General features: G+C 44.7%; 2 protein-coding genes and 1 long non-coding RNA gene across 3 annotated transcripts in view; 1 reads left to right on the top strand and 2 right to left on the bottom strand.

Annotated features, from left to right (window-relative positions):
- NRN1 (neuritin 1) overlaps positions 1-414 on the bottom strand; it is a 14,559-nt gene extending 14,145 nt beyond the window's left edge. Inside the window, exon 1 of the mRNA XM_083449718.1 lies at positions 3-414. Coding sequence (XP_083305844.1) covers positions 3-57 — 55 coding nt within the window. The 5' untranslated portion in view covers positions 58-414. The remainder of the gene's footprint in view (positions 1-2) is intronic.
- Positions 415-30,639: 30,225 nt separating this feature from the next.
- On the top strand, positions 30,640-39,464 carry LOC310681753. Its single transcript, XR_014513585.1, has 2 exons — positions 30,640-30,688; positions 37,507-39,464. It is a non-coding gene; the product is annotated as an uncharacterized lncRNA (long non-coding RNA).
- Positions 39,465-46,672: 7,208 nt separating this feature from the next.
- On the bottom strand, positions 46,673-121,850 carry F13A1 (coagulation factor XIII A chain). The gene is made up of 15 exons (XM_083449448.1): positions 121,718-121,850; positions 120,982-121,164; positions 110,542-110,730; positions 94,261-94,512; positions 86,400-86,518; positions 79,426-79,533; positions 73,598-73,772; positions 69,798-69,936; positions 65,636-65,739; positions 63,550-63,638; positions 61,588-61,741; positions 60,214-60,495; positions 54,447-54,607; positions 51,288-51,424; positions 46,673-49,011 (listed from the first exon to the last, which is right to left on the bottom strand). The coding sequence occupies exons 2-15, from the start codon at positions 121,139-121,141 to the stop codon at positions 48,864-48,866; spliced, it is 2,217 nt and encodes a 738-aa protein (XP_083305574.1). The 5' UTR covers positions 121,142-121,164; positions 121,718-121,850; the 3' UTR covers positions 46,673-48,863.
- Between the last annotated feature and the right edge of the window lie 22,329 nt (positions 121,851-144,179).

Below are 144,179 nucleotides of genomic sequence, written 5' to 3'. Positions count from 1 at the left end.
ACCTAGCTGCACAGCGAGGACCAGAGAAATGTATCTGCCGTTCAACTTAAGTCCCATCCTATATTGAGTACAACCATTTGCGACTGCAGATCTTTCGTGTCTCTTTCTCTTCCCTGTCTTTCTTTCCTTAAAGTGTGACTTGGGGAAATGTGGGGGGCCGTTGCACCCCAGGCATTGCCAACTAGTTCCGAGCAGCCGAGAGACTTTTCCTTTCCTTTCTGCTCTGCCCTGTTCTTTTTTATTTTAAAAATTATTTTCCCCCTCTTTTTTCTCTTTCCTCCTCTTACAACACACCGACACGCACACCGAGCTGGAGAAGAAGAAGAAGAAGAGGAGAGATCGAGGGAAAGGGGGCAGAAACAGACCGAGAAGGAGAGAGGGAAGGCAGAGCAGGGAATGGTTCACTCCATTAGGAGGGGGCGGAGGAAGTACAACCTCACGCCCACAAACAGCCCTGACGTGAGGGATGACACTGAGTGATATTTTTTTTCAAAAATAAAAAATGTGCACCTTGGAAGAGAGAAACGCCATTTATAGACATTGCAAACTGGATTTAGCCAGCTCTCCCCGATCCTCTCCACTATTACGGTTTCCCCTTTTGCAGTCGCCGCGCTCCGAGTGACCCCGAAAGACCTCTAGGGAGCGCGTGGGCCTCAGGGCGCACCTTGGCGGGCGCCAAAGCGCAGCAGCACCCGCCCCCCTCCTCTCGCCTGGTCCAGGCCCCTTTGGCCCTGCGCTCTCCCCAGCATAGTGCAGTCCCACCTTTGCTTTCCCCTTGGCCGGGCGAGGCTCCAGACAGGCCTGCAGGGGGCGCTCTGTCTCTCGATCACCGCCGGCCAGACGGTCTCCTGGCGAGCAAACAGGCCAGGGACTAGGCGCGCGTGGAGAGAAAGGTGGTCCTAGGAGGACAGCAACAGGCGCAAGAAGGGCGCAAGGCAGTGGGTGGTGGTGGTGTGGGGGACGGGATGGGATGGGATAGGCGCCCCCTGAAGATTTATGCCAGGCAAGCGATTGCCCTGATTGTGCAGTGGGGCTCAGCGGAAAGATGGAGCAACATTTACATTCGTGGGGAAGGAGAGAGGAAAGCGGCGGATGGCCCCCTTAGGGATGAACCACACCGTACCCAAAGCAAAACGCCCTCTCCGGCTAAGTTTATTTGTGTCCACACACGCAGACGTGCCTCACCACGCATCTCCCGGTTCTCATCTGTGTCCGTGCGTCCCTGGCTAACTCTGAAAGGCTGCATCTGCCGCCGCCCGGTTATGTAATGCGGGAACGCAGCGCCCAGGTGGGGAAATACCAGTCGCAATGCCCACGCTCTTGGCTGCGCTCCTGCTGGAGGTGGGGGGCAGCTGGGGGTCAGGTGGTTGCAGTCAGGGCAGTTCACCTGAGCGAGAGCAAACCCACAGCGTCTACCAATTCAGGAGTAATGTGCCCCCTTGAGCGCAGTGTGGTTTACTCTCGGGGAGGCGGCGGCGGGTGGGAGTGGAGGTCTATAGGACTGCAGTCTCAGTCGGTTCCGAGTAAACCTGCGCGCTGGATTGGGTGGACGCGCCCGAACTTCCTTTTTTTAAGGGTTAGGGTCTCCCTTGGACACGCAAAAAAAATAATAATTGTGTGTTCGCACACACCCACACCCGTGTGTACAAATCAAAGGGGGGGGGGATTTCAAGTGCTTATCTGTCTGATCGCGTTGCAAGCTAGCGATAATGTGTTGATGTGGACAAGACGTGCTGGTGTGAGCGCTCTCTCTCTCTCGCTCTCGCTCTCGCTCTCGCTCTCTCTCTCTCATGGCACCACTGCAGAATGTGAGAGCTGTAGCCGGAGTTTTATAATCAGGTGAGGCTTCTAGAGGCGCCTCGGGGAGGGGGATCACGCAGGGGAGGGGGGGGGCTTTGCAGAGAAAGATGGAGAGGAGCTACAGGGGAGGGGGTGGTGGGGTGGGGAACACGAGCGTGAGCAACCGCCCGTCCTTCCCTCCATCGCCTAGGTGGGGATAGCACGGTAGAATCCCCCTCCCCCGCCTCCCTCCCCCACCCCCACTTCTCCGCAGCAGCTGCGGGGGCGGCTGGTGCCTGCCGTTTGGTGGATCTGTCCAAGTCCATCCCCTGCAGTGAGGAGGAGGAGGAGGAGGAGGATTCTGGAGTCTCCCCTCCCCCATACTCCTTTAGCTATGACGTCACCTGCAAGTGGCAGGAGGGGAGAGCTGGTTTGTCCCGGATCTGGTGCCTGCTCAGAATTTTAATAGGCCTCTCCTTACAGGGGCCTGCTGCTCCCTCTCTAGCTCTGCCGTTCTGAGGTTTGGCTCAGCAGGTCCCTTGTCTTCTTGCGTGATGCAGCCTAGGTGAACCACAGAGGTGGGCAGGTGAGTGAAGGAGAGGGTTTCATCCTGTCCCTTCCTTCCCCAAAGGGCTGGAGCAATTGCCTGGCATGGAAGTGGCACAGGGCAGCAACAGGAAGTTCTCTCAGGAGCAGGAAAGTGGTGCAGCCATCTTGTTTCTGTCAGAGGTTCGTTGTTTGGTTGTGAGCCTTTGAGCGAGAGTCTAGACCTTTCTTGGTGCTCAAACAACAACAACCACCAGTAATTGTCTGCAGCAGGGGCCCTGAAGGAGAGTTTGCCCGTCATGACTTTGGCCACTTCATGCGTCTTGCTGACTAGCAAGTGCGATTCAGTCATATAGGTTGCACTGTTAAATTGGATTTGGCACTCTTGTGGACTGTTCGCGGTAAGGAAGAGGACAGGAAAAATGCACTGGAAAGTGTGGGACGACATCATCTAACCACTCAAAGAAATTGGACTGAATATGCATTCAACAGTGACATCATTTAATTACCACAGAAATGGGGTGGATACCATTCAGGCTAAATGCTTAATAAACAGCTTGTCTAGAACAGCTCTCCCTCTGCAATGCACACTTGCATATGCAGGGCAGCCATTTCCGTTTGCATGGGGCAACAGCAAATCCCAACAGGTCTGACTCATGCACCAAAGGAACTGAGTCCTTCTCCCACACCTGTCCTCCAACCATCTTATGATCCTTTGCATGGGGGGGGGGGTATCTAGCACACATGCAAATGTTCCTCCTTCACACTCACAGAATTACAGAACGAGGATCCCAGAGTCTGGGAGGGGGGGGTCATATTCTTTTGCACCCATTGTGCATTGTCAGTTTTGCAATAGAGGACGGTGACTTAAGGCACAATCTTAAATACTATAAAGTGTTGTAAAGCAAGCTGGTGTAGGTTAAGTTGGTGTAAAGTTACACCAGATTCAAACTCGGTTCAGCTGTGAGGCTGCTGCTGGCAGAAGCTAAACATGCTTCTAAAATGGTGTTTTGAGGTACACCATCCTTTTTGCTGGCTTAAATTACATCAGGTTGGCAGATCACATGAAGGAACAGAAAGGGCTTTAGGATCCAGCCTAAGCTGCCCATCTCCTCCCACCCAGAATTTTCCTTTTGGAGGGCTTTTAAGATCCTCTGGATTTGGCACAGCCAGCTGAGTCCTGGCTCAGTCAGGATAGGGGAGATAGGCTGGCATATCTCTGGCTGAGCTGAGGATGAGTTAAGCTGGCAAAACCCAGCTGTGGCAGGAACCTCACAGCTCAGCCATATATCCATTGGATCCTAACTGACTTATAAGATTGCTTGCTTAGGCCCCAACTAGACAAGATGCCATTTACTCAACCAGCAACTACACTGGGAGCTTTTATTTCATTGCAAATAGCAGCATGCTCCCCCCCCCAACCACAAATGGATCAGAACCACAGGGGGAGGAAAGGGTTAAATCCCTCAAAAATCTCATTGAGGGTCCTGATTCAGGTCAGGGAGCCACTTGCACCTACTATTTACTTTAAAAGAGACATCACTTTTAAAAAAGCCATCTGAGATCCAAATGTTCTCATGGCAAACCAGTTGCACCAATGCTTTTATTTTAAAAAATATATAAATAAAGACTGTGGATTTGCTCACTGCCGCATAACTGGATCTGCTCCTAAAACTCATTTCAGATTTTAGATGAATTAAAGGTATGACTAGAAACCAAGGGTTGCTAGCTGCAACGATGGTCAAAAAGCCCTTGTCTCTCCTGCCCACTAGAATTCTTTGCTTTGGCTTCTCAGCTCCTTACTCAGGTAGAATCCTTTATTACCCAATACCAGATCATAGGCAAGACACACTGTGATTGCCTAGGAATCCAGCTAAGAGGTCCTGGAGATAGACAGCTGCTGATTATGTACCCAGCAGGGTGGCCAAACATCCAGGATTGGTTTTGCCTTTGCAATAACTTGTCTGGTGACCAGGAAAGGGATTGCACATAATTTGGGAACTGAGGTCCCAGGCATTTTTTCAGCTCTGTTAGGAATGCTGCTCATCTATCAAGAGGAAGTGAGCAATCCATCCTGCCACCCTCATGCCTGTTTTCAACTTTATTGGGTTGTGAGCTGTGTCACCTGAAACAGGTTGGGGCATCCGTCTGCATCGAGAGACAATGGAGTGTGCCTCCAAGGGAGAAGTCAAACCGCTGCATTAGCAGCACCAAAGTGACCTTCCATGGTGTGCAAGCCTGGGTAGTGTGTATGGAGGTCCTGGGCTGCCCAGATGTCAAGATCTCCCCTCTCAACCCAACTGATGGGCTCCAAAGGAAAGCTGAGCAATAGGCTTGGCACCAGCTTGGCTGCAGGAGTTGCCAGAAGGAGGCGTACAAAGCCCCATCCAACCACTTTAGGGACTCCACTCTGGATTTCTGTAGGGTTTACTCCTTCGCCTTTTCTCCTCCTGACCATATCCCACAAGGCAGTGGAGGTTTAAAGGTAAAGGTACCCCCCTGACCATTAGGTCCAGTTGCGGACGACTCTGGGGTTGCGGCACTCATCTCGCTCTATAGGCCGAGGGAGCTGGCATTTGTCTGCAGACAGCTTCTGGGTCATGTGGCCAGCATGACTAAGCTGCTTCTGGCGAACCAGAGCAGCGCACGGAAATGCCATTTACCTTCCCACCGGAGCAGTACCTATTTATCTACTTGCACTTGACGTGCTTTCAAACTGCTAGGTGGGCAGGAGCAGGGACCGAGCAACGGGAGCTCACCCCGTCATGGGGATTCAAACTGCCGACCTTCTGATCGGCAAGTCCTAGGCTCTGTGGTTTAGACCACAGCGCCACTCGCACCCCTAGTGGAGGTTTAGGAGCAGAATTTTCCTTCTACATGGGCTAGCTTCCCACCTGCTCCTCACTTCCCCCTCTGCAGCACATGCAGAGACTGCCCTCTTGACCTTCAAATCCGCTATTAGTCTTCTCCACTCAATCCACTGTAACCTGCATTCACATGCAGAGGAAGTTCCTAACCCACTGAGGCTTCGAGACCCATCAGCTCTTCTCACCGGGTGTAGCCAGCCAGTCAAACATGTTCTCAGGGTGTGGCCACTGTCGCATGCTGACAGGAGAGAGCTGAGTACAAAGGTGGGCAAACTACCCCAGAAGGAGCATGACATGTCCTCCACCAGAGGTACTACCTAACATCCCATAAAACAGGTAGGGCAGGTAATAAAACTGAGGAGGAAAAAAGTGAGGATCTCGGTGATGGCAGTGGCGTAGCGTGGGGGGTGCAGGGGGGCCGGCCGCTCTGGGCGCAACATCTGGGGGGGGGGCGCTCGCACTCGCAGCTCTCTGCCCCTACCTGGCTCACTCTCTCTCACTGCAGTGCTGGCTGTGCGAATCCGATCCGAGCCGCCGGGTCGCTGCCCACTGTGGAGGGGGGGGGTTTGCCAGGCATGCGGTGCAGTGCGGAGAGAGAGCGAGGGACTATCTGGGGGAGGGACAGTGCAGCCCGGGGGGGGGGGCACAAATTACTTGCCTTGCCCCGGGTTAGGGGGCGCAAATTACTTGCCTTGCCCCGGGTGCTGACAACCCACGCTACGCCACTGGGTGATGGTGCTTAGTTTCATCTTTAACCGTGCTTCTATAGATGCTTTCTGCAGCAGGCTGGCACCCAAATGTCTCGGGAGATTTCTTCAACTCACTTTGCTATGGAGAACTGTACACTACAAAATCCTGCGCTCTGCCTTAGAGCATGTGCTCTGCATGCCAAAGGCCCCAGGTTCAGTTCCTGCCATCGCCTGCCTGAAACCCTGGAGATCCACAGCCAGTTGTGTAGACATGGCTGTGTTAAATGGTCCAATAGTCTGATTTGGTCTAAGACAGCTCCCTATCTTCACATGTCACTGCTTTCCACTTTCTGCTGCATCCAGACATTTTTCTACGGCAGCACAGCCCGGCTGCATGCATTTCCTCAGCTGTCCTTACCAGCAATTACCTAGTTATCCCCGCCACAGCACAAGTGCTCTCCCTCCGGGTTCACGCTACCAAATTACCCCCTTTCCTTCTATTTCCCTACCACCAAATTACCACCTGTGTGGTCAGCTCCTCCCTTCGCTGCATAACACAGCACAGATAATTACTGCCCTTCACTCAAATCCCATGGCTTAAGCAGCAGGTTGTAGGTTTTGAGAGTAATATGAGGCTGCTGCTGTTTGCCAGCCCCTGTACTTCTGATGAGTAAATATAATGAAGTGGTTGTACTCTAGAAAGAGAGAGTGCCAAACAATATAGCCCTGCACTAGATGCACCAAAAAAGGGGGGCTGGATCTTGTTTTGTTCTGTTTCTTTTATTTTAAGAAGGGAGACTTTTGAATGACAGGGAAAACAAATAGCAGATCGAAGCTGCCCCATACACGGATCGAACCTGCAAGTCTTGGCATTATCAGCACCATGCTATACCAACTGAGCTGTCCAGCTGACGTGTCTATGATTGCACTATAAGGCTGCAATCCCAAACATGTCTAAAGCCTCATAGGAAACAACGGGACTTACTTCAGAGGAAACGTACATAAGATGCACTGTTATACCAGGGCTTTCCCCCCCGGGGGAACTCACAGGAACTCAGTTCTGGCACCCCTCAGGTGGCCATCATTGCCATTCTAAGAGAACAAGGGTGTTCATGGTGAGTTCCAGCACCATTTTTTCTAGAAAAATAGTGCTGTGTAATACCATTTTATCAAACCATCCATTTTCTACAGGTCCTGCACTCAAAAGTTGAATGTAACGTTGACTTTGGCTACAATGCACATTCACGTTAATCCTCCCCCCCTTTTGTTGCTGTGATAGCAGGATTAGCAAATGCCGTATCATGGCTTACAAGGCATTCTTCCTGTATATTTGGACAGAGAACAGTTGCTAAAATTTACCTATTTTGGTGCAGTGCAACATGACCTTTCTGGGACCTTGGCCACATAGATTTTTGCCTTACCAGCATATGTGAAATAATTCTTTGTAGGTAACGGCTGACAAAGAGACATGTCCATAGCACCCTTGTGATTTCTTTTTTTTTTAGTGTAGGGGGGCAGCTTGTAGCTTGCACAGACATTGCATCAAGAGAGGTGGGAAGAAGTGGGGACTAAGGGCATTGCAAGTCATCGTTTATTTGCTTATTTATTAGACTGGTTAGTTGCTTGTTCCCCAAAGGTCTCCAAGCAACTTACAGCACATTTGAAGACATAAACATTAATAGATTGGGCCACTAAGAAATTCAAACAAAACAAAAACAAATTCATACAGCTCCAACACCCACAACCACACACCAGTATGGCCAGCATAGATAGGTAAAGTTAAAGGACTCCTGGATGGTTAAGTCCAGTCGAATTCAACTTCAGGATGCTGCACTCTTCACTGCTTTCAGGCCAAGGGAGACGGCATTTATCCACAGACAGCTTTCTGGGTCATGTGGCCAGAATGACTAAACCGCATCTGGTGCACGGAGGACTGTGACGAGTGCCAGAGTGCACGGAAACACCGTTTACTTTCCCACCGCAGCAGTACCTATTTATCTACTTGCACTGGTGTGCTTTCGAACTGCTAGGTTGGCAGGAGCTGGGACAGAGGAACAGGAGCTCAGTCCGCCAAGAGGATTCAAACTGCTGACCTTACGATTGGCAAACCCAGGGGTGCAGGTGGGGCTGTGACGCTTTTCCGGTTTCTCAGTACCATGTGCTGCTGCCACTTACCAAGAGGGGGAGGGGCAAGCAGCAGGGAGCTTAGCAGGGAGCAAAAGCATCATTGGGAGTGTTGCAAGGTACAGGGTCTAGTTAAACTATGGACTTCATTCCCACAAGGGGTAGCGATGGCTTGAAAAAAAGAATTTGACAAATGGATGGAGGATAAAGCAATCAATAGCTACCAGCCATTTACTTCCACTGTCTGAGGCAGAGTGCTTTTGAGTACCAGTTGAAGGGACAGGTGGAATACAGACAATGAGGGATAAATTAAATTGATACCAATTTTGTGTGTGTGTGGTGGGGGTGCAGAGGAGGGGAAACTCAGAAGGTCTGGGACAGGCATACCAGATATTCCATAGCTAACAAATTTTGCTTTCTTAATAACAGATCCTAGAATACATGTCACTTTGCAGCTGCTTGAGTTGTGGCGATAAAATATCTATTGACTGCAGTTTGAAAAGGGGCAAGGCCTTTAACAGTAATCAGTAAACTGAACCATTCATTTATTTGATAGATTTATTGAGCACCTATTGCCAGAGCCACTACCGAACTCTAGTAAAAGCCAAAAATGAATATTTGAAAACTTCAACCTGAGTTTTCTCGTAGGGGTCAGTATTGTTCTTTCTAGGAACTTCAAAGACACAGAGAGCTTTAGTAAATACTAGCTGCTTTGCTGACAGCACTTGTTTCCCTTTTAAAATGTTTGTTTGCCACCTTCTCATTCTTCAGCGGTGCATCCACACATGAACTTCTCAGTCTAGTTAAAACTGGAAAAATCTACAGTCAAGGAACAGCAAATGTCACAAGAAGGTGGTCCAGCTTTCGAGTTTTGAATTCTTAATCATGCTGGATGTCAAGTATGGAGGGCGGGGGGGGGGGGGGGGAGGAGCAGGCATAGTGTTAAAGGCATCAAGTCTGCATATGTAGTACTCAATGGGGGTGGCGCTGTGGTCTAAACCACTGAGCTTCTTGGGCTTGCCAGTCAGAAGGTCAGCAGTTCAAATCCGTGCAACAGGGTGAGCTCCTGTTGCGCTGTCCCAGCTCCTGCCAACCTAGCAGTTCGAAAGCATGCCAGTGCAAGTAGATAAATAGGTACCGCTGTGGCAGGAAGGTAAACGGCGTTTCCGTGCACTCTGGTTTCCATCATGGAGTCCTGTTGCGCCAGTGGTGGTTTAGTCATGCTGGCCGCATGACCCGGAAACCTGTCTGTGGACAAACGCCAGCTCCCTCAGCCTGAAAGTGGAGAAAAGCGCCGCAACCCCATAGTCACCTTTGACTAGACTTAACCGTCCAGGGGTCCTTTACCTTTACCTCTTTTTGTTTTAGTGTAAGTCAGAGTCTCGGAGGAGTTTTGCAGGCTTGCAGGACCATCTTTTACATGGCTGCACAGGTGTAAGTTCTATTGGGTTCAATGGGGCTTCCAGGTAATTGGGTATAGGATTGCAAGCATAGATTGTTTTTGTTTATAGTATTTATTTACTTATTATGCATATCTACCACCCATTCAATCAAGTCCTAGGAGTGGTTTACACAAACAAACAAACAAATGCAAAATTTGCCAATCTAGGTGCCAACAGATTTTGGGATGCGTAGAGGTCTGCTAGGACAAAGAAACACTAATAGCTGATCTGCATTCCATCACTTTGCCCTATTGTAGTTTTGGAGTTTGAGGTTCCCCATCTTTGGGTTACAGGGTGTTTCACTGACATACACCCTGCTGAATCCCATGCAAGGACCATGGTGGCTTACAGCAATACGCCACAGATTTGCCTGTTGTTGACTTCAGGGTGTCATCCTGAAGTGGAAACTATGATGTTAATGTTCTGTCTCTCTCTGGTTACCCCCAGCCATGTTCTGCCACAAACCAAAAGGTAGCCTCAGGCAGTGGATTTGGATTTTCCTCATTGAGGAAAACAGTGTGGGAGACACAAAGAACTGAGGGCTGCTCCACGGAGCACAGTTTCTGCAGAAGCCTCATTGGAATTGACAGGAGTTTTGCGAAAGGACAGCAGTGTTCACCCAAAGCTCTTGTTCATTTCAACGAGGTGCTTTCACTGAAGAAAGTCCCAGAGAAATGTGGCCTATGATTCATCTTTCGGAAAGGATGCCATTTGGGTTTTGTATCTCAGGCCCAGAAAGGACTTGGGCTAGCCTTGCATGTGACTATAGCAGTGTTCAGTTTCTGTAGTATGGATCTGCGCTTCCACAGTAAGGTGTGCTGCGATGTCATCCTGGCCACTGCAGCATATAACAAACAATTCTCTGTTACAGCGACAGCCAATAAAGAGATATATGTCTGTATGTGTGGGTGTGGGTGTATACATACAGATATATATTCTGCTGATTCTTGTCACATTCTTAATCTGTTTTAGGCACATCATATTAATACCATTGTTTCTGGATAAAACGTGGCTAACGGAAATGCCATGGTTAAAATACGACAGCTGCTGCTCAGGAGGTGGCAGGCAGAAATTTCAAGAGTCGCTCAGCAACCTGTCATCTATCTAAATCGTCTGGCAGCCTCCAAGGTTCGTGTCTGGATTTTTCGCTTTGCGGAGTGAATCAGTAGGATAATGGTGTAATAGGGTGGACCCAGACATGGGCGGCATACACCTCGGAGGCTTTTCTTAAAGCGTGTTTGCATCAGGCAGTTTCCTGGGATATCATCTGGGAAAGGCATGTGGCATCTGCACTGCCTCCCAGGTCAACTCATTGATGAGTGCTCTACAACCAGGAAAGGACTTCTCATTAAGGAACTTGCTTTCCCATTATGTTTATTTATTTATACACTGCCTTTCCTCTACAATGGCTCCCAAGGTGGTTTACGATAAAAAGAAGCTAAGACAATGTATGATTACAACAATTAGGTGGTGGTTCTTCTTTTTTTGAAATCCAAATAGGCAAAAAGCCTAAGCAAATAGCATCAACAGCAGGACAATCAAAATAGCATCAGAAGAAACAAAACAGGAGCAAAAATAACTTGCTTAATCTAATTGCTGGAGATGACGTGAAAAGGTATGATCACAGGGACACAAAGAGAGGAGAACGTATCCTAATGGAATGAACCCTAATGAGTGTTCCATAGAACAGGGACCACTGCTCCCGCATTGAGGGCAGCTATTTAATAATCCATAACCAATCATAACTAGATCAGGGCTTCATGGATGGATGTTAATGGCAAGGACTGGGTGCAGTGCTCCTTCAAGAGAATGTGTGCTTCCTGATAGGAGCAGAATGTGCAGTATTTCAGCAGCATCACAATACACCAGGCGTGCCATCTATGGTGCCCGTTGTGCCCTCCCTCTGCAGCAAAGCAAGGCATGGGTCTTGGGGAGAGGCGGTGGCCTGGAGTGAGTCCCAAGGGCCAGATAGAGAGACTGAGAGGGCCACATTTCATTCACAGACTCAAGGTTCCCCATATCTGATTTAGCCCAGCCAGGGTCCTCAAGGCAATAGCCCTCTTTCACTCTTGCTCAGTGCCAATTGGCACCCAGTGGCAATCTGCTTCTGTAAATGGAGATTCCATAAAAAGGCATCATGATGAATCACCACCCAGGGGGAATCTATGTATGAGCTTACATCTGAACCCGTGTGCCCCACTCCATATCATCCTCCACCAGGGCTGCAGTCCCACTTAGGCTGAAATCCACATGGACTCAGTAGGACTTTACACCCAAGTAAGGCGTAGGACCAGGCTGCCATTGTGAAGGTGCAGCTTGTGAACGGCTTCATAGTAATACCACAAGTCTAGATTTCCCAATCAGCACTCTGGACAGCAGCCAAAAGTGTAGGGGGAAAAGTACAGAATCCATTGGACCTTGGGATTTCTTTGGAGGGGTGAAAAGAATTAATGACGTGTAAAATGGCAGCAGTAGGTCCTTGACATCTAAATAAACTGACTCATTCTAAGGGCTGCCCTTCATCCTGCCTTCCACCCACTCAACGACAGCCCAGTCAATGACAGATTTATTAGAGAGCCTGACTCATTGGTTTTCATAAGGAAAAATGTCCTTCCCTGTGTACACGTGGCAGCAAAGTCCCATCCTTTTGCCAGAGGGGTCGACTGTGTGGGTTAGAATGAATGTGCCATGCTCGCAAATGAGTGATCACAACCCTAACCTCTCACAAGTGGTTCTGAATCACAGCAAACTGAATGAAAAATGCCCTGGATTTGCTCTCCAGTCTTTCCATTCACAGACAATGCGCTCAGAACCTGTTGCCCATCTTGGCATGGAAATCAAGGCAGCAAAGATTTGTGAGAGCAGGCGTGTATAAACATATCTAAGTTCCCCGTCTTGGAGTCACTGGCCTCTGACACCTTGTAACAACACGATTTGGGGAGCCTCATCAGGGCCATTTCACACATTACAAAAGGTGGATCTGGTTTTGCCACCATGCGTACTCTCAACACGGAACTGTTGGGACTCCTTGATTATATGTGTTTTCAAACTCCCCCCCCCCACTCCACATTCACAGTTTATAGTTTTACTTTTAGCGCTCTGCTTATAATCTCTTCAGCGTATTCTTCTCAAAAGTCTAATGTGTGAAGTGACCCCAAGGAACTCTCTGAAGTGTAAATCTGAAGTGTAATGAGCTTGAGTACGTATTGGTCTCGATTGCAAAGGTTTGGCTTAGGCTGGCTTTAAAAGAATCAAATGCCATTTGGGGAGATTCCCAACCTTGCAAAACACTGGTGTGTATTTTCTATTCAATTTCCTGTCAAACACAGAATGTTTGACACACTTGAAGATTCAGTTTGGGGGTTGGGTAAATCTGTCAGTTATGGTTACGCTCAGTTTCTCATTTTTCCAATTGTAAGTTCAGTTCTCAACATTTCCACGTGATTTTGCAGATTTTTTTTTAAAGCCCTCGTGAAAATTCATGAGCGTTTTAGTCAAATTTCTCCTAGCACATACATTTTTGTATACAGTGTTGTATACGCATAACAATTTCCCCTATAATGTATTGTATTATTATTAGTGTTGTTGTTGTTGTTGTTGTTTTGTACACTCTTTTCACTAGTATATGCTTTGTTATCCACATTTAACCACAGTTTGTGCATTTTTGCACACATTCCTCAGCTGAGGAATTGCATTGCAAAATTCAGAAAAGGGGCAAATTTTGAAGAATGGATGGCTGTGTTACAGGTTGCATATTGTTTCAGAAAGTGCAAATTAGGGAGATTCGACTTTAAATGTGAACTGAATTGAACACACACACCCCTTGCACTTATCCCTATGGGATTCTCTGTATAGTTGTTACACTCCTATGCCCAATGTCATTCATGCTGATTAGAGTGTGGTGCTGATAACAAGAAGATTGCAGGTTCTACAGTTCTATGAATCCATGAATCTATGCCTTGCCCAACTCTAATTGACCCAGTGCCCTGGAAACAGGGGTTTCCGATCTGGTCATCAAGAGAGGATATTTTAGGTTTCAAACAGGTTAAATTTGCAGGGTTTTGCAAAAGAGGACAGTATACCTTGCACCAGTATTTTGTGGATATTTATGCCTGTGCTGAGTCTCTGTCTCTGAGTCTGTGTTGGATTTCAGATTTTATTGTGATCTGCTTTTTTGTTTGGTTTGATATATAGCTGCATCGTTCCGCTTTTTTGTGCACCGCCTCAAGCCATTGGATCGGAGACATATTTTTTTAAAAATCCAATAAATAAACACAAAATAATAAAATGATAGTTTTGCCAGCCTTCCAAAAAAGACAGGGATGTAAAAATGGTAGCAGCACTGCACTCCAAACCTTTGCAAAAGAAAAAGGGGGGAAGTCACAGTCTCAGCCTAGTAATAGATTCTCCGAAAAAACACTGGTTTTTTTCTTTTTGCTCCTAAGGCAAATCTTTGGAAGAGGCATTGCCTCCTGGGAACCTGCAGGCTCTTATTAAGCACAAGTTTAGAAATCTGCTAAGTATGGGCTGTGATTCTCAGTGTAAAATGGCCATAAAACAAGTTGAACTGACCCCAGGAGATTCTCCCTTGGAATGGAAAGAATATAGGAAATGGCCTTCTGCTGAGTCAGGGCATTGGTCCATCTGGTTCAGCGATGTCCCCACTGACTGGCAGCAGCACTCTAGAGTTTCATAGAATCACAGAACCATATGGGACCCTGGGACCAACTAGTCCAACCTCCTGCATTGCAGAAGCAATATGCAGCTGTTCCATATGGGCATCGAACCTGCAACCTTGGTGCTCTCAGCACCACATTCTAACCAACTGAGCTATCCAGGTCTTACCGAGAGCCAGTGTGGTGTAGTGGTTAAGAGCGGTAGTCTCGTAATCTGGGGAACCGGGTTCACATCTCCGCTCCTCCACATGCAGCTGCTGGGTGACCTTGGGCTAGTCACACTTCTTTGAAGTCTCTCAGCCTCACGCACATCACAGAGTGTTTGTTGTGGGGGAGGAAGGGAAAGGAGAATGTTAGCCGCTTTGAGACTCCTTAAAGGGAGTGAAAGGCAGGATATCAAATCCAAACTCTTCTTCTTCTTCTTCTTCTTACCTAGAAATGCCAGGAACCCAAGCTGGGACCTTTTGCATGGAAGCTGGAAGCTACAGCCTTTCGTCAGGAAAGTGGGTTCAAGTTCCATCCCTGAGCACACAGCTAAGGCAGTAATGGGAGTCTGGGTATTCTCCATCAACCAAAAGCCTTGCTTGAAGGACACTACAAAGGCACTTTACCAGTTGCCAACAATTGGTAATTAGGATTGCCCAAGCCTCTAAACCGCCCACTGCAGTGGGAGACAGGCTCCATCCTGCCACTGCTTCCCTAAACCTAGTCCTGTCACCTGTCTTCTCCTTACCTGGCTGCTACAGTAAGCAGGTCTCCGCAGAAGACAAGCAGTGGGGAAGGTGCCATGGAGGTCAGGGTGAGATGCATTGGAGATGCTGCGATGGGAGACCAAAAGGCATCTTCCGAAATCCAGTTACAGGTCGGCATCTTTATACTCGCACTTAGGGAAGGGATCATCGGTCAGTTTCAGTTTCTCTCCATTTCTCTCTTGTCCAGTCATGAGTTCCCTTATCCTCATCTCCGTATCAATTTGCAAAAAAATACACCACCGAATGAAAATTCATCAGCGCTGCAGATTTCTACTAACAGATAGAGTTTTGCTTGCATTTTTGCCTAACAATAACATTTCTGCAAAGTATTTCCCCCCTATATATTATTTCCCCCTGTATATTATTTTCACTAATATATACATTTTAATGCACGTTTCCCTAATCTATGTGTTTTTGTACACATTAGTTGACTGAAAAACTGCATTGCAAAATTAGAAGTGTTTTATTTATTCATTTTATTTCTTTATTAAATTGGTATGTGTGAAGAATAGCCGTGTTTTGGTTTGCGTTTTATTTCAGGAAGTGCGAATTTGGTGGGTTCACCATTAAAACAGGAACAGAGTCAAATTTCTCCTTCATTGCTACTTGCACTCAAAGAGTCTAACTGTTCCCTCCATTCTTTAAAGTTTGTTAAAGCTCATTATTTTAATTATGGCACACAGAGACAGAGGTCAGAGGCAGAGAAGTTGTGCTCGTATTTTATTGGGATGGGTAGGATATTTCCTTATTAATCTTTACTAGATGAGCATTTTATGTAGCTTTTGTTTCTCATTGTTTTATTTTTTTTCTGGTTTTAAATTGCTTTTACAGTGGTACCTCGCAAGACGAATGCCTTGCAAGACGAAAAACTCACAAGACGAAAGAGTTTTTTGTTTTTTGAGTTGCTTCGCAAGACGAATTTCCCTATGGGCTTGCTTCGCAAGACGAAAACGTCTTGCGCCTTTTTCTTAAAACCGTCAATGCATTCCTATGGGAAACCGTCAATACATTTCCTATGGGAAACCGTGCTTCGCAAGACGAAAAATTCACAAGACGAAAAAACTCGCAGAACGAATTAATTTCGCCTTGCGAGGCACCACTGTATTTGTTAAATGCAATAAAATGCATGCATACATATAAATAATCTACATAAATTGCATACACAGAAGCCTACTTCCTAATAAGGGTCACTCTTGGTGAAAGTTGTAATGGTTTTTGCATTGATCATGACTGTATGTGTTACCATGCATATTTCCAATGCCAGAAAACAATTCTATCTATTCACACACATGGTGCATGCGTACACACACACACACACACACACACACTATAGATAGATGATAGATAGATAGATAGATGATAGATAGATAGATAGATAGATAGAAGTGTGAGCGTGTGTGTGTGTGTGTGTGCTATTTAGTATAAACACACACACACTATATATGCTATTTAATATAATTGACACTTTCTGTTCAAATCTCTACCCCTAGTAAAGATGACAGTTTGACAGACTTCGCAAAAACAATAAAGTGTCTCAGAGCTTAGAAATAAAAATAACCAATAAATACATCATGACATCTTCAGATAAAATGTGACAGAAAAAATGTACTTATTTCAGCGAAACAGTCAGAATGATATGGATTATAACCCTTTGTATCACAGTCAAAAGAATATCAGATACGAACAATATAATTTATTATGATAGTCAAAACTAGTTGGAAAACCAGTTAGGTGGCGGAGGAACTCTATTCAGTGGAAGTTTTGTCATATGAAAAAGGACCCCCTAGACGGTTAGGTCAAGTCAAAGGTGATATGGGGTTGCAGCGCTCATCTCGCTTTCAGGCTGAGGGAGCCGGCATTTGTCCACAGGCAGCTTTCCGGCCAGCATGACTAAACCACTTCTGGTGCAACAGGACACTGTGATGGAAACCAGAGTGCACGGAAACGCCGTTTACCTTCCCGCCACAGCGGTACCTATTTATCTACTTGCACTGGTGTGCTTTCGAACTGCTAGGTTGGCAGGAGCTGGGACAGAGCAGCAGGAGCTCACCCCGTTGTGGGGATTTGAACCACTGACCTTACGATCAGCAACCCCAAGAGGCTCTGGGGTTTAGACCACAGTGCCACCCACATCCCTCGTTGTCATAGGAAAATGTATGGGGGATTACCAGCAAGTAGGAGCAGGTGTGGGTCCCCTGATGTTTGTATGGCAAATGACCAGATCATGGTGTGTGACTGGAATCTGCATTTCAGCTTTGGGGGAACTCTCTTCCTGACCCCCATGGCTGCTATTACAGTTTTGCAATTTCCCCCTTTGCTTCCAGTCAGGAAAACTTCAAAGGTGACTTCAGTTTGGAAGTCCTTCATTTATGCAGAATTTATATATTCTGTACACATTTATTCTCTCCCGTATAACAGATGAAGCTGTGGGCTAATCAAACACTAAAAGCTATAAAGAGTAGCTGTTTTCCCCCTGTTTTTTTCCACCTGACATTGTGTAATGTTGCCTATGCCAAGAACCAGCATCTGCTTGTGTCATTCCTCTCCAATTTCCTGTGCAGCTTGAAGGAGACCCCGTGCTCTTGTCACCAGGAAAACACCTGTCCCATGGGTCCCTGTCACCACATTCTTGCCAAATGACCTTTCCTCCCTCCTTTCTATAACCTTTTATTTACCCAGAAAAGATACACAATTGAGCATTCAGGGGTTCTGTCACATAAGTAAATGTGAGGGCATCTGCTCATGCTGTTGGCTGGGGACCCTCACAGTCAACTAGTTATGTGCTGGGGGCCCATAAAAGCAGCCATTGTCTCTTCCTGAATAGGGGTGGGGCAATATTTCTTATGCCACATTCCCTTTGTGGATAATGGAAGGGGCAGTGCATGCTGGCCCAAACTAGCAGTGAGTGGGGCCAGTCAAAAGTGATCAGGGACACCCAACCTCTTCCATGCCAGCCTTCCCCACTGCGCTCTCTCTCTCTCTCTCTCTCTCTCTCTCTCTCTCTCTCTCTCTCTCAGCACATACATGTACAGCAGTTCTCCACTGGTCCCGAGCCCAGAAATTGGATGCAATTAACTGCCCGTGGGTTTTTCAGTGTAAGATCAACAGTGCCCTCCACCAAACCAACAAATAAAAGCACAAAGAATGGTTTGTTGATAATAAAGAAGAAAATCATTTGAATTAGAAAATGGGCTGTTGGCTTGGACAGGACCGAAAAACCTTGTCAGCCTGGCTAATAAACTTCAGTCACAGCGGTGACCTGCTGACAGGCTCAACAAACCACAGATGTCTTATGTCTTTTAAATGACATTTCTGCAAGCTGCTGGCTGGACATTAGTGGGAAATGATTGGGTTGACCTGATTGGATGTTTAAGAGGATGCAGAAGAGGATGCGCAAGGCTTAAAAGCAATGCTGGAGAAGGACACTTCTGGGAAAACACTGCGACCCCTTAATCATGTGATCTAACTTTGTGCTGTGGCCCTCCAGATATTGTTGGACTCCAACTCTCATCAGCCCCAGCCAATGTGGCCTGTGGTTGTGTATGATGGGAGTTGTAGTCCAGCAACTTTGGAAGACCCATAGGCTCTCCACCCCTGATCTAATTGCATTGTTGATACAGACATGCAGATATCTCCCTTTGAATCGGATGGATGTGTCTGAATGGATTTACACACTCATGCATCACCTGGGCTCTCATCACTTGATGTTACTCGGAAGCTCACGGCCAAATCGGTGAGCTACTTCTGTTGGAAAGTATAGTGTTCAATTACTTAAACTTGCATCAGAGGGATGTGAGGGTTCATCTGTGGAGTGGGATGCACCTGTGAATCAGGTCACAGATACAGAGGCTGAGGCAACCCCTGCTTTCTGGGACTACTGGCTGCATGCAATGAAGCACAACCTGAGCTGGATCCGGCCTTTAAATAAAGTCCCTGTGTTCTCCTTTCCAACTGATCCAATTAATATACTGAGAACCTTGAGAAGCTACTATTCAGTGCTCTTTACCAGTTAAACATACATTTGCTGTTGGAAACGATACAGCATGTACCCAGACTGAAAGCTTTATGGAAATATTTGCTTAACAAACTATAGCAGGCACAACTGATGTGAGGGATTGGTATTCTTAATGCCAAGTTTCTCTTGCAGAGCCTCACCACTCAGACACCTCTGCAGTGCACCAATGCACAAAAATCACACAGCGAAGCTAACCAAACTGAAGCTAGAAAGTGAACAGAGCAGATATCCTTTCAGCCCTGAATTCTACTGTCATTGGCTAGTACAGACCCTCCAAGTGTCCCTGTTTTCCAGGGACAGCCCCAGATTTACAGAAGCCATCCCAGTTTCTGATTCGAACCTGGAATGTTCTGCTTTTCCTTAGGACATCCCTATTTCCATTTGAGAAATGTTGGAGGGTATGGAATAGGGCATCCCTATTTTCATCAGAGAAATATTGGAGGGTATGCTAATACAGCTGAAAGGCCACTTTGTGAGGAAAGTGGCTGAGAAAGAATCTACTTTCTGGATTCTTCTAGGGGGCAGTTGCAATCCGAAAAGCTGGATTGAAAGCAGTCCTTATAACTGCAAGTGATAATGGCTTGATGAGATAATGGCAAAATGAGAACCAGATTTTGGCTTAGCATGTCATCTGAATCTGGGATTGTGGTTAAGGTCTCCTCTTCCTAACCAGAACCTGCAGCCATAGGACACGGTTACAGACTTCGTTTTTCCTTCTGTGTCACCATCCCAGGCTAATCATTGAAATTACATGAACATTAATCCTGAGGCCCATTGTTATAACTTTCAAGCCAATTGGAGCTCTTTATTCTGGAAACATAGCCAATGGGTTGTTGTTTTTTGGGTGGTGCAGGGGGGAGTAAGCAAATAGCCCATATGAAATGAACAGGCTGTTGAAAAGTTAGTTTTTAATTATTTAAAAATTGTTATTAATTTTTCAGCATGCAAACAATAATACAAACTCCCCTGCCACAGTCACCTCATAAAATTAATAATCAAGATACAAATACTATATATTAAGGCATGCAATATAAAAGCAAACAATGTTAAGAGGTAATGAGAAAAGGAGGGGAAATACACAGAAAACTGAGCAGAGAGAAGCAGCCCAGTGTGGTTGAGAGTTCATTTCTTAAGAATCATGCAACATATTTTCCACGTCTCGATTGCAACCATCATGGCTGCCTGGTTATATGGCACCAGCATAAAGTGCCTGGGGTTACCACTTACACACAATTCAGAAAATGTCGTGGAAGAACCATGCCTAAGACCCTGTGATAGTGGTTTAATGGTGAAGTAATTAAGACCAGATGATGCACAGTGTGTTTGCCCTGCATCAACCTCCCTGCCGCCTCGCTCCTCCCTCTCTGTAACCAGCAGCGACTTACTAGCAGCTCAGTCCCACCTGGCAAACTACTTCTGACTAGAGAAAGCTACTTTGAAGGACGAAACGTAGAACTAAGTGCTCCCTCCACAGAGTGGAGGTGTCATTGGGGACAAAACCCAGTGCCCCACACAACAGAAAGAGCAGGGAGGGCCCCATTGCACATTTTAAAAAATAGTTTTATTTTTATTTTATTTTTTGTATTCTTTATTTGATTTTACAAGTATAAAATTATAAAAATAACATAACACATATCCACAATTAAGAGATTCCTCCGAATCTCTGGACTTTGCACCTTCCCCTCCATGGGTTCTGTTATTAAATCTTTTCTACTGCATCTTTTTCTGTACTCCATATCTCTATCTCTATCTCTATCTCTATCTCTATCTCTATCTCTATCTCTATCTCTCTATCATCTATCTATCTATCTATCTATCTATCTATCTATCTATCATCTATCTATCTATCTATCTATCATCTATATCTATCTATCTATCTATCTATCTATCTATCTATCTATCTATCTATCTATCATCTATCTATCATCTATCTATCTATCTATCTATCTAATCTATCTATCATCTATATCTATCTATCTATCTATCTATCTATCTATCTATCTATCTATCATCTATCTATCTATCTATCATCTATCTATCTATCTATCTATCTATCTATCTATCTATCTATCATCTATATCTATCTATCTATCTATCATCTATCATCTATATCTATCTATCTATCTATCTATCTATCTATCTATCTATCTATCATCTATCTATCATCTATCTATCTATCATCTATCTATATCTATCTATCTATCTATCTATCTATCTATCTATCTATCTATCTATCTATCATCTATCTATCTCTATTTCTATCTATCTTCATTATCTCCATAATACCTGTTACATTACAAGTGTTATTGCAATCCTGCTAATGTTTTCACCTGCTTTCAGTGGTCTCCAAGATAAATTATAAAATTTTCCAATTTCTTATTAAAGGTTTGGTCTTCTTGGTTCCTGAGCTTTCCGGTCAATTTTGCCATTTTGGCATAGTCCAACAATTTAATTTTCCACTCTTCTCTGGTAGCGACTTTATCTTCTTTCCATCTGGCCCCATGGTCCATTAAGGGGGTTCCCATAAAGTAGGAGTGGAGAAACTCACTATTTGGCTCATGGGATTCTCCTCAGGCCACACTCCTCACCCCAAGTATTTTTGCCTCGCTGACATGTCTCCTTGAACTCTGATAATTGCTTGCAGGAATAGAGAGGGTTTGCGTGCGTCGAAACCAGCCTGCTGGCAGTAAGGTAAAATGTACATTTGTGTTCTGCCTGCTATTACCTCAGAACCCACCTGTTACCGGTAATGTGGCTCTTCAAAAATTGCCTAGAAAGCAGCCCTCAGTATGACAAAAGGTTCCTCACCCCTTCCGTAAACCTGTCAGAGTTTGAAACTAACTACACCAGGTTTATCTTGCCTGGGCCGGATCAGTCCCGTAGAGATCCCTCTGTGGGCCAGATCACGCGTGAGAGCACCCACGATTTTCGGAGTCTGTGTATGCATAGACACGATTTCTGGTGCCGCAGAAGCTGTACCGGTTTAGCGCAGTGCGCGAGCAGGCGGCTCGGTTTGGGGGTGGCTTGTGGGCAGGTCAAACTACCTCTGTGGGCCACTTCCGTCCCATGGGTCTTAGGTTGGTGACCCCTGAACTACACAACTACTGCCACACAGTGCTTTTTTCAGTTGGAACTCACTGGAATTCAGTTCTGGCACCTCTCAGCGCAAAGTCTTCGTGGTAAGTTCCAGAATCTCTTTTTATAGAGAAAACACACATAAACACACACAGCACATATACCCTTAAGAATCCTGGGAACTGTAGTTTAAGGGTTCTGGGAACTGAAGCTCTATGGGAGATAAACTACAGCTCCCATGATTCTTGAGGGGTGGATGTGCTTTACATGTATTGTGTATATGTAGTCAAAATCTTACAGTGGTATTATTATTATTATTATTATTATTATTATTAAGTTTTCAGCACTTGAAACTTGTTTCAGGAACAAAGTAGACTTTCCTCCCTTTAAAGGGAAAAGCAGGGGTGGGTAAGATTGTGGCTCTGGCTCTAGGGGAGGAGTTTTAATCACCCCCCACACCCCTGCCGCCACTTCATTTCCATTAGCAAAAGGAGTCCCTCAAGCTGCTAACTGACCTGCAAGGGGAGAACTTAGTACAGTGGTACCTCAAGGTTACATACGCTTCAGGTTACAGACCCCGCTAACCCAGAAATAGTACCTCGGGTTAAGAATTTTGCTTCAGGATGAGAACAGAAATCGTGCTCCAGCAGTGTGGCGGCAGCGGGAGGCCCCATTAACTAAAGTGTTGCTTCAGGTTAAGAACAGTTTCAGATTAAGAATGGACCTCCGGAACGAATTAAGTACTTAACCCGAGGTACCACTGTATGCTGGAAACATATAGCTGGCTGGGGAAACGGTGTGATTGGAAAGGGTTAAGCCCTCCCCACCTTCAGCACCAATCCTGGCTTCCGTCTGATTCTGGGTCTCCCCATGGCTGCTTTTCACTTTAACAAAATGGCCCACAGGAAATCTTGCTCATGGATCTTTCCTGTCACGTCAGCTTTGGCCCTCAGAGTCTTATTACCTGCTTTTTGAAGGAACAAAAATCCTACCACGAAGAACTAAATTTATAGCTAACCTACAGGGAGCTAAATCTATAGTTGGTTTTTAAAACTTACCTTAAGCTTTACCCTTGACTTAGCTTACAGGATTGTAAATGAGTTAAGGCAGTGGCACTTAAATACTCTCTCAGGAGACAAAGAGGCAGAGCACAGCTAGTTGAGCGGCATTTGTTATGAATGAAAGCCGTGGCTGGGTTTTATTTTGCCCAGGTAACCAATGCCCCATTTCCAATTAGTAGTACAGTTTTATTTCCCTATCAACATGAGGCCTTTATGGCGAAATATGAGCACGGGGATCCGATAGAAATTATCTTCAGGCAGGATCAATAAGGACACCATAAAGCAGAATGCATTACTTTTCCACCCCTGCTGTAGGCTTTCCCTTGAAAAATTCTTCACAGCTGCTGGGATTCTGATCAAGTTAGTTCTTACTACAGCCTTGTACAGTGGTACCTCGGGTTAAGAACTTAATTCGTTCTGGAGGTCCGTTCTTAACCTGAAACCGTTCTTAACCTGAAGCACCACTTTAGCTAATGGGGCCTCTCTCTGCTGCCACTGTGCCGCCGCCGTGCGATTTCTGTTCTCATCCTGAAGCAAAGTTCTTAACCCAAGGTACTATTTTTGGGTTAGCGGAGTCTGTAACCTGAAGCATCTGTAACCTGAAGCGTCTGTAACCTGAGGTACCACGTTATTTAATCATTAGCCTGGTAGTCATCGGTGACCAGGAACCACATACAAACCAGTGTTCAGGCTGGTAGAAGATGGGTGGAGCAGTGAAATCAAATGGGTTGCTAGAGGAGGATCCCTCGCTCTTCGAAGATATACAGATTTCCAAATCCCCCCAAATCATACCATATATTTGGACAAGCTCAGACACCCACCTGAACCTCTTTGGCCTCTCAGGGTCAAACATCTCTCCCCACTCTCCAACAGTGTTTTGTATTTGTTTTGTATTTAGGTAAAGGGAAAGGGACCCCTGACCATTAAGTCCAGTCGTGGACGACTCTGGGTTGCGGCACTCATCTTGTTTTACTGGCTGAGGGAGCCGGCGTACAGCTTCCTGGTCATGTGGCCAGCATGACTAAGCTGCTTCTGGCAAAACCAGAGCAGCGCACAGAAACGCCGTTTATATTCCCGCCGGAGTGGTACCTATTTATCTACTCACACTTTTGACGTGCTTTCAAACTGCTAGGTTGGCAGGAGCTGGGACCAAGCAATGGGAGCTGACCTCGTCACAGGGATTCGAATTGCCAACCTTCCAATCAGCAAGCCCTAGGCTCAGTGGTTTGTGTTAAATGCAGCTGGGAGTGTTGGAAGAGAGAAGCTTTGCTTGATCTAACACATGAGGCCGTTTCTGTGCTCAAAATCCCTCATGCATACATACACTTTTACTGTCTGCCTTTGGGCTTCCCCTCACATCTAATTTGTGACCACAAGACAAAGAAGACAGTGATCCAGTCTCTGGCATGTGTAGCCTTTTCAGACAGCTGACTTCTCCAAAAGTGCTCACCTGTTTCTGTTACCTTTGCACCAGGGAAGCAGGGAAGAGTGAGTGGCCTTTAAAGATTTGAAAATACTGCTGAAGGGGGGGGGGACATTTCAGGAGTTAAGATATTCAATCTTAGACAGTTTCTAAAGACTTACATAGTTGGTATTGTGCACCTGTTCATTACACACACACACACACACATACACACACACACACACACACACACACACTCGATCAATCAATCCGAGAGGGTAAATCCTGGAGATGCAATGCTACCAAATGCAGATTACATTCACATTTGTTGAAGTGGACAAAATTATTAGGGTTCATCAAGATGCAAGTCAGAACTGGCCCTATTCTTAGGCAGACTGGGGTAGTCACTTCAGGTAGCTGATTTTGGGTATCATGTAAAACCAGCCTGGTAGTCAGTATTGCCAGTGGTTCTTCCACTTGGTAGTAGCCAGCAGAAAACTCCTAAATGGGGTGGAGGTGGAATGGTTGTGGTTTTGGATTGACTGGTCCTGTGAAAAATGAACCCAAACCCACCCCATTCTGCAGCCTGGCAGCAGATGCCCCATTCCACTCCACTTTCTGATCCCAGCCAGGATTTAGGATTGCTCTGTAAGTGGGTAAAGTGATCCCAGTTTGAAACACTGTAGGAGGGAAGGGGAAAGAGGCTTGGAAGTGGAGCTGAGGTTTCATGAGACCTCTCCCCCCTTTCGAGAATCAGAATTCTACTTTACGCTTTTATTCCACTTTATGATGTATTGATTATTGTAATTATGCCCTTTTGAATCTTCCAAAATCATATTAGATTCAATTACAGCAAGTGCAAATGCTATTACAATATAGGTTCTGGACGTGCTAGAAAACTGAAATGAGATTATTTTCAGAGAGCCACCTGTGCTTTCCAGTAAGACATTTTGTACAAGCTGCATTTATGTTTTCCTCACCCTTCTGGTTGTCCTACTCTGATGTCTTTTTGAAACGGGTGCCAAGGGCCTGCAGTTCCAGGGCAAGACGATCCGCTTTCAAAAAGATCGGAGTAGCAGGTATTCTGTTCTCTAGATCAGCCTTTCAATCTGCCTTTCAGTGCTTTGGAAAATGCATCCACACAAATCAGATTAGCCGAAGCCTAGTTATCTCCATGTGTAATCAGGGTGCATCCCTCATATAGACCAGCCCTGCACTCACAAAAGGTGCAGAGACAGGTCAGTGGCAGAGCAGACACTTTTTGTACAAAAGATCCCAAAAGCAAATTTTGGTATTTCCAGGTAGAGCTGAGAAAAGGTGCCTGTTTGGGTGTGTTTGGATCTAAGGATTGTTTTGTTAATTTTCCTAGTTTACAATGCTAGTACTTCTGTCCTAGTTTCCAATGTTCATTTTATGGTGCAGTACCTGTTGTGTTATGGGACTATAATTTTTTAGCTCTCCTTTTTGCCAGGATCACAAATATTTGTAAATAATTTGGATTTGGGGTGAGTGGGAAGTTAGTGATGTGACATATACAGGCCAATAGGCAGCCGCCACATTTGACTTTACTTAGTCAAGCCGAAGAATTGATGCTTTTGAATTATGGTGCTGGAGGAGACTCTTAAGAGTCCCATGGACTGCAAGAAGATCAAGCCTATCCATTCTGAAGGAAATCAGCCCTGAGTGCTCACTGGAAGGACAGATCCTAAAGCTGAGGCTCTAATACTTTGGCCAGCTCATGAGAAGAGAAGATTCCCTGGAAAAGACCCTAATGTTGGAAAGATGGAAGGCACAAGGAGAAGGGGACGACAGGACGAGATGGTTGGACAGTGTTCTCAAAGCTACCAGCATGAGTTTGACCAAACTGTGGGAGGCAGTGGAAGACAGGAGTGCCTGATAAAGAGTTGGACACGACTAAACGACTAAACAACAACAGCAACAAAGTCAAGCTGAAAACTTACACACACACAAAACCTAGGGCTTCCCCACAGAATTTGAAACAGGACAGATAAAGGAACATGTTTCCAGGGTCACTTTCAACTCCCAGCCACCACGCACACTTAAAATGTCACATGTTTCATCACCCAAATAATTGGTCTGAGCCATGGTTTTGAGGAGGCATTTTCAGCCTATATTGAGACCAGACCTTTTGTACATGCTAGCAAATGATAATTCACCAGACTGTATATAGAAATAGAGCATTGTTTCCTTTCCAAATGTCAAAGAATATTCATAGATTTGGAAAAAAACAAAACAAAACAAAACATGAAACCCTGTTCTGCATTTAGCCAGCTTTGTAGATTCTCCGTGTGCTGTTACGCTAATACCAGTCGCTGAGATTTCTGCACACAAATAAATAAACTTACGTGGCAAGCTCATTAGTGCTTTGCTGCTGCATTCTACTTGGCTGAGTTTCGGCTTCTGATTTAGGGTACTGTGACACTTAGCGGCATGCTGGGTTTTTCTGAGCAGGTGGCTGGGCCAGAATAGCACAGGAGTGAGCTGTTAGCTGAAATAATAGCGAGCAAAATATAATCTCTCCTCCAAAAGCAGGTCGCTCCCATGTGGATCCTATTCTAAATACAATGTAGTGCAAGTGTTCTTTTCCGTGTAGACTAGAGGAAGAGGAAGCGTCCTCGTATCAAGATGTGATCACAGCCTGACAAAGAGAAAGATTCACCCATGGCAGTGCCACACCGGAGAACTCATTTGTGTGTCTTGCCTGCTCAGGGAATCTCATAACAAATCAATCCAAAAGCCTGCCTCTCTCTCTCTCTCTCTCTCTCTCTCTCTCTCTCTCTCTCTCTCTCTCTCTCTCCAGCATCCCTCCCTCCCCTGTGTGTGTATGTACCTGAGCTCTGCTCATTATAAAGTCATGCTTTCTGTACTTAACAGTGCTTCTGAATGCACTTGGAGACATACAGATCTCCAAAAAGATGTTTCATTTTAAATCAGTAATTCTCCCTCTCTCTCTCTCAAAAGCCATTGTCTAGAAACAATAAATAATAATCAAAACAAAAGAGAGGAACTGGAACTATATTTAGAAAATCTTTTTTTAAAATCTGAAGGGTTGGGGGGGGGGGAGCAGGGAAACAGTTATATTATCCCTTTGGGTAGCACATAACTACCAGGAAGAAAAGAGGCATCTAATAACTAAATTAAATTATGTTCCTGTTGTTACAGTCTTGGGCCTCTGTGGAATTACTGAATATCCTCTCCTTCAACACTTGAGGAAAACTGCTAAAATTCTCCAAGCTATGAAGCTCTAAAAAGGCAGAGCTGGGAAGCTCTTAAAAGGATCTTTATAGAAGAACGGGCTCTTGTTGACTAATGGATCTGGCAGATAATGGTCTTCGTTTACTATTTATTGGAATCAGCAGAGAGGACAGATTAGATTGGAAAGAACTTTGCATGTGTGGGGCGTTTCTGCTTTTTTTTCTTACCTTAAAAATAAAATTTAAAAGCCCATAAGAAGGCTACCTGTGAGGCCATTTCCCCCAAACCACACTCACTTGGCTCTACCCCTGACATCATGTGTGTCATCGTGTGGGAGACAGGTAAAGGTGTGTCTTCACTGTGGAGTACATTTCTAAGCAGTTCCCAGAGAAATCACTTGGAAACGCACTTCAAAGGCGCAGTTGCCACCTGACATGAAGTCAGGAGATTGGCACCCATCTGCCAAACTTGGCCTGCAGGGCTTGTGCAGATAAAGATCTCAGTCTACCAGGCTGAGAAAGTTCCCGAACCCTGGTTTATAACTACAATCAAGTGGTTAAACCAGTAACCTACTGGCTGGCTGGCTGGCTAAATGGCAGGTTTTGTAGGCATGCCATTTGCCTTCCAGAACAAAGTTGTCTGGGTTGTTTTTTTTAAGCTTTCTTTAAACTATATTTTTTATTTATTTAAGGAACCCATCAGTTGATAAAAAATGTGGCGTGCACTTAGTGCATCTCAACCTTATACCATGCTCTAGTCGCAGATTTCATGAGTGCCTGTTTTAGGAAATGTTACGTTTATCAACCATATTTTCCTTTACAAACTTAGGCTTTGAATTTAGAGAGTTCCCACCTGGCTGCATCTTTGGCAGGCCAACGGTTAATGCTCTGCATATATGATATATAATGTACTGAAAGAAACAGCTTCTATGCTGGGAACGGTACGCATTAATATTTCCAAATCAATAACAAGTTCTCGTTTTAAAAGAAAAACAAAGCAATTGGCAAGACCTTTACATGAACAGGCTGATGGGCCGGACCCATTAGAGAACTGCCAATACTGGGGAAAAGATTCTAATGAAAGGCAATTTGGTATGATGCTAAGTTGTAACATTTCTTTGTAGCATTTCTTTACGAAGATTCTGAAAAGGACATTAGCAAAAATGACCATTAGTTACCCAACATGCAGAACCTAAGGATCATATGTTTAGGCTAAACTCACTCTACCCCAATAACTTGGGTGGGTTAAAATAAACTGGGATTGACCTTGCAAGCTTCAATTGACTTGTCAGCATCTCCTATAGCAATGGTCTTCAGTTGATGAGTTGGGTGGGTCATGGCCTGATCCAAGCTGGGTTGAAACAGCAGCACTACCACCATGCAAATATATGGTAAAATATTGAGAAGTGGCTCCCCATATTTATGTTTGAGTCAAAGGTCAGTCTTGCACCTGAAAAAGTTGAAGTCCAATGGTACTGTCCAATGACATCCCCTCTAAAATCCACAGTGCACAAGAGTCTGTTTGCTTTTCCTGTTCAGTTCCTGTTTGCACTAGCTCAGACTTTTCTACACTGAATATGCCCCCTTAAACATGCTCACATTTCCTTGGGTGCCTGGATTGGACTCTTCCATCCATTCTGAATAGATGAGAAGGACAAGGAGTGTGCTGGTGGCTGATGGAGGAGCCTTTCCCTGCATGGTGCAGCTGATGGGGACAAGCCCACACCATTTCAGATGTGGCAGCCATTATGCCACAACCCCATAGAAGCTATTTTGTGTTATGCCATGCCTCCATGGCAGCCCTTTTTGTTACTGGTGCCCACAACACTTTCTCAAAATTCCAAATGTGACCAGCAGCACCCAAAAGTTGATGACCCCTGCTTTAATAAGCAGATCAATCATTCAGTAGATCAATCAAACACTTAATCAAAACTTTAGACAACTCTTTTTTAATATATATTATATTTTTATTAATTTTCAAATACAAAAGCAAATTTATACATTCCATACATCTTAATTACATCTTACTTCTTTTTTTTTTACTTCCCTCAATTTGTCTGCCATTCCTTCCTATTGTTACTTTTTACACATTTCTGCCCTTTTAACCCTTTCCCCTCACAGAGCTTCCTTAAAGCTTGCAAACGTAATTTTATTATCACTCAGTTTTTGCATATATTGGATAAACTTTTCCCAATCTTCTGTAAATCTTTGATCTCGTCGATTCCGGATCCTTCCTGTCATTCTATCCAGTTCTGCATAATCCATCATTTTAGTTCTCCATTCTTCTATCGTAGGTAATTCCTCCTGTTTCCATTTCTGGGCCATCAATATTCTTGCTGCTGTCACTGCATATAAAAAAACTTTAGACAACTCATGGATGAGAACCAATATTGATCGATTGATTTTCAGTTATTTCTATACCACTCACCACCATACAGTCACAGGGCAGTGTACAACATAGCAAAGCACACCGACACAGATTTTGAAAACAAATTAAAACATTGATGCAAAATGTTTGTCATCAGAAACTAAAACAACAGGAAAAAAGAATAAAACAGCAATGGGTACCATGCAAATGGATCTCATTGAATTGCACCTCCTGATCTTTGTGGGCTTAGAGGAAGAGTTGGGAATATAATGTTGAGGAGAGCTTTGCTTCAGTGGGGAGTTTGTTCCAAAGTTTTGGAACTGCCACTAAATCTGGCCAGTGCCAAACCTCAGCAAGGTCATGCGTGTGTTGGAGCACAGAGATAAGCAAACAGCCCACTGCGTCAACAGTGCTGTCAATCTCACTTTGCAGGAGAAACCTGGAAAAGGATCAAATCAGACCTGATTGATGTGGCGAGTGGTGGCGGCGGGGAGGTTTGGATTGTAGCCACAGCACAGGAGGTCTGATCCATGTTCCTCCTGTCAAAGCCCAAGCCCAAATCTCTCCCTCCCACAGTTGGTCTGCCCGTGAGGTAGGTTGAGGGAGCCACCTTGGGCAGTGGCCAGTTCCCAGGGAGATCTTGTACACTGTTTTCCAGGAGCCGACGTGCAGCCCAGGTAAGGGAGACTTCAACAGGGGCAGGGCAGCGACACTGTAGGGCAGGATGGCACTTTCCTCCTTCGCCTCAGGGGGTGAATCAGGACAAACACTGCCCCTGCTCCCGATCTAAAGTGTGTATATGATGGGAAGGAACTGCCTGTAAGTTTTTTCCTTCCAAGGCTAATAGCAGCTTAGCTTGCCCACCTAGGTAAAGGTAAAGGGACCCCTGACCATTAGGTCCTGTTGTGACCAACTCTGGAGTTGTGGCGCTCATCTTACTTTATTGGCTGAGGGAGCCAGCATTTCTCTGCAGACAGCTTCAGGGTCATGTGGCCAGCATGACTAAGTTGCTTCTGGCGAACCAGAGCAGCACACGGAAACACCGTTTATCTTCCCACCGGAGTGGTACCTATTTATCTGCTTGCACTTTGATGTGCTTTGGAACTGCTAGGTTGGCAGGAACAGGGACTGAGCAACGGGAGCTCACCCCGTCAAAGGGATTCAAACCACTGACCTTCTGATCGGCAAGTCCTAGGCTCTGTGGTTTAACCCACAGTGCCACACATGTCCGCTTGCCCACCTACACATCACTAAAAAAGACCACACAGCTTTACATGAAATGTGCATGTACTAATTTACAACACATCTCACCACAGTAGGAAAGTCTGAGACAAGGCAGCATACACACTGTAAAGCACAGCCTGGGAGTCATTTTGGACTCACAGCTGTCCATGGAGGCACAGGTCAATTCTGCTGTCTCCGAGCTCCATTTTGTACGCTGGCTGAGACCCTAACTGCCTGTGCATTGTCTCGCCAGACAGTGGTTATCTCCTGCTTGAACTACTGCAATGTGCTCTCCGTGGGGCTACCTTTGAAGGTGACTCAAAAACTACAACTAATCCAGAATGTGGCAGCTAGACTGGTGACTGAGAGCAGCCACCGCGACCATATAACACCAGTCCTGAATGGCCTACGCTGGCTCCCGGTATGTTTCCAAGCACAATTCAAAGTGTTGGTGCTGACCTTCTGTTATGTGCTGAGCTTGAAGGAGTGTCTTCACCCCCATCGCTCAGCCCAGACACTAAGGTCCAGCGCCAAGGGCCTTTTGGCAGTTCCCTGACTGCGAGAAGTGAGGTTACAGGGAACCAGGCAGAGGGTCTTCTCACTAGTGGCACCCACCTTGTGGAATGCCTTCCCATGAGATGTCAAGGAGATAAGTAACTATACAACCTTTAGAAGACATCTGAAACATCTGAGACATGCTGGAAGCAGGACCGGATTTAGGTTTGATGAGGCCCTAAGCTACTGAATGTAATGGGGCCCTTTATATCATAGCTGTCAATGTTTCCCTTTTTTTAAGGAAAATTCCCTTATTCCGAATAGGATTCCTCACAAGAAAAGGGAAAAGTTGACAGCTATGCTTTATATGTCCAGCTGTCCTTTGTCAACAACAAATTGTCACTGTTTTTTGTGTTGAATATATGCTATATGGTAATTTATGGACCTAATAGGTATCTAAAGCCATTTGCACATAACAAAATATGTATTTTATCAAAGAAATTGTTGAACTGAAATACAACTAAGAAGAAGTATATTAATAGTGAAATACAATTAAGAAGAAGTATATTAATAGTGAAATAATTATTAAGCCCCAACTTAAAATGATTTTTTTATTCATAACAAACTTAATAATGCAAACACATTGGCATTTGGCAATCACAAAAGTTCCTTTAGAAACACCATTTACAAAGACTCATAATTTTGCGGGGGCCCCCAAGAGAGTGGGGCCATAAACTATAGCTTGTTTAGGTTATATGTAAATCCGGCACTGGCTGGAAGCCACCCAGAGTGGCTGGGGCAATCCATTCAGATGGGCAGGGTGCAAATAAAACAACAACAACAACAACAACAACAACAACAACAACAACAAGTTTGTTAAGGCCTCTGGAACTTGTAACTCTGTGAGGAGTGAGCTACAGTGCCCATAATTCTTTGAGGGTGGAAATGTGCCTTGAAGAGTAAAGATATACTGTTTAAGCAGATTGTGTGACTTCTGTGCTTGCTCAGTTTATTCTCTAAATGTTAAAGGGCATCTTCAAATTCTTGTCTGCTCTCCCTTCTGTTGTTCCTTTATGTTAAAAATTAGATCTGGACTGGACAGTCTTTCAAACAGAGGACTATCCTCTGAACACACTTCAAAGTGATAGCTGCCAGTCCTCTCTAAATGACACATGACCATCCTATAGCAGTTTCAAGGGTGTGTGAGAGATTATATTCGATTTAAGCTGGGGAATCAGACGAAGGGGCAAAGCGTTTGGCCCTCATCCAAATCAGCTCCCCCCCCCCCAGCTGCTTTAAAACCAAGCAGAGAAAGTCCCTGAAGAGATTTCTCCTCCCACATAACTTCTTCTTTTGTGCCAGGCATTCTGTGTGCCATGAGAATTCAAATTCTTCCCCTGCCACCCTGCCCTGATCCTGGTCCACATGTGCAGCAGAATAAGGTGGAAGTATCCTGAGGGCAAAATGTGGCTTGTACCACTTCAGACTGAAGGTGGGGGAGGGGCATGTGTGTTTAAACACTTCCCTGCAAGAGCAAAGGGGATATTTTCTCTAGTGTGCTGATTTTCTCCTTGCAGGAAAAGGTTGTCTATATTACAAAGGGAAGCAGGTGGGGTATGTGTGTGTGTGTGTGTTTTAAACACCTCCCTGCAAGATGAAAGGTAGCACATCAGAGGATAATTTCTCTACTGTGCTGGTTTTCTCCTTGCAAGGAGGTGTCATCTAATTTACATAGGGAAACTTTCAGAAATGTGAACCTCCTCCCTACATGGTAAGTGGTAAAGTGTGTTTTACCATCTTAGATCAGCAGGAACTCTCCTCACTTCATTTCTGATCTTCTCCAAAGAGACCCTGCTATCGCTTGTGTCCAGAGAGCAGGATCAAGTTTAGAGAATTGCTTAAAAACTTCAGAAATCAGTAGCTAAATACCATAAATAAAGGATTCACCCATACAGCTGCAAATAAAACATTTTAAATATGTTGTAAAGTGCAATATACAAACGTGATACTAAATGGTGACAGGGAGCTATGCCAAATTCAATGTATTTTTTCAAAACTTTTTTTTAAAAAAACAAATTTTCACAGTGTTTTTAATATGTGTGTAGTTTCCACTAAGGGGACGCGGGTGGCGCTGTGGGTAAAACCTCAGTGCCTAGGACTTGCCGATCGCATGGTCGGCGGTTAGAATCCCCGTGGCGGGGTGAGCTCCCGTCTTTCGGTCCCAGCTCCTGCCCACCTAGCAGTTCGAAAGCACCCCTAAGTGCAAGTAGATAAATAGGTACCGCTTTATAGCGGGAAGGTAAATGGCGTTTCCGTGTGCTGCGCTGGTGCTGGCTCACCAGAGCAGCTTCGTCACGCTGGCCACGTGACCTGGAAGTGTCTCCGGACAGCGCTGGCCCCCGGCCTCTTAAGTGAGATGGGCGCACAACCCTAGAGTCGGACACGACTGGCCCGTATGGGTAGGGGTACCTTTACCTTTACCTAGTTTCCACTAAAATAAAGCGGTCTCTCAGGGCACATCAGATGCTAAGCAGAAAGTGAGGGAGATCTAATTCTTCTTCCCACACATATGCTCTACTTTGTTATTTGTTTTATTTATTCATTGATAGGTATGTTTGGAAACTAGGGTGGTATAATATCATAAAAGAAAAGAAAAAGTTGGCCATGCCTTTTAAAAACGCACTGTAAATTTTCGCTTCTTTCATTGCAAGCTATTTCACATTTCCTTCACTAACTCTGAAAAGCATAGGAGCCATGTGATCAGTTATGTGCGGCAGGGCCTACCTGGGCCCCCACAATATTTTATTCAAGTTGGCACGCCTGCTGAAAAGGCACCCATTTTAAGATTTTTGGGAACTGGCAAACATATTTGAGTGTAACTGATGAGCAGGCAGAATGGTTATTTTCTAAAAAAGTTTGTTTCATTTTTGCTAATTACCAATAGGAGACCATGGGGGGGGGGGGGAGAGGGACAGATGCCAAATTCTTCGATATTCTTTAGGCGTCTTGGTGATAAACTGCCAAGCTGGGCAAGAGAAACTTTCTGAGTCCGCTCTAACCCAATAGTGTCTGAGCTGAGCTCCTGCAACTTGGAATCAGATTAGCTGTATCAAAGCTACAGTTTAGGCATCCAGTTATTGATTGCAGACAAATCAAAAGCAGAGACGTGTTTTCTGGCATTTAGCTGCTTTGGGCCAGTAAATAAGACCTGGCATGAACTTGTTGAGATACTCAGATGTCCTTGGGAATGCAGGTTGGTGCATCAAGGCCTTCAATATGTTCCAGCATTGAAGCTTTTAAAGGATTGTGCTTTGCATTCTGAGCCAAAACTAACAAAGGGGTAGCATGGGAATCCAGAGGACTTCGAAACCATGGGAGGCAAGGCGATTTCTGGCATTAGTTGCTGGCTGGGTTTCAAGGCCACTTCGCACATTACTCAGATGCAAACTTGGGGTTGCCGTCGGGGTGCCACGAGAAAGCTTTATTAACTATGAAATTTGGGATCCCCTACAAACTGGTGCCAAAGTTTTGCACTTGTTTTGTACCGTTTTCTACAAAATGAGTTGTTCTGCAAACCTCATGTTTTGTTGTTGTTGTTTAGTCGTTCAGTCGTGTCCGACTCTTCGTGACCCCATGGACCAGAGCACGCCAGGCACTCCTGTCTTCCACTGCCTCCCGCAGTTTGGTCAGACTCATGTTTGTGGCTTCGAGAACACTGTCTAACCATCTCGTCCTCTGTCGTCCACTTCTCCTTGTGCCCTCCATATGTTTTGTACTTTCCCCAAAATGGAGTAATTGATATTCAAACCCGGGGTCACAGGTACCCCGCCCCCAAACCCCAACATTGTCCAATTCACTCCAAACCGGTGCCAAACATTTTGCAATAGTTTTGTACTGCAAACCCCACGTTCTGTATCAACTCCCCAACAAGGTGATTGATGCTCAAAATGTGGGGTTTTGCAGTGCAAAAGTTTGGCTTGAATCAGACAGTGTTGGATTTTGGAGTGTTAACTACAAATCCTGGTATGATGGTGATATTATTCAGTTTGCAGGGTGCAAAACATGTCATTCACGGTACAAAATGGGTACGGAACTTGGGAGGGGATCCCAAATTTCATGGTTCGTGGTTAATAAAGCTCTGCAAGAACCTGGAGCCAGTCTCAACTCCCTGATAGACCCTCATCCTGCTGTGCTGCTAAATGGGTGCAGACCTGATTGGCCCTTTGGAGCAGGACTGGGGAACCACAGACCCAGGGGCCAAATGTGGGTGCCTCTAGGCCCCTCAGGACTCATTCTAGGCCATATCCCCTCTGCAAGACACACTCCTCGGGGTGTGTGGGTGTGTGTCCAAGCCTCTGGATTTTGCACAGCCAGAGTGTAGCCTCATGTACAGAGGTCTTCCACATTGACAAATACTTGATCCATCAAAGTAGCAATGCCAAGACTATGAAGACTTTCATTCTAGCAATGAAATACGATCCCTTCTCTAGAAATGCTCATTACATGCCCCGAACACACTGACCAGATGCTTGGAAGCTGTGGCTGGATGGTTTCGTGGGAGCCGATTGAAACTAAATCCTTTGAAGACAGAGGTCCTATGGCTGGGTCAGGATGGCATGGGGATGAGGGACCAACTCCCTTCTCTTGTGGGGGCCCAATTAGTGCCATTGCCTTCCGTTAAGAGTTTGGGTGTAATCCTTGACGCTTCCCTTTCCATGGAGGCGCAAGTTACAGCAACAGCCAAGGCGACATTTTTCCACCTTCGCCGCATCAAGCAGTTGGTCCCTTACCTTTCCCGCCCTGACCTGGCCACAGTGATCCATGCGACGGTCATCTCCAGGCTTGACTACTGTAATTCGTTCTACGTGGGGCTGCCCTTGAAGCTGACCCAGAAACTCCAGAGGGTGCAGAATACTGCAGCGAGGCTCCTCACGGGGTCTCTGCCATGGGAGCATATTCACCCAGTGCTTTTCAAACTGCACTGGCTCCCGGTAGAGTACAGGGTCAGATTTAAGGTGCTGCTTTTGACCTTTAAAGCCCTTCATGGCCTAGGACCCTCATACCTATGGGACCGCCTCTCCCGGTATGCCCCACGGAGAGCCTCAAGGTCCATAAATAGCAACACCCTAGTGGTCCCGGGCCCTAAGGAAGTTAGATTGGCTTCAACCAGAGCCAGGGCCTTTTCAACTCTGGCTCCAGCCTGGTGGAACGCTCTGCCTCATGAGACCAGGGCCCTGCAGGATCTGATTTCTTTCCGCAGGGCCTGTAAGACAGAGTTGTTCCACCTGGCCTTTGGCTTGGAGCCAATTTGATTCCCTCCCTCTCTTTCTTTTTTCCTTTCCTTCTCCTCCTGCGATGAGGCTACATTTTAATATTTCAATATTTCAATATTTTAATGTTGTATTTTAATTTTGTTTTTAAGTTGTAATCATTCAACTTGTTTTTATTATTGCTTGTAAGCCGCTCTGAGCCCGGCCTTGGCTGGGGAGGGCGGGGTATAAATAAAAATATTATTATTATTATTATTATTATTATTATTATTATTATTATTATTATATAACAATGTGTCATTAGCAGAAATCCTACATCTTGGGAGGAGGTATAGGATTGTGATGATAATCTCATAGCAATACCAAGTCCTAAACAGCAACCTTTTGCCATTTTTTTCCTTAAAAAAATAAATAAATTAGAAAGAGGGTTTTTTTTTGTTTAGATGTTTCACCTTTCCATTCCCTTAGCCTTCTTCTCAGGTTCAATTTTCATTTGTCCCCCTTAGGGCTTTTTCAAGCATGGCTAAGAAAGGAAGAAGAGAAGAAGAGCAGAAATACAAGATCATTGACATTTGTGAAAAATGCAACTGCTACGTAAAGGAGGAAAGGCAAGCTCAGTGCTTTGACTCAGCAGAGCATCTCTTGCAAAATAAGATGAATGGAAGGGGAGAGGCGAGAGCGCTGTAGAGCCACGGATGACTTGGAAAAAGGGAAAAGAGGAGAGAGGCAGGTTTATCCTTCACGTGAGCCAAGGACGTTTAAAAGCAATCTGGCTTTTTCAGCCAGAGGTGCAGAACTGAAATCGCTTTTACATTTCTGTTCGTTCAAAACAACAGAATGTTCACTATCCATTTCATTGCTCCCCACCCCTCTTGCTCTGGGTGGGAATGGAGGGGGCGGGGAGTTGGTCCTCTTTGCATTATAATGCGAACCTACACTTTCCTGAATTTTGCAGTGTCAGCCTACAACCAAAAAATGTGTTCCACAAGCAGGCATATTAGGGGAAAGTGGGCATTAGGACACAAATGTTAGTGAAAGCAACAGGCAAAATGCATCACACTTGGAAAAACATGCTTGCAAAAAAATTGCCTAGTAGGAGGAATGCGCACTAAAACGGATGAATTCAAAGTAATGTAGAAAGGTGTGAAGCTGAAGTTAAGATTGGAAAAATGAGAAAGGGAGGGAAATCAACAGCAACCTCTTCACCCATCCCCAGTGGGAAGGTGCATGAGGCCCATACCCTTACTGAAACTGGTTCGAAGCCTAGATGGGTCACCAGGCAGGAGCCTTGGAATCAATGAAAGAAGAAAATATATGCAAATATAAGTGGGCGGGGGATAAAAATTAAATAGGTCTGCACCACGTCTTGGTTTCCCCCTCATATTCTTATTTCCCAGCCTACCTCATCCCAGTATGGTGTAGTGGTTAAGAGCGGTGGACTCGTAATATGGGGAACCGGGTGCACGTCTCCACACCTCCACATGCAGCTGCTGGGTGACCTTGGGCCAGTCACACTTCTCTGAAGTCTCTCAGCCGCACTCACCTCACAGAGTGTTTGTTGTGGGGGAGGAAGGGAGAGGAGAATGTTAGCCGCTTTGAGACTCCTTCGGGTAGTGATAAAGTGGGATATCAAATCCAAATCCAAACTCTATTCCTCTCCAAATGCAATCTACGAGTGCAATCTAGGAGTGCAATATTATACAAATCTTTTTTCTTTTTTTTTTTGGCATCCATCTGTCTTGAGAGACAATGGATTATGCCTGGAGGTGTGTGAGAAGTCAAACCACTATGTTAGCAGCACCGAAGTGACCTCCCCAGGGTGCAAGCCTGGGTCGTGTGTATGGAGATCCTGGGCTGCCCAGACAAGAAGACCCACCCCCCTCAACCTCGCTGATGTGGTACAAAGGAGAGCGGAGCAATACGTCTGCAACCACCACCCCACTTGACCACAGGAGTTGGCAGAAGCAGGTGTACAAGGTGCCACCCAACCATTTTAGGACTCCACTACTGCACTCCAGATTTGTGTAGGGTTTACTCCTTAGCCTTTTCTTCTCCTGAAGATATCCCACATGGGAGCAGAGGTTTAGAACCAGAGTTTTCCTTCTCCTAGATGGGCTAGTTTCCCAGGTGGACGAGCCCCATCTGCCGCTCACTTCCCTCTACAACACAAACAGAAACCACCTTCTTCACAGTTGGACCCACTACTTGATCTCATCTGCTGAATCCTCCAGAGCCTGCCTTTGCATGCAGAGGAAGTCCCTAACACGCCGAGAGTTTGAGATCCACACCTGGTTTAGCTGGTTTGCTCAGAAGTAAATACATAGAGTTTAGTGGGTCTTTCCCCCAGGTAAGCGAGTGAAGGATTGCCACTTACACCTGCAGTCCTATATAGTATACACACTTACCTGTGGATTGTGGTCCATTAACACTTATGCCATAATAATTTTTGTTAGTCTTTAAGGTCCCCAAGACTCTTGATTGTTCCTTCTGAATTTTAACTCTTGATCTGATATATGTTTGGGCTTGCTCTGGGCAGACTTTCACGGGCTATTTCTAAGCTGGTCTGGGATGAAAGGAACAGGGTTTTGAGAGCAGGGCTGCTAAATATGCATTTGGGGCAGCAAGCACAGTAGCTTTGCAAGAGCACAAAGGAAACCAAGGACTGGTTCGCCCTTGCATGTGGCATTTGTGTTCTGCAAGAGCAGCCTGTGATTTCTTGCATGCTATTATGCTTAAGCCATATGAGTTCAGAAGCTCCCTCATTAAGGTCCATCCAATTTTCTGTTCTATATATATAGCTGCATCTCCCTGTATTGGCAGCTATGTCTGTGAAACCAGCCAAGGGACAGAGAACGAAGGCCGTTGAGCAGCAGCAATTTCCCCTGGAGTTCTGTGATTTTCTTAGAATCGGTATCATGAAGTCACACGAGAAACTAGTCTGTAGCTAGAAAGCGAGATGAAAAATGCAATGTTTTAAATTGCAGCACACTATCAGTACTTGAATTTTAGAAGGAAAGGTACGGGGGGCTCTTGATGCAACCCACAAGCCCTAACCCACCACTCTCCCCAATTCTAACTGAGCCTTGCCTACCTCAGTAGCCTTCTGAAAACAACGGCTATGGGGAACAACACACAAGATAAGTGGGGGCAGGCCCCACCTGGTGATTTGAGCACTGCGCAGAAGAGACATAAATGAATTGTGTCTCAGCTCAGCTGTGACACCTCAAGCCCTGTCCAATTAAACAAGATTAGCTGTAACCCAAAGAGGGGGTAGAGTTGGGTTTTGCCGTCAGCTGTTATTTGCAGGGCACACGTTGGCAGAACTACTTTATCCAGCAACAGGGTTTACAATGAGGAGTGAAGACCTCCTGCAATCAGCATTTCCTGATATCCTGCAAAATGAGGTTTCCTGTGCACAGCCTGGCCTGTTAGCTACTGTCATTTGACCAGAGACTCTTTAGCCCCATCTAGAGGCAAGAGGCCAAGGAAGCATCTCCGCAATCACCCGGTGTGACCTATATATGCCGATATCAAGCTCCCCACCTGACTCCCACCTCAGAACCAAGGGCCTGCAATATGGAGGCCCTTGCAAACACAAACTCTGTCCATGCTGCTTTTTTAAAACAAAAGACCTTCTCTGTATTTATTGATCTTATAGCACAGAGGACCAGGGACATCTTTATCAGCTGAAAGGGAATCAACGTTTTCTAGAAACAAGTGCAAAAATATCCCTTAAGTGTTTCTGAGCATTACAGAACTTTGCAATAATGGGAACTTTGATTCGCAAGCAAATAAGCATACCTGTCTGTTAACAAACACCAGGATCTCATCCTAACCCTCTTAAGGACTCTTGGTTTCAAGTAACCTGCAATGAGGTGATTAGGATTGCAATGTTAGGGGCATGGTTGTTGTGCTACATTTGTAATATAAAGGTCGGGCTCAGTGAAACTTCCTTAGCTCACACTGAGCAGCACAGGATCATAAAAAGCTGCCTCATACCAGGTCATGTGATTTGACCACCTAGCCAGCAACCTTTTCCAGCCGTGGGCTGGTCCACCATCCCTCAGACCATGTGGTGGGCCGGACTATATTTTGAAAGAAAAAAATTAATGAATTTCTATGCCCCACAAAGAACCCAGAGATGCATTTTAAATAAAAGCACACATTCTACTCATGTAAAAACACCAGGCAGGCCCCACAAATAACCCAGAGATGCATTTTAAATAAAAGGACACATTCTACTCATGTAAAATCATGCTGATTCCCAGACCGTCCGCAGACCGGTTTGAGAAGGCGATTGGGCCGCATCCGACCTATGGGCCTTAGGTTGCCTACCCCTGACCTAGCCTAATCTTGTCTCTTCTGACTGGCAGCTGCTCTCCTCCAGGTAAAGGTCTTTCCCATCAGCTGCTGCTTGATCCTCTTAAATCTGAAATTCCAGGGATCAAACGTGGGGCATTCTGCATGCAAAGCATACCCCTCTATAGAAATGTTGATCCAAATTCTTTGTGCACACCCTCTATGGCTCTGGCAGGGTGCCATACACCAGCCTTCCCCAACCCGTTGCTCAGCCAGGATGGCCAATAGGCAAGTGTGATAGGAGCTATAGTCCAAAATGCTAGGAGAACATCGGCTGCCTTAGACCAAGGCACTCCATAAGTCCAACTCCGCAGGAAACTCTTAATCTCAGAGTGGTGGGTTGGAGCCCCACATTGGGCAAAAGATTCCTGCATTGCAGGGGGTTGGAGTAGATGATTCTCAATGATTCCCTCCAGCCCTACAATGCTATGATTGTAGGCCAGTTGTGGTGTAGTGGTTAAGAGTGGTGGACTCGTAATCTGGGGAACCGGGTTCGCTTCCCCGCTCCTCCACATGCAGCTGCTGGGTGACCTTGGGCTAGTCACACTTCTCTGAAGTCTCTCAGCCCCACTCACCTCACAGAGTGTTTGTTGTGGGGGAGGAAGGGAAAGGAGAATGTTAGACGCTTTGAGACTCCTTAGGGTAGTGATAAAGCGGGATATCAAATCCAAACTCCAAACTCTTCTTCTTTCTAACTCAGTTTTTTCTTTGCAGGTGTTCTGCAGAGTTTCAGATAGGAGTTCTACCACATACCCAACTTGTGATCTTTGGCATGGGAGCCATGCTTTCTTCCACTCAGGCACAGCCCTTCCCTTAACAACTGGAGAGCAAGAAGCAGCTCACTCCTCTCAATTCAGAAAGCAGTAGGTCTGGCTGATGTATGATATCTGCCAAAAGCACACAGGTGGGAAAGTTGCTTAGCGCAATGGCCTCCCAAGCCATAAAACGAATTTCAAGGGATGGCCTGACTCTGAGATGGGGATGGGGCAGAAATGTGATTCAGTTCACATTTAAAAGTGAACCTACCTGACTCGTGCTTTCGAAAACGTTACTTGAACCAAAACACTGCCAGCTTTTGAAATATACACTTCTCTGCATTTTGTAGTGCGTTTCTTCAGTCAAGTAATGCTTACAAAGATACATATTTTGGTGAAAGTAGCACACAGAAACGCATTGTATCAGGGGAAGTTAGTTGCTTTGCAACAATTAGTTTTTCCTGTTGGGTCTCTCACTTCCTTTTTGTTCTGTAACTTGGCTATTATTTGATTGCTTAGCTGCCTCAAGCCTAGGATAAGCCACCTTAGAATAACAAGGTGTTTCTGACAAGGAGATGATTTCCATATAGAGGAAACCCTTGTGTGTGAAGAGGTCAAAAGAAACGCCAAACTATGATATTCATCTAATAAAATTGCTTCTCAACACAGCCTCATTTTGCACACGCAATTAGGGAGATTAGAGAGGAAGGGAAGAACAATTATACAAAGCAAGTGTTTTCAATAGAAGTCTGGGATAATTGGCTGCAGAGTGAACATTTCAGAACAAACACACTGCCTTCCTTTGGCTCCAGAGCTCCTGCGCAGGAGAAGATTGCCTGTGTGCTTTGGTAGGTCGGTAAGAACTGATCTCATTAGACTAAGCTTTTGCCTTTCCTGTAAGTTTCACATAAAATCACCCAATGCAAAACCCTTCCTTTGTGAAAATCAATGGCATCCCCTCTGCGACTTTGAGAAGAGCTCCAGTGCAAAGGGTCAGGATGGGAAAATATCAGAGGAGTCAAATTGGCTCTGTGGCCAATGTGAAACGTTCTGTGACTGATGTAATTGTGTAATTGGGACTGGATTCCATGGCTTCCATCGGTCCCTTGTGCACTCGTCAAAGGCAAAACAATCACAGACCTTTCCTAGCATTTAATAAATAATAATAATAATTTCCTCCTAGGAAATTGCATCTCTCACCCACCCACCCTCATGAGCGGTATTTAGGTTTTACTCAGAGTAGGCCCTTTGAAATTAATGCACCTAATTTATCCATGTTCATTAATTTCAGTGGGTCTACCCTGAGTAAAACTTGGTTGAATACCGCCCGATGCTTCCATTTTAATTGAATTACCTGTGTGGACCAGGAACACCACAGCACTGATGTGAAATAGCCCCTTTCCCCCTTTAAGTGCTTCAATAAGACTGGATGTTACATGAGGCTGTCTGTCTCTTCTCCTCATCCCCTGATAAAGTGTAGTAAAGAGAAATATGTGGTGAGGACTTACTGTGCTCTTATTTTCAGCACACACACACACACACCAACGAAGTGGAGGAGGCGGGGGATTTCAGGGATGACATCGCATCACATGTTTTGATTTGCTGCGAGGAGGAGTAGATGGAGAGCTGCTGTTTTCAATGACATCAGCATAGTTCTCCAAATTCTAGATGCAGCCGAAGGCTGTAGCTGCACACACGTACTAGGGAATACACCATTGGACTCAGTGGGATTTATTTCTCAGCAAAGTGCTTCAGGTTGCATTGCATGCCATGTCCCAGACTGTAGGTCTGGGAGGAAGATACGGATGCAAAGGACAAAGAGTAAGATGCAAGTTGGAAAATGTGCATTTTTGCTGCTTGAGAGTCTCTGTTGTAAGGTTTGTATGTACATCAGCAATCTGTGTTTTGGAAGCACTTAGAAAGGCATCATCTTTGACAAGAAGAGTGCCAGTGTTCTGCATTAACCAGACTTGGCATTTGCATTATGCTATGGATGTTTAAACTCCGCAACATAAAGCAGGCATCTGTTCCACAGCAAAACGTATCATTTCATAGTGGATCCAGTGTGGAGCAAGAATACTGTTTCCCATTCAAGATTTGCATTTGGCTAGACAATTGAACACCCACCTTAAATGTCTCAGCAGCAACTATCCACAATGGCTACCTTCTCTCGACACTGAATGCCTTTGGGTCCCAGTTACACAGGAGGGGAGAGTGTTGTTGCACTCAGATCCTGCTTGCGGGCACCTGACTGGCCAATGGGAGAAACATGAGGCTGACTAGATGGACCAGCGGCCTCATCCAGCAGGCTCTCCTTATGTTCTTTTGCCATCAAACTACGATGCAGAATATTCAAAGCAAAGCAAATTGAGTGTGTAATTGTGACTTATATTCAGCTGTTTGCAGGTGGGTGGGTGGGTGGGTGGGTGGTGTTGTTCCATAGTTTCCCCCCTAAATGTTTTTTTTGGGTATTTCTCCAAATCTTGATGCTTCTGGACCCCTGCTGATACCTCCCTCTTGTGCATGGGCGGTGCTCTTTTGGCTACATAAGGAGAACGGAGTTGGCTATGTAATATTATTGATAGTGATACATAATCATGGCCTGGTTCCAGCTTGTCACCAGTGCTGTAAGAGCTCATGTGGTGGAGGAAGAGGCACCCCATGCAGCGAAGTTGTGTTATGTTTACTCCTTGTTGATTTCCACCCTCTTCCTCCCCCCCCTTTTTTGAGAAGGAAGTCTATTAACTGGCGTTTCTTTGCAATGTGCATGCTTACCCAGCCCTGCACCACAGGAAAAATCTGTTCCAACAGATGACAGCTGAGAACATAAGCATCCTATCTCCCACTGCTTCTCCACATCAAACTGCCCCTTCCCAAAGTTGTTCTGTCTCCATAGAGGGGCTGCTACATGAGTTTGGGATTAATATGTAGTAAAGCCCTAAGTTATGTGACAATCATGCAGCTGTTTCCTCACATCACATCACATCACATGCCTGTCTGCCTTGTCCCTCTCAAAGTAGCTCATAGAGAAGGAGTGGGAACCTGTGGCCCTCCAGATGTTGTTGGTCTCCAACTCCCATCAGCCTCAGCTAACAGGGCCATTGAACAGGGATGATGGGAGTTGGAGTCCAACAACATCTGGAGGGCCAGATGTGCCCCATTATACAGGACTCCCAGGGGTCTCTCCTTCGGGTATTGGTTAGACCTATAGATGCTTACTTTCAGGTACAGAAGGGTATCAAGTGAACTGGTGGGGTCTTTGGCCCCATAGGCTATTGGTGAAAAAGCAGAATCATTCAGTGTTTGGCCATGGCTTCCCCAATTTTTAAAGGTTAGTAGTACAATTTTGCTGATTGGCAAAACATAGGATGCCAAAATACTTTTAAAACAAGCTTCCTCAACCTCAGCCCTTCAGATGTTTTGGGACTACAATTCCCATCATCCCTGACCACTGGTCCTGCTAGCTAGGGATCATGGGAGTTGTAGGCCAAAAACATCTGGAGGGCCGAGGCTGAGGAAGCCTGTTTTAAAATGTTAGCTGCAAGTCCTTTTCCACTTTGCAGAAACTTGGTATCCAAGTGATAGGAAAGCAATCACCCAGTGATCTCTGTGGTGTAAAATATATTTACTGTGAAGTAAAATATATGACATTTTTTTGATGCACAGTCTCAGAGTTTATTCTCAGAAAGAATGCGCAGAAGTAAGAGGAGTGCTCTGTTACCAACAAGAAACAAGGTTCAAGTCTCCGTGGATTTGAATTCTGGAAAAGGATGAGCAGGCAAACCAGATTGAGCCTAGACAATCATTAATCTAATGGTTGAGGGTGAAACTTCTGAACATTTTCTCCTCCAAAGCTGGTAGGTCCATATTCTTATTGCCTTATATATATGTACAGGCATACATGCATATTTCCCCCCTTCACTGTCTTCAATTTAAGTGCCAGGCAAAACTAATACAGCTTCGATACACTATGCAGTAAACGCACACCTAATTTAAAATAATTAGATAATAAAAGCTGGGGATTTTAACTGAAAAGCATAAAAATGTTAGTGCTGAAATCTGCGCTCTGCTCCTACGGAATGGATAGAACATTTGGCATTCTATCCATAAGAATACTAACTTCAAATATATGCCCAGCTGCTTTTACCTTCTTCTAAATATTGCATCCAAGCAGTTTCTTAACAGGGAAATATGTGAAGACATTTTGTTGAAACTGGAAGATGGAAGACGCAACCCTTTTATAATATTACGACATAAAACGATGAAATCTCATTGCGGTTGTAAAGGGAGGGCGGGGAAGCATCTGTAGGAGTGAAATTTGAGCATCCCAGAACAAAAGGCTTTACAAATTACCATAACCTTTGAAACAAACATGATTGTCAGACGGGGACCTCTGTGACCTTGCTGTCACTCAGTGTGGTTTTGAGCACACTATGTGAACCTTGAGGAAAACATCACTGTGCATCAATCCTGAAGTTGTCATATTGTACCTCGCTTGTAGGGGTTGCAAGGAAAAAGTCAGGCAGGAACCTGTGCAACATAGGAGAGATGCACCCAGGAAAATTCATTCTTTTATTACATGCATTTTGGTTGATAAACTGGAAGGAATGTGAGCTTTTGAGCCTCAGAAGGCTGTCCTTCAGACAAATGGAAAGCAGGTGATACAGCTCATTATAGCAACATGAATCAGAGCTTCTAAGCAAATGCAGTTCATCAACAGCACACATTTTAGTTAGATAATATTTCAGGAAAGAGACTCATGGCGCATCAAAGATCTGTCTGACGTGGCTTAATAACAACTTCAATCTTATCTTCTAACTTACTGGAGCAGCTGCTTGCAGGATTGAATACGGGGTCTCAGGGCACCCACACAATGTTTTAATTCAACCCCAGACTCTCTGTCAATGCAGCCATATATGTTGGTCCATGGAATGGCAGCTGTGTTAGGGACAGGAGGATGGCACAAGTGGTCATTGCAACAGAATATCCCGGCAGGCCAGCATAAGGGATGCATATTTCAGCTCTTATCTGCTACACTCCGTCTTTTCTCAGAGTGGCTATCTAGAAAAACTATGGTCTGGTGAGGAGTTAAAGCATTTGCATGACAGGTCACACGACTCCCCTGACCCCACTCCCTTCAGTTTGTTCAGTCCTGACACTGACCACCATTTTCAAAATGTTCAGAGGAAACGTATTGGACATGAAGGTGCCAAGAAGTGTTCAAAATTTATTTGTGGCATCAATTCCAAATTTGTGCTCGGACCAGCTTGTTCCGGGATAGTATCTACTTAGGCCATTTTATTACTCTTGGCAGAATTTTTAAAAATATAAAATATCAAGCCTTAATTAAAATTAAAGTTCAAAGTACCCCAGAGACTGGAACCTCTTAAAATTGTCCTGGCTTTAATGTAAGAGGCCATAATTACATGTGAACAAGCAGGAAGAATATGGCCTACAGCTTCGTTGGCCTAAATTAATCTAATCTTGAATAATTTTCTGCACTTTGAAATACATTTTTCATGGGTGGAGATCGGGGGCACTGGATCCTGGAGACTGTGCCCTTTTGGGGCCCCCTATATTTTTGGGGTAGGGGTCAGCCCTCCCCCTTTGCAAAAGTGCAATGGCTCCAGTGGCCTGTTCCTTCTCCTTTGCCTCCTCCTCCTCCTCCTGCCGTGGGTCAAAGCAGCCGGCCCCTGGTGGCAGCACCAAGGAGGTGGCACCTCTGCCCATGTGGCCACTGCATTTGGCTCCACCTCATCTCCTCCTGAGATCCTGATGACACGTGCATGATGTTGACCCCCGAATCACCCTCACAAGCTGACACCTCTGGTGGCAATGTTTAGTTACCTTCCATCACTGGATATATATACAGTGGTACCTCTGGTTACGTACTTAATTCGTTCCGGAGGTCCGTACTTAACCTGAAACTGTTCTTAACCTGAAGTATCACTTTAGCTAATGGGGCCTCCTGCTGCTGCCGGGCCGCCGGAGCCCGATTTCTGTTCTCATCCTGGAGCAAAGTTCTTAACCCGAGGTACTATTTCTGGGTTAGCGGAGTCTGTAACCTGAAGCATATGTAACCTGAAGCGTCTGTAACCCGAGGTACCACTGTATAGGCAATTCAGTGCCAGATCTGGGCATAAAAGAACAGTGTGTATGAAGCTAGGACAGGTACAATTGTAGTATAGTGGCTAGAGAGTTGGAATAGAATGCAGGAGGCCTTTTAATAGGCTAGCCCATGAAGTTCACCTTGGCCCATCATAACCCCTCAGTCTAACCTAAATAAAATGGGGGGGGGGGCATAATTCCAACCCTGAACTCTTTGGAGTACTGGCAGGATGCAAATGAAATTAACCGCCACATTTCTTGCCTGAAAAGCATGGGCACAGGTGTGGAAGAGACCTATTTTGCTATTGTGCTGCTCATTTCCATCTTAAGTTACATTGGCGCAAGATAATTTCTCAATGAATGTTGTTGCCACCCACCCTTTTAAAAGTCTGGGTGTTTAAAGAGTGTGGTTTCAGGGTTTTTGTAGGATAGCTTTTCAAAAGGAAGCTGCAAAATAAGAAGTAACCATGCAAGTAGCCACACACAATGTATACATACAACATTTGGATTATGAATTAATTCGGATTAGGGTAGATACTTCTACTTTATGTTTCCCGGTAATGAAATTTCTGAAATACAATGTGTGTGTGTGTGTGGGGGGGGGGGGGTTGTAGGGACTGAAAGAAGAAGGAGAAAGCCTTTCACACAGCACTTTCAATATTAACATCCAGCTCGCCATAGACATGTCGGAGAGCATCGCAATTCAAACTTGCAATCAGCTTTCGGGGGCCGGACCGCTTTGGAACACATTTTTCTTCCCAGGTCAAGGTTGAATTCCTTGGAACTTCTCTGCAGCGAGAAAGAATAGTGTAAACATGGTGGTAGATGGGCCATAAATCTGAACTGTAATACATGAGTAGGTATCTTGGTGATAGAAAAGATAACCTATGTTTTAAAGAAATGACCTATCCCAAGAGGGGGGGGGTTGCCCTAAAGGTGGGGAATACATCAGAACACCCCTAGAGAATTCACAGCTGTCATTCAGAGGCAAAGTGGACAACCCAAAGCAGAAGAGAATTGTTTAAAGTTAACTGAGAGGCAGTGTGGTACGGTGATGAGAGTGTTGACACCAGGGTTCAAAACCCCACTCAGCCATCAAGATTGTAGGGTAATTTTGGGCTAGACCCTGTCACTTATATCACTTAGTTTTGTGGATAAATGAAGATGGGGCAAATCCATTCCTTGAAGAAGAGTGTGCTATCTCTTATATCACTTAATTAAAAGCAATTCTGAAAAGGTGTTCTCTCTAACATTGACTCTGTGCTTTGGGGCGGGGGACCACCCTTCAAATATCTCATCCCTAGCAAGATGACAAAAAATAACCTGGTCAGTATTGCATAAAAGTGCCCCCCCCCACCAGAATATCATTTTGCAGCGAAAATAATAATATGTTATAGAAGACTGGAGGGTGCACTTCCAACAGGACCTTGTCCGGAGATAATTTTTAAAAACCCTGCGATATATCCCAAAGGATTATTTTAATTTTAATTTTTTTTGGCTAATGGAATAAAACTTCACTAATTCCATTTGCCCGGAGTAACCTTAGTGATGGATGATTCTCAGTAATGTGCTAAGCCATCAACACTGACTGGTCATTTATCATCTTCCATCCACAGAAACAAATGGGATTATTATTTAAATAATCTGATACGATTTGTTTTCTCTACGTATAATTTGAAGCTTCTATCCAAGCCAAATGAGAACTCAATCAGCACTATGTGTTATTATGCAAGCCCAAGAACCCCAGCTTTTAGAGTGGTACTTCTTTTTCTAAAAGGTGGTTTCTAGTCCTTATGGTTTCGGAGAAGATCTTGCAATTGCCCAAATCCAGAAACCATAGAATCATAGAGTTGGAAGAGACCACAAGGGCCATCGAGTCCAACCCCCTGCCAAGCAGGAAACACCATCAGAGCACTCCTGACATATGGTTGTCAAGCCTCTGCTTAAAGACCTCCAAAGAAGGAGACTCCACCACACTCCTTGGCAGCAAATTCCACTGTCGAACAGCTCTTACTGTCAGGAAGTTCTTCCTAATGTTTAGGTGGAATCTTCTTTCTTGTAGTTTGGATCCATTGCTCCGTGTCTGCTTCTCTGGAGCAGCAGAAAACAACCTTTCTCCCTCCTCTATGTGACATCCTTTTATATATTTGAACATGGCTATCATATCACCCCTTAACCTCCTCTTCTCCAGGCTAAACATGCCCAGCTCCCTTAGCCGTTCCTCATAAGGCATCGTTTCCAGGCCTTTCCACTGGAACTATTTATTTATTGTTAAAATAAAAATCTGGTGAGTGTAAAAACAAGACTTGTCCATCAAGTCCGTCAAATCACTATGAAAGAAAACCATCATAGCATTTATATAGCAGCCTTTATAGCAGTCAGACCACTTTATAAACATTGTTAGCAGCCTTCGCTGCAACCTTGTAAGGCAAATTAGTATGACTATCTTCATACTAAAGATGGTGGGGGAGAGACCAAGAGATACTAGTTTTCCTAGCGGGTTCATGAGTTAGGTTGCAATCCTAACCCCACTAACCTGGAACTAAGCCCTACAGAATTCAATAGGATTTATTTTTGAATTGACATGATCAGGATTGTGCTGTTAGGTGACATATTAAACAGGGCACTTCCTGGATCACAGTTCACACTTTTAGACTGCAAGCCTAACCACATCTGCTCAGAAGTAAGATCTGTTGAATTCAATGATGTTTACTCCCAGATAAATGCAGTTAGATCATCTCAGGGAGATACTATGACAGTGTTATGTTTTATATTGCACCAGCATGCATTGCGTCACTGTTAGTCAGGCACGTCCAAAGTCCGTTTGGGGGCCTAATCCGGCCCGCCGGTCAGTTTAATTCTGCCCCTGGAAGTTTATTTCCTGTGGTAAAATCCCCCAAAAAGCTCAACTACTCTTTGGTCAGCCCTTTGGTCGGTCCTCGTGCATGTTCACTTCATCAAATCTGGCCCTCTTTGAAAAAAGTTTAGACACCCCTGCTGTAAGTGTTCATATTCCTGTGAAAACGCAGGTTGGGCAGCCAATGCTATAACCACAGATTTCTTACCTAAACAGCTTTGTGGTTGGTTTCAGTAGACCAGGCCCATCAAGTCGGACCCAGACGTCAGTGAGTTTCTGTTTCAGTGGGTTGGCAAATTCCACTATCACTGCCATTTCCTTGCCAACTACCCTTTCCCCAGGAACCTGTGGAAAGGATGCAAATAAAAAATCAGATGAACTTAAATATGTAAACAAGTATATATTAATGTATATTTAACATGAATGGTGGTTCATGTTGCATTTGGCTGTCAGTGATTGATCCAACCAAATGGCTCATTTTGGCTTTCATGGAAACGTCTATGTGGTAGAGGAGGAGGAGGAGGAAGATTGCTATTGGACTTCCAAGCACAGGATGATAACCCTTAGACCTCGCCCTGGCAATACCTCCTGTGGTCTGGCGAGTCTTTCGTCTGACAGGGACAGAAGGAATTAGCACTTTTGAAATAAAAAGGGAAGAAAGAAAAATGCTGTCACGCTGCACAATGCATAATTCATGGCAACATCTGTGGTATGTCACATTTATCTTAGCACATGAGAATAAGTCGGTTCAGCCTATGCTTGTTACGGCTTTATGAATTATATTAAACCTTCATTTCTTCCTCCCTGGTCTTTTTTCTCTTTCTTTTTTTTAAAGAGAGGGATCATGTTCTCTCAGTTGAATCAGACGGCAAGCTGCTCCACGGAAGGAACCAATTTGAGTTTGTATTCAGAATTTCTTACCTCTCCTCCCCTCATACTCAGATACACATGATACTCTTTTGACAGAAACCAGGGGTGTCAGGTTTCTTTTCTCCACTAACCATTGATTCCTTGCCCTCGTGCTTGAAGAAGACTTCCAGAAAGCAAAGGAAGTGCAGTAATGATGGGTAACAAAGCTGGCCAGGTAGGTCCAATGGTGTGTTTATTTGGATTTTGCTTTCCATTTAGCAAGTATACTATTCCTACTTCACAGCAGAAGGGGAGGCCTGAGCAATCTAGGAGGCTTAACCCAGGGAAGCTGATATATGGTGTTCAGCTTTGGCCACAAATAAATAAATAAATGAAAGGATTATACATTTTTAAAATGTGGTTACTGAAGATACAAGCTCGAAAGCAAAGTTTATTTGACTTATTGGCTTCCTCTGCAAAATGCTCGGAAGAGACACACTATATCATTTGAGGACACTGCCGATCAACATTTGTCCAGGCTAATTAGATACACAAAGGCTGAGGCTGGAGGAGAGTTTTGAACCAACCTTGGTGTTTGATGAGAAGAAGCCGTTTCCCATCAAACTTCCAAGATTTTCTGAGCTTGTATTTGCGGAACATAGTGTGCTTCTTTTGGTGCATGCATGCTTCTCATAGCCTGCACGACTGTTGCCTGAAAACGTGCTATAGTCACTCTGGCGTGCCCACTCAAGCTACGGTTGAGGAACCTGTGTGTTTTTCCAGATGTTGCTGGATGACTCCTCCCATTATTCCTGACTGTTGGTCATGCTGGCTGGGACTAAAGGGAGTCAACAACATCTGGAGGGTCCATAGGTTACCAAACCAAAGTATTGCCATGTATGAGGTCACCACCTTGCTGAAGTGGATCCAGGTCTGTTCAGTGCCTGGATGGGTGATTACCTGGTAACCACTTGGACCCCATCTTGGGTTCCATTATGCAAGCAAGACAGGATATGCAGCCAAAATGAATAATATATTCCCTCTGGAGCTTCCTTATCCATCTCGCTTTATCTTCTAGTATACCAAGCCCCAACGGGCAGGTGAACCGAGACTCAGAATACATCTGGAATCAGAACAGCAGCACTGGTCTCTTTGCTGGGGATGGGTGAATCTGTCAATTCTGATTTCTCCCAAGTTTCTCATTTTTTTCATTCTTAAAGTCAGTTCTTCACATTGCCACATCATTTTCTGAATATATTTTTAAAAAATAAGTCCTCGTGAAAATCCACCAGCATTTTCGTGCAAACCTCTCCAGATAGACACATATCCCCCCAAACATAATGCGTTTCTGTATGCTATTTTCACCAGTATATTTTCATGAAGACATTGTTGGGAATCTGCATACGTGCAGCTACACACACAGAGTCAATTAGAGTTTGGCCGACAGCCAGGGCAATGTGAAGGAGTAAGTCTGCCTGGTGATACAGAGGCATGGAGACAGCTCCATGATTGGTCAAGCTCTCTCACGGGAATAATGATTAATAGCCTACTAACTGGAATGTGTGTTAGTACAAGTTCGAGTTCAGGAGTTGTGACTCGTGTATGAGAGAGCTAGCTAAAAATCCGTGTTCTGTTCTGTTCCTGTAAATAGTCCACTGTATATAATAAACACCTAACTACAAGTTCCTGGTTCCTGCTTCGTCCATCCTGTCTGCAGCCAAGTTGCCAATTGCTTTCATGAACTCTGCGTTTACTCTGCTAGATCTGGCTAAGGTCCTGCAACTACAGTGGTATCTCGGGCTACACATGCTTCAGGTTACATATGCTTCAGATTACACACTCCGCTAACCCAGAAATAGTGCTTCAGGTTAAGAACTTTGCTTCAGGATAAGAACAGAAATTGTGCTCCGGCGGCGCAGCAGCAGCAGCAGGAGGCCCCATTAGCTAAAGTGGTGCTTCAGGTTAAGTACGGACCTCCGGAACGAATGAAGTACTTAACCCGAGGTACCACTGTAGTCAGAAAGTTGCGAAACACCAATAGGTTTTGCCAATAGACTTTACCCCAGGATATGCATTTTTATACAGGTTAGTTGGCTGGAGGACTGCATTGCGAAATCTGGAGCATGTTGAAGAACAGCTGTGTTTTGGGTTCATGTATTGTTTCAGAACTCCTGCCAACCTAGCAGTTTGAAAGCACGTCAAAGCGCAAGTAGATAAATAGGTACCACTCCAGTGGGAAGGTAAACGCCGTTTCCGTGGGCTGCTCTGGTTCACCAGAAGTGGCTTAGTCATGCTGGCCACATGACCCGGAAGCTGTACTCTGGCTCCCTTGGCCAATAAAGCAAGATGAGCGCCGCAACCCCAGAGTCAGTCACAACTGGACCTAATGGTCAGGGGTCCCTTTACCTTTACTTATTGTTTCAGAAGGTGCAAATTAGCTAGGTTGTCCTTTTAAAAATGTGACCTGAATCAAATCGATGCCCGTCCTCCGCAACCTGTTGCCATCCCTGAAACTGACCTTAAGGAGCAGCTGGGGTATTTTCAGCACAGTGCTCTTCTGCCTGGCCAGGATCTTCTCCGTTTCTTTGACACGGGCTGTGACAAAGAAATGCAGGGAGGCTTGCTCCAGCAACTGGCTCATGTACTCGCTCGACTTGATTAGCACCTCGACAGTTTGAGCTGACAAGAGGAACAAACAAACAGAGAAAACACAACTGAAGCCTGAAAGCAATATAGTTGCCAGTTATTACTTCCAGTCCTGCTGATGTCGTATTACCCATAGGCCATCAGATGCAATAAAGATGCTGCTCACAGGGAGGGTCAAAGCTTTCAAAGGCACAAGGAAGCTTCCAGTTGTAGAACTGCTGGATTGTTTGCTGTGATCTAAACACAGCAGTGACATTGGGGGGGGGGGATACAATGTAGATTTAGATCATTCTTAACCCATGAAAATAAATCCATTTCTGCAGCTAGGTAATAGGAAGTTAGCCCCTGACGCAGAAGGCATTTCATTGGAGAGGCACTTTCCCCTTGTGTAAGGATGGGTCAAACTGGCAATTTCGGTTTCTGTTCTCAAGTTCAGTTTTCCACATTTCCACACCAGTTTGTGATTTCCTCCCCTTTTCCTTTTTTTTAAAGGTCATCGTGAAAATCCATCAGCATTTTAGTGTGAGTTTCTTCCAATGGGCACATTTTTCTATGCAACTTTGCCTAGTCTGCACATTTTTGCAAAGCAGCTTCTACTATTTTTTTTTTGTTTTGCTGTGTGCACTATACACCAGTACGTGAATTTTTGCACACACTGCTTGACCAGAGAACCACACTGCAAAGTTCTGAGAATCGCATGTTTTTGGTTTGCGTATTGTTTCATAAAGTGTAAATTAAGTAGTTTCACCCTTAAATGTGAACTTAATCAACTTTCTCCCCCATCCATACTCTTGTGAGGTTTGAATCTCTATAATAGAGGGGGGTTTTGTTTTTAGACATCTGTCTCCTAGGATGATACTAGGATAGGATTTTTTTCAGAGTTGCAGAGCTGGTCAGCAGCCACAAAGAGCAGAACTATGCTTCTGACCTCTAGCTACATTTCCAGATGTAACAAAAATCCTAACCCTTCACACTGAGGCTGCCATGTGAAAAAGATGTGCTGATTCTCCCTCTTTGTTCCACCCACATCAAAATGGAGCCCCTGCTTTCATTCTTATCACTATTCCCAGGCAACCATCTGACCTAGATTTCCAAGACCTGTCAGGAGTTGTTTGATGTGGCCCCTCTGCTGCAAAGGAATTACACAATACCCCTCTAAGTCTTAACCTTAGATGAAACTTAGAAATAGTCATGTCTAACACTCCCTGCCTCCACCAAAAAAAAAAAAAGGGGGGGGGAAGGAGATTTGCTATGGCATGAGTGAATCTTATTTTTTCACACTTTGGAAAAGAGTGAGTGGGAGAAACATTTCAAGATAAAACCAACAAGGAGTCTCGTGAAACCTTGAAGATTAACAAAGTTATTGTGGCATAAGATTTTGTAGGCTACATATTATGCCAAAACAAATCTGTCCATTTTTAAGGTGGCTACTAGCCTCTGTTATTGTTCTTTGGCACAACAGACTCGGAAGAATAGCCCTCTGGAAGTCTGAGAAGAAGATTGCAAACCTGACTATCCTAAGAAGTTGTTAAGTATAATTGATTTAATTGAACACAGAAAGAAAAGGTATGTGTATTAATGAAGGTTTAAAATGAAAAATGGCTAAATGTGCATTGCTATCATTGGGGTTTTTTCCATGGTTGTTTTCTAAAGGATTCTGAGCTCCTTAATGGGTTAATGAATAACTGTTGATAGTTTTCTATTATTCTAAGCTGTTGTGACCTTAGATCAGGTGACAAAGGTATTAAGTTGCAAATTCACCAACTTGAAAGGGTGGTGTTTGATAGTATTTCTCTGGGGACAGAGAATGTTGTTGTTGTTGTTTAGTCATTTAGTTGTGTCCGACTCTTCGTGACCCCATGGACCAGAGCATGCCAGGCACTCCTGTCTTCCACTGCCTCCCGCAGTTTAGTCAAACTCATGTTGGTAGCTTCGAGAACACTGTCCAACCATCTCGTCCTCTGTTGATCACTGCCTTGTCATGGCAAAGGGGCTTGAATAACTCAGAGAAACTATGAGCTATGCCATGCAGGGCCACCCAAGATGGACGGGTCATAGTGGTGAGTTTTGACTAAACGTGACCCACCTGGAGCAGGAACTGGCAAGCCACTCCAGTATCCCTGCCAAGAAAACTCCGTGGACAAAGACAACAGGGACAGAGAATAAAAGGATGCAAATGAAGGGAGAATAAACAGCCAAAGGCCAATGGAGGCTGAAATGCAGGCTGTTGAGAGAGAGAGAGAGAGAGAGAGAGAGAGAGAGAGAAAAGAAAGAAAGAAAGAGAAAGAGAGAGAGACCTTTGCTTATAGGTCTGTTTGGATTATTTCATATTTTCTAAGATGTCGAGTCTGTGCTAGACAGCACAAGACATTGTATGGATATTTTGTGATGTATCTTTGATGCTTATGTTTTGTTTTTTGAAGAGTTCTGCCAGTAAAAGTTCGAATATTATTTTTATGGAGCTGGACAATGATTCAATCCCAAAAGGAGTCAGTTCTTATGCTTCCAGTTGATTCAAACTGCACAATATTAATATCTGCAACAGAAGTATGCCATACTGAAGTGGCAGCAAATACAGTACAGGCCACATAGGACTGTACATGTAGAGGAGACTCGGATTGTGACCAGGAAGTTGCTAGTTCTGCTTAGGACTGGGAAAGCCAGGAGAGACAACAAGTGTCCTCAAATGGAGTGCCATTTCAGATTATTTATTATTATTATTATTATTATTATTATTATTATTATTTATACCCCGCCCATCTGGCTAGGTTTCCCCAGCCACTTTGAGTGGCTTCCAACAGAATATTAAAATAGAATAACCTATTAAACATTAAAAGCTTCCCTAAACAGGGCTGCCTTCAGATGTCTTCTAAAAGTCTGGTAGTTGTTTTTCTCCTTGATATCTGGTTGGAGGGCGTTCCACAGGGAGGGCGCCACTACCGAGAAGGCCCTCTGCCTGGTTCCCTGTAACTTGACTTCTCGCAGCGAGGGAACCGCCAGAAGGCCCTGTCTGAGACTGGCCAAAGAGCTTCCATTGAGAGAGGTGCAAGATTCTTAGCAACTTTTAAAGGGCTGCTTTCAGTGATAATTTTTTTAAAACAGCCATATATTTTTAAGAATAATTGTTAGGTTTTCTTCTGTGTTTTATAGCTCTCACAATAGCTAACAATCATATTGATACTGGTCAAAGAGTCACTTTTAACCCCAGGGAAACCTCAAACTCCATAAGGCCATTTCATAACGTACAGTCTGAGAGTTGCCAGAAAAAAAGATAGGCATACCTGACAAAGACTCCCTTGTGGGGAAAGAAAGTGAATGACCCCCCCCCCTCTCTCCTGAGCAGTGCCTGTGTGCCTACTGTCCTTTAAAAAGCTAAATTTAGCTGAACAGAACTGATAGCCCTTTGAAGACATTTGAAGTATTCAGATTCTTAAACTTGATTTCCACCGACACAATGCCTTTAATCATGATTTGGAAGACCATGTGCTCAGTTTCTGTTTGAAAACGTGCTTTGCTCCTTTCTTTCCATAACAGCACTTATCATCTTGTGTGTGTGTGTGTGTGTGTGTGACTGTACCCAAATGCACATAGATCACTGTAGGGTTCCTCTTCATTTGCACCTTATCAAAAAGTCTGGCCAACATGTAACAAGACGGTTTGTTCAACTCTGCCTTCCATGCATAGGCTATACATGTGTGGGTAAGTTGTAGGAGCAATCCAAGCCATTGGCTTTCAGGACACTCTCTGCCTCTATGCAAAGAAACGTTTTGTGTGAACTGATACCTATTGTCAGGGACCATGCTGAGGAGGAATTGCACTGAGGAAGAATGGTGGGAGCCGCCCCTTCCCCCTGACCCTGAATCTTCCCAGGAGCAGGAGGACGGTATAGATTTGGAACAATGGTTTGCAAAGGGGCATAGTTCAGAAGGCAGAAGCTGGGAAATACTGGATGGGGAACAGCTAGGAGGAGGAGAAACACAGGAAGAGAGAGGGTTAACAGATTCACAGTCTCTGGACAGCATTCCCCCCCCCCACACACAATCCCCAAGTACACAGAGAGCTCAGAGAGTGTCAGAACAGAAAGTGCAGAAGCTACAAACTCAGATTACAAGATGCAGGAGTGACGCGGATTAATAGGGATGGAGGGAAGCGAAGCCTTAATTGGGAGCACCGCCATTCTAGGGAGACGCTTTCTTTTGTCTCTCACTGTGATTATTAAAGAAACTAATTGGTAAGACTTTCCTTTCGTTTGATCTGCTTATTTACTGCCACAGAGGAGGAAGCCGATCCCCCAAAGCCTGACACCTATGCAAGGCCTTGTGGATGTGAGTACGTCCAACCCATGTGATTTCATCATGATTTTAAGGCTCACTCCCTCAACCCAATCAGAGGTGCACAACTCTGGAGAAATCCCCACAATAGTCTGCAATCCCCAGTGTCTTTGCTGCTGCTGCTGCTGCTAATAATAATAATAATAATAATAATAATAATAATAATAATATTGCAGCAGGTCCCCCATAGGTCACCACAGAGGCACTCCACTACATCAGAAGGCAGAAGGCAAACTTAGATACAGGTTAGCAGTGACGTGCATCAGGTTTTTTTAATGTATTAAAAAACTGGGAATCGTGGCATGGAGGAGAAAACACAGAGTGGCAACCCAGCTCCCTCAGCTGCCATGATCCAGGAGAAGTGGTGGTAGCCAAACTGAGGAGGAGGAGGGCAGAAGACAGAGAGAGATGCAGGCAGCATAAAACCTGGAATGAATGGACCAGCAGCTTCTGCCTGTGTCTGGAAGTGGCAGTGGGATGCTTGGCTCCAGCAGTGGCTGTAAGAATCCTCCTCTCTGCTGCTGCAGCCAATCACCCCAACACTGCTTCCAGAGAAAGACGAAGGCAGATCCATTCTAGCCTTTTTTCCCTGCCTGCATCTGTCTCGGTCTCGTGGCTCTGTCTCCATCTGAGCTCCACTCTTCACCTTCCGTGGAGAAAGATCTGTCTGGGTGAGAGGCTGCTTTTGTGGCAGGAAGATGAAGAAACCTTAAACTGTTTGGGTCAGTTTGGGTCAGCTCATTAACTGATTAAAGATTAAAGCGGCTGAGTTTGTTGTTTGAGGAATAAAAATAATGTCCCTTGTGTACAAGTCTGAAGGATGCACACACTAATGAAATGTGCTGTTCGTGCCTATGGCAGGTCAGGCTGCATGACACACACAGTTCTATTCTTCAGTGTGTTACTATTACTCCTTGCCTGCCTCGCACCAGCATCTGAGGCACTCTGCCTAATGGTAGAGCTGGCCTTATACCAGATGAAGACTATTCTGTTCTAACTGGCTTTTGTGTAATTCTGTCTCTACTGTTTGCTGCTGCTTCCCTTCTGTTGCTGCTAATCCTGAGCTTTTTAAAACCCTTTAATTAAATTGAATTTTTACATGTTGCCAATATATTAAGTATTTCATTATGGAGAGCATACGTATTATATTACAGTTGCTGCAAGATGCTTTGAACATTTTAAATACATAAAACATTTTCCTTTGGTTTCTTGCATCATGTTCTACTGTGAGCCTTGAAAAAAGGGGTGGAGCTATATGTTTTAATTAATGACACACCATGAAAATGCAGAAACATATTCTTGCCTTACCTTTCATGGGTTCCAGTTTCACATCAAAACTGTGGTTCTTGAATTCAGCCTTTGGGACTCCAGTATAGAACACAATGTTGCCAGAAAGGTAAGATGTAGCAGTGTACAGATTTGGGGTGTTGTTTCGAAAAGTAATGTTAACAGTGATGTCACTGCCAATTGTTGAGTCTTCCACTGAAAAGTCCATGTCAACCTCCGCGGTAGACACAACATCCTGGGTGTGAGATTTTTTAACACCATACATCAGGGCAGTCTCCAGGGCCAGTCGTTCTTCATCTGTGCCTGCAAAACAAATGGAAAATAGGTTTTTTTAAAAAACATGTGAACCACTGGTTATGTTCCCACATCATGCTCAACCATGAGCAATAAAGAACCATAGTGAACTCATGTGCTCTCCTTCTCCCTGGGAGAAGTGTTTCTCTTTCCCTTTGACCGCAGTTTGCCGTGCCATTTGCTATGGTAAACTGTGGTTAGCACTAAACTCGAGTTAATTATAAACAAACCCAACTTCAAATTATAGTTTCTGAAGCTGGCTTGTTGAAACGAAACTTAGTTCAGTTTAGCTACAGTTACAGATCCAGACGACGTGGCAAACTATGGTTAATTAAAAGTGGCAGCCACGTTCTCAAACCCCTCTTATCACTCAAAGCATATTTATATGGTCTAGAAAATCTAAGGATGAAAAATGCCAGAGGCAATGGAGAAAGAAGAGGGAGAGACATGATGATAATAGGAGATAGATATGTTGAAGTACAGTGATATAAATAGAGTTTTTTAAAGTTAGAATCAAAGAGTTAAAGTGAAGATTCACAGAAGAGCTAGGCAACATGCAAGTGAGTTAGGAAGGGGTTTTAATCACTAGGTCTCTTTGGGCCAGTCATGGTGTCTCAGCAGATTCAGAAAATTATAAGCCTGCTAAGATATGAACTAGCCTTGTGGGTGTGCATGCCATCCCTTTGTTCTTTTCTTTGCATGTGCATGCAAACAAACAAACAAACAAACAAACAAACAAACAAACAAACCTGGAACTCTCCAATTAGCAATAGTTTCCTGTTTCATTGTACCTGGAAACTGTAATTAACAGCTTTGGACTATCAAGGCAGCTTCTCAGATCAACTCACTAGTTGAAGAGTTCCTTGTTTATTTGCTCTTGGCAAAAGAGGAGCTCAAGGCCTGCATGAGCACCCATAAGACTTGCTCATATCCCAGCTTATTAAGCTGTGGTGCTATTGTCCGAATGTAATCATTGGGAAAAGTTGCTTTGAATGGACAATAGGTGGCGGCGGGGGGAGGGGGGGAGTTGCTTTGTGGATCTGTGGACTGGTAGAAATGAAACTTCATTCAGGTAATTATTGAGTTTTGCCGTGAAATTACCTTCTTTGAATTTGTAGAGCTCAGTAATGTCCCTCACTTTATCCCCGCCCTCTTCTTTGGTCACGATTAATTTCCCAATTTGGGTCTTGTCAACATGTTGAACCACCTTAGTTCCATTTTTCATTGCTTTTGAGTATACGACATCACTGTTCACCTAAAAATGAAGCAAAGGCAGAGCGTGAAGCCATCTGCTGGCTATCTCATGAGTCAGTTGATCATTAATTCCCAAACTATGGGCCATTAAAGAACAACAACTGTGCCACAAGAAATAGATTGATTACAAATGTATAAAGACTTCCATGAGCCCATAGCATAAATTTGCAGGGGAGGCTGCCTGATGGGTCACTCACTTCTATGATCTTGCCTCCATCTTGCTTTCCCCCCTTATTTCCATTCACATTTTCACTTTCTCGTGCAGCTTCACTTCATTACCTTTTCCCCACCCCAGCCATCATGCCTTCTGCTCATCCAGCGTGCCACAAGGAAACTTCCTATTCTGTGTGAGCTAATTCAGTCTTTTCTCATCCTTCAAATCCTTTTCAATAATCCTTCTTTTACTAAGCTCTGGCTAACCAATTATAGCCTTTCATTTTCTGCTGCCAAGCTTCTCTTGTCCTATATGAGGTCTTCTCCACCTCTCTGTTCTTTGTGCTGACTATCTTGATAAAGACTATTAATTGTCATTGCCCGGTAAGGGCATTAAGATCAAGATGGTTAGTCTTTCCATGGTCTAATGATAATCAGTTGATGATGATGCAGAGGCAGACTTTTTCATTGGTGGCATGAGTGTTATGGAACATACAGTGGCAGAGCTTCGTGCTCCAGCACCAGGGGGTGGAGAGCAGGCGTGGGTGGGGCTGGTGCGCACCCTGGGGGCATGGTGTCCCACCCACAGGGGTGTGGCTGCGTCCTGGGGATGTGTCCTGTGTCCTGGGGGCATGGCACCCAGCCCGGGCGGGGCGGCAGCTGCGATGGCACCCCACTGGGATTGCGCTGCTGGAGGTGGTGTGCTCCCCCCGCACTCTTCTTCCTCCGCCACTGGGAACATACTCCCTGGTGAAATCCAAGAGGTTTCATCTGTACAGTGGTGCCCCGCAAGAGGAATGCCTCGCAAGACGGAAAACCCGCTAGACGAAAGGGTTTTCCGTTTTGAAGGTGCTTCACAAAACGAATTTCCTATGGGCTTGCTTCGCAAGACAAAAATGTCTTGCGAGTTCCTGCGATTTTTTTCCGCTCCCCACCCCCTTTTTCTAAGGCACTAAGCTGCTAATAGCCTTTTAGCAGCTAATCCGCTAATCCCTTAAGCCTTTAATAGCTGCTAATAGCCGCTAAACCGCTAATAGCGCTAATCCACTAATCCGCTAATGGGCTTGCTTCGCAAGACGAAAAAACCGCTAGACAAAGAGACTCACGGAACGGATTCTTTTCGTCTTGCGAGGCACCACTGTACTGGCATTCTGACATCTTTTATAGATTCACCTGCTTACACAGACATTCCCATGATTTCTCATTGTGAGTTGCCTGTGTTAACTGTTGTGTTGTTTTACAGTGGTACCTCAGTTTAGGAACTTATTTCGTTTAGGAGGTTCGTTCTTAACCTGAGGTACTCTTTCACTAATGGGGTCTCCTGCTGCCGGTGCACAATTTCCATCTCATCCTGGGGCAAAGTTCTCAACCCGAGGTACTACTTCCGGGTTAGCGGAGTTTGTAACCCTAAGTGTTTGTAACCCGAGGTACCACTGAAATGGGATTGTTTTATTGCAGATGTTTATATTATCATCTTAGTGTTAGTGTAATAGCCTTTTATATTTTGTAAACCGCTTAGAAGCCTATTTTGGCATTAAGTGGTCTATAAATAACAAACAAACATAATTGAAGTGGATAGCTTAACTTGACTTTACATCTTGGAGTCTCCATCATATTTCTCACTGAGACGATGTAAAGAAGAATACGGATGCATACCTCTGCAAAAACGAAAGGTGAATCAAACTGGAAGCAGACATGGCCATGCTTAATGGCTTGAACAGAAGCTGGACCACATCGATACATGCCTGAATGTGGAGAACCAAAAGGGGAAACATGTATTGAGTCTCCTGCTGTGCCACCTGAACCCTTCCACTCCTGCTTGCAAAATTACTTCTGACGTCAAATCTTTCCATACTTTCTGCCCTGATCAGCTGTCAGCCAGAGACCATTACGGAAGCCAAGTTACCAAAAGATTATATAATGCAACTTTGCCTCTCCTAGCCAAAAAAATAATAAAACCCTCTTTAGATAAAATAAAACCCTCCAAGGCCTCTTGGAATAATCTCAAACTGGTCATCCCAAAATGCATAGAAGCCCAAAGCATTATTTTTTTAAAAAGTAGATGTTGCTGCTAACAATAGTTAATACATTGCCACAGAATTTGCTGTGCCCTTTACGATCACCAGCGCAGAAGGAGCCAGGGATGTTTCCCAGGATCAAGTGTATAATTTACGGCTTTCCCATATGCTCCCTAATGAATGCTGTCAGACTGGGGCAGGTTGAAGCAGATCCCGTACATTTTGATGGCAAGCACTGGGTGCTCAGAAACTGTGGCTCTGGTCTTTGAACTGCCTGGACCAAATGTTTACAGTGCAACCAGTATTCCGCTACTAAGCCATGAAAACAGATCAGGGCTTTCTATTTCAGGAGTGTACCTCTGAATACTGGCAACTGGGGACAAACAATATAGAAAGGCTATAATGTTTTTGTCTTTCTTGTGGCCTTCCCAGAGGCATTTGGGTGGTCACTGTTAAAGAATGCTGGACTCAGTGGACCTTTGATCTATTTCAGCAGAATTTGTCTTAGGTTGTTTTTCTTAGGAACTCACTTGACAAATCTCCGATTCTGAAATGTATGATACTGCATTACCAATTATCCCTGCTGACAGTGAAGGTGGGAGTTATTTTGGAGTCCAAATGGTCTAATTGTCTAACCGTTAGTGGCCAGCCAGTCTTGTTTTGTCTTGATTCTGCGACCAAAATGCTCCTGAGATTTAAAATATTTGATTCCAGTATAATCCAGATAGTCTAGTCCAGGCAACTACAATTCCCATCATTCCTGACTGCTGGTCCTGTTAGCTAGGGATGATGGGAGTTGTAGTCCCAAAACATCTGGAGGGCCGAGTTTGGGGATGCCTGGTCTAGTCTTCTGTCTCATCTCTGAAGATGCTCTTAATATTATCCTGGCTTTCTTGAATATAGATGCTACTCAGTCTGCTGCTGTCATACTAGCGATGTATACAAAGATGAAATCTCTTCAAAAAGGTCATTCAGTAATTCCTCTTTTATACCTTCATAGAGAGTTATATAAGCCACACTGGCTATTGTGTTCCATGGAATTTTATTGTTAGGATGTTGGAGGGTATGCCCTTCGCCCTGCCTAGCTAAGGGTCATTCCATCGCCCTTTAAGAACTCTTAACAACTTTTGTGGTAACTAGTCAACTTTTCTCTGAAAGGCGAAAAAGAGAAACTCTATCCCTTCCAAGCCGATTTTCCTTAGCACGTGAAATGGAAACGTCCCATTATATTTCTACGTTTGAATCAGATATTGGTTGAGGTTTTTTCATTCCTTCTGTCTAATGTGAACCTACCATCATGCAGTGTGGCAAAGGGACGAGGACGGCGCTGTGGTCTAAACCACTGAGCCCCTTGGGCTTGCCGATCAGAAGGTCGGCGGTTCAAATCCCCACGATGGCGTAAGCTCCCATTTCTCTGTCCCAGCTCTGGCCAACCTAGCAGTTTGAAAGTACACCAGTGCAAGCAGATAAATAGGTACTGCTGTGGTGGGAAGGTAAATGGCATTTCTGTGCGCTCCGGCTTCTGTCACGGTGTTCTGTTGTGCCAGGAGCAGTTTAGTCATGCTGGCCACATGACCGGGCAAGCCGTCTGAGGACAAACGCTGGCTCCCTCAGCCTGAAAGCGAGATGAGCGCTGCAACCCCATAGTTGCCTTTGACTGGACTTAACCATCCAGGGGGCCTTTACCTTTACCTTGCAGTGTGGCAAGGAAGAAATATGCTTACCATCACTGTTTTCTTGAGGGGTGCTGTCCACAGCTTGCCAGCCTCCAAAACCTACAGGGAGGTCTGGTCTGGTCATCCAAGCCTCATTCCAGCAATGGTAGTTCCTTTAGAGAAGAAAAGAATAACGTTCACATATTAAACTGTACCAAACCTAAGGGGCATTATTATTATGGCTGTTCCGTTAATGGACATTTAATGGAAATAATTGAATCCTAGAACTGGCTGGCTAGTTCTAAATAATGCATAAACTCAGTGGCCAGACTTAAAGCACCCTCACACAGTCTCTTTCTCTGACAGGCACAGCTATTGCTCGCACACTCTGCAGCTGCTAGAGGGAGTGGCACCAGTTGGTAATCCACTACTTGAATGAGATTCTGGAGCTGACCTCCATGCAACTGCTAATAAAAAATAGGCCCTATAAATTGAGTATTGAAAGCCTTTCTTTGGAGCAGTCACCAGCAAGAGCAGCTGGGCCTAGGAACTTTCAGAGCTGAGGGTGGCTGCCCTGTGTGGTGAGCTAGCTCAGAACACCTTCTCAGCAGTGACATACAGTGGCACCTCAGGTTACATACGCTTCAGGTTACATACTCCGCTAACCCAGAAATAGTACCTCAAGTTAAGAACTTTACCTCAGGATGAGAACAGAAATCGTGCTCCGGTGGCGCAGCAGCAGCGGGAGGCCCCATTAGCTAAAGTGGTGCTTCAGGTTAAGAACAGTTTCAGCTTAAGAATGGACCTCCGGAACGAATAAAATACTTAACCCGAGGTACCACTGCATACCGTAGATTATGGCGTATTAGGCGACTGGGCATATAAGACAACCCCCCCCCCCCACTTTTGCTGTTAAATTATAGTGTTTGGCCGCCCACCAAGCACCGCCAGGGGCAGAGCACGCACCCCTCCACTGCCTCTGCCGTCGCAGCAGCAGCAGCCCGAGGCGAGGCGTTTGGTGGGTGGAACTCCCTCCCTCCCGGCTCCCTCCTTCCGGGAATCCGGCGGTCCCCATGGTGGCAGGGCGGGTGAGCCCCGGCCGAAGCCGCGCACCACCTCGCGGTTGCTGCTTCTTCGGGAGGTGGCATGGGATGGAGGTGGGGGGTGGCTTTTACCATCCTTCTGCCCGTTGCCATTCCAAGCCAGCCACTGCCACCTGTCACAACCATACCCGGCGTATAAGACGACCCCCGACTTTGGAGAAGATTTTCCGGGGTTCAAAAGTCATCTAATACACTGGAATCTACGGTACTCAAGTCTCGTGTCTGGCCGCACAATTCTAGTCAGGTTCCTGGGGATTCCTGGACAGGAAGGGCTGCAAAGGACTTCGGCTGGGATTGTGCCCAAGAAAAAGGCTCATCCCTTGGCCCTGGCCTCCTCACATTCTGGCTTCTCAGCTCGGCCTTGACAGAAACACCACAGGGTCATCATCCCATTTGAAATCTGTCCAGGATATTTCAAACTTCCATAAAAAAAACAAAATATAGCCATGCCATTTTCATTCCACTGGTTCAATAAGGCTCCAGAAAGAGTGCGAATAAGGGAGAACAGGCCTCTCAGAAGACACTTTTCAGACAAGCTTCAGGAGATTTGAGGAGGGAGGGGAATACAGCAATTTCCTTAAAAAAATAAAATAAAAATTACCCGCTCCCTCCCAGTAGATGAAAAGCTAATTACATAACCCTGGCCATTGTCTCAGATACTCAATGCAATAATATTAGCAATAATGTCTTAGGAAAATATAAGGATCGTTAAGCTCAGCCAGTTTCATTGATAATGGCTGAGGGAAAGAGGGACGAGTAGTTTGCATTGGTGTGAATCTGAGGCTTGCTTTAATGAGACATTTCAAAGTGGAAATGAAAGCTGGGGGAAACTTGTCAGTTAGGTGAGTTAATGAAGCAGAACGGGATGGGTGGGTGTGTGGGAATTATTCCAGGAAAGTGAAGCACACTGCCTGAATTTTTGAAACTGCTGGGAATGCTGCGATGTTATAATAAATAATAATAATTTTTTATTTATACCCTGCCCTTCCCGGTTCTGGGCTCAGGGTGTGTAATGGTTCTGGGGTTGCTTGTGCGTAAGTTGCCGTTACTCCTGGCTAGGTCGCCTGGTTGAACCCTTTCTGTCTGGACAGCCTTCAGTTCGTGGCTGCCTCAGTCGCTGGCAGAATCCGTCAGTGGGCGTTTCTTGAACCTCTTCCAGCATAGAAGCTGTTTGACACCCAGTCTCCTCCCACTTTGCCTGCGCGGAAGTCTTCTGCGCAAAGTGGGTGTGGGCAGTGGAGTACTCGTGCCCTCTCCGCCGGTCTCTGGCGAAGAGTCCTGGAGCCACCTCTCCGGTTCACCCATCTGCCCCCCTTCTCCACTGGTGTTAAGCTGATTTCCTTCCCCCGCAGATGGGCTACCTCTCTCCCTTCTGGGACCCTCTCTGCAATCCCTCTGGAGCCTCCTCTCCGCCTCCAGTTCCAATGGCAGTTCCCTGACAGGGGGGCTACCAACAAATTTAAAACACTTAAGTGTAATGCAACATAGAAGCAGCATACATTTTCCTGAAGCAGGATATGTTTAAAATGGTTTTAAATATTCTAAATTCGGCTTTGAATGAAAAAATGGACCACATTAATATCACATCAAAATTAGGATACAAAACAATTTAGGATACAGCTTCCACTGAGTGGTACAAATGAAGAGAAAAGACATAGAGGAGGAATAGAAAGAACTATAGGTTAAATTAATGTATGACCCAAGAGGTTGTGCACATCATATAGCAATAAATATACCATGGAGAGAGAAGATTAAAGGGGGAGTTCAAAAATGTAATCAAGTTCCCAAAAGGAAGCAAGATTTAAACCACTCCGGAGCTTACCCGCAATTGTTATAGATCTGCAAAGCTCCACTTACTTTAATTTTGAATTAGGTTTTAGAGAATCGCTGGACAATGAATGACTCCATGAAATGAAAAGTATATGAAAGCATTAGATATATACAGGGGAGGAGCGAGATCAAAGCATTCCCTTACAGCCTAGAACAGCCTGTCTCAAGCTCCAGTTCCCAGATGTTGTTGGAATTTTTCTTTCCATGTTAGCTGGGGACACTGGGGTGGGTGTGTTGTCGTCTAACAATATTTGGGGGCCCAAGGGTGGGGGAGGCTTGCTTGATGCTACATGGGACAGTTCCACTGCTGAAGCTAAGAAGGTCTGACCCTGAAACTGCCTACATGGGGGGTGAGGTGGACTACCAGAGAAAGAACTATGTGTAAGTTGCACCTTGGAGGAAGACTGCGTTAGAGGCATAATCCTAAGTAAGCACAGTGGTACCTCGGGTTAAGTACTTAATTCGTTCCGGAGGGCCGTACTTAACCTGAAACTGTTCTTAACCTGAAGCACCACTTTAGCCAATGGGGCCTCCTGCTGCTGCCGTGCCGCTGGAGCCCGATTTCTGTTCTTATCCTGAAGCAAAGTTCTTAACTTGAAGCACTATTTCTGGGTTAGTGGAGTATGTAACCTGAAGCATATGTAACCTGAAGCGTATGTAACCTGAGGTACCACTGTAAATAAAATAATTTTAGAAACAGGTGCCCTGGAAAGCATAGTGCAGCAGATGTTTACTGCAAAATGTCCTTTTTGGTGGTGGCACCCCAGACTTGATTTTATTTCAACGCTAGGTAAAGACCGCTTCTAGTTTTCCTAGTTCTTTTCATCTGTTCTCATTTTCTCCTTTCCAGTTGTTTGTATGCTTCTTTCGTATATTTTGTGATTGATCTGCTCTGTTGCCATGTGGTTATAAGACAGTATATCAATACACATAAATCATAAAGAAAAGTTAATTTCTGTTGCAACTAGGGGTAGGTAAGTAACTTTACCATATTTCTTGCTCGCTTGTATGCACATACTTCTATCCCACCCTCTTGGGAAGTAGAATTAGTTTTGAGTTATGAGATCAATCAATAGTGTACTACATCATTTTTGATATCGACTTTATGCTCCCTGCGGGTTGTGCCCACTTTCCGCCACTCCGGTTACAGTATAGCCAAAGGGTCAGTAAGTACATCCTCCATAACGAAGATTCATACACACACACAAAAAGAATAATACAAATGGAAAGTGGGGTTTGAAATGCAAAATGTGGAACTGTCTAAATTTTATGGAAATTATAAGCAACAGATACCTTACCAGATCGAGTCTTTTGTGAGTCTGGAATCCACCTTTCCATCTTCATCAACAAAGACATCCAGCTGCAAATTGGCATCATTATCGTGGGCTGAGGAATAGTTGGTGACAACCCTGGCAGGAATTCCTATGCACCTCAAAACTATTAGAAGAGGAGATTATTTTTTAAGAAAAATGTTCAAGTCAATGCAGTGGTGTTTGCATGAGACTAAACAGATATAAATCTTTGAGGGTTACTGAGAGTATTGTAGGAAGGACAATTTATCAATAAACTATGGAGACTTTAGTTTTTTTGTTTTTTAGGGTGGTCATAAAAGATCTAAGAAACATACCTGGCAAATTAATTGTCAGAATAGTAAATGCTGACAAACTAGAACTGGCCACTGACCTGCATTCATAACCCTCCCAAGACCACCCCCCATGGGCCACTTTGACAGGTGGACATCATGACCCAACTGTCAATCACCTGGCACCCCAGAACATGAGATGACTCTACTCCAATGGGAAGAATCCTCCAGAAGGAAGACTCTAAATGCAGCCCCAGTTCTTCCTTTCTTCCTTCGCATCCTCAGGAGGAAGACTTGAGGGTATGCTTAGAGTGTGACCCTGATTTTTTCCTTTCAAGCCAAAAGTTGCCACTTAATCAATTTCACACTTTTTTCATTTCCTGTGCGGAAAAATGGCTACAGCCTGCAGCCTTCACAAAGGCTAAGGAAGTACAGAAACAGAGTTTTTATATGTGCGTAACGACATTAATTGTACTTCTCCACAAAATTTGTACATTATCTCTACAGATGCATGGATTTTAAATATATTTAAATATATATGGTACTCATTTCATTGATATGTATATTGATATTGGTAATCTTGCTGAGACTTAGATCTGTTATTTGCATTTTAATTAACACACAGGTTTATTGTTGTACATTGTTTTTAAATTTATTGTTGTACATTGTTTTAATTGTTTGTTTTTCTTCTGTGACTGTACCCCAAGTGTGTTTTATAAGCTGGTCTTGGACTGTAATAAATTATCTATCTATCTAACACACAGGTCTCTTATTGCTTGTTACACACATTTGTATGGTACATTATTATCGGTTGAGTTTTTCTTTACATGTTCATCTTCATATCTGTTTATTATTCAAGTGAAGAACCACTGCCAATTGACAATACTGAGCTAGGTGGACCAGTATAATGCAGCTTCTTGCGTAGAAGAAGCCACACCAGGGCCTCCTAAGGACCTAATAAGACCTGAGATCTCATTTTTGACACTCCTGCAGTACGTAGTTCATATTCTGTAGCCCTAAGGTGGCTGCAGTGTTTCATGCAGAAGAGTAATGTTTCTCGCGCATTCATTTTAATGGTTTGATGACAAATTGCCTGGATTCCTCCAATGCCATATGCACCTATTGATTAAGCTTAATTCGAATGCCCTCCCAGACTTTGAGTGTGCAAGCCATCAAGGCTCATTGGAAATAATTCAGCTGACAATTTCAAGATTAATGGCTCTGCTCCTTCTTTTTCAGAATGTTTTAGCATTTTTAACAGATGACTGTCCCAAAATATTCAATATGGTAACCTTGGGAAGCTGAATCGTTGCACCCATACAGCATTAGAAACCCTAAATAGCTGGAAATTAATTTGCTGTGCATATTAAACACGGAGTGTGTGTTTTAAAAGACGAATGTGATTGCCATAGGAGGTGGTTTTATTGGTGGAAACTTTTCCTGGAGTTCTGTTAAAATGGAATTGTAATTAATTATTGTGATTTTTATTTTATATGTGATTGTAAATGCTGTTGGGGTTTGTTGTTTTTTTTAAATGCAAACCATTTAGAGCTTTGGGAAAGCACATGCCTGAAATAAATGCAAAAGTTTCAGCTCAAATTCATGGGCTTCTCAGAGATTTTTTTGATGGGCTTTATGTGTGATCATTCACAATTATTGATTCTCACAAACAGTGGTGGCTGCTGGTGCCCATTGAAACCAGCAGGGCAGAAAGCAGGAGGCCAACAGTAGGTGGAGCCAGAGTCACAGAGGCAACAAAGTCTATGTTTACCCAGCTACTCCCACTGAGTTCTACATAGGCTAAGGGAGGAAGAAGCTTGCGGATAGTGCTAACCCCTGGACTGTTCATAAGTAAGAAGGCAGGCAGGCAGGCATGGGGCTGGTTGAGGGCAGATTGAGGCTGGTCGGGCAGTGCCCCATTTGTCCTAATGGATCAGACTCCACTGCCTTAATACAGTCCTTCTTTTGGATATATATCAAAGTATTTTACTTATCCTTTCTTGACTTTCTGAACCCCTGTAGCAAGGGAACCTGGGAGTAGCAAGTAGAGCATGCTTTCTGTAAATTGTGTTAGAGATGTACCGAGTTCAGAGCGTTCAAATGTTAATTTCCTTGCAGACATGTGGTGTTTTTTCGGAACATGGCTCAAGGTTTACTTTAATATGTCCTTACAGCATTTGCGTAAAATCCACTCTCACCACATTCTGAATAAAGATTCATAAAGGCGTCTCCCATGGAATGAAAGTGGATGTGGATAAATTGGATGTTTCTTAATGCGTAGCTGTTCTTTATATCTGGCGAGACCTACTTATATTGGCATGACTACGAAGGGAAAGATAGGTTTTGCTCTGGAGTTCTGCCAGCTGCGACAGAAACAGGGTGTTTGTTACAGTTTGCGTCTCTTCTACATATGGCAATATATGTTTAAACAAGGATGTACATTCCAACATCTTCCATTTTCAAAAAACAAAACACCACAACAGGCTAATGTCTTGGCTATTTATCACTTGGCTAAGTGCTTTGCAACAACAGTACTGAAAGTGCCCAGCTTCTGCTGTCTGCATTTCAGCAACATAATGTTTCCTTTCATTTGAGAGAGTTAGTGGATGGGAATATTGGTTTATTTGCTTTCAGCATGTATAGCCCACCGTTCACCACAAAGTCGCAGGTCATCACTCCTTGTAAGGCAGGGTCACCTCAAAAACCACATTGCAGAGCTGGAAAAGGTTTGGAAAAGGGCAACGAAAATGTTCAAGGGGATGGCCTCGGCCTAGTATACCTGAAGGAGAATCTCCACCCCCATCATTCAGCCCTGAAACTGAGGTCTAGCTCCGAGGGCCTTCTGGCAGTTCCCTCATTCCAAGAAGTGAGGTTACAGGTAACCAGGAAGAGGGCCTTCTCGGTAGTGGCGCCAGCCCTGGGGAACGCCCTCCCATCAGATGCCAAGGAAATAAACAACTATCTGACTTTTAGAAGACACCTGAAGGCAGCCCTGTTTAGGGAAGTTTTTAATGTTTGATGCTTTATCGTGTTTTTAATATTCTGTTGGGAGCCACCCAGAGAGGCTGGGGAAACCTAGCCAGATGTGCGTGGTATAAATAAATTATTATTATTATTATTATTATTATTATTATTATTATTATTATTATTGAATGACTCCCCTATGACTGCAGCATTTGCCATTTTTAGTTTACAGAAAAGGCTCATAAGAGGTGCTATGATAGAAGTTTATAAAATTATTTATGTCATGGAGAAAGTTGTATGTATGTGTAAACAAGCCATAAATAATAAAGACACCACAGTGTCCACTGTTGCCCATTCTGAGGAAACCAAGCCCTTAGTAAGCGCCTGGAGCCCTTGGAGATTGGGGTGGCGTGCAACAAGATTATTGTTATTCGGTGCAAGCATCAATGCAATCTCAGAAGGGTTTTGGGAGGGCTCTGGTTCATTCCAACGTGAAGAAGAAACAGTGTCCATGCCACAAAAGATTCATTGCATATTTTATCTCATACTTACAAGTGTTGAAGACTCCGGCAAAGACCCAGCACTGACCATACCGCACCGGTTCTTTAGAACTATGATATTCCAACAGAATTTCTACACTTCCAGTCCAAGAGGAGGGTGGCACTCCGTATTCATAAACGCTGTTCCAGGAACCATACACCACACCGTCATCATCTTTAGAATTGATCTGGAGGGAGAACAAGCCAGTGAGAGGACCACCAGATGGGTGCTTTATTGAGAGTGCATTCTGCAACATGTTCCTGACACAGTAAAAGGTGCGTTTATTCTACTCTATTAGTTGTTCTGCAATGCTTCCCTAGCCCTGCCACAATATTGCTGTCTGGAAGAGCTACAGTGCAACAAAAGCAGGATAAAACAAATTAATAAACCAGCACATTTGTGGTAGAACAAGTTTTGGGATTTCAGGAGGTAGTTATGGGATATGCACTGCTTGGAAACGAAGCAGTGGGCAGCACTACTGCAGGCCCAAACAATATTGAAAACAGGATCGTGTCTGACTGCCCTGATAGCATCATGAGCACAATCACCCACAAAAGGTATATCTGGAAGGGTCCTAAATTCACACAGAAAAGACATCCGTTAGGATTTGAACCTGAGTCACAATCCGCACAGAAGAACCCCAGTTTATGCATTAACTACCACTCGTACATAGTTATGTTTGACTGCAATTCCCCACACAAATAAGAGTTCTGGAGGTGGGGAGTCAAGGCTGTGTGTTGTGGGAGGAGGGTGCCCCTTAAGAATGCATTCTTACAGGCAGGATTATGTGAGAATGCATTCTCACATAATGGGATGATCCATAATGCATCATTCATAAGCAGCCTTTAGACAAAGCTGTCATGGGCTTTGAAGACGCTTGAACTCAGGATGAGAGGGGGAAACGTTCAAAGAGAAAGGTATGTTTGGCAAACCCTCACCATGATCAACTCCCACCCGAAAAGCAATGTCCCCACTGCGGAAGGATGTGTGGCTCCAGAATTGGCCTCCACAGTCACTTACGGACTCACTGTTAAGACAATCTTACTCGGCTATGAGTGATCGCCAAAGAAGAGGAAGATACATAATGTGATTCTATCCTCAGATCACCTCCACTGCTCATTGGGTGCATGCCAGGTTGCCACAACAAATTGAGCTGCATTTTTCTTACAGGCTTGTGGCCTACAACAGGCTATATTTACACACGTACAAGTTGTTCTAAGATCTGTATGATCTTAGCTACAAAAGGACTTTCTTCTGGTCACTAATGGCAAGTTTGAAGGAATGGTCTGATTTGAGTGAGCTGATATGGGGAAACTGGGGATCTAGTAGTGACCATTCTTTGGGAAGGTACATGCGCCTGAAAAATTGGAGAGTATGAGGTTAGTGTGCCTTCAAAGCGCGAGCTTTCAAGCACACCCAAAACAGCAGCACCGAAATGGTTGTGTGATTCAGCATAAAACTTAGCAGCATTTAGTGGGAAACGAAATGTGTCCCAGAAAGCATTTGACCTGTTTTGCAAGAAAAAGAATAGAAAACTTCTGTTTGACCCCCTTGCAATTCCAATGGTTTTGATATAATTTATCCTGAGTAAGCGGTGTGTATGTGTGTGGAAATAGGCTGTCTACTGTGTGCCCATCATGAGAACAAGAAAGATTTTGCTTGTCTAACTTTGCTCGGGGTAAGGCTGTATGGAGTGAGAGTTTTGCTGACTAATGACTAAATGGATAGCTATTAGTGAGCAATACATTTCCTTCCAGCAATTTGAACCAAATCAGTGGAGGCTATGCGGAAAAGCTCCTTTTGCTCTGTACCTTGTAATTATGTTAATACCGAGTTGCTACATTCTTGCCAAATAAATCACGACTCTCATTGAAAAGCTTTTGGCTGGATTAAGTACTGGTTTCTAATTAGAAAATCGACTTCCTGTGAACCCTGAGATAAGCATTCAGCAGCAGACCTAAAGGGGTTTCAGGGCGAGACCCTGAGTGGCCGTCGCCAGGAAATAAAAAGGCACTAGGCAGGCTGGATGGCAGTATCATTCCGCTTTCCAAACCAGTGGAAAACCAACACACTGTGCCTGGCAAAAGGCAAATTTGGCAGACAAATTTGTGGCCCTGCAGATGTAGGTGGACTGCAACTCCCATCATCCCTCACTGTTGGCCATCCTGGCAGGGGCTGGTGGGAGTTGGGGTTCATCACCAAGTGAGCCAGAGGCTTGCCATCCTTGGACTAGAAAGGAGCTACAGAAACAACAACAACAACAACAACAACAACAACTGTATCCTGCCCATCTGACTGGGTTGCCCCTGCCACTCTGGGTGGCTTCGGACAAACATAAAAGCACAGTAAGCAAATGGATAGCTCTATTGGTTAGAGCATGGTGCTGATAACTCCAAGGTTGCAGGTTCGACACCCTTAAGGAACAGCTGCATATTCCTGCATTGCAGGGAGCTGGACTAGATGACCCTCAGGGTCCCTTCCAACTATGTGATTCTATGAATAAAACATCAAACATTAAAAACTTCCCCATACAGGGTTGACTTCAGGTGCCTTCTAAAAGTTGTATAGTTGTATAGTTGTATAGTTCTTTATGTCCTTGACATCTGGCGGGAGGGCGTTCCTCTGCCTGGTTCCCTGCAACTTGCAGAAAACCGCCCACAAACCACCACTCACGCCTGGAATAATAATTAAGAGCCTTCCAAATTAAACACCAAATCATCTACACCTTAGAATGCAAAAAATTAATATTTAGCACTTGTATGGTGTTTCCACGTGTTCAAAGGGTTTCACATAGCCCATCCTTAAAACAACCCTGTAAGGTTAAGTCTGTACAGTAGTACCTCAGGTTAAGAACTTAATTTGTTCTGGAGGTCCGTTCTTAATCTGAAACTGTTCTTAACCTGAGGTACCACTTTAGCTAATGGGGCCTCCCGCTGCCGCCGTGCGATTTCTGTTCTCATCCTGAAGCAAAGTTCTTAACCTGAGGTACTGTTTCTGGGTTAATGGAGTCTGTAACCTGAAGCATCTGTAACTCGAGGTACCACTGTATAATTATCCCCTTAAGGTAAAGGTAAAGGGACCCCTGACCATTAGGTCTAGTCGTGACCAACTCTGGGGTTGCGGCGCTCATCTTGCTTTATTGGCCGAGGGAGCCGGCATACAGCTTCCAGGTCATGTGGCCAGCATGACTAAGCTGCTTCTGGCGAACCAGAGCAGCGCACGGAAATGCCATTAACTTCCCACCATAGTGGTACCTATTTATCTACTTGCACTTTGACGTGCTTTCGAACTGCTAGGTTGGCAGGACCATGACCAAACAACGGTAGCTCACACCGCCACGGGGATTCAAACCGCCGACCTTCTGATTGGCAAGTCCTAGGCTCTGTGGTTTAACCCACAGCGCCAGCTGCGTCCCATTATCCCCTTAGAATCCACTTAATGTATTGCAGACTGAGAGAGAGAATGTTTTGCTTAAAGCCAGCCTAGTGTGCTCATGGCAGAGGTAGAGTGGCCATGTTATTTACAGATTAACAGTCCTCTATATGTTCATAGAATCATAGAGTTGAAAGGGATCCAAGGGTCATCTAGTCCAACCCCCTGCAATGCAGGAATCTCAGCTAAAGCATCTGTGACAGATGGCCATCCAACCTCTGATTAAAAACCTCCAATGAAGGAGAGTGATAAAGAAGCAGAAGAGGAGAGCAGGGACTTTGACACAGGTCATCTGGTCACAGTCTTCCCCACAACAGTGAGACGTATTGTATTTCTACTTAAATTACAGAGATTCCCCCCCCAAAAAAAATCTGCATATATACATACAAATTATCATATGCAAATCTGTCTTTCACCCTTTCTTTTGGTGATGCACAAGTGGCCTACATATAGACAAAAGTCAACCTAAGGACCTCTTGATTGATAGCTCAGTCTCTTACACTATAACCGCACTTACTTGGAAGTAAACACCACTGAATGTAATTAGACTTACTTCTGAGTAGACATGATTAGGGTTGTAGTCTCTGTCGCTAGACTTTTTGGGGAACCTAACCCGCTTTTATTTTATTTTTTTGAGACCCTATTATTTTAGACAGAACTGGATCTACCATGAGCCAGGGTGACGCAGCTTGCCTCAGGGTGTAGATTTGAGAGGTGCTGATAAAAGGCATTACAGTATCAATTACCTAATTTATCTGAAACGAGCTAGGAGACAGTCCAAAGCTGTGGGTGAGCAAAATTTGATTTTTTATTTTATATTTTTTATTATCAGCGGGGATGCTATTTGAATTGTCTGCCTCAAGCTCCAAAGCATTTCGGGCTATTTCTGATTTTTACCAGGACACACTCCCTCCCCGTTCCCTTCCCCTCTTTTTCTTTTTTTAAAAGTCTAATTATCACTGTAGTCCCAATTTTAAAGAAAAGTCGATAAATTTCCTCTAGGCCAAAACACTGAGACATTAATGAAAGGGGAAAATCACTGTGTTGCATTCCAAAACTGCACTGCTGTCATGATCCTGGTGGCTTGAATTTACGGAATGTACTTCTCTCTAGCCTGTATCAAAATGTGCAGCATAGTCAGAGGTGTAGTGGTCTGAGATTGCGACACAATGTCATGCCTGTGGCATAGTGTGTGACGTCATGCACACAAAGTCCCTATGTGGCGTCAGGAGATCGGGAGGAGCCAGGAGGCAGAGCTGAACGTGGTGGCACCATAGTTTCAATGGCCATTGGCTTCTCCTCCTGCTGCTGCCGCCACAGGCTGGGGGCTACTTCCCCCTCTTCTCCATGGCAGGAGGGAGGAAGAGGGGGAGAAGGAGCCAGTCACTTGAGCAACACCACATTCAGCTCCATGCTTCGCCCTGATTCTTTTGAACACGGGGGACCCACTCCCCCCCCCAAAAAAAATATTGGGAGGCCCATTGGGCCCCCGGGAGTTGGCACCCCTGGCTCCTAGATTGACTCCGGAGAGGACACCAAGGAGAAACTGTTCTGTATGCTCCAAAGCTAAGTATTGAGGAACACTGAAAACACAAGGGGCTTCAGTTTAAAAGAATGGTGTGCAACTTCTGCTACATGGACTATGATATCGGAACACTCCCAAGCATTTGGACAGAAAATGGACAGAAAATAGTAAATCTAGCTGAAATGCATGGAGATCTGCACTGATTATTATTATTTTTTTGTAAGCCACCTATATTTGCCACTACACAACTGAGTACAACCACCAAAAATGAAATACTGGGCATTGACACCCTCATGTGTCAGTTCGCTGCCTTTCAGCAGGGCCGGATTTAGGTTTGAGGAGGCCCTAAGCTACTGAAGATGATGGGGCCCTTTATATGTCCAGCTGTCCTTTGTCAACAACAAATTGCCACTGCTTTTTTGTGTTGAATATATGCTATATGGTAATTTATGGACCTAATAGGTATCTAAAGCCATTTGCACATAACAAATAGGAGCCTACACAATACAAAACACTGTTGCTGTATGTAGGTTTTTGTTTTATTTGTTTTTTATCTTATATTTTGGAAATGTACACACTTTTTCCCCCTTTAATTTTTTGGGGGCCCCCAAGAGAGTGGGGCCCTAAGTTATAGCTTATATGTAAATCTGGCACTGCTTTTCAGTGGTACTCCACAATCTGTTGCTCTAGCCCAGCTGTTGAGCCAGCCCTGGGGCTTTAAAACTGAAGTGTGTGTGTGTGTTTGTGTGTGTGTGTGTGTGAGAGAGAGAGAGAGAGAGAGAGCGCAATTGAGATTGATGGGGGCATATTGACCTAAGCCAAGTAACAAGCAAATGGCTCATTAAACTCCACACATTGCATCCACTATATGTTCATTACGTACCACTGCAGAGCCAACGCGACTGATTTTGACCGGATTCCCTCGGCCTGAGAGATCCAGCTGTGCTCTGTCCATCAGGTATAGGCATGCATCCAGAACACCTTCTTCAAACTAAATAAAAGAGAGGAAAAAGAAAGAAACAGAGAATGGATTTAGTGCTCATTCTAGAAAACAAACAGGAAACAAATGCTCTTTGCTTCCAAAGAGGGAGTAGAATTCTTTTTTCAATTCCATGTAGGAAACACCAATTTTCTTATACAGTATACGAATTATAACTTCAGCTGTGCCACTTCAGATCAAACCACCAAAAGGTGTTTGATATAAATCTTTACACAAACAACAAACAATCCTTATCCATTGAAACACCGCCTCTCTATGGCTTGAGGCACCTTACATTGATAATATAAAACCATAAAACTGCAATAAAAGTTATCATTAAGCACCCCCATTAATATACTACAAAACCAACATATCTCAGCAGCAGTAGTACAAAGCTTTAATTAAAAATTTCAGCAGCCAAAGGCCTTTCTGAAAAAGAGAGGGTGCAAGCTCTCCAAAAACTAGAAAGATGAAGATAATGACTAGCCATCATGAAGTCTACCTACTACTTCCACGATTAGAAGCAAGCTGCCTCTGAATACCAGTTCGCCGTCACTTCCTGTATTGTACATAACATGGAGCACAGTCCAATTTGCAGCTCACAAGTGGTAGAGTTCATATGGGGAGAGACATGTATTGTAAAGGTGAAAATATATAGAAATTAAAGTGGGTGGGATTGTCCAGCTTAGACTTAAAGGTGGCTCCAGAGTATGTCACTGCTTTAAGCCATGGTGCATGACAAGACAGGCATAGTGCTGCAGTTCAAAGGTGGTTTATGCAAGTCAGCTGCACATCAGACCCATGCAAACTCACAAGGGCAGGTTCTGGTTGTTTTACACAAGAGTCACACGGAGAATGCCCTTTTGGCTTCTTCCCTATATGCAGTTGTTCTGTTGAATAAGGTCAGACCACACCTGGAGTTCCGTGTCCAGTTCTGGGCACCACAGTTTAAGATGGATTTTAACAAGCTGGAATGTGTGCAGAGGAGGGGAACCAAGATGATGAAGGGTCTGGAAACCAAGCCTTTTGAGGAGCGGTTGAGGGAGTTGGGTATGTTTAGCCTGGGAAAGAGGAGGCTGAGACGAGATATGATAGCCATCTACAACTATCTCAAGGACTGTCACATGGAAGAGGGAGCGAGCTTATTTTATCCTGCTCTGAAGGGAAGAACTTGAACCAATGGCTTCAAGTTACAGGAAGGAAGATCAGGAAAACCTTTCTGACATTAAGAGCTGTTCAATAGTGAAACAGACTCTCTCAGGAGGTAGGTGAACCTTCCTTGGAAGTTTTTAAGATGAGGCTAGATGGCAATCTGTCATGGATGCTTTAGTTGAGATTCCTGCATTGTAGGGGGTAGGACCTACAACTCTACATTTCTATGATTCTAAGAAGCCCTTCCAGATGCCCTTTCTATTGTGCATTTGTGATGATTTGTGCTCATGGTACTAACAGGGCAGTTATACACAATCCTGCTTTCAATATTGTTGCACTGGCAAAGGTTTCAGGCCAGACATACTGCTTTGTCACCAATCAGTACACGACCCCTTAACTTCCTTCTGAAATCCTGTAACTTTTTAAACCACAAATGTTTCACAAGTGTGCCCTGCTTTTGCGCCATTCCAAATGGCAATAATGTGGCAACACCGGGGAAGCGTTTCAGAACAATGAACAAAGCGGAACGATGCGTGAATCCGCCGTGAATGCAAAATTATTGCATCAGTGGCATGTTGCAGAATACACCTGCGGCAACTCAAAGCAGCAGCCGCCATTTTGAACTAAGATGGTAGCCTCCAGAAGTGTGGTTATTTATGTCAAATATTCAAATGCAATATCATGTTGCAGTATTCAGCTTTTGGATAACTTTAAAATACATCGGGTGGTGGAATAGCACTGGGCAGCCCTAGCTCAAATTAAATCTATTCTAAACTCTCTCTACTGCCACTCCAAATATAGATAGTTTGCCACTAGTTGTACTTCTGATTATTGATGGGCCTAGCAAGCCTTGCAAAGAGAGACCAGCACCGGCAAGTGGCCTGAAACTGTCTTCGAGAATGAACTCTAATAAAGGAGTCTAAATTCTGGGATCCAATGACAACAAGGACAGGAATAAATAGGGGGCAGAAGTGCCTAAATAGAGCAGAATTCATTATGAAAGAGCCTGCCCTGTGATACAGTCCAATTTGCTCAGAAGAAATTGCATAGCAACCAAAAAATGACACTGTCTCTTGGAAAACAATTGCTGAGATGGTGGCAAAGGCACATGAATTCAATTATGAGCCTCTCTAAGCGGTGGTAAACAAATGAGCAGATTATATTTCTGTTGCAAGCTGGACCATCGCAATTGTTGAAGCTTTTCTTTATGCGTTTGGGTTTGCCTCTGTTTCTTTTCTTTTTTTTTTAACAAAAAAATGCTAGTTGGTTAAAAATAGCAACAATAAATTGATTGCATCACTGATTAGTTAACATACCGACATGGCGATGAACTATCTAATGCAATTGCATCCAGGTTGGACATGACACATTTATCATCATTCATCTCCTTGGCTCTGTTACCTATAATTGCATTACTTTTCTCTCTCTCTTTTGGAATGGAACAGAAGCTCATTACTAAATAATGAGTTATAATCCTATAGTGTGAAACAGGGTTCGCAGTGGAGGTCAACACTTTCCCAAAGGAGATGCTTCCAGCAACAATATCATCTTCAAAAAGCCGAATGTTTATTCTAGGAATTGGCCCATAAATCTCAATGGTGTACAAGAGTTCATTGGTGTAAACAATCCTGGAGTAAGAAAAATGCTTTGGTAGCAGCTCTTGAAAAATGGTCCTTTCACAACTGGGGATGCGGATCCATTTTTGAGCTCACCATACTTGCCACATGCTTCATCAAATAAAAGTTTTTGTTTATCTCTGTGCTGTTGGTTGAGGCAGTCCTTAGTCTGCCCCACTTTCATCAGAGTCTAAGCGAGCCAGATTTCTTAACATCAAGTCATCCCTGCTGTCAGTAATGCAAGGTAGGTGAATAAAGTGCAGACTTTGCACCAAAACTATTGCCACCAGCAGTTTATAATGCTCTCCCAGTGGGACGTGGGTGGTGCTGTAGTCTAAACCACTGATCCTTTTGGGCTTGCCGATCAGGTCGACGGTTCGAATCCCCACGATGGGATGAGCTCCTGTTGCTCTGTTGCAGCTCCTGCCAACCTAGAAGTTCAAAAGCATATCACGTGCAAGTAGATAAATAGGTACCGCTGCGGTGGGAAGGTAAACAGCATTTCTGTGCGCTCTGGTTTCCATCACGGTGTTCCGTTGTGCCAGAAGCAGTTTAGTCCTGCTGGCCACATGACCCAGAAAAGCTGTCTGTGGGCAAACGCCGGCTCCCTCGGCTTGAAAGCGAGATGAGCGCCACAACCTCATAGTCGCCTTTGACTGGACTTAACCGCCCTGGGGTCCTTTACCTTTCTTTCTTATAATGCTACACGAAGAACTTCATTTTGATCACATAAGTGTAGGAAGGACTTTTCATTTCAAGCAACCAATGATCCATCATAACTACATCAATATCTGGCAGTGCCCAATATCGAGATAGCAGGTGCCCTTTACATTCCTTGATGCAGCTACAGCTTCTCCTGGTTATTCCTCCCCATATTCCATTGACTATCTATCAGAACTTTGCAGCACTGGCCAAACTCCAAGGGTGATAACCGTAAGAAATTATACCCAAAATATAATTCCGCACATTGTGCAATACCAAGCTTGAGTTTGCCTCTGAGTGTACCCTCAGCAGGTATAGCAATCCCCTGGCAATAGGAAGTATTACGATTAGACCAGCGTCATTGTTAGATTGTTACCTGGTCAAGGCCTATTAGGAAAAGGCTGCCTGGCCCACTAAAATGCTCTGCCCATGGGGACTTACAGAAACTAATGGATGTTGGGCATATAGAGGAGATACCAGCAGCAAATATGTTGATGCTTCAGAGGCATTTTGGAATGAATGATCGACTGGAGCAAGAAACATTGTCAACCCCTGCTTGCCCGCTTGCCCTGCTGCCATCTCAAACAACCTTAGCCACCCAGTATGGAGAGGAGATAAGAGCTCACTTGGGGCACAAGGCAAATCTGCCCATGTATGTCAAGAGCCCGTTTTGAAGCCGAGAAGGCGACAGCAATGTTGGTAAAGGGGAAAACATTCTTCTCTGCCACAACTGCATCTGTAGGGTTGTGTTCCAGAAGCTGTTCCAAGCAATTTTCAGTTTTCCACTGAAAATGGGCATTTGCTGGCGAGTGAGACATCAGTTGCTTGTTGAGATAACTTTTGAAGATGGTGAAGTTGTTCAGATCCAGTCTGATTGGTTTGTGACAAAGCGTAGACCAGAACAGTCAGAAGCAGCCACTTTTTGCAATCACTAGGATCGCTTCAGCCTAGGTGCTTTCTCTCAAGAATGCTGACTGGTTGACTAGGGTTGTGAGGGCGATGCCCGTTTCAAATAGTCTATCTTGGCTAGTTAAGGCCAACTGAGAGGAGCTTGAGACTTGCTGGTGAAAATAGCAAACATCTCACTTTGGAAGGGACCCTCCTGACAAAACCATTCCTAGACTTGTTTCAGGTCTTCACTTTTGAGGAAACACAGAATATTAATAAAATAACTGGATAACACATCACTTCTCGGTCCATTTCAGTCTGACTCCCACCTTTAGCAACTTTCACAGATTACTTGCGTCTGGAAGTTGACAAGGCATTTTCCCTTCTCAATGATTTTGGATGTCTCAATGGCAGCAGATCACTAAATTTTGTTGGCCTGGCTTGAACAGCCTGCGGGGATGTCAAATCTAACTGTCGAGTGATTCCTTTCCCCCCAGAATGAACTCAGTGGTCATCACTGGTGATCCCAGCTCAGCCCTCTAGCAGTTGACTTATTGTGTCCCACATGGCTTGATATTTATCACTGATGCCTTTTAACATCTATCATCCATAGGAAGCTGCTGACAAAAATCATCCAGAGCTTTGCTGGTGGGTGTCATAAATTAGATAATACGCTTTCCCTCGAGTTCCATATTTCATTAATGAAGCATCCAATACCAGTTTTCTCAGTATTAAACCACTGTCTTGAGGCTGTGGTTGAATAGATGAGCTCTTAAAACAGGATGAAATTGAATCTGGACGTGGTGGAGATACTGCTGGTAGGAAATCCTAATAATGTGAAGGGTTGGCAGAATGCTACCTGCAATTGGCCAGTAGGTCACAGGGCTACTTGAGGTCAATCCTCCCATGCCTTATCCAGCCAGATGACCCACTCTTACAACATCTACCTTTCCTGCCCCTTCGCCTGTTTCCATCACTGAAAATTAAGGCTACCTATTCCTCTCTCATCTCCTATTGGCTTGAAAGAAGCACCAGTGGGAAGAAAGAGGAATGCAAAGATTGAGGTAAGAGTAAGACAGCTGCCTCTGCGTCCTGATTTGGCTCTTCTGTTTGTTCACTCCAGGTAAGAGGGTATCCCATTCGGCCCAGCAGCAGAAGGGGAAGAGAGAAAGGGAGCTGTGTGTTTGCGAATGAGAAGAATGAGTGATAGCAAAGAGCACATGTGCTCTGATTCAAACCACATCTGCAAATGGAGAGGGGAAATGTCCACTGGGGGTGTGGTTTGCATTCAAATGGTTGGAACACATCTGCATCTGCTAATGGACTTTAAAGAGGCCTTTTGCCCACCAACGAGCTGAATCATAGAATCACAGAATTATAGAGTTGGAAGGGACCTTGACGATCATCTAGTTCGATTCCCTGCAATGCAGGAATATGCAGCTGTCCCATATGGGGATTGAACCTGCAACCTTGGCATTACCAACACCATGATCTAACCAACTGAGCAAGATGGATACTGGAATAATGAAGTTGTCGCCTGATGTGATAATAACATCGAGTGATTGACAGGTGGGCAATCCCCCCCCCTTAAAAAAAAAGAGGTGTGCACACACAAACCGATACCTCAGGTTTCTGGAACTTTTGGAGGGTGGGAAGTAGAGGGACAGGACACACAGTGTCAATAATCTCATCAAGCACTGCCCACTAGGGTGGATGAAAAGCATCAAGCTAGATTTGGGAAGCATAAAACTGAAAGCACTCAAATGTGGATCAAAGCGTACAGAAGCACATATGGAAGAATCAACGTACAGTGGTACTTCGGGTTAAGAACTTAATTCGTTCTGGAGGCCCGTTCTTAACCTGAAACTTCTTAACCTGAGGTACCACTTTAGCTAATGGGGCCTCCTGCTGCCACCGCACAATTTCTGTTCTCACCCTGAAAATTGCAGAATGCACAAAAAAGTATACATTTCCTACAAAAGAGACACAAAACTTTTGATTCCTGATAACCCGAGGTACTATTTCTGGGTTGATGGAGTCTGTAACCTGAAGCGTTTGTAACCTGAAGCGTCTGTAACCCAAAGTACCACTGTATATTATCCACCTGCCTGTCCTATCCTTATGCATCGGATGTGCACCCATCAAAAAAAGGTGTCTGAAAATATCTACAGAGAACATTGGTGCAAATGCTTAGGACTCAGATGCAGGTCATGCCTTGCGAGTCCTTATGTGTGGAGTAATTCAGTGAAACCTAGCAGGTTGCCTCCTGAACAATTGCGGTAAGAATTTCTGCCTAATACCCCAGAGTTAAAAAAAATATTGCACCAGTGTATCTGCCTGAAGCCTGAGAGATCAAGGTTCCAGTAATGTCACACAACCCCACTGTGGTCTGTGGTATCACCCTGGCGGAGCAGACAGTAGCCCACCTTCAATCTTAAGTGTTCATTTGCTGGCGCACAAGATCTTAGGACAGCAGCATCAGTGGCAGAACTTCCAACATGTCCATTCAAAAAAACTCACCTGGCCGTAATTCCAACTCCTGGATCTTATGCTATCAGGCTCTCCATAGAAAATAACCCCAAGGTCATTCAGGACATACTCTTGCCTTTGCTTTTCATCATCCAGAAACACAGCATCCTCTGCAACAAAACGTTGTGTGTGAAAGCTCGTCAATACAGTTGTTTTGCTTATAATAGATGCCAGCATTTAGTACTGCAGAATGATATGACGCTAATGAAAAGGCTGGGGTTTTTTGGATTTTGTTTTTGTTCATCAAGCAGAGCAGTAGGATATCCTTCCTCCCTCGCACAATTCCTTGTAATTGGGAGCCAGGTATTCTTCAACTTAAAAAGAGGAAAGGGGAGGGGGGAGGAAGGCAAATCTGCACTGCTTTGAGCAGAATCTGTAAAGCGTGATTAAAATGTCACCTCTCATCAAGCATTTTATGATTTTGCATCGCTAAGTTGAGAAGTCCAGAGTGCCGTGATGCAATTAGGCATCTGCATAGCGGATCAAAGAACAATTTTGAAACTTCTTAATCGGCGACAGAGAGCGAGTCAATGTCAAAAGATTTAAAGGGAGAAGCCTGCCCTGGAGTTGAAAGATGCCGGAGGAGGCTGAGGGTGTGGTCCACTGATCTATGTAAATAATAGCACAGGGAGGGGGAACTTTTTTCAGTCTAAAAGTTACATCCCCTTCAAGGGTAGGCACATGCTGGTGGCGGGCGGGGCCGGAGGCAAAAGTGGGTGGAGCAACAGCTGTAAAGGTTACCTTTGTACAGTAGGCTGGTCTCTACACACATTGCTCTCTATCCTCCACACCTATCTAAGACACACCTTCCAGTCAGGCAAAAATACCCAATGAAATTGTGAAACAAGGCCAGTGAGGGGTGTGGCTTGGAGATAAGGGGTGTGGCTTGGAGAGAAGGGGTGTGGCTTGGAGAGAAGGGGTGTGGCTTGGAAAGAAGGGGTGTGGCTTGGGTTGCATCCTGAGAGGGCCCCAGGCCTGAGGTTCCCTTTCCCCGTATTGGAACCTGACTTGATGTTATGACTATGGATTGATTCCAGGAGACTAGGCAAGGAAGTTTCATGACTGTGGCAACAAATGGGAATGATGATGATGATGATGATGATGATGATAATGATAATGATAATAATAATAATAATAATAATTTATTATTTATACCCCACACATCTGGCTGGGCTTCCCCAGCCACTCGGGGCAGATTCCCAAAAAATATTAAAATATTGTAATACATCAAACATTAAAAGCTTCCCTAAACAGGGCTGCCTTCAGATGTCTCCTAAAAGCGTGGTAGTTGTTGTTCTCTTTGACATCTGGTGGGAGGGCGTTCCACAGGGAGGGCGCCACTACCGAGAAGGTCCTCTGCCTGGTTCCCTGTAACTTGGCTTCTCGCAGTGAGGGAATCGCCAGAAGGCCCTCCATGCTGGACCTCAGTGTCCGGGTAGAACGATGGGGTGGGGGTGGAGACGCTCCTTCAGATATACTGGACCGAGGCCGTTTAGGGCTTTAAAGGTCAGCACCAACACTTTGAATTGTGCTCGGAAACGTACTGAATGAGCTTGCACACCCACCCCCCCTACCCCTGCCCTTGTTCTTTCAGGGAGGAGGAGAGGCAAGCTATCCCTCCTCATCCCAAAACATTTTCCTGCTGCTGTGTGATTTTTGCTTGCAGACAAGAGCAGCGGAATCTAATTGAGTAAGAAGCCCAAAGCCTCAGTTTGCTTAATCAAATCAGTCTGTTTCTGCTCTGTGTCAGTTTCACAAGTGCTTATTCATAAGGCCATTCTGCCCCATCTCCAGATTAATCTGCAATTTGGGAGGGCGGGGCAACGGAACCTGCACATAAATGTTATTGAAACACGTACTTTCAATATGTGTTTGAACTCTTTGCATTTCTAAAGCACGTTATTGTAAAAGATATATATTTTTAATGCATTCTGGTCCATTTTATTCGAGCTGAAAAATGCATTGCAAAATTCAAGAAAGCGTGAAAACAGAAATATAAGATACATTCTGATCCACAGGTTAGTAAAGGTCAGGAACCTAGAAAGCACCCAAGCTTTCTGATTTGCAGCTGCTCTCCATGGGGGACAATCCCAGCCCTACCTGGAGAAATTGGGGATTGAACCCAGAATCCTCTGCATGCAAGGTAAATGTTTTGCTGCTGAGCTACGGCACTTCCCCAGTTTGCCATGGAATTCACAGAAACCAAGTTCCTCAAGCATCCCTATGGACAGCTCCATCTTCTCTTTTGAAATGGAGGCTTCCTTCCAGCTGCTGAGGGTGGGGGTGGATGGTAAGAATCTGTTTCCAGCCTCAGGCTCTTTTTGATTTGCATGGCTGCAATAGAGCTGTCAGCAGCGAAGGGCTCCGTTTCAAGCAGGTGGTTGAAGCTCTCCCAGCCAGCAGATCTAAGTTCCCCCATGCACTGTCTCTGTTCAGACATCATGTAGATCGTCACGGAGAAAGCTCCTTTTTTACATACCCTCCTCCCAACTAACCCTGAAGTGAAGCGCCGATCAGCAACTACACCAGACTGTGGCACAAGCAGCATGCCAATGTTCCCAAGACATAAATAAAAGGCTGTGTGAATATGCCGTAATAAAGGTAGGTGTGAGCAGACAGGCTAGCAAGCCTGTAATCCTTTGTAAAGGTAAAGGGACCCCTGACCATTAGGTCCAGTCGTGACCGACTCTGGGGTTGCGGCGCTCATCTCGCTGTATTGGCCGAGAGAGCCGGCATACAGCTTCCAGGTCATGTGGCCAGCATGACTAAGCCGCTTCTGGCGAACCAGAGCAGCACACAGAAACACCGTTTACCTTCCCGCCGGAGCGGTACCTATTTATCTCCTTGCACTTTGACGTGCTTTCAAACTGCTAGATTGGCAGGAGCAGGGACCGAGCAACGGGAGTTCACCCCGTCATGGGGATTCGAACCACCGACCTTCTGATCAGCAAGTCCTAGGCTCTGTGGTTTAACCCACAGCGCCACCCACGTCCCTGTAAACATTTGTACAAGAACTCAAATTCACAAATTCACAAACCTTTTATTGGCATATAGACAAGAGTCCAGTAAGGTTCAGTACAATAAAATGACTCAGCAAAACCTGTATCTAACATTTAAGTTAATGCTGGATAATATTCACAAATCCTCTGCAGAAACCTGGCTGCTATCACCATCCTCTCTGCATCCTGAGTAAACAAACTTTACATTCGTCTGAACGCCATTCCCTGCTAATGAACTTAATGATAAAAGGGACAGGGCAAAAAAAACATACACTACTGATTCCATTTGTCTCTGTCCACAGAGGGATAGCGTCTCTGTGAGGGGAATTTTCTGGAATGTCCTCAGTAGCACATTCAGTCCTGCTAGCATGTATGGCCTGCGTTGATTCAGATTGTTCAAATGGGAAGGATAAGTTGCCATTGGTTTCCCACATCATACCACCCCCAGACTTGCACAGACACTATTCATGATTTGGCTACTAAGTTCTTGAAATTCGTTGTCTAACAATCTGCGTTTAATTATCTCAAATTCAGGATTTCCCAGTAAGCAGTACAAGGAGTCTTGATCTCACTGAACTCCATGGGGCCTGCTTCTCAGTCCGTTTTGCATAGTATGCAATTCTTCCTCTGAGGACCTGACTAGATGAGTTTGTAACCAGAACATTTTTTAAAAAATAGTGCAGGGGCACCATTTTCGTCACGACTGCACAGCAGGGGAGAGGGGAGGTTTTGTAAAAATTCTACTCATAATTGATCCAGAGCCGATTCCAACATAAAATAAACTTAGCATGTTGCAGGATTCCCCCCAAATAGGCCAGGGGCAATTAATATTTCCTCAAGCAGAGCTTTACTGCTACTGAAGGCAAATGAGCATAATGGTTACAAATCCAATACATTCAGGACTGGCACTGTCCATGAGAAATCCAGTTTCAGCAGAACTTAAATTTACAATAATTTATAATAAGACTAAGACTTAGCACTTAAGCATACTATATACAAAACACCACACCAGAAGGAGAGATAGAAAGTGAAAACCAGGCTCCTTCTGGCTGATTATTATAGTCAGCATGACCTTGAGTAAAAGAGATAACAGAACTAATTTAAACCCAGCTGTTCAGCTTCTCTGAAGGAATAACCCAAACATCATGAACCTTCTGCTTGTTTCTAGGCAGAACAGAAACTTACACGTCAGCTAGAAACTTTCAGTTTGCAGCAGTTTGTATCACACAGAAAAGCTTCCAGAACTCTCTTGAATTAATTGGAATAGGAAAGATCTCTACCAATACTTTCTGTACCAAAAAATGCAAACTGACAGGTTTAACCCTTTGCTCTTCTTCCACCGTCCTGATGTAAATGACCCCCTGAAGCAGCTATTGACCCCAGAAAGGAAGCCTCTTTTGGCACCAAGAATCGCAGCTGTACAGGAGGGGGATTTTTCATTATGACCATGGTGGTGGAGCAAAGGGCTAAACGCCCCTCCCCGCATGCCTCTTGGGTGCCTACTATTCATTTATTTTCATCTGGTGTGATTGCATGCAATGGGTTTTTTGGCCCTATGATAAGATTATAAAAGCCAGCACTGAATATATAATCAGGGGACATGATGCAAAAGTAGACATATGCAAAAAGTTGCATAATATCAGTATTATGTGGCACCATCACACATTGATGTCTTATCTTTGTTATCATGCACAATTCCACAGAGTTCAGCAGACGGGTTCCCCCCTTCTAGTTGCTATACCTGGGATCACAGAAGCAGAATTTCAAAAAAGGAAACTGCAAGAGCCAGTCCACATATTTGGTATGGTGGTAAATTCAGCAGACAGCAGAGGCCGAGGTCTGTGGGCAAATACATTATTTGCTCGATATCCACGATCCTTCTCCCGCTGTGGCGCATTTTTTGTTTTGTCCATATTTCTTTTCTACTCAGGAAATATTAGAGGTTTTCAATCAAGTTTGCTTTTCACTGCTAACCCCCGATTCACAAATATTTGTGAAATGAGGTAGAGATTAATGAATTTCCCTTTCTTTGTCAAAGGTACTCGGTTTTTCAGTATTCAGTGAAGTGTGGTTGAAAGAGACCGAGACAGAGAGAGACAGGTCTTTGAATTCTCTCCAGGAAGGGAAGACTGCTCCAGAAAACAAGGCCTTTGATTTTTGACAGCTATTACGGCAACTGAGATTGGGTTGAGCAAGAAATCCAGAAATCTGACTGCGAGTTCCCTACAGGTAGCTGCTGCGCACTGATGGAGCCCTGCTACTGATGTAGGGGAACTATTTCATGGATATAATTATACATGGCCTTATCAAATGAAGCCCTATGCATAGAAGGAATGGTCCCTACTACCAAGCTATAGTCCGTTCCCCATAATGACTTGTGCAAAGTCATCCATGTGGTTTTTATGGCTAAGCGTGGAATTGTCTCTAGATATACCAAATGGATGCATATGGATGCTAATGAGAAGAGATACTTCCATGCTTTTCTTAAATCAATGGAATTTGTTATAAGATTGCGTGAGAGAGAGTTAGCCTATCTGAGTGCTAGTATGATCCATTTGACACATTATGGGCTCAAGAGACAGCCTTTTCCTCAATCTATAAAATGTAGGAAAATATCGACCCAACTGCACAGTGGTGTTTGTGAGGCACACCAGATAATTAATGTGTGATACAAAGGGAGAAATAATTTTGGGTTCTACTCACATTTCTTTCTCTTTAAAAACAACAACAACACAACCTTATCAAACGTTAAATCAGCCTGTTGGTTGATTCTGTTAAGTCATGTGTGTGTTGGCTTATTGAGAAACAAATTATAGTCAAAGACAAAAGGCTAAAATCTAGCTACAATCTTCATGATGAACATTCCTCCCCTTGTCATATTTGTCTAAACCACTGAGCCTCTTGGGCTTGCTGATCAGAAGGTCGGCGGTTCGAATCCGCACAACGGGGCGAGCTCCTGTTGCTCTGTCCTAGCTCCGGCAACCTAGCAGTTCAAAAGCACATCAGTGCAAGTAGTAGATAAATAGGTACCACTGTGGTGGGAAGGTAAACGGTGTTCCCATGAGCTCTGGTTTCTGTCACGGTGTTTCATTGTGCCAGAAGCGGTTTAGTCCTGCTGGCCACATGACCCGGAAAGCTCCCTCAGCCAGAAGCGAGATGAGTGCTGCAACCCCATAGTCACCTTCGACTGGACTTAACCATCCAGGGGGCCTTTACCTTTTACCTATGTGCCCTTTTAGTAATAGGAATAGTGGTTGAATAGGAACAGAGGAAGCTGCCTTATATTGCGCATCAAGCCCAGCACTGCCAGTGGCTTTCCAGGGTTTCAGGCAGGTAACATTCCCAGCCCTACCAGGAGATGCCAGGGGCTGTATCTGGAACCTTCTTGTATGCAAAACAAATGCTCTCCCGCTGAGGTACAGCCCTGAACACACACATACACACCAGTTTCCTGAAAATGTTCTCCCCTTGTAAAAACTGGGGCCAATTTCTTGGGGTGGAGGAGAATTTTAGGAGGTGGTTGCCACTTCCTGTCCTAGGACTTAGTGGGAAGTTCAGTCCATGTAAACCTGTGGAGAGAGCCTCATGCCACTTCCTGCCAACCACACGTCCCCAAATGCCTTGGGAGTGATGTGCTACAACACGAAACAATATTTTTGGCTGGCGGGAAGCTATGGGGAAAGCCTCTTTTTAAAAAGCTTTTCTTTAAAGCAAGAAACAAAAAATATCTGAAAACCCTTGGCCATCTTGTAAGGGTAAGCATGAAGTAAAAATCAGAGAATTTCTTTTGCCCCATGACGTTTGGGGTGGTTTTTTGGTTTGCCTGCATCCACCCAGTGAACACATGAAAAAGAATCTGTTGAAATCTGTTTGGCACGATGCTTAAAAATGTATATGGCTCTTCATCTTCATACTCTTTATGTATAGAGGATAGCTCTCCACCCCCTATAAAACTTTGGGTTTATACAACTATGTATGCATTAGTAGCTTAAAATACAGTGAGGTTCCCACCCCACCCCTGCTGAATTGTGTTTCAAGTCATGTTTGCACATTGCTGTACACACCGGGGGGGGGGGGGGATGTCTTCGTCTGATGCACCCTTACCTGTTTGCTTTCCCATGCACACACACACAAACCACAACTCCTATTCATGACGCTATCGCCTGAGCATGTGCAATGGTTGTACCCACAAATGTACGCACTTCAGCTTAACTGCAACGTAAATGTGGCTTGCATTTTTAAATTGGATGGAAGCTGGTTTGAGGGAAAATGCATCGAACAGGAGAATTTCTCAAGAAACTACAGGATAGATATGGATTGTGGCTAATTTTCCGTGTACATGGCTTCAAACCCCAGTGGTGGAAGTGCACTGGAGCCAAAGGAAATGGAAATGTGTATGTACTAATACTAATACTAATAATACTAATACTACTAATACTAATACTAATTTATTATTTACACCCCACCCATCTGGATGGGTTTCCCCAGCCACTCTGGGTGGCTTCCACCAGAATATTAAAATACAATGATTCATCAAATATTAAAATCTTCCCAAAACAGGGCTGCCTTCAGATGTCTTCTAAACGTCAGATAGTTGTTTATTTCTTTGACATTAGCTGGGAGGGCGTTCCACAGGGCGGGCGCCACTACCGAGAAGGCCCTCTGCCTGGTTCCCTGTAAATTTGCTTCTTGCGGTGAGGGAGCCACCAGAAGGCCCTTGGCGCTGGACCTCAGTGTCCAGTGTACACAGCCTACAGTCATTGAGGCAGGGTTTTTGCTCATGCTATGGAATACCAAATATGTTAATAGGACAAACCTCCTCCCCGTGTATCTACACCCTGGACATTCCTTACCTTCACACCAGGGGTTGAACAGGATGTACGTATCTGTGTTTGGGTTTCTCCTTGTCCTGAGAATGCCAATCGGAGTCAAGACGGCGACATACATGCGGAATTTCCCCACAATGCAGTCAGCAGCTGGCATGATATTCAGGCCAACAAAATTTCCGTCACTGTGAGTGATCTTAGCACCCCATTTGCCGCTTTCCAGCTCTTGAACCAAAGGGACGATGACATATGTGCCTTTGCTTTGTTGTGGATATCGCCCTGCAGAGATGGGAAGAGAAGAGGCAGAAATATGGTTTTGCGTATGAGTGCAGAGGATGAATCGTCGTCTTACATTTTGACGGTGCAGCAAAATCTGGGCTGGGAACTGACCAATGGAAGTCAGTAGGATTACAGTAGATTTACTGCTCTTTTTTATTTTTTACTGTCTGCATAATTTAGCTTTCTTGTCAACATTTTTATCTTTAACATCTGCTTGCTCCTTAAAACCAACTTGCAGAAGTTTGTATTGTTTACATAAAACAGGGACAAAAGAACCCAAGACTTGGAAGTCACAAAAATACCCTGCAAACAAATTCCTTCATCAAGTAGAATCTTCTAACCACCAACATCCTTGCAGGTCTCCCTATATTAGAGTGGAGAACCTGTGGCCCTCCACCTAATTTCATGTAGGGAGGGAAGCCTGGAGAGAGAGAAAGAGAAAGAAAGAAAGAAAGAAAGAAAGAAAGAAAGAAAGAAAGAAAGAAAGAAAGAAGGAAGGAAGGAAGGAAGGAAGGAAGGAAGGAAGGAGAGCAATTAGGGGGTAAAAATTGGAAAAGCCAAAAGATTGTGAGAAGAAGAAGAAGAAGAGTTTGGATTTGATATCCCGCCTTTCACTCCCTTTAAGGAGTCTCAAAGTGGCTAACATTCTCCTTTCCCTCCCTCCCCCACAACAAACACTCTGTGAGGTGAGTGAGGCTGAGAGACTTCAAGGAAGTGTGACTAGCCTATGGTCACCCAGCAGCTGCATGTGGAGGAGCAGAGACGCGAACCCGGTTCCCCAGATTACGAGACTACCGCTCTTAACCACTACACCACACTGGCTCTCCTGAAAGCCCCCTGAAAACAATCAATTGAGAGCTTTGGCAAGGACATAGGCAGTGGGGAAAAGGTGGGAGCCAAAATGGATTGGCAAAAGCCCTCTGTAAGCAATCAGTTCAGACTTTTGACAAGAGTGATGTGTCCCTCCTCTGGCAGCCTGCTAGGTGGGGAGAGAAATGGGGCATTACAAAGAGCCTGGAAAAAGAAAAAGAAGAAGAAGAAGAAGAGTTTGGATTTGATATCCCACTTTATCACTACCTGAAGGAGTCTCACAGCGGCTAACATTCTCCTTTCCCTTCCTCCCCCACAACAAACACTCTGTGAGGTGAGTGGGGCTGAGAGACTTCAGAGAAGTGTGACTAGCCCAAGGTCACCCAGCAGCTGCATGTAGGGACACAAACCCAGTTCATCAGATTACGAGGCTACCGCTTTTAACCACTACACCACACTGGCTCTCCATGGCAGATCCATACCATACATTTAAAGCATATCCAATGCACATTTAAAGCACATGACTCTTGGGAATCTTGGGAACTTTTGTTTGTTAAGGGTGCTAGGTCTTGTATCTGTGTGATGGGAAACAACAGCTCCTTCTGAGGTGGAGGTCATGTGCTTTAAACGTGTGTTGTATGTGTTTTAAAAGCACGGTGCAGATTGGCCTAGAAAGCAAGAAAGGGGTGTCAGAATGAGAGAGAGAGAGAGAGAGAGAGAGAGAGAGAGAGAGAGGAAAGGGGTGGCTCTGACTGATGTTTTGCTCTGGCGTTTCACCCACGCACAGATTGCCCCCAAGCATATGCAGCCCTCAGTAGGGGAAAAAGAGAGAATTTGCCACCCTGCCCTAGTCATAGAAAGGTTACAGGCCTCAATATTAAATTCTACAAATGTTAGGAATTTCTACCAATGGGCACTATCTGAAAATAGCCAGTAAAGTGGGCTCTTCCCTAATATTAGCTACAAACATCACCCGCCCATATAAATTGAGCAGGTGGGCATGTTGCCCTCCCATGATTACCAACTTGTATAGGGTGGAGGACCTGTGGTATTCCAGATGTTGATGGACACTAGCTCCAATCAGTCCCAGGCAGCCTAGCCAATGGCAGCAGTGTAGTTCGCTGCTCAGGTGACCTGCACTTGGGGGCGGGATGAACTAGGTGCAGGTATTATGGCCAGGGATTATGGGAGTTGTAGTCTAGCAACATTTGAAGGGCCAAAGGTTCATCACCCTTGGATTATGCTGAGCTACATGGACCTAACTTCATATAATGTAGGTTCCAATACCCCAGAATTGTTCCACTCAGCATATTCCTGTAAAGTAGGAACTGCTGTGCTCAGGAAAGGTGCACAGAGCAAAGACAGGGATATGTTCCTGGTTTAGCAGGAGATATAATTGCAGAAACACATTTTTGGGTACCTGAACTTTGGCACTGAACGTGGTATATCTAGAGATTAGATACAGCCCCTATAAAGCCCTGGATTTATCTCTATTGACAGGGTTCTTCTACTTTAATCTCCAGCGCAATTCTAGTTTATATTTTGGTTCCTGTGGCCTTGGTTGACACAACTCAGGAAACCTTCCATCTAACCCAGAATATTTGGGCCATATGGAAGAAGAAAGAGGCCTTCAAAAGAAGCAACACAAGAAAGAAAAGCCAAATCAATAGCGCATTTGGGAAGATAGAGCAAAGGACGCTTTAAAAGGGGGCTTCAAAGGGAATCAGGTGGAGAGGGAGATGCTAAAGAGGCAACCAAGATGAGAGGCCGGTGGCAGCTAACAATGGGATCAGAAAGTTGAATGCCGACTCGTTCTTTGAACGGTGGCTGGGCCTGACCTTTCCTCTCTCTACAGTAGGGGCTCAGCTTCAGCTCTGCTCTACAGTATAATGGCAAGCCAAGCCCAGAAGAAAACCCAACTACTAAAGAAAGTGAAATGCCAAGAGAAAAATCAGCTTGCTGAACCTGCATATTTGGAAGAAGAGGAGGAGAAGGAGGCCTCTCTAATGTCCTCTTTTTGTGGGTGAGGAATGCATTTGATTTCTCTTTCATAGTTCATATTTTTATGAACATATTGGGAGCCAGTGTGGTGTAGTGGTTAAGAGCGGTAGTCTCGTAATCTGGTGAAGTGGGTTCGCTTCCCCGCTCCTCCACATGCAGCTGCTGGGCGACCTTGGGCCAGTCACACTTCTTTGAAGTCTCTCAGCCCCACTCACCTCAGTGTTTGTTGTGGGGGAGGAAGGGAAAGAAGAATGTTATCCACTACTCCTTCAGGTAGTGATAAAGCGGGATATCAAATCCAAACTCCTCCTCCTCCTCCTCTTCTTCTTCTTCTTCTTCTTCTTCTTCTTCTTCTTCTTTTCATGGACTTGTTAGGAAGCATGCATGCATTCAAGTACAACAGACATCAATATGAGATGTAGGACTACTATGTGGTCCAGGGATAATCAGCATGGCCTCCTCCACATGCTTCAGGACTACAACTCCCATCAGCCCCAACCAGCATGGCCAGTGATAAGGGATGATGGGAGCTGTAGTCCAGGAAAAAACACCACACCTCTGCCCATTCTCTCCTGTTGCCCTGTATCATGGAGCTGTAGAGTTGGAAGGGTCCCAAGGCTCATCGAGGCCAACCACCTTCAGTGGAGGACCTGCCTCCCTTCCTGCATGTTGCCACACCTCTCAGGTCCCACCTGTATAATGAAGACTTTCACTCAACCTTCTAACTTCCCCCTCCTTGCTACAGCAAAGGCTGTAACAAGGCCTAAACACTCCTGTCTCCTTCCCCTCCCCTTCCACTATTTCCTCCGGTCAGATTTGAGATTACTGGAAGCTCCTTGGGGTAGACAACTCTCCTCATGCACTCTGTAAGACGCCATGAGCCTTGATGGCCTTGAGCAAATACACAGATAAATATCTGGTACTTGAGGGTTGTGGGAACAATTTAAAACTGCAAAGTGCCTGCTCAGTATTCAGTGCCACAAAAATGATCCAGATTTAAAGCAGAAGCGTATCTGAAAAGTTTGTTTATGCAGTTTGTTATCACAGCCCCTTTTGGTTGCTTTAATCTTTGACATTTATATTTAGAAACGGGGTAATTTGAAGCCGAATCAAGCTGAACATAAAAAAAGAGAGAGCCTTGCATAATTAGGGCTTCTTGATTCAAGCTTTTCATCATCATTTGTTCATTGATCTTTTGGCTACTATTTGCATCCAGTGAATTCTGAACTCAAACTACATATGTAGATCAAGATAATAGTTTTGTGTACATTTATTCACTTAAAATATTTCTAACATAGCCTTCCTAAAAAAAAACCAATACCTTGTTGGGATACAACGTAATAAAGTACTCAATTTAAAACAGTAATTTCTGTATCTCAGTAATGTACTATCACAGATAAAACCCCATTAAACAAGCAACAACCTTTAAAACCATAGATTGACTTCATCCCTCCAGCACTGATGGCAATCTAACACATAGAGTATCTTAATATACACATTCCTAAACAGATTTTCTTCTAGAAGAGGGATGCATTTTGGTGCACTGAGCTGAGAAATATTTCACCAAATTTGGAGAAGTGCAAAATCAAAAGGAGAATTGTTTTCGTATTGATGGATGTAGTAGCCTGGAAGGTGTGAATTGGGTCGGTTTGTTTTACAACACAGACTGGACAATATTCTCTTCTATTCCCAGTTTCCATCAAGATTTTTATATCTATCCTAACTTTTGGACCAGATGGATCCCCAAGGCACCTTGCATAAATACAATTCGAACAACACTGATGCTACTCTGGAACCTGTTCAGCACAAAGCATGATCACATCGTGTAACAGAACAGCCATTCTACTGCAACTATTAATGAAGCCTAGAGTTAGAAAAAACCTTGGCAGTATTCCAGGACACCTCCCCTGCTTGAGGCAGAAAATCCAGAGCCATACCATCCCACAGAAATGGCTGCTCAGAGACCTCCAACAAAGACCCCCACAATCCCTAGGTAATTGCCTCCACTCTTACCATCAACACGTTTCTCCTCATGTTTAACCAGAATCTACTTGCCTGCAACTGAAGACCATTATATCTAGTCCTCCTGCCCTCTGGGGGCAGCAGAGACAAGTCTTTATCCTTGATCATGGACTGGATGAGAGCCAACAAATTGAAGCTCAATCCAGATAAGGCTGAGGCACTGTTAGTGGGTGGTTCCCTAGCCCAGATGGCTGGGAGGTCGCCTGCTCTTGCTCTTACACTCCTTCTGAAGGAGCAAGTACCTGGCTTGGGGGTTCTTCTGGATCCTTTGCTTGAGGCTCAAGTGGCCTCAGTGGCGCAGAGTGCCTTCCATCAGCTTTGGCTGGTGGCCCAGCTGCACCCCTATCTGAACAGGGATAGCCTAACTTCTGCTATCTAGTTAAGCTAGATTAATGCAATGTGTTCTATGTAGGGCTGTCTCTGAAGATGATTCAGAAACTTCAGCTGGTGCAGAATTCAGGAGTCAGATTGATCACCAAAACAAGATGGCTTGAGCACTTTACACCGATCCTGACCCAACTGCACTGACTGCTGATTACCGTACTTTTCGCTCTATAAGGTGCACTTTTCCCCCTCCAAAAATTAAGGGGAAATGTGTGTGCGTCTTATGGAGTGAATGCAGGCTCCATGGCTTCAGCGATAGCAACGCGAAGCCTCTGAAGCGCAGTGGGAGCGCTCCCGCCGCGCTCCAGAGGCTTCGGGTTGCGTTCGCTGAAGCCAGGAGAGCCAGAGGAATTGGTGCACACTGATCCCTCTTGCTCTCCTGGCTTCGCTTCACTGGAGAGGCGATGCACAGCTTTCCCTCTCTGCACAGCACCCCTTCAGCAAAGTGGGAGGAGAAATGGAAGGGGCTCCGTTTCTCCTGCCGCTTAGCTGAAGGGGCGCTGCGCAGAGAGGGAGAGAATTTTTTTTCTTGTTCTCCCCCTCTAAAACTAGATGCGTCCTATGGTCGGGTGCTTCCTATAGAGCGAAAAATATGGTAACTTCTGGGTCCAATTCAGAGTGCTGGTTTTGACCTATAAAGCCTTAAATGACTTAGGACTGCAATACCTCAAGGACCGCCTACCTAGACCCTGAGATCATCTTCTGAGGCCCTTCTTCATGCGACTCCTCCACGAGAGGTTTGGAGGGTGGCAACACGAGAACAGGCCTTTTCTGCAGCGGCTCCCCATTTGTTGAATGCTCTACCCAGGTAGGCTTGCCTGGCACCTTCATTATACACCTTTAGGTGCCAGGCAAAATCGTTCCTCTTCAACCAGGCCTTTGGCTGGTTAACACTGTATATCCTTTTAAATGTGTTTGTGGGAGTGGGAGGAGGAAGAAGAAGAAGAAGAGTTTGGATTTGAGGTGAGTGGGGCTGAGAGATTTCAGAGAAGTGTGACTGGCCCAAGGTCACCCAGCAGCTGCATGTGGAGGAGCGGGGAATCGAACCCGGTTCACCAGATTACAAGCCCACCGCTCTTAACCACTACACCACACTGACTCTCGTGGAGGGGCGTTATTGGTTTGTGGCTTTTGTTGTTGCCATTGTTTTTATTATGTGTTTTGCGTTTTTATCTTGCGTTTTTATATTGCAAACTGCCCTGAGATCTATGGATGAAGGACAGTACATCACTTCCTGAACAGGGCAAATACACACACACATTTCTTACGTTCCTGCTGGTGAAGCTTGTGGGCTTATATGAAGCAGTACCAAAAACAAAAAACCCTCCAGAACCTATGAAGAAAAGGGATAGCGGTGCTGCTACCATCTGCTGGCAACAAGGTTCCGATTACATCATCCTCAATCTCATCCATCTCAAATCCAAACCTTTGTGCACGACAAGCTCAGCAACCAAGGGTGCCTGGCTGCATGCAACCAGCAGAGGGAGCAAGCAAGCCTCAAAACAACAGCTGTATACGGGCTTCCTGGTTGCTGCTTCCCATTCCAGATATTCCTCTCCATCCCTTCAAGCAGTATTTTTGAATGCAGAAGGTGTTAGCCCCTCCCCCTCCCCAGCCACCACCACAGATCAGATAGATCTGATCTGATAACAAGATAACAAGATCTGATAACAAGATAACAAGATAACAAGATAACAAGATAACAAGATAACAAGATAACAAGATAACAAGATAACAAGGACAGGGCTCTCTCTCTTTATTTAATTATTTATTTGACCCTTCATCCGTATCACTGGCTTCCAGGCACGTCCAGGAAATATAATAATTGTGACAGGGTTATAAATAGCCAAGAGTTATAAATGTTGGAAGGTATGGAGTTATCTGACCCCTGAGCCATCTGAAGGCAGCCCCGTTTAGAGAAGGGTGTTTTTAAAAATGTTTTATTATGTTTTATATGTGTGTGTGTGTGTGTGTGTGTGTGTGTTGGAAGCTGCACAGAGTAGCTGGGGCAACCCAGTCAGATTAGTAGGGTATAAGTTGTAAAATTGTTGTTGTTGTTGTTGAATAGCACATCCCTGTTTTCATCAGATAAATGTTGGACAGTATGTCCCAAGGAGACAAGAGTAGGGGGTATCACCAAAATTCATTTTGAATATTATTTATTATTATTTATTTATTCAACTTATACACCACCCTATACAAGACTACAACATGTAAAATCAAACCAAAAGCAGCAATCCAATAACACACACACCCCAAAGCCACATTCTAAAAGGGTGTTGGATGTCAATAAGATCAACCAAAGGTCTGGTTAAAAAGAAACATTTTTGCCTGGCACCTAAAGGTATATAATGAAGGTGCCAGGTGAACTTCCCTGGCGAGAGCATTCCACAGACGGGGAGCCACTGCAGAGAAGGCCAGTTCTCATGTTGCCACCCTCTGGTGGTACTATGAATACAGGGGTGGAGAACCTTTGACCATGGGGCATGCTGGGCCTCCCTAATGGACCTAATAGGCCATTTCTGCCAAGCCACGCCCACTTGCCAAGCACCTAACATCAAAGATCACGTTCAGTGTCAGAAGGTAAAAAGGCAGGTGGTGTGGGTCAAAAGGGTTCTCCAAAGCATCATTTATCAGCTGGCCGGCAGGCCTTCAAAGCACAGCACAATGCTTTTTGCAACCTTCTTAATCTCAGGCTCTTGGGTTTGAGCCCCATGTTGGGCAAAAGTTTCCTGCACTTCAGGGGTTTGGATTAGATGATGCTCATGCTCCCAACTCTAGGATTCTATGATTCCTTGCAAAGAGTCCTTCATGACGCTTTGAAGTCAAGGTAACCAGCTGATTGTCAGTGCTTCAGAGTTGTGCAGGGCTTTTTGTGACGTGCTTTGAAGTCCCGACAAAAATCCCATGTCAGCTGATGTCCTTATGATCTCAGGTGTGTGACAGCTGGGCCACTAACTCACTTGTGAAGGGTGGACCACAGGGGGCAGAGGCTGGGTAAGGCAGATAAGGATCTGGCCCACCAGTCTCGTTCAGTTCCATATCCTCCAATTTCTCTGATGAAAATACAGTAGACCCTCGGGTTACGTTACCTTCATGTAACATAACTTTCGGGTTGGGAATGCGGCAAACCCAGAAGTGTATACTTCCAGATTTTGCCGTGCGCGCATGTGCAGAAACGCTCTGCACACCGCCTGCACATGCACAGAAGCGCTCTATCGCACTGTGCGCGTGTGCAGAAGCAGCGCTTCATGTTTCGGACTTTTCAGGGTACGTGAGGACCCTGGAATGAATTAAGTTCATATCCAGAGGGTCCACTGTAAGGACGTCCTATTCCATCATCATCTCTGTCTCCATCAATTCATTATTTATATCTCGCTAATCTGACTGGGTTGCCCCAGCCACTCTGGGCAGCTTCCAACATATATAAAAACATAATAAAATGTTAAACATTTAAAAACTTCCATGTACAGAGCTGCCTTCAGATGTCTTCTAAAGGTTGTATAGTTACTCATCTCCTTGTCTTATGGGGTTGCATAACTCCATACCTTTCAACATTTCTCTGAAGAAAATTGGGACATCCTAAGGAAAAAGTGGGATATTCAGGAATCAAATCAGAAACCAGGACAGCTGCTGTAAATCTGGGATTGTCCCTGGAAAACAAGAACACTTGGGGGGGGGGTCTGCAGTTTTCCACCCTTCTCTTAAGAGAAAAGACCCAGTTAATTCCACAAATAAAACCATAGAAGTAAACCAAAGTATTGTTGTTGTTATTGTTTAGTTGTTTAGTCGTGTCCGACTCTTCATGACCCCATAAACCAGAGCACGCCAGGCACTCCTGTCTTTCACTGCCTCCCACAGTTTGGTCAAACTCATGTTGGTAGCTTCGAGAACACCATCCAACCATCTCATCCTCTGTCTATCCAACACTATCCAACCATCTCGTCCTCTGTCGTCCCCTTCTCCTTGTGCCCTCCATCTTTCCCAACATCAGGGTCTTTTCCAGGGAGTCTTCTCTTCTCATGAGGTGGCCAAAGTATTGGAGCCTCAGCTTCACAATCTGTCTTTCCAGTGAGCACTCAGGGCTGATTTCCTTAAGAATGGATAGGATTGATCTTCATGCACAATGCCTTCAGCAGCTGTACCTATAAGTCTCAGCTGTGGGGCAACAGGTGATAGGTTGAAGACCTGAAACTGATCCTCCCCTGGCACAATCGCAGCTCTCTCTGTTTTGTCAAAGTGTTCAGAAATCGCTGACACAATTGCTCTGAATCATGGTGTCAAACCGCTATTAATATTTGCCATTCTAGTAGTCTCCAGAGGCGGAGCTAGCACTAGGAGCAGAGCCCATGCTGTGCACCCGGGGGCGGGGCGAGCGTCCCGGGGGGTGGCATGGTGATGTCACCCCCCTCAGGGATGACACCTGAGGTGAACCGCCCCCACCACACACCCCTTTCCTCCGCCAGTGGAGCTCTCCAGATGTTTTGAACCAGAAGTCCCTTCAGCCCCAGCCAGCACACATCTTACTCATTATGACAATTTTCTTAAAGAAAAAATGTGCTTTTCACATCGTGCCATTTGCAGCTAAGTGTTGCATGGCTAATTAATCAAACACCAAGTTTCTGTTAAATGAAAAGAAGAGGAGGAGGAGGAGGAGGAGGAGGAGGAGGGAGAAAAAGAAGAAGAAGAAGAAGTGACTCATTAATTCAATAGTGGTCTTTGTGACACCATATTGTTCTCATACTCTGCAAAAGACTCCACCCTTTGAAAAAGCTGTTATTTATTACTGTTGAATAGTTGTTTCCTAAAATATGTGAAAATCAGCCCTGAGTGCTCACTGGAAGGACAGATCGTGAAGCTGAGGCTCCAATACTTTGGCCACCTCATGAGAAGAGAAGACTCACTGGAAAAGACCCTGATATTGGGAAAGATGGAGGGCACAAGGAGAAGGGGACGACAGAGGACGAGATGGTTAGACAGTGTTCTCGAAGCTACAAACATGAATCTGACCAAACTGCGGGTGGCAGTGGAAGACAGGAGTGCCTGGCGTGCTCTGGTCCATGGGGTCACGAAGAGTCGGACACGACTGAACGACTAAACAACAACAACAACAAAAATATGTGAACCACACTCACTCCCCCCCCCCCAAAAAAATGTTGCGTGTCAGCTGCTAAGCTAGGAAAGACAAATATGTGACCACTGTGCACAATTCTGATACTCATCCTGATCCAAGAAGTGTAATTATCCCACACTTTCCAGTGCATTTTCCCATCACTTTCCATATCACAGGAAGTCCAGTCATTGGGAGAAGTGAATTTGTTGTGCAAAACCTCCCAATTGACTATAAGAGCACAATCCGAATTTGTCAGTATTTGACTGACTCCCAACCCAAAAATAGTCACCGCCTGGAAGCACCCAAAGTCAGAATTAAGGAGCCGGATCCCCCTGAGCACATTCTAAACCTAGGGATTTGTTTTTGGTACCAGAACTGACCTGAGCTCACAGTTCTTTCACACAAAAGTCTACTCAGCCCTGGTTAGTTTTCTTCGTTTCCACAGCCTCATTTAGGTGGGGAAGTTAGTTTTGCTATTGCAACGCCTGGGAGTCAAACGCCCTTGCTAATAGACTACAATAGGCTCCCAGTAGATCTTAATTTACCTTCAGCTAGGGATGCTGGAAATTGCCAACAGAAACAGAAGTGGAAATTGCCTGTGTTCTCTTATTCATCCCATGTCCTGAGCAGAAATCAATTCAGAAAATCCTATTGGATTTTGCCACTTTCAGTCCATAAACAATATGCAATGGATTGCTATTCCTCTCCGCTTGCACGGGAATTCCTTTGCAGTGAAACGGACAGCCTTTTGCATGGGGTGGAATATCATAATTACAATGTAAATTACATAAGTTATGCAATTTTGCCACGCTGGTCAACAAGATGAGTAAATACTGGGTGGAACTGAAACAGTGATTCCTGTGAGTCATGGATAGATCAGTCAGTTAGAACGTGGTGCTGATAACACCAAGTTTGCAGGTTCAGTCCCCATATGGGAGATCTGCATATTCCTGAATTGTAGGAGGTTGAACTAGATGATCCTTAGGGTACCTTCCAACTCTACAGTTCTATGATATAATAATAATAATAATAATAATAATAATAATAATAATAATAATAATTTATTTATACCCTACCCATCTGGCTGAGTTTCCCCAGCCACTCCGGGTAGCTCCCAATCCAGTGTTAAAAACAATACAGCATTAAATATTAAAAACTTCCCTAAACATGGCTGCCTTCAGGTGTCTTTTAAAAATAGGATAGCTGTTTATTTCCTTGACATCTGATAGGAGGGCGTTCCACAGGGCAGGCGCCACTACTGAGAAGGCCCTCTGCCTGGTTCCCTGTAGCCTCACTTCTTGCAGTGAGGGAACCGCCAGAAGGCCCTTGGCGCTGGACCTCAGTGTCCGGGCTGGATGATGGGGGTGGAGATGCTCCTTCAGGTATACAGGACCGAGGCCATTTAGGGCTTTAAAGGTCAGCACCAACACTTTGAATTGTGCTTGGAAACGTACTGGGAGCCAATGCAGATCTCTCGGGACCAGTGTTATATGGTCCCGGCGGCCACTCCCAATCACCAGTCTAGCTGCCGCATTCTGGATTCTATGACAAATATTAAGGAGGAAATAAAAATGCTGCCTTCTTACATCCCTGTCTTCAGCCCACCGCTGTGGTAGAGAATTCTTATTCCCCCCCCAGCCCAGATAGGCCTGTCCTCACCTTTTCTTTACAGCTTTGACTGCACAGTTATCAGGAGCAACAAGACTGAGTACCAGAGCAAAGAAGAGAAAGACAAAGTTATCTTTGTCCAAGAATCCATGGATTTCCAGGAATACAGGAGCCAAGAAAATGCCGACTTTAACTCAAGAGCTCTTTTATGGATGCTGTTATGTATATCAGTCAATTGGCTTATAACAAAAGTGTTTAGGGCATTTAGACCAATATGTATGGATTTTAAGAAGCCAGTTTGGCAGAGGTCAAATGGATCCGAAGATTTACAGCCATGCACGGAAAAAGATCATTAATGCAAGGAGGTGGCGTATAAATTTATCAACAGATTTAATGTCGGACCCAGGAAGACACAATAAAAGGGGAGATTGATGTGATCTTTTAGCTGCCTTTTGAACAAGCCATTATTAGGAGGACTCATATTTTCAGTAAGGATATGGAACTGACACAACATTGCCTACTATGGATACACTCAACAGACAGGGATCTGTATGCTCTGTGCCCAACAGTAGGAGGGTAAGGTATGCACTGGAATAAGAGTGTCCAAGGGAAGAGGCTAAATTGCAGATCAGAGATGGGGGATTTCTGGTCCTCCAGATGTTGTTGGTCTTCCACTCCCTTCAGCCTCACCCAGCACAGCCAATGGTCAGGGATGAGGGGAGTTGTGGTTCAACTACATCTTGAGGGCCATAAGTTCCCATCTCTGTTGTAAGTCCTGCAAATTGCAGGGAGAACATGGCAGGTGGGATCAGCGTCTCCATGCCTCCAGCTTCTCTCCATTCCTGCAAAGCAGCAGAGCGGGGAGCGCACATCATGCCTCCCACCCATATTTAGCAGCTGTTTGGGGGTGACTCAAGTTACCAGATCTGAGCCCTGAATGGGAATAGGGAAGAATGGAATATGATAGGTAGTTCACCAAGGAATTCATGGTGAAAAACCAGTTATGTATTGGGTTTTCTCTAATACTACCCAAGATTCAACTTCCTTTTGTTGAAAGTGCAACAGCAGGGGTCATTCAGTTTCTAGTTTAAGGGTTACTGTCAGGGAACTGCCATCAGTGCCGGAGGGAGAGAGCAAAAGCCAGAGGGATTCCAGAGAACGTCCAGGGATTGGGAGAAGAAGCCCATCTTCTGGGGAAGAGAATCAGCGTAGCACCAGTGGAGAAGGGGGGCAGATGGGGGAAGCGGCGAGGCGGTCCCATGACTCCTTGCCTGGGACCAGTGGGGAGAGTAGGGGTCCTCTGTTGCCCACACCCTCCTTGTGCAGAAGGCTTTCGCGCAGAGAGAGTAGGAAGAGACTAGGCGTCAAAGAGCTTCTTTGCTGGAAAAAGTTTAAGAAACGCCCACTGACGGATACTGCCAGCGATTGAGTCAGCCATGGGTGAGTGGCTGTCCGGACAGAAAAGGTTCACTTAGGCAACCCAGCCAGGTGTTTGCACCCAGCCGGGGAGATAAGCACCGGCTTACGCACGAGCAACCCCTAGAACCATTACAGTTACTTCTGTTATCAGTAAGTCAGCTAGCCAGGAGGCGGGATGGAGGTGTTGCTTAGCACCTAGGCCGTGGCACGATCTTTCATGAAATGGCATGTGCTCTGATTGGCTAGATACTTCTGAGGGAGTTTCCCTCTGTATGTTTAGTTGAATGTCTCCCTGATATGTACAAGTAAGAAAGCCAAAACCTCTCTGTTTCATTCTCCTCAAGTTATACACTGTTTTTATTCAGTCTTCCTCAGTAAGGTCTTATTGGAGTTTCTTATCTCTCTTGACTCCGTCTGTATTATTTAATTGACAATGCATTTTATCCAAACATGCATGGACTATGCTTCCTTCCAAATGAAAAAGAACCCGAAAGGAAAACCTGAAAAGGCACACCTGTTCACCATATAGAAATGAAAAAGCTAAATGCATGCTAATTCCTAACTAGCAGATTTAATAAATGGCTACACAATTATTGTGCAGCAACAGAAAGGGGGGGGGCAGACAATAATACAAATGCAAAAATACAGCTAGTTCCTAGGAAGACAAATTAAATGTCAAATCAAAAATAATTCTCAAAGAGTTTATAACAGTAGGGGAGACGGCTGTGGAGAAAGATTTGCATCAGTAAGTCATGTAGACTGAATAGTAAATTTGCCACAAATGTCATGGACTCAATAGTTCGCAGGCATTCAGATGCAAGAAGAAAATGCAAATGTAACGTTAATTTCAGTGGATTTACTCTAAGTAAAATGTGGTTGAATACTGCCCTATATAACTGCAGCACACAGAATTAGCTTATTAGTCAACAGCAACTTTAACACAGCACAAATGTTTTTCATAAGCAGACTGTTCTTCCATCACGAATCAAGCATTGAGTAATCAGCAAGTAATCGATGCAACATGCAGCATGTTCTGAACCGACCAAAGAAGAAAAGGACTATTTCTTTGTACAATAAAAACTCATAGAACTCGTTACCAAAAAGATGTAGCAATAGCCACTAGCTTGGATGGCTGTAAAAATTGTGACAGTTCATGGATTTTTAAAAATGGCAATAATCCATGATAGTTAAATGAAACTTCAGTCTTTAGATCTGTATACTAATGATTACCAGGTGCTCATGTTACTGAGATGCTCTGGCTGGAACTCTCTACATGCTCCAAAGCTCTGTGCAACTTAGCTTTGCTGTGTGCCATTGTGATGAGAGAGAGAGAGAGAGAGAGAGAGAGAGAGAGAGAGAGACCCCCTTTGTTGAGGCCAGAGCTGATCCAAATACATGCCAGCCAGCCAGGAACTGGCTGCATATGCATAATTGAATCCCCTGAACCCAGTGCCAGATCTAATGCAAGCATCACCTAGGATTTGGCCATTCATCATTCCCTGTGAGCAAACAGATGCCAGCTGGCAAGCATATCTTGCAATGAGTGTCCACTTGCATTTTCTGAAGAGGTCCAAGCTCATCCTCTTTCAGGGCACCTTATTAAAATGAGATTTGATGGGCAGGGAATGCAATTTGCTATTTTCTTTGGGATTAGTCAGCAGGACTCCCCCGTGGAGAGGCACTTTCCAAAGAGAAGGTTTTTCTATTTTATAACAGGATCAGGAAGGTTTGAAATCTGACCCTAGAATCAATGATTATATGATTAGCCCAAGCATCACCCCCTGCTCTCCACTGCTGGCTGCCTGCCTACGATGGGACCACTACTTTGACAGGCGGAAGGATGATCTGAAACAGCAAAAGCCTTTTTGGAGCATCCAAGGCTAGCTGTGGCCCTTGACTAATTGTGAAAATTCAAGAGATGATCCAGCATTTTCTTTCTGTTCCTCCCACACAAGGCAAGTCATTTCCATATCTGAATCCCCTGACCTTCTTTTAACCTTCCTTATTACCCCAATCTGACTCATCTCTGGGTTCAAAAGGGTTCTTCATGTGAACTTTCCTCTTCCTGGATGGCACAGGGAACTGTGGTTAGCTTTAAACAGGAAGCGGAAGCTTCTGGTATTTTCCTCGCATGAAATGTAGGGTGTTCGTTCTTGTAACGCTAAACTATGGCTATGTCTAAAACCAAGCCATTTTGTTCCCTTCATCCCCATAGTGTTTAGGAAAGGTGAGGCATTAACAACTGATTTATGGAGGCTGCAGTTCATTTGTGTTGGAACTCACTTCCTGCCTGGACAAACCTTTATGTATTTTGTGTTTTTAATCTCGTATTATTATGCTGTGAACTACCCTGAGATCTACGGACAATGGGCGGCATACAAATTTAATAAATAAGCAAATTGCTCAACGTTCTCTGTCTCCTGTCATGGCTCGTTTCAAATGTAGATGCATAGTCCCACCCACTCCAGTCTGAAGCACTGAGAAATAATTTGTTTTTGCTTTATTTTTTGCTTTTCAAAGCAAAGACCAATATCTTCTAGATACCTAGCAGTCTTTGCCATCTGTAAGGACACCCTCCTCCACTCCCATCTCATCCATTCCCCCCCCCCCCGTCTAGTATAATGATCCAGTGAAGAGAAGGGTGGTGGTCAGCATCACCATTTGACACTTACCTATAATATACTCAATCCAGAAATGGTCCTTTTCTGGATTATACGGGCGGTTGAATGTGAGTTGGATGTGGAAGGGCTGCCCTCGGCGCACAATCAGCTTGAGGTTGTAATATCGCTCCGTGTGGTGTTCTCTCTTATTAATGTCATCTTCACGGTTGAACAAATGGACATCCTGCACTTCCAGAACATCTGCAGGTGCACAAAGAGATGACCAACATGGCGTTTTTAGTTCCTTCTTGTCACTTGGTTCCCAGAATTAATTCCTTTCCCTTTACCATTTTATCTCACAGATTTCAGACCCTGCCTTTGAATTCTTTAAAATAAAAATTTAAAAACCCACTTGCAGGGCAATCATAAATTAAATCCAACTCAAGGACCGCAATACCTCAAGGACCGCCTCTTTCCATATGAACCTACCTGGACCCTGAGATCATCTACTGAAGCCCTCCTTTATATGCCTCCTCCTCGAGAAGTCCAGAGGGTGGCAACACGAGAACGGGCCTTCTCTGCAGTGGCTCCCTGTCTGTGGAATGTTCTCCCCAGGGAAGTTCGCCTGGCGCCTTCATTGTACACGTTTAAGCGCCAGGCAAAAACATTCCTTTTTAACCAGGCCTTTGGTTGATCTGATTTACATCCTATGTCCTTTTAAAATGTGTTTTTTGGGGGGGGGCTGGCTATTGGGTTGTTGTTTTTATTTTCTATCTTGATTTTATTCTGTGAACTGTCCTGAGACCCACAGATAAAAAGGTAAAGGGACCCCTGACCATTAGGTCCAGTCTTGACCGACTCTGGGGTTGCGGCGCTCATCTCGCTTTATTGGCCGAGGGAGCCGGCGTACAGCTTCCGGGTCATGTGGCCAGCATGACAAAGCCGCTTCTGGTGAACCAGAGCAGCCCACGGAAATGCCGTTTACCTTCCCGCCAGAGTGGTACCTATTTATCTACTTGCACTTTAACGTGCTTTCAAAATGCTAGGTGGGCAGGAGCAGGGACCGAACAACGGGAGCTCACCCCGTTGCAGGGATTCGAACTGCCGACCTTCTGATTGGCAAGTCCTAGGCTCTGTGGTTTAACCCACAGTGCCACCCATGTCCCTTGAGACCCCCAGGTAAGGGGTGGTAAATAAATTCTAACAACAACAACAATATAAAGATTAAGCTCATTGAGCAGCAGGCATCCAGCGTTACCATGCAAATGATCTAAAGAGCCTAGGCAAATATTCACCTGGTCCCTCAAAGGCACAAGGAGGATAAGGCTTTTTCATATAAGATATGGCTATCATATCAATGGCTATCAGCTGTCTATTACCTCTGGTATCAGAGGCAGTGTGCTTCTGGAAACCAGCTGTTGGGCGTCATGTGTTCTCATGTCCTTCCCAGAGGCATCTGGTTAGCCGATGAGCAAACAGAATGTTGGACTAGATAGACATTTGGCCTGATCCAACAAGACATTTCTTATGTACTTCAGTATTGGCCTCAGGCACACTTGCCTGGGGAAATGCGACAAGGATGGAGTGCCACAACCAAAAAGTCCCCATCTTACACCAACACAGATGTGGCTCCTGAGAAGGAGTTCAAAAGGCAGAGTTCATCATTGTGCATGTCGATATGAGAGGCAGCAGTCCTGAGCTATATAGGTTCAAACTTTCCCTCTTTCCTTTCCAAAGATCAGAAGTCAGAGAAGAATAGGAGTACTGGGGGGGGGGCATGGCTCATGCACAAGCAAAGTGGCAGCTTGAATTCAGGCCTCTGACAACCAGTTCAGGTCTTCCAGGTCCTTGTGACGTTTGCAAGTGCTATTGAATGGTGCAGGAGCTATTAGGCACACAGCTTTTTTTGTTTAAGCCCTACCAGGTCTAATTTTGCCCATGGGCTGGAGCTTTCTCACCAATTCTCTACTGCCTGCCATTCATTATGTATTGGGCAGAGCTGTGCTTCATCAAAAAATTCATGTCACTGGGATTACCAGTACGACTTGGAAACTCCGGACAAGCTCAATTCCCTACAGGCTGTGTGATGTAGAGATTCTATGTACTGGGGAAGGAAGTGTTTCGCCCCCAGCTGCTCTACAGTGATTAGCATTCAGAAACAGGACTCAATAGATTGTATTATCATATTTGTCATTACCTCCCAAATCCCTGCTCAAAAGGATATTGCATCAATATCTGTTGCGTGACAGAACAGGGGTTGCTTTTCTTTTTGGAGTCTACTCTAAGGGTGCTTCAAGTTTAGCACATGATGCAAATTGGCTGCTTTTTTGATATCTGTTTTTAATTTCACAACAAATATGGCACCGGAATGAAGATGAAATCAACAACACATTGCTGTTTTTATGATATTGGCTCTAGACACAATGCTGGTTAAAGTGACCCTTTTGCTTAATGGATGCTAGGAGATGGCTTTTAATTTAGGATTAGCATCCTTCTATAATGTAACCAGATCAGTCTTGAACTATCTGTTTTAGCAATTTTTATTTAGATAAGGAGTCCAGAAATGTTCGCCCAAAGGATTGTCCTGTGATTTTTGAGGCAAAATCTAGTAGCTGCTTAAAGGCTGCTGAGCATCCAGTATGTTTCTAGACCTCATGATTCGGTGGGGGGGTGGGGGGGAAGGAAACTAAAGCCATATAAGCAGTACTTGAGATTCCCATGGAATACTGTACAAGTGTTTGGATGAGGTTTCATTAAAGGGCAGTTGAGACTTGTCAGCAGAGGACCAGGCTGCTTTCTGTTAGGATTGAGCCCCCGCAAAATATGTATTTTTTACATTTTGCTTTACAATTGGGCAGGAAGCAAGAGAAATGCCACATATCCTAAGGGTGATTTTGGGGTCTGTGAAATGGTGGCTGGGGGGGGGGGGAGATTCCTTAATGATAGAGTTTTCAGATTACTAAGTTTTGAAACTTCCACTGTTTACACACTGACTTGGTTTTAGAAGCCTGGATACATTATGCTTTCACCGCTCCTTGCTTTGATTGTGTGACTTTTCTAGCTATCACCACTGTCTGTTCAGCTCAGGACGTGTATAGCATTGCAGGTTTGCTTTTTGTTTGTTTGGTTGTTGTTATCTTCAGTTAAGAGATTTCTGTTAGAAAACTGAAGAAAAGCTCTTGAGAGACATGAAGCCTGCTCAACATTAGCATCAACGCTTTAAGCATAAAAGGCACCATTTCACATCAATGAGCTCACTTTTGCTTACCAACCCAGGAGCCAAGCCCTATTGCTGGTCTAGATTCCCAAAACTGGATGGATCTCAGGACAATGAATTGGATTTAGAAGCTTCATCTGTGAACTGCAATAAAGTGTTGCAGTGCAGAGTGCTCCTGTTCAGAGTTCCGGCCAGTCCTGCCTTCCTCAAGATACCTTGTTCCATTCCCTCTCCCCACGGGGTTCTATTTTCCCAAGAGGTTTTCTGCTTGTCCCATGCTTTCTGGCATGGGTCCAATATGTTTATATTTTTTTGTCCTAGCTGCCCAGAGTGGCTGGGGCAGCCCAGCCAGATGGGTGGGGTATAAATAATAAAATTATAATAAAATTATTACTACCCGGGAAAATCCACTGTTTACCACTGAACCAGAAGAAACTTAAATCTGCAGAAAAAAGCCCATTGATGTTTATTCTGAGTCAGTGGTAAATTGCAGGTTTCCCCTGGGTAAAGTAGCACACACAAGCAAAAGTGTGGACAAGCCCTCCGTCGGCAGTTTGTGCCCACTGAAAAGACTCATTTCTCTTTGAGTTGTCCTGGATTCCACACACACACACCTGCTACCTAAGGGATTTTTCTAACGATTTGCCAGACTTTAAGCCTACTGCTCACTCCCTCTTCTGTGTGGCTGGTGCCATCTTGGTTCCTGAAGAAGCAAGTTTCCTGTCAGTATTTATGGTAGGCAGGGACCGTTCTCTGCATGAACAACTATTATGTAAATACATTGGTGGGGAGAGGAGGTACTTAATAGCCATGGGGAATACCAGTAAACATCCTCACCGTGCTGGCAATTATACGGCCCTTATTAACGGCAGCCCCTCTCCAGTCAAGTCATTTGAATTTCCCATTCTCGACTTCTGAACATCTGACTCCTGACCTTACGGGACGTAAATGAGGCCTCATGAATGATGCAGCCTCTTTGAAGGCCCGTAATGCATACTGGAGGCAATCCCCACTACCTCCAAATCAAATTTTAATGCAACAGCTGAGCGCCCTTATTGTAATGTCAAACAAAAGAGCCCTGTGGCTGCCCTCAGAAAATATACTGCCCTGTATGCTGCTTCCCATTACAGGAATGCTCTAATAAGGCTTGTCCTTGGGCCGACTAGAGAAAGCCACGCTGATAGGTTCCCGGAGGATTAATCATGTGGTATCATCATCATAAAACCACGTTTGAAAGCTGGTTTCAGCTCCATAACACCTATTCCCGGCTGACCATTTCCACGCCGTTAAAAGTATGATTTGAACTTCATTCTGCTGCCTAGATCAGGGTATGAATTGATTTTTAAGTTCCTTGGGCTTAACCCCCCCCCCTCAGTTTATTATACTAGGGCTGCACTCCTGTGAGGAGGAAGAAGAAGAATTTGGATTTGATATCCCGCTTTATCACTACCCTAAGGAGTCTCAAAGCGGCTAACATTCTCCTTTCCCTTCCTCCCCCACAACAAACACTCTGTGAGGTGAGTGGGGCTGAGAGACTTCAGAGAAGTGTGACTGGTGCAAGGTCACCCAGCAGCTGCATGTGGAGGAGCGGGGAATCGAACCCGATTCACCAGATTATGAGTCCACTGCTCTTAACCACTACACCACGCTGGCTCTATGCACAAGAACTTGAGAGGAAGTCCCAAGGATTTCAGTGGGGTCACAGGAACTGCAGTTTCTCATGCCAGGTCAGGCTATTTGTTTGGGGAGCCAAGTATCTGTAGGATGTCAAATGCAGTCAAATCAACAATTCATGTTTTGACAGAAGGGGCTGAGGCTCACAGAGCTTTCCGGTGAACTTGCTAGAGAGAACTCTGTGAGACCACTCCCCTTTGTGTCCTGACAGGAAGAAGGTGTAGCTATATATGATCATCCCTGCTTGGGCTCTTCTCCACCATGCCACTGTGCTAGGGGGGATCAGGATCAGGTCTGCAACGATAGACTTAAGTGAGTCTAGAAGGATATAATATTAAATTATTATTTATACCCCACCCATCTGGCTGGGTATCCCCAGCCACTCTGTGCGGCTCCCAACAGAATATTAAAAACACGATAAAACATCAAACATTAAAAACTTCCCTAAACAGGGCTGCCTTCAGATGTCTTCTAAAAGTCCCTCACTGAGAGATGTGAGGTTGCAGGGAACCAGGCAGAGGGCCTTCTCGGTGATGGCGCCTGCCCTGTGGAACGCCCTCTCATCAGATGTCAAGGAATGATTGATTGATTGATTGATTGATTGAATTTATATACCCTATGCCCAGATAAACAACTATCTGACTTTTAGAAGACATCTGAAAGCAGCCCTGTTTAGGGAAGTTTTTAAGGTTTGAAGTTTTATTGTTTTTTTAATCTGTTGGGAGCCGCCCAGAGTGGCTGGGAAAACCCAGTCAGATGGGCAGGGTAGAAAGGAGAAGAAGAAATTTTATTATTAATTATTATTATTATTATTATTAACATCCTATGTACTGTGTCCTGGGACACGGGTGGCGCTGTGGGTTAAACCACAGAGCCTAGGACTTGCCGATCAGAAGGTCTGTGGTTCGAATCCCCGCGACGGGGTGAGCTCCTGTTGCTCGGTCCCTGCTCCTGCCACCCTAGCAGTTCAAAAGCACATTAAAATGCAAGTAGATAAATAGGTACCGCTCTGGCGGGAAGGTAAATGGCGTTTCCTGGCACTGCTCTGGTTCACCAGAAGCGGCTTACTTATGTCGGCCACATGACCCAGAAGCTGTCTGCGGACAAATGCTGGCTCCCTCGACCAATAAAGCGAGATGAGCGCCGCAACCCCAGAGTCGGTCACGACTGGACCTAATGGTCAGGGGTCCCTTTACCTATACCTATGTACTGTGTGCTATGGAGGAGGGGAGGGAGGACTCCAGTTCTGGCAGCAGCCCCATGTCTCATGTTAACATCTCAACCTGCCTCAAAGAGAAACACCAGCAAAAGTTCTTGCAAGGCATGGAATCAATCCGCACCGCTGTCTAATAAATTCATCACAGCTCCGAGTATGTGACCCTGGGAGTCCATGAGCCACCTCACCTTGAAATGTTAACTCCCTCCTGACGGGAGGGGGCGGGGCGGGAAGCCAGGAGGTCACGGAGCAAGTCAGGGATGCGTTCAGCTCAGCGTCCCCAGTGCCCCAGCCCTCCGTGATATTCCCCATCTCCATGGCAGCTGATTCTCCTCGCAATCACACCCCCACCGATTCTTCACGCCAGGACCATCTGCTCCCGTTGCTCCCTTGTACGCATGCCAGCAGCCAATTTACAACAACGTCCCCCCCCCCCCCCACGACATGAGTGTTGATAATTTATGCGAGGAAACCCCCACGGGGATTTCTACCAGGATGGTGGCAGGAGTAAATCCCTCCTGCATCCTCCATGCCAGCTCAGGCAAAATGCCAGGGGCAAATGCAGAAACCAAAAAGCAGAAGATCTTATTTGAATGGAGTACACTAACACACGAGTAACGTGTATTTGGGGGTGGGGGGTGTCAATACTTCAGCCCCATTAGCAAAACTGAGAAGAGTTTTCGAATTCAGATCACACCCTTCTAATGATTACAGTGGTACCTCAGATTAAGTACTGTACTTAATTCGTTCCGGAGGTCCGTTCTTAACCTGAAACTGTTCTTAACCTGAATCACCACTTTAGCTAATGGGGCCTCCCGCTGCTGCCACGCCACCGGAGCACGATTTCTGTTCTCATCCTGAAGCAAAGTTCTTAACCTGAAGCACTATTTCTGGGTTAGCAGAGTATGTAACCTGAAGCGTATGTAACCTGAAGCGTATGTAACCCGAGGTACCACTGTATCAGTGTATTTTCACTTCTCTGGGCACCTGCTTTTCGTTTGGTGACAACTTACCTTAATTCTCCTTATGCTGATATGTAAAATTGCGATGGCTTTTTTCTTCTGTGTGTGTGAACCAAAGTTGCAGGACAGGGGGGTGGGGTTAAAGTATCTCTCTTTTCCTCCCTCTTTGTACTGCTTATGCTTTGGAATGTTTTTGTTCTTTAAAAAAATCAATAAAATTAATTTTTTTAACACTGGTTATTAATGTGGTGGTGATGAAATGAAGAAGTAAGAGAGGAAGAAGGTCATCATTGTGGTATGCATATTATTTGTTATTTATTACATAGAGATAGATATTTGCAGTCCATGAGCAGTATGCATGGCAGTATAGCAGACGAACTGTCCCTAAAATTGGAAACGGGTGAAGCAGAAGGAAAGGAAGGAAGTGGAAGCGAGGAGACGCAGGGACACAATGTGCAGCTGTTCTGGCTTAGCTTAGATACAGCACACCATGGGGACAGGCTTCTGACTTCAGAAGACTATTACAACACTCTGCAATTTTTAATGGACTAGCAATGAAGGAGAAACTTGGATCAGCAACCCAAAAAGCTTGTGGAGCACTTAAGAGTTTGTTTGCACACTTGAAGGCTCTGCCCATTGCCTTCCCCTTGCTGCAGTATCTCCGGGCTGAGGCCACACGAAAGAGGACTCATGCTTTTTAATTAAAGACTTTTATTGCGAAGACAAAAACAGCCGTGGACCCTGACCCTCGGCAGATCTGGGACCCACAGCTGCCTTTTTCTTCATTAAAAGGAGAGATTGTGACACTTGTTTAAAAGCAGGTAGTTTGGACCTTCCGTTGTATTTGATGTCACTTGGAAGAGCCCCCTGACCTTCAATAATACCTTTGCAGGAGCATGAAGAGCCTGCAGCAAGAAGTGAGGACCCCCTAATCCCCTCTTCTCCCACTGCTGCATGAGCAGAGGGCTATGAGTTAGTACCTCACCCTGGACTTCAGCTTTCTGCAGAATCATAAAATCATAAAATTGATTCATTGGAAGCGACGCTGAGGATCATCTAGTCCAACCCCATGCAATACGGAGAAATGCAGTTGTCCCATATGGGGATCAAACCTGCAACCTTGGCATTATCAGCACCATGCTCTAGCCAGCTGAGCTATCCAGCCTGACTGTTTCACATCAGGTGAGATCTCAAGTTTCACCATGCTGAAACTCCAACCAACCCCAACCCTTTGGATTTCTTGTGGGTGTTTAGAGTCTATAGTCCACTAAGACACCATTGCTGTCCCAGCTGAGTAGCCTCAGGTCCAATTCCCTGGCATGTCCATATCATCCGAACCTGGGGTTGCGGTTCAGATCTCTCCTCCTTCACTGTAACCACAGAGCAAACATTGGCTACAAATCATGGTAAAGGTGGATCGGGTTCAGACAACACGCTAAGCCAAATTTGCCCTAAACCCAGGGCAAAGCAACCTTCACGTTAGAGGTTTAAAGGCAAATCATTAAAAATGTAGTGTAGTGGTACCTCGGGTTAAGTACTTAATTCATTCCGGAGGTCCGTACTTAACCTGAAACTGTTCTTAACCTGAAGCACCACTTTAGCTAAAAGGCCTCCCACTGCCGCCACGCCGCCGGAGCACGATTTCTGTTCTCATCCTGAAGCAAAGTTCTTAACCCGAGGTAATATTTCTGGGTTAGCAGAGTCTGTAACCTGAAGTGTATGTAACCTGAAGCGTATGTAACCCGAGGTACCACTGTATAAACATCAACAATTGGGAAGCACTTGTCTGCCAGTGCTCCAATTGGAGAACAGCTTTTACCAAAGGTGTCATGGGCTTTGAAGACACTCAAACTCAGGACACAAGGGAGAAACGTGCTAAGAGGAAGGCATGCTTGGTAAATCCACACTATGGTCAACTCCTGCCTGGAAACCAATGTCCCCACTGTGGAAGGAGGTGTGGATCCAGAATTGGCCTCCACAGTCACTTACGGACTCACTGTTAAAACCGTGTTTATGGAAGACTATCTTACTCAGCTACGAGTGATCGCCAAAGAAGAAGAAGACTAAACCATGGTTTGATTTTGTGTGATGTGCTAGCAGGACAAATGTGTCTTTAAGAAGGTTGATTGATGATATTTCTCTGAACCCATTCAAATCTGCCTGAATTGTAAGACCACCAGAAGAATGCTGTTAGACCTGGTAGTAAGACTGCAAGAGGCAGCCAAATGGCCACCAGTTAATTAAAATCAGGAGGGCAACCTGTACCCTCCATCTCACATCAGTGGAAGCAATGTTAATTTTTGCCACTTGCTTATAAGCTGTCCCTTGTGCCAAGCCACAGGGCCCAATCTAGCACCCTGGTGGTCATTTGTGTATATAAGAAATATTATAAAAATAAATCAACATCCTCCTTCCCTTCAGTTCTGCTCCTCCAAGGGACACTTACTTACTTACTTACTTACTTACTTACTTACTTACTTACGTAAAGGGACCCCTGACCATTAGGTCCAGTCATGGCTGACTCTGGGGTTGCGGCGCTCATCTCGCTTTATTGGCCAAGGGAGCCAGCATACAGCTTCTGGGTCATGTGGCCAGCATGACTAAGCCACTTCTGGCGAACCAGAACAGTTTACCTTCCCGCTATTTATCTACCTGCACTTTGATGTGCTTTCAAACTGCTAGGTTGGCAGGAGCTGGGACTGAGCAACGGAGCTCACCCTGTCGTGGGGATTCAAACTGATGACCTTCTGATCGGCAAGCCCTAGGCTCTGTGGTTTAACCCACAATGCCACCCGTGTCCCACTTACTTACTTATAAATAATTGAATTTATATACCCTATATCCAGAGGTCTAAGGGCGGTTCACGGGGGGGGGGGAATCAAAATATAAAACCACAAAATACACAATCAAAATAAAAACAACCACACAATAACCTCCCCCCCCACCCCACCCCCACATTTTAAAAGGGCATAGGATGTCAGTCAAATCTACCAAAGGCCTGGTTAAAAAGGAACATTTTTTGCCTGGTGCCTAAAGATGTATAATGAAGGATAAGCCCTGGGGGTGTAGGATCCTTTATCTTCCCATCTGCATTAAGTCATGACTCATTCAAAATAAGCCCCAAACCCACAAGATCACATTTTAGGAATTTAAGAAGATGCCATATACTGAGCCAGGCCATAGCTCAGTATTGTCTACATTTATAAGCATTGGATCTCCAGGCTGATCTCAACAGGGTCTCTCCCAGCCCTTGAGATGCCAGGGATGAAACCTGGGATCTTCTGCATGCAAAACAGTTGCTCTACCACTGAGCCACAGCCTCTTTCAGATGCATTCTGGGAAAATAATGGATTACCTCTGAACCTCAACATTTGGCAACATGGCTGCAGGTCCCAGGGGAAGCACGTTTTGCTCTTTCTAAACTGTGAGGCTCCTCACCATACCTTGCAGTTTATATCCTCTCGGCACCAAGCCGATCGTCTCCATTTCAGGAACTTCATCTTCATCTGCGTTGGAGACATTGGGTGGGAGAGCTCTTCTCCCACTCGGACCTGTGGGAAGCCCTTTCTTCTTTTGCCTCTCTGCGGCCGTTGGCTCCGTCATTGCAACTCGGTCTCTGATATCCTCTTGAAAGGGAGGAAGCAGGGAGATAAAAGGGGAAATGTGAGCGAGTCAGCAGTGTACCGACATTGCGATGCCACCAAGTTAGGAGGGTTTTTTGAGGATGTCAAAAATATATATCAAAAAACAAAGCAGCTTCAGACCAATGTCAGAATATTACTCCCCCAAGTTCCTCTGGCGATTGGTGCAAAGTTGGAAAGCATATCTACATTTTTAAAACTCGAGGGGGATCTGGGGGAAATGAAAATTCCAAACTTTTGGAAAAATCCCATGCAACAGATTTGGAAGGTGAAATGAAAAATTCGCCTACCTGTACATATAATCCTTCCCAACTAAAAGAAACACACACACCCCATATAGTGCAACTCACTAGAAATTACCCTCTTAATGGAACAGAAATGTCCATGTGTAGAGCACACTTCCTAGAAAGAATCTTGCTCACAAAATGCTTTGGGTTAGAGCAGCTCAACTACTTTCAAGCCCAAGTCAAGCAATTTTTTTTTTTACCAAGTATTAATTAAATAACAGGAGGCATACAGTCAGCTAGAAGAGAGATACCTTGTGTTCGGTGTAGTTTCTCCTCCGTTTCACAAGTACAGCAAACTCTGACGTAAGATACCCTTGAGCAATTGCTATATATGGCCTCAGCCTTCCCCCACCCATCCCCTCCATTCCCTCCCCTTCACGCCTGCAACAGGACAGCTCCCATCAGATACCAGCAGCTGCAGCTGAGACTCGCTTTGCTCTCACCCCCTTGCTAGTCTGCCCTGCCTTCACAGAAAAGGAGTGTTCAGATTAATTGGTGGGAAATCCCTTGGTGCTTCTCCCAAGTGGGAAAATTAGTCCCAAACCTCAGGGGTGTGCCTGGGAAATAAAGAGTGTGGCCGTGCTAAAATACAAAGAACAATGGGAGCCAGTTGGCATTCTGAACCATTAAAACAATCTGCATGTCCCTGTTGGATGCTGCACAGTATCTGGGATGGGACCATCCCAAAAGTTGGACCTGCAAGTACCAAAACATTTTCCAGTTAAGTCAGAGTTGGAAGTATCTGCTCATGAATGCCCCGCACCTTCAAGGATAGTTTCGTGTACTTAATGGCAGCTACCCAAATAGAAAATTGAACGTACACTGAAAACTTCACACAATGAATGAATTTTCACCATTCGATTCCAAAAGTCTGCATTCTGAACGTGAAATTTTGTTTGACTGAGAATTTGAAATTCAGCTGCTTTAGGCTTGCTGGAATCCCTTGATAGCTTTTCAAAAGATTTTGAAGAGGTCATCATTCAGGGATGGAGCCTTAGCTGATATAGTACCTCCTTGAATCTAATTCCTTTCGATTTTCACAGGTGTTTCACCTTTGGAAGATCTCTCTTATTCTGCTTTGTATATTATTTTAATGCAACTTTTAAGCATGTTTTTATGGGCTGGCTATTTTAATGGATTGCAACTATGGCTTTCCATGTGCTAATGGGGGGAATCCATCAGCAAAACTGGGGAAATAGGCCTTTTGTGATTTGTCCACCCCCTCTGTGCAGCCCCCTGTGCCCTCCTCCCAAATCTAATGTCACTTTCCAGAGCAGATTTGGGGGAAGCAGGGGGCTGCAGGGGAGAGGGGGCAATCACCCAAAATTGTGTCCTTTAGCCCAGATTCCTTCCACCCATGGACAGAACACATTGGCTAACATCTCCCCCATTGAACATGGTAGTCTTTTATTATTAGCCACCCTATAATTTGATTGACAGGTGGAGGAAGGTCATATTACTCTTTCCTGCTTCCTGCTGATTGTGCAGGAAGAGACTTTCCTCCATCTATGGTTAGTCTAGAATCCAAGCAGGCTGGGAGAACAGAAGGGATCATTCCCTTCTCCACTAGCTCGTTCACTAGCCTGATTTCTGCTCACCTATGACTACCAGGAGGACATGGGTGGGGCTGTGGTCTAAACCACAGAGCCTAGGGCTTGCCGATTGGAAGGTCGGTGGTTCGAATCCCTGCGATGGGGTGAACTCCCATTGCTCAGTCCCTGCTCCTGCCCACCTAGCAGTTCAAAAGCACGTCAAAGTGCAAGTAGATAAATAGGTACCGCTCAGGCGGGAAGGCAAATGGTGTTTCCGTGTGCTGCTCTGGTTTTGCCAGAAGCGGCTTAGTCATGCTGGCCACATGACCAAGAAGCTGTCTGCAGACAAATGCTGGCTCCCTCGGCCAGTAAAGCGAGATGAGCGCCGCAACCCCAGACTGGACTTAACTGTCAGGGGTCCTTTACCTTTACCTTTACCTTATGACTACCAGGCAAGGTGTTAACAACAAGTCTGGATTAATGGTCAGATTCAGTTCAAGCCAGTACATCCATCTCATAAAGGCATCAGCTGTCAAACACTAATTAGCACTGCATGTTATCTACCAATTGCTGCCAGATTTATTAATTTTTTAAAAAAAATAGCAATACATGTAATGTTAGCTATTAAATATTGTGCCTGTCAGCAAATGCTATTGCAAGCCAGTATTGCCAACTATGAAACAGTGATAGTTTCCAAAGCGTCTTTTGGGGAACTATGGATTCTTTGGAATGAGAAAATCAGTAATGGCAGCCAGACTTTCCCCAGAGACTATGAATCACTCTTGCTGCTTTTATGGGTTTTTTTTTGGGGGGGGAGTAATTTTTATCCCTCCCAAAGACAGCTTGCTCTTCATAGCCTGCCTTCCTACACACAGGGGCAGATGGGGCTCATCCACTTGGGAAGGTAGCCCATTGAGGACTGACCCTAAATTTCCACTGCCTTGTGAGGTCAGTTCAGGTGAATGGATTCAGAATACCTAAACATGTGAAGAGGCACCAAACAAGGATGCCCCTTATCACCACTGTTATGTAAATGGAAACATTGGTTTATGCTATCCAAACTAATAAGAAAATAACAGGAATATTATGAAATGGACGTATGATAGCATTGAGAGCCAGTGTGGTGTAGTGGTTAAGAGCAGTAGACTCGTAATCTGGTGAACCGGGTTCACGTCCCTGCTCCTCCACCTGCAGCTGCTGGGTGACCTTGGGCCAGTCACACTTCTCTGAAGTCTCTCAGCCCCACTCACCTCACAGAGTGTTTGTTGTGGGGGAGGAAGGGAAAGGAGATTGTTAGCCGCTTTGAGACTCCCTAGGGTAGTGATAAAGCGGGATATCAAATCCAAACTCTTCTTCTTCTTCTTCTTCTTCTTCTTCTTCTTCTTCTTCGACCTCTTTGCTGATGATATTGCCCTAATGGACCCAGAGACATCCCTGTCAGAGGTCATTAGGGAAGTCCATTTACCTTAACCGATAAGAATCACTTTACATGAGAAGTTAACTAGGAGAGTCCACAGCCTGAATGATGTATTTGATACCGACGATTTTGTTGAAATATGGCACCCCTTTATAAAATATCCCAATGAACATCCTGATAACTGGCACCCACACATACAGATTTGTCAGCAAATTTGACACATTAGTCTTCTGTTTTGGGGGCGGGGCAGGGGAGAAACGATAGTATTGTTTCTGTTTATATTTTTTCTGGAAAATTAATAAAGTATTTATAAAAACAAATTAATGATAATTTTGCATGGGTTTTTGACATCTCACCAATAATGATCACCAAGCAATTGACGATAATTCCCGTGGTTTCCATTACCAGGAGATCAGCTAATCGCAGGCACTGTGTATCTATAGGGGAAGCTGAATTAGTCGACATCAAATGATTAAAATGCGACGGCAGAACAGCAGAAGTCATTAGCAGTCTGCTTTCCTCTGATGATATGTTACAATTGCGTGCCTCGTTTTTTGGCTCACTGACTCGACCGCAAAATGTTTTCCTAGTCTTGCAACAGACACTTAATAAGATTAATTCTGTCCTTGTGGAACCAGAGAGCTTTGTCAAGATACCGAAACCTCGCTGCATACTTTGAATGGGTTTGAATAAACCCCTCTATTCCCCCCCTCCCTGCTTCTCCATGCACAAAAAGAACAAAGAAAAAAGGGGGGTCATGCAATTAGATTTTTTTCAATGAAAAAATCTGAATCAGTGAAATTTGGGGGGGAAATAAATAAAAGATTGCAAGCAAAAAAAAATTTTAAAGCCTTGGCTTTGTCATCAGGTTTAAAGACGGAATTACATTTCGGAAATTAATTAGCAAGGACTGTCATATCATTAGCAATCTTCTGACAAGAAATATAATGAATAGTCCTTGGGAACGATGTCTCTGTGATACCTGCAGAGCCAGATGGTAATTCATTCAGAATCTCAGAGTATTAAGTGTGAACTTTCTCAACTGGAATCCCAGCACATCAGAGAGGTACAGAATTCAGAATTTAACCATGCAAGTTGCTATTAAGGACAAACACACACACACACACAGAGAGAGAGAGAGAGAGAGAGAGAACGAGAGCATTAAGAATAGTAAAGTATTTGAATGGAATTTAGAATGCTGGCCACCTATTATTGTTAGACACTATCTAATTAGTAGTAGTAGTAGCAGTAGATATATAGGTATAAGGTAAAGGTAAAGGTAAAGGGACCCCTGACAATTAAGTCCAGTCGCGAATGGCTCTGGGGTTGTGGCACTCATCTCGCTTTACAGGCTGAGGGAGCCGGCGTTTTTCCACTTCCGCAGACAGTTTTTCCGGGTCATGTGGCCAGCATGACTAAGCAGCTTCTGGCGAAACCAGAGCAGCGCACAAAAACGCCATTTACCTTCCCGCCTGAGCGGTACCTATTTATCTACTTGCACTGGCATGCTATTGAACTGCTAGGTTGGCAGGAACTCACCCCGTTGCAGGGATTCGAACCACTGACCTTTCGATAGGCATGCCCAAGCAGCACAGTGGTTTAACCCACAGAGTCACCCGCGTCCCAGATATATAGGTATACATATTAGTAAATATATGTAAAAACAACAAGACTCCGGTGTTCCGAACCAAAATATACACAAATGATATAAAGGCAAAACAAAAGAAATTCTTAAAAGTGACAGAGATAACATAACATCCCCCAAAACAGAGGAGTAAAATAGAACTATGTTTTGACTGAGCTTTGTGGGGCCACAATTTTGCACCTAAGACAGGCAGGTGCAAACTCTCTTTTTAAAAAACATATACAGGACTTAGGTCCAATTTACTACTGAACCAAGTTTATCGTTTTGCTGTGGACTGATGAGGCCTTGAGCAGCTTAGAAGTGTGGGTTATCCAACAGTTTAATAAAGAATAAAATGAGAATTCTCTGAATTCCTAGATTCAGATTTGGGGCAAATATTCTCTTGGTGAGAGAGCCCCAGCAGAGATTTAAAATCATAGAACATGCAGCAAAAGGAATCGTTGAAATATACCATAGGTTGTTAGATCTTTAAAATATCCCTTTTAAGTTGCTTCCTCTTTAGCACAGAAAACACCACAGAGTTTGGTAAATTAAAATTGGTTTTTACTTACAAACTCTTCGAAGGTCAGATTCATGTGCTCTTCCACATAACAGTCAGAAAACACAGGCAGCAAAATTTAGGCTACAAAAATTGGCAAAATGTTTCTAAGTCATTGGTCTAGAAACACAAGTACCCAAGCCTGCCGCTGCCTAAAATGCACATTTTTGCAAAGAAATTCTTCCTAATATAATGCACTTTTATATGCTATTTCCATTAATACATTTTGTGCACACCCTACCCTAGTATATGCATTTTTGTACACATTACTTAGTTGGAAAGCTGCACTGCCAATTTTGGAGAGGCATGAATCTTGTAAGATGGCTCTTTCAGTTCATATATTGTTTCAGAAAGTGCAGATTAAGCAGGTTTGCCTTTAAATGAATCAAATTTTCCCCTATCCCTACCTGGAATGAAAAAGAAAGGGGGTGATAATTGACTCACTTCCCTTCTATTGGGGCCATAGGAGCTCAATGCATGCCCTCCCATCTCCTTCGGAAATGTTCCTAAAAATTGGTAGTTGGCTTATGCATAAACCTAAGAAAATCCTACAGGAAGAAAAATTCTGTAGAGAAACAAGCCAACAGCAGATATAAAGACAAAGAGAAGACTAATAGCGAACCCAGGACATGTGTGGTGCCCTGACTGCAGTCAACTTACGGTATAAAAGGGTTAGTTAGAAAACTGGAGCACCTACCAAAATACCAGAATCATTAACCAGCTTGTTGATGAAACAGGGGCCATTATCATCTATCTTTTGACGTGGTTTTAGGAAAAGAGGTTGATTTGATCACCATACTGGATGACCTTTGCCAGCAAATGGAAAGGGGCGTGTAGCACTTGTTATTTCTCTTGAATTTCTCAGCACCATTTTTTAATGCCATTGAAAAGCAAAAGTGAGAAAGGCCTCTGAGTGTGGTCAAAATAAAGGTTCAAAACCTCTAGTTGTGCCGAACTGCATCTAATTCAGCTCAGTGCATTATGAACCAAGTTCTGGTTCCGTGGCATTCATGGGCTCAAACAGTTTCAGTCTCCAAACTCTGTTGCAAGGTTTAATTGGGTGAGATCATGCAGAAATTTGGGGCGTTGCATCATCCGGATGCTAATGACACCCAGCTCTCTGGGTGTCTCTCTTTTCTATCTGGTCTTGGGGAGACAATGGAAATTTTGAATAAGAGTTGCATCAGGGATGGACTGAATGAGAGAGAACAAACAAGCAAGCCTAGGGCAGCCAAGTCAGACATAATAGTTGCTGGGAGTATTGACAGCCTGGGGGTTGGGTCCTACTCCTCAAAGACTTTGGTTTTACAGCCAGTGTGGAAAACCACATGTCTATGTCCTCTTCTAACAGCGTAGAGACTGAGGAGGAGAAAGAAGACAGGCAATGCTACCCTCTGGACTGGGTGCAAGTAGGAAGGCAGAGAGATGGGGGTTGGCTGAGGCAGGCACCACTGTTTCCAAGCACCTCTGTCTGACCCTTAGGACTCCTTCTAGCCGACAATCTCCTCCCCAACCACACCTTGTACTGGCCCAGCATCTTGGATCTCTTTGTGTCTTGACATCCAGGATCTTGGATGCCTTTGCTTGGCTGGAATGTGTCATTGAGTTCTGACTATGCTTCTTTCTTCTCTGCATGGAGGCTAGAGAGAGCGGGCTAGCGAAACACACACACAGAGAGAGAGGTTATGTGGGAACATAAGACACTGCCTTGTGCCGAATCAGACCATTGGTCCATCTCACTCAGGATTGTCTCCGCTGCCAGGAATTCTCCAAGGTTTCAGATGAAGGTATCTCCCAGCCCTACCTGGAGATGCACTTCCAACAGGCACCCCCCGTATGAATTGGGGGGGGGGCACCTATGTCAGCACCACCATGCTCACACACAAAAATAAACCCTTTGCAGCTCTTCTTTGTTGAGGATGGAAGGGAGAAATGCTGTCTAGCCCTGGCATCCCATGAAATGTAAGCATGTTTATGTAGCCTTATTAGACTCTACCGACTGGTGGGGTCTGCGTTGCTACCGGGAGGGAGAAAGGAAGTCAAATGACACTGAGGTTGATTTAGAGAAAGAGTTTATTCTGCTCTCCGGATAGCAGAAGGCACTTGTGTGGTCAGTTCACAGCAAGTCCAAAGAAGTGAGAAAGTACATGCAGTATATATATCCTCCAGGCACCCTCTCCCCCCTTCCCCAGGAATCCAGCCACGTAAGCTTATACACGTAAGTTGACATCACAGATGTTCCTGCTCCTGTACTCTTAACCATAAAAGGGTGTTCCTGTACTCTTGACCATGAAAAGGTGTTCCTGTTCCTGTATTCCTTATTTTGGGGTAAGAGGGTCACCAACTCTAAGAGCACTCCTGGCGCCGTTCCCGGACAAGGTCTGTGCGTCAGTGTGGTCAGGAAGTAAGATAAGACCCAGATGTGCCATCCCTGCTCCACTTTGGAACTGACAAGGCCATTCATTAGGCGTCACGGACTGATAAAGGAGAGAGCTTTGTTTATACAGCTTTGTTCTTGTTATACATTTGCTCAAGAGCTCAAGTTAATGGTTTTTAGCTAATGCACCCTTGGAGAAGGAAAAATGGGATTTGGGGACCCTTTTCAGACTGACTGCACAGTCAGATTTTAGATTTGGGAAACCCATTCCTTCATTTACAGTGGCATGTTTAATATAGGAGAGGCTGAGCATGTGCAAGCAGGAATGGAGCAAGAAGAGCAAACAGCCTCTTGTGCATAGTAGATTTTTGAAGGGATATTTACAGAGACCTTTCATGGGTACCATAAGAGGAACTGGTGAGCATACTGGTAACCGGGGGCAACTTGTAGGTTCAAGGGGCAAGGCCTTTTCAACAGTGGCACCAGGTCTGTGGAGCTTTCTCTCTGAAGAGTCCCACTCCACCCTCTTTGTTTCATTTAGACACCAGGTGAAAGCTGTGCTTTTCCAGCAAGTCTGTGATACCCTGCTAGAATGGAATAATTTCTTTGCCTGACTGCTTCTGTTGGTTTTATTCGACTTCTGCTTATTTAAAACGTTGTTAGTTTTGCTTCTGTTTCACTGTTTGCTCCTCGTTTTGACATGTAAATTTGGGAGCCACCTTGAATATCTTTCTAGATATATAACACACACATAGTCACAAAGAGAGACTCAGAATCAAATAGTGTTTCTTTAAAAGTGTGACCCCATCACTGGCCTTCTGAGCAAATGCAAAATTCAACCTCTGGAGGAAGCCGTGCGTTTCTCCCCCCAGGAGCCTTCAGCGTGAGGAAAGCGTTGCGGAGGAGTTTCATTTCGGGACAGGACACACCGAGAGAAAGGGGGCCAGGCAAGAGAGTGCAATCGCACACAGTCCCTTGTGCTTAGCCATGCGTCATGTACAATTGCTCCTCTGTGCACATTCACAGCTACCCACCAGGGAGCCTTTCACAGAATCTGACAATGACAATTGAAAACAAAGGAACCAAACTCCACTCCGAAAAACAGCAGCAAACTCCAGGGCTTTGAGTCCTGGGAGACTCATGTTCCCTAGTCCTTAATTTATTTATTTTGTGATGGGAACGGACTGGCGCGCGCTCACTCTTTTGACAACTCCAGAGGACAAGAGTCGTCCTTCCCCCTTGTGGCTTTGTCTTCCTGGCAGTGGAGCTGCTTGGTCTATTAGACTCTGCTGAGCAGTGCTTCCTGTCCCTGCAAAGCAACGGATGGATGGATGGATGACTCAGTTCTGCTGCTGACATGGGAGTGGAAGGCAAGTGACAGAGGAGAGCAAATTGATGTCCAAAGGCATCTGTGTCATCCACTTTGGGGAGAGACTGTGGCTTGGGGTAGAGCATGTGCTTTGCATGCAGAAGGTTCCTAGATCAACCACTGGTGTCCCCAGGTAGGGCTAGCAGAGACCCCTGCTATATGGACCAATAGCCTAACCAAAAGTAACTTCCTATGATCTGCTCAAGAAGAAGGATGCACAGGTGCAGCATCAAATGGTGTGACCTCCCAAAGACATGACCAGCTTTCCATGTGGAACATGCCCCAGGATGTTCTGCAATGCACAATGACCACAATAGCTGCAATGGTCATACAGGGATTCTTTGGCAGACTAATCCATGTAGACAGGGAATCCTGAGACAAGATATCGAGGAGGAGGAAGCTCCCTTGGGAGGAAGGGCACAATGCCAATGTAATCATAAATAAAATAACAACAATTATAATTAATGCCACCTCTGCTCTGTGCCAGAAAGCAGCATAGCAACTAACTAAAGAACATGGGGACATTTCTTCAAAGAGGGATCCATGACAGCTGCGAAAAATGATGCTATCATTCCAAGGCTGGCCCTGCCATTTCAGAGAGTGAGGCAGCTGCACCAAGCGCTAGAGGGCAGGAAGTAGTGGTGAGTTTTTGGAAGTCATAGCCATGTGTGCTGTGCAACCTGCCCAGCACAACCTAAGCTAGTCTGTTGCCCTCAAGTGTTGTGAAGGATGCTGCACCCATCACCGCTACTGCCCGTTGGTTTGGGGTTTTGCAAACAGAATGGGGAAGGGATGCCATCCTTCCTTTGCCTGAGGTAGCAAAGTGTCTTGGGCCAGCCAATGTATGTACACACCATACATTTAAAGTTCAGCCCCACACACACACTCAAAAGAACCTGAGAACTATAGTAAACTACAGTTTCTAAGATTCTTTCAGAGGAGGAATATGCTTTAAATGTACAGTGGTACCTGGGGTTAAGAATTCAATTCATTCTGGAGGTCTGTTCTTAACCTGAAAATTTAAAACTTTAGCTATTGGGGCCTCCTGCTGCCGCCGCACCGCCACCACGCAATTTCTTTTCCAATCCTGAGGTAAAGTTCTTAACCCGAGGTACTACTTCGGGGTCAGCAGAGTCTGTAACCTGAAGCATCTGTAACCTGAAGCATCTGTAATTTGAGGTACCACTGTATAGTCAGTCCCCAGCCATCCACAAATGACTGATTTGCACTGCCTGGGTGCTTCTATGTGGTTTCCTACATGGCCAACAGTTATTCCACAAACCGTAAACTTTTGATCCAGCTGGTGAACCTTTGATCCATGAGTCAGACTAATTGTGAGAAGAAATTGCAAAGATTTTCGTAACCAGTATGTGCTAGTTTGTTCACTTTCCTTGAACTCAGCATGTTTTTCTTTGGGTCTGTTTCCTGTTTGCGCCAAAGATTGTTGCGCAACTTTGTCCTAGGCAGGGAAAAAAAGCGGGTTCAACTTCCTGTTCTCCAAGTCAGCAATCTTTACGGCGAGAAACAAGAACATGCTTGAGGAAACCACGGGAGCAAGTCTTTTACTATTTCAGGCTTCTATTATCCTGGTGCCCCTTACTTCTTCCGAATACTAGTGAGACTATTTACTTGGAAGCCACCTGGATTTCCTTATGACTGGAGATAACAACCGGCCAGAAATCAAGAGCTCTCTTTGCCTATATGGGACTTTAGCAAGACGCCTGGCCCGAGACTTCCATCAAAATGTGCTTCCTACCAGCGAGTCATTGACCACCTAGTTTAGTACTGTCTACTTTGACTGGAAATGGCTCCCCACCAGAGGTTTTTCATATTATTATGCATTTAATTTATCAGTCACTTTTCACAGCAAAAATCTCAAAGCAACTTTACAACCAAAGAATACAGCATATAAAAACAAAACCAGAGAAAATTTAAAACACTAACAATGCAAGAGATCGTCTAAAAATGAATTAATAAGGGCCAAGTCCTGCCCACTCCAGAAAAAGATGAGGCCTTTCTCAACAGTGGCACTCTCCCTGTGGAGCACCCTCCCCACCAGATGTCAAGGAGATAAAGAACTACACAACTTTTAGAAGACACCTGAAGGCAGCCATGTATTGGGAAGATTTGTTATATTATGTTTTTATATGAGTTGGGAGCTGCCCAGAGTGGCTGAGGCAACCCAGCCAGATAGGCGGAGTATAAATAACAATGTTGTTGTTGTGAAGGCCATGGTCAACAGAAAAGTCTTAGCCTGGTGCCTAAAAACTGACAGAGATAGTGCCGTGAAAAGGATGGATGGACTCATGTTACCAGTAATCACTGTTTCATTAGGTGCTTCCAAACTCACCCTATTTTGGAGGCAGGTCTCAATCACATATTGACAGATTCAGGTTGTGCAATTAAAGTGGATCTGGTCTCCTGCACAAAAACAAAAATAAAGCATTTAAAAATGAGACTCTTTACAGTAAGGAAAGTGATGGGAACATGCACTGGAAAGTCAAGATTGTGATTGCTTGACACAATCTCATAAAAAAGGAGCCCTGGACAGTTAATTCCAGTCAAAGGCGACTATGGGGTGAGACGCTCATCTCGCTTTCAGACTGAGGGAGCCGGCATTTGTCCATGGACAGCTTTCCGGGTCATGTGGCTAAATCGCTTCTGGTACAATGGAATACCGTGACAGAAACCAGAGCGCACGGAAACGCTGTTTACTTTCCCACCACAGCAGTACCTATTTATCTACTTGCACGGGTGTATTAGGTTGGCTGGAGCTGGGACAGAGCTATGGGAGCCCACCCCATCGCATGGATTCGAACCACTGAGCTTCTGATTGGCAAGCCCAAGAGGCTCAGTGGTTTAGACCACAGCACCACCTACATCCTCATTCAACTTCTCTGGAAGCATATCACAACAACTGCTCAGTAAGCAGGTCATCTGGAAGCAACCAAAGTTTCAAAAGTCAGAGTCTACATCAGGGTAGCCAACGTGGTGCCCTTCAGATACTGATGGGCTACAACTCTCAGCAGTCCATACCAGTGTGGCCAATGGGCAGAGATAATGGGCATTACAGTCTAACAATATCTAGAGGGCATCATATTAGCTACCCCAGGTCTACTTGTGCACTTCCTGCAGAGTGTTACAATGAAGAGCGTTCAACCTCCTATGAAAAACATTTCAGAATGGCGTGGGAATAAATGAATGAATGAATGAATTAATTAATTAATTAATGACTTATACCCCACCCATCTGGCTGCTTCCAGCATAACATAAAAAATAATAAAATGTCAAACATTGAAAAACTTCCTGATACAGGGCTGCCTTCAGATGTCTTCTAAAAGTTGTGTAGTTCTTTATCAATAATAAATAATTGTTATGACTGAAGGGAAGAAGACTTTCACCAGTCATCCATGACGTCACATGCACTAACCAATAGGTGCCCATGACACTTCAGCAATCATATTTCAGATGGCAACCAATGGTACAGCAATGGTAGTACTAGCTGGTGGGCAGGGGCATCTCCAAAGATCAGAAGAATTTTTAGCAAAAAACCCTCATCCCACACTTTTGGAAAAGTTTTTAATGATAAAAGTCTAATCATCACAACACCGACTTAATGATATACAGAGCTTAGATCCAGCTATAGAACATATGAGTCATGCTTCAGACATGTCCTTTGCTGCTTGTGAAAAGCCTCATAATTATTTTTAAATTGAGTTCAGTGCTGAATGCTTAAAGCCCAGCAATATCTTTCGACATCTGGTCCCTTACCCTAGAATATTATGCAGCAGTGATGGGGAATGTATTGTCTTCCGGATGCTGCTGGACTACAACTTCCATCACCTTGACCATCGGCCATGCTGGCTAGGACTGATGGGCTCTGGAGTCCAACAACATCTGGAGGGCCACAGGTTTCCCATCCCTGGCATACAACCATGTATTCATTTAAACAAAGGAGGAGTGTGTTGGGTATTAATGCTTAGAAGAGCCCAGAGTAGTGGTTTTCACATTTTATGCGTGCAGGGAATGTTTGAACTCCAGTGCCAACTCAGTGTGGTGTAGTGGTTAAGAGCAGTGGACTCATAATCTGGGGAACCGGGTTCGCGTCTCCACTCCTCCACATGCAGCTGCTGGGTGACCTTGGGCTAGTCACACTTCTCTGAAGTCTCTCAGCCTCACTCACCTCACAGAGTGTTTGTTGTGGGGGAGGAAGAGAAAGGAGAATGTTAGCTGCTTTGAGACTCCTTAAGGGGAGTGAAAGGCGGGATATCAAATCCAAACTCCTCTTCTTCTTCTTCTTCTTCTTCTTCTTCTTCTTCTTCTTCTTCTTCTTCTTCTTCTTCTTCTTCTTCATCTGCTACAGAACTCAAGCACATTGAAGAGGATTCAGGGCCACTTTGTGGTCTTTGAGACTTTGCCTTTTTACCTTGCACAAAATTACAGTAAATCCAACAATACAGTTGTAGCTATGCACTGCCAGGGAAGTTCAGTAATGGCAAATTAAATATACTCCGGGGAAAACTCATCCCCTGATCTCTGAGGAACACCTAGTCAGCTTCCAAGACGCAACCCCCCCCCCCCACACACACACCCAGGAGACCCAGAGCCAAGTGCCCAAGTATTCCTGCTCACATATTAATGTGTGTGCATACATGCACACTAGAAATGAGATACACCATATTTTTCCGTGTATAAGCCGCCCCCACGTATAAGCCGCCCTCTATTTTTAGGGACTCCAATTTAAGAAAATAGGGGGGAGATTGCCCCGTGTATAAGACGGCCCACAGTTTTCCACATAATTTTTAAGTAAAAAACAACAACAACCTAGTCCTATACATGGAAAAGTAGGGTATCTATTTCTCCACATGGAAATTTGACTTCTGGAGACCCTGGGGTAGAAGAGCTGGTTAGCAACTCTGGCAACTCACAAAGACAGCACTTTCACAAGCCATTCCCCGAAGTCACAAATGGGAACATGACAAAACAGGGATGGTTTTGTAGTGCATGCTAAACAGAACTTGATGCCGGAACTTTCAAAAGTTGCAGAATGCAGAGCATCTACAGATCCCAAATTAGAAATCTGGAGAACACATTGTTCCTGCAAGTTCTTGGTACAACACAGCTTGCCTATGACTCTTCTTGCTTCTCACTTGTCTCAAGGCCCCTCCAGGGTTGTTGTTTTTAGGTGTACTGTATTCTGCAACAAGTCACGGATGCAGTAACAGCACATCAGTGCTGGATTTATACTGGGCTGCCCACACATCCTTCTGCTTTATTCAATGTTCTGCTATTCTCCCCCAATGTTACCATATTATTGCCATCTACAGGGGCGCTCTTGCACTACAGCACAACTAGAGCTGGGCACATGTACACACACCACAATAAAGTTACAGGATTTCAGCAGGAAGTTATGCGGCAAGCATTGATTGGAAAGGAAACAGTATGTCCATCCCTGAACCTTTGCATGCTCAGACAGTATCGAAAGCAGGATAATTCATAACAGCCCAGATACCATAATGAACATAATGAACCATCATGAATGCACAATAAAAAAAACATTGGCAAGGACCCCGATTTGTCTCCATCTTCTGCATCAAGTGAAATAAACAGCTGTTTGAAAACACACAGACATGATCTGAGGAACAAACTAGAGTGGTACCTGTGGTTAAGAACTTAATTTGTTCTGGAGGTCCATTCTTAACCTGAAACTGTTCTTAACCTGAGGTACCACTTTAGCTAATGGGGCCTCCCGCTGCCACACAATTTCTGTTCTCATCCTGAAGCAAAGTTCTTAACCTGAGGTAATTTTTCTGGGTTAGCGGAGTCTGTAACCTGAAGCGTCTGTAACCCGAGGTACCACTGTAAGGTGAAAAGCTTCTTTTGACCTTCAATTTCTTGGCGTTAGTGCCAGCATTCATCTTTCAGACCCTAAGGTAAAACACACACATACATACCTATCCTGGCTCTGCTGCTGCAAGTCAGGCTGTGTTAGGTTAGTACCTGCCCAAACTAGGCTCAGTGCCTACTGTACCTCTCTGTCCTCTTCTATAGCCACCCTGACCTTACTGCTTCTGCCTCTCTGCTTCCAAGCCAGCTGTACATAGAATGCAGGAATCTTTTGCCCAAGGTGTGGGACTTGAACCCACCACCTTGACATTAAGAGCCTAGTGCTCTACTGACTGAGCTATGCAGTCAGAGGCAGCAGCGTTTAGCACTTCCTTTTAAACTGGGAGGGGGAAACCATGGAAAGTCGCTGCTGGCTGGGATAGGCATTGCTGATTTTGCTTAACCATTAATCTAGCATGTTGTTGTTGTTGTTTAGTCGATTAGTTGCGTCTGACTCTTCATGACCCCATGGATCAGAGCACGCCAGGCACTATATGCCTGTTGTCTTTGTCTATGGAGTTTTCTTGGCAGGGATACTGGAGTGGCTTGCCGGTTCCTGCTCCAATCTAGCATATAAGGAGCTTTTGATATGTTCCTTAATGACTGCATCAGCTCAGTGGGACACAATATGCCTTAAGATGGCCTGTCAATGGACTTGGCAGGCAGAATGGTGGAGAAGGCCAAGCCCATAGCATGTCCCTTTGTACAGGCCAAGGTATGAGCGTGCAACTGAGAATTCCTTTAAAACTACGATCCAGGAACCTTCATCTCCTCTTTTAAAAGCCTTGGTATTATTCATAAATGCAGCTCAGGAGCTCGGATGCTTTGCATCCAACTGAAAATGCCTCCAACAGGCCCCCTAGCAAATAGACAGAGTACCAAAGATCTGACAGCCAATTAGACCCCACAAAAGCCCTCGTATCTGTTCTATGAAAAAAAACCAGCAGAGCCAGCCCAAAAGCTGCTGTACCCACAACAGTGGAACATGTGCGGTGATTGACTCTCCGGTAATTGGATTTTAGCAGCCCTGCGGAGTTGACTATAAGAAGCCACTGTCTCTCTGGTGTTAAATATTTGCACTTGGGATTTGCTCAATCCACTTCGCAGGGAGTTCACGGGAGGAAAGGAAACACTCAAGGAGGTGGGTGATACGAATTCTGCTCTCGGCTAAACAGGGTATTAAAGGCTTGGCTCCACCACGATGTTCCTCGCTCACCTTCTGTGAAAACAGGGGTTAACGTTGCCTGGAGAAGAACTCTCAGACAGAAGCACAAAGCACAAAACTTTGCCCCATAGAAATTACCACACTAGTGATAGGAGTGGAAGAGATCCCCCAAAGAGAAGTACTTTGAGGGGGTGCAAAGTGCTTGAACAAGCTTTGGTAGATAGGTTGGGAGTTCATATTGGCTCTTCCAGCCAACCTGTTTATTGAGCATTCATCCTGATTTGCTTGTACAAAGCTCACCTGGAGCTCAGATTAGATCCAGCCTTTATTGAGCATTAATTCTGATTTGTTTGAGGGGAGGTGATACAACAAGAGGGAAGAGGAGGAAATTGGATTCAATTCTCATATAAAGGCAACATTTCAGGTGGTGCAACTTTACAGGTCAGCTAGGCCAGAGGGCTTGGAGACTTTCAATGTTTCTGTAATAACAATTTTATCCAGAAGTTCATGTTTTGAGAGCTGGCACCCCAAGAGGCTGTCATGTTCTTCACAGCAACATTTGTTCAAAAGCCTTTGGATCCTGCTCCTCATCTTAAAAAATCCCCGGGGCCCCTTCGCTGGTGATTTGGTTGGTTCTGTTCTGTTCCATAAAACCCCTTTTGCAGGAGGAGGGTAGCTTGTTAGGGCCAAAAAAATGTTACAAAAAATGTTAAAAGTAAAGGTACCCCTGCCCGTACGGGCCAGTCTTGACAGACTCTAGGGTTGTGCGCCCATCTCACTCAAAGAGGCCGAGGGCCAGCGCTGTCCGAAGACACTTCCGGGTCACGTGGCCAGCGTGACATCGCTGCTCTGGCGAGCCAGAGCCGCACACGGAAACGCCGTTTACCTTCCCGCTAGTAAGCGGTCCCTATTTATCTACTTGCACCCGAGAGTGCTTTCGAACTGCTAGGTTGGCAGGCGCTGGGACCGAACAACGGGAGCGCACCCCGCCGCGGGGACTCGAACCACCGACCTCTTGATCTGCAAGCCCTAGGCGCTGAGGCTTTAACCCACAGCGCCACCCGCGTCCCCCTCATAACAAAAAATGTTACAAGGCATTAAAAAACAAATCATCATATGGTATGGGAAATATTTTAGTATCTGCAGAATGGCTCTAAATCATTTTGCACAAGAACACAAGGCAAAGGAAGGCTGAAGGGAAGGAATGTCCCTATTTATAGCATTCTGTGTCACTTCTGTGCAATTTCAGTCTTTAGAAATGTTGATGAACTGATGCATCTGTTTTCCAGGCAAATTATATATATATAAACACACACACACCTCGTTGCTCTTGGTAGCTCATAATTAAGATAATAAAAACTGTAAAGACAGACTTTCCTTTGTATCCTCCGTGGGCATGGATGTGAGACAGGAAGCCAAGACAAAGTGTGAGCTGCTTGAGGCAATGCTACTTTCATTGGGACTTGCAGCAGTTTCAGTCATTAGAGTATGAGAGCAGCTCGTTCTTATTTTAGACGTTAACACATCCTGGCAACCAATTTGACCGTCCTCAATCTTCTAAAGTGTGGAGTTTGTTGCTAAAGTCATGGGTGACTATTAGGCTACAGCCCACCACTAAGGACATCTTCCTGTGCAATCCCCGTTGAAATTAATGGGAAGAGAGCAGCAGCTGAGCAGATGGAACTTGCCAGCTAGGATATTAATGTCATTTCAAATCCGCTACAGATTGCAAAGGAGCGCTCACAAAGGAGCTGGAAGGTATTGCAAAGTGGTTTGCTTTGGCTTTGCAAGCTCAGACCCCCGGCAGCCTAGCCTGGGAGCACACAATACACTCAACCAGAGCCAGGGCCTTTTTGGTCATGGCCCCGGCCTGGTGGAACGCTCTATCACAAGAGACCAGGGCCAGCAAGATTTGACATCTTTTCGCAGGGCCTTCAAGATGGAGTTGTTCCACCAGGCCTTTGGCCAGGGTTCTGTCTGACTCATTTTCCCTTTGTATAACAACAAGCATGAAGGAGGTTTCCCAGCCCGCTCACAGGACCTTATAATATCAGTTGAAACAGTTGGTCCTGGTGAGTATTAACCGCTTTCAATTTAACCTGACATTCAGAAGACATCTTAAGGGAAGTTTTTAACGTGTGACATTTTAGTGTATTTTTGGTCTCTGTGGAAGCCGTCCAGAGTGGCTGGGGAAACCCAGCCAGATGGGTGGGGTACAAATAATAAATTATTACTATTACTATTACTATTACTATTACTATTACTATTACTATTACTATTACTATTACTATAACCTGAGGACTGCCATTTGTTTAGTTTAATTTTAATTTATTTGAATTAATTTTGGGATGCATTTTAATCAATTGATTGCTTGTTTTTATGTATATTGTGTTATTAATATGATGTTAGCTGCTCTGAGCCCAGCTCCAGCAGGGGAGGGTGGGATACAAATAAATAATTATTATTATTATTATTATTATTATTATTATTATTATTATTATTATTATCACACCTTTAAAGCACATTCAAAGCACACTCTTTCCCTCAAAGAATTCTGGGCACTGTAGTTTGTCAAGGGCTGCTGGGAACTATAACTCTGTGATGGATAAACAGCAGCGCCCAGGTTTCTCTAAAGGAAAGAACATGATTTGGAGGAATTGTGTGTCCCCAGCCATAGAATCTGTTTGCAATACAATAAAATGCCTCAGCTGGGAGTTGTCCTCCATCTGCAGGCAAGGAGCGCTTCTCTCCTTTCTGAGACACCACAGCTGCATATCTAGGGTAAGAGTGCAAGATTTCTATGCTCAGTGCCGCACAGCAAGATTACTCATCTCACAGAAAAAGCAAGACGTGTTCTGCCATGGGGCCTGCACTGGTAATTATGCCACATGATGACGCCGTTCTTAATCACAGCTCTGGAGCCATAAAAGCACCATGCCTCCCAGCTATATTTCAATTATGGGCATGTTACAGAGAGCTCCAGGGTAGCTTCATCGGAATATATCCTGTCCACAGTGTCAGAAAGAAGGAAATGTATCACACACACACACAGGTGGGCAGGGGATGCATGTGCTAAAGTATATATAGAAGCACTTTTGGAAACATTATCTATAGCTTAAATAAAAATGCAATGGATTTCACCATGGTCGGGTAAACTGTGACCAGTCTGCTGCTCAGGCTGCTGATGCTTACCTGTCGATGGGAAATTCTGAAGGCCCCTGCTTTCATTTATTATAACGCTTTGTCTTGAAACTAGATGTGGGTGAGTGATATAAATAGAAAGGAATGTAAGCTCTTTTTATATGCAACAACGGCAGCAAGAATATTATTGGCCCAAAAATGGAAGCAAGAAGAATTACCGACAAAAGAAGAATGGAGGACGAAATCAATGGACTATGCAGAACTGGACAAACTAACAGGAAGGATTCGAAATCGGCGGGACCAGAGATTCACAGAAGACTGGAGTAAATTTACGGATTATTTGAAAAGTATTTGTGAAGATCAGACGACGTTTGTAGGTTTGGAAGAAGTTTTGTGAGGAGTATTATTGGAATTATTGCAAAAATGGATAAGGGAAAGGATGTTTAGTTAAGAAATTTAAAGGTAATATAAAGTTAAGAAATGCAGAAGAAGTGATTAAAATGGTGGATCAACAGAGGTGCTGATGGAAGTCCAAAAAGATTGTATAAGTGATAAAATTTTGTGGTATATATTATAATTTATATGTTAAAATCAATAAAAAGTATTATATAAAAAAGAAAGAAACTAAACGTGGGCAGCCCTTCAGATAGAAGATTTGCCTCTGCAGTGGTATTCTTTCTAGAAAAGCAGGTGGCAGAACTCACCACAAATGCCTCCCTCGTTCTCTTAGAATGGCAATGGCGCCCACCTGAAAGGTGACGGAACTGAGTTCCGGCAAGTTCCGGCTGAGAGGGAAATAGTCCCTGGTTCTCTACATGGTCAGCTGAGTGTTCTGTATATTTGCAACACTTCTGAAAACATTAAAAGGGAAGAGGATCGTGAGGAACAGACCGGGATCTGATCCATCGGAACAAAATTCCAGAGCCTCTTAGCAAGGGCGTAGCGCTGCCGTACACCCTCGCAGGAAATATATGCAAAGAAATGTGCTGCTTAAAAATACAACAAAAACCCAGGATCAGGGAATTCAGAGTTATGGTCCCCAAAGCAGCTGTTACTTGAACCTCTCGCAGCATATGGAGCACTTTCGTTTACAATAGGAACATTATGTTTCAGCGCATGGGTGAGTTATGAAAGCGGCGAGAGAGAGCACAGAGAAGCCCTGCGATTCTGTACAGACCCTGCCTGGCGCCTCTGGCATGCAAATTGGGCTCAGGATCAGGGCAGAGTCACGTGACAGAATGAGTAAAGAGAATGTCCAGCGAAGGATTTCCCAAACTTGGGTCTTCTGCTTTTTTTTGGACTACAAGTCCCATCATTCCTAGCTAGCAGGGCCAGCGGTCAGGGATGATGAGAACTCTAATCCCAAAACAGCTGGAGACCCAAGTTTGGGAAATCCTGGTGTAGCGTGAACGAGTGCGAAAGTGCCTTTCCCTCACGGCTGAAAAAAACAAAAGACATCTGAGTTACACCAGTTGGTGGTTTGGTCGACTTCAGAACCAGCACTTCCTCCGCCACCTCCTTGAAGGCTGGGAATGAGGAGGAACAGAATGGCGATGCCTCCCAGATCTTCTCGTCCATGGAAGAGTCCCAAGTCCCAAGTGGTCTGTGCACAACCCTGGACCCTTTCTGCTCCTTCCAGGTTATGGATGTCTCATGCATACCCTCCCACGTTTCACAGATGGAATAAAGGCTTGCAAAAATTGGCATGTTGAGCAAAATGGTGTGCAACACTGGGTATAATAGAATAAATTCGCACTAAATTGAGAATGAATTTTCGTGGCATACAAAGGATGAACAAGTTAAATCTGTGATGATAGACTGGGCAAGAGATGTGGGACACAATATAATGTTGGAAGATTGGGAAAGGTTGTGGAAGAAAGGGGTTAAGTTCACTGCATGTATGGTATGGGGAACATATAGCTTCATTTTATACAAAGAATCTCAGGTGTCAAATTACAAATCAAAGCATAGAGAACACAAAACAATGCAGAAGCAAATTGGAATTTTATTTTATTTTAATGTACAGATACGGGATGACTCTTGAAGCCTGTTCAGACTCCTAGAATATATGCTTTTGACAGTTTGAGTTAAGTGCTTAATCTGAAATTTCTTCCCTTGGATGATTGTGAACTAAAACCCATCATTTATGCGGCCATTCTTTAGTTGAATGCATTTGTACCCACAAAGTTCCGAGTCTGAGGTGGCGGGAACACCTTTTACTACGCTCTAGAAAAGAGAAGCCTTTTCGGTATGTCAAAAACTCTCTTTTCAGAACTGCTGCGCCTATTAGAATTTACACCTCTCCTTGGATTATGTATATGCCTTTTCGTTCAATGAGATTTTAGTTTGTTTTACTGCTGTTGGGTTCTTGCAGCCAACAACTTTATTGATCAAAGTGTAACTGGAAAGAGGAGCTGTCAGGGACTGTTTCTTCCATAAAAACCAAAAGTGCTAGCTCTGCAACCTCCAAACCATCGTGCTTTTTTCCCCTCCTCCTTCCTCAGAATTTCAAGTAATATGTACGTTGAACAACTGCTGTAAAATGTATCGGGGAACTTTCTTTTCCTTAGCATTATTTAGTTAGTTGATGCGCAAATCAACACACACGGCACTTTACAAAATACAAGGGTGACAGGTCCCTGCTCCAAGGAGCTTGCTATCTAAATTTAACACAGGGAGTGGGGAATGGCAGTGGAGGGGCAGGTAGAAGCCTGCTATCTAGGGCAAATGGGGCACAGACCAACCTCTGTCTGCCCTCCATCAGTCACTGCCTGCCTGTCTTCTTATTTACAAAAAGTCTGGGGGGAGTGGACTCTGCCTGTCATTAGCTATGGCTTCACCTGGTCACTCTTTCTGCCACTAGACAGACGTCAGCAGGAAAAGAATATGCAGTCGTTTCAGTTACACGTGTTTGGGCTCAACTTTAGTCACAGTAGAGCTGATCTGAGAGCAGACATGACAGGATTTCTAAAGTAAACCGAACATTCAGCTCACTTGATTTGAGCAGGGGGTGAGGTAGCAAAATGTTTCTAAAATACATCTTAAAATGCATTAAAAATACATTTCACCTGGACATCTGAATATCTGTTTGTGAAGCCTGAGTAATCCTGACCATGGTTGTGCAAGTGATCATGTTAAAGACAAAACAACAAACAAAACAAAACAAAACAAAACAAGGAATAATTTGAAAAGCAGCTAGCAATATTTGTTTACCCACTCTCACATCTGAACTAAGAGCTCATCCATACTTTTTTATGCCATGTTTTGGTCTTAGTCTATATCAATGACTTATCCTGGGTTCAAGAGCTATTTTCCGTTACCCCTGCGTGCTCCTGTTAAAATCTGATGTTAACATCTAAATCGGATCTTGTGAGCTCTGGGGAACATCTTAAGAGAGATTTGCCCCACTTCCTAAACCACTCCTTAAAATTGCTTGTTAACAGTGTTCCTTGTACTTTCTGCCAGAGATGCATTCAGGGGCAGTCTACTCCCACCTCACCTCCTTTCCCCTCCTTCACTTCAACAATAAATTTTCAGTTCAACTTTCAAGCAGTGCACTTCTGGTTTACTCTTACCATTTAGGACCAGACCCTCAATCTTGCAGGTTACACATGCAAGAGGTCTCCTTTCAACCTCTTAAGGT

This window comes from Podarcis tiliguerta (assembly GCF_965153285.1).
Source record: "Podarcis tiliguerta genome assembly, chromosome: 7".
Lineage (NCBI taxonomy): Eukaryota > Metazoa > Chordata > Lepidosauria > Squamata > Lacertidae > Podarcis > Podarcis tiliguerta.
Note: the sequence above shows the minus strand (reverse complement) of the source record. Positions and strands in the feature narration are given on the sequence as shown.

Excerpts from the sequence above, each read along its gene's own strand:
- F13A1 (XM_083449448.1), bottom strand. The coding sequence starts at position 121,141 with ATGACGGAGCCAACGGCCGCAGAGAGGCAAAAGAAGAAAGGGCTTCCC. Across the intron at positions 61,742-63,549 it reads CACCTTTCGTTTTTGCAGAG|GTGAACAGTGATGTCGTATA; the intron begins GTATGCATCCGT and ends CTTCATTTTTAG. Across the intron at positions 49,012-51,287 it reads CCAACCACAAAGCTGTTTAG|AGAAGTTCCAAGGAATTCAA; the intron begins GTAAGAAATCTG and ends TTCTCGCTGCAG.